This window comes from Cynocephalus volans, chromosome 5 (genome assembly GCF_027409185.1).
Source record: "Cynocephalus volans isolate mCynVol1 chromosome 5, mCynVol1.pri, whole genome shotgun sequence".
In the NCBI taxonomy this organism is placed as follows: domain Eukaryota; kingdom Metazoa; phylum Chordata; class Mammalia; order Dermoptera; family Cynocephalidae; genus Cynocephalus; species Cynocephalus volans.
In genome coordinates, this window is record NC_084464.1 from 100,866,402 (window position 1) to 101,010,580 (window position 144,179).

The window sequence follows — 144,179 nt, forward strand, 5'->3', positions numbered from 1 at the left end:
CCATCTTCTTGTATCCTCTCTAATTTCTCTCAGCAGTGTTTTGTAGTTCTCATTATAGAGATTTTTCACCTCCTTGGTTAACTCAATTCCTAAGTATTTTATTTTTTTGGTGGCTATTGTAAATGGGCAGGCTTTCTTGATTTCTCTTTCTGCATGTTCACTATTGGAGAAAAGAAATGCTACTGATTTTTGTGTGTTGATTTTGTATCCTGCTACTGTGCTGAAATCATTTATCAATTCTAGCAGTTTTTTTGTAGAGGTTTTAGGCTGTTCGATATATAGGATCATGTCATCTGCAAACAGGGACAGTTTGACTTCATCTTTTCCAATCTGGATGCCCTTTATTTCCTTCTCTTCTCTGATTGCTCTGGCTAGTACTTCCAACACTATGTTGAATAGGAGTGGTGAGAGTGGGCATCCTTGTCTAGTTCCTGTTCTTAAAGGAAAAGCTTTCAGCTTTTCCCCATTCAGGATGATATTGGCTGTGGGTTTGGCATATATGGCTTTAATTATGTTGAGATACTTTCCCTCTATACCTAACTTATAGAGGGTCTTTGTCATGAATGAGTGCTGAACTTTATCAAATGCTTTTTCAGCATCTATAGAGATGATCATATGGTCCTTGTGTTTGAGTTTATTAATATGGTGTATCACATTTATTGATTTGCGTATGTTGAACCAACCTTGCATCCCTGGGATGAATCCCACTTGATCGTGATGAATAATTTTTCGTATGTGTTGCTGTATTCTGTTTGCTAGTAATTTAGTGAGGATTTTTGCATCTATATTCATCAGGGATATTGGCCTGTAGTTTTCTTTTTTGGTTATATCTTTACCTGGTTTTGGTATCAGGATGATGTTTGCTTCATAGAATGAGTTTGGGAGATTTGCGTCCGTTTCAATCTTTTGGAATAGTTTGTAAAGAATCGGTGTCAATTCCTCTTTGAATGTTTGGTAAAATTCTGCTGTGAATCCATCTGGTCCTGGGCTTTTCTTTGTTGGGAGCCTTCTGATAACAGCTTCAATCTCCTTTATTGTTATTGGTCTGTTCAAATTTTCTACGTCTTCACGGTTCAGTTTTGGGAGCTTGTGTGTGTCCAGAAATTTATCCATTTCCTCCAGATTTTCAAATTTGTTGGCGTATAGTTGTTTATAGTAGTCTCGAATGATTCCTTGTATTTCAGATGAATCAGTTGTAATATCGCCTTTTTCATTTCTAATTTTTGTTATTTGAGTCTTCTCTCTTCTTTTTTTTGTTAGCCATGCTAATGGTTTGTCAATTTTATTTATCTTTTCAAAAAACCAACTTTTAGATTCGTTGATCTTTTGAATTGTTTTTTGGTTTTCAATTTCATTCAGTTCTGCTCTGATCTTAATGATTTCTTTCCGTCTGCTAACTTTAGGTTTGGATTGTTCTTGTTTTTCTAGTTCTTTAAGGTGAAGTGTTAGGTTGTTCACTTGCCATCTTTCTATTCTTCTGAAGTGAGTGTTTAATGCAATAAATTTTCCCCTCAATACTGCTTTTGCAGTATCCCACAGGTTTTGGTATGATGTATCATTGTTTTCATTAGTTTCAATAAATTTTTGATTTCCTGCTTGATTTCTTCTTGGACCCATATGTCATTAAGTAGAATGCTGTTTAATTTCCATGTGTTTGTATAGTTTCCAGAGGTTCGTTTGTTATTAATTTCTAGTTTTAATCCATTGTGGTCGGAGAAGATACATGGGATAATTCCAATTTTTTTGAATTTATTGAGACTTGATTTGTGACCTAATATGTGATCTATCCTGGAGAATGATCCATGTGCTGATGAGAAGAATGAATGTTCTGAGGTTGTTGGGTGGAATGTTCTGTAGATATCTGCCAATTCCAATTGGTCTAGAGTCTTGTTTAGATCTTGTGTTTCTCTACTGATTCTTTGCCTAGATGATCTGTCTAATATTGACAGTGGGGTGTTCAGGTCCCCTGCTATTATGGTATTAGTGTCTATTTCCTTCTTTAGGTCTAATAGAGTTTGTTTTATAAATCTGGCTGCTCCAACATTGGGTGCATACATATTTATGATTGTTATGTCTTCTTGATGGATCAGTCCTTTTATCATTAAGTAGTGTCCCTCATTGTCTCTTTTTATGGTTTTTAGTTTAAAGTCTATTTTGTCAGATATAAGAATAGCTACTCCAGCTCGTTTTTCTTTTCTGTTTGCATGGTAAATCTTTTTCCATCCTTTTACTCTTAGTCTGTGTGAATCTTTATGGGTGAGGTGGGTCTCTTGTAGACAGCATATAGTTGGGTCCTGCTTTTTGATCCAGTCAGCCAGTCTGTGTCTTTTAATTGGGGAATTTAAGCCTTTTACATTAAGAGTTGTTATTGAAAGGTGTTGATTTATTCCTAGCATTTTATTGGTTGTTTGGTTGTCTTAGGTGTCTTTTGTTCCTTGCTTTCTGATTTACTGTTTGGTTTCTTTGTTTGTTGGTTCCTTAGGTTGTAGATAGTGTTTTTGTTAGCTTGTTTTCTCTTCATGAATGCCATTTTTATTGTACTAGCGGGTTTAGATTTTTCTTAGGTTTTTATGGCAGTGGTAGTTATTTTTCAGGAACCAAACCCAGTACTCCCTTGAGGATTTCTTGTAAGGGTGGTCTTGTGGTAGTGAACTCCCGCAGTTTTTGTTTGTCTGAGAAATATACTATTTGCCCCTCATTTCGCAAGGATAGCCTTGCAGGGTAGAGTATTCTTGGCTGGCAATCTTTGTCTTTTAGTATTTTGAAAATATCATCCCATTCCTTTCTAGCTTTTAGGGTTTGTGATGAAAAGTCTGATGTTAACCTGATTGGGGCTCCCTTATAGGTGATTTGACGCTTCTCTCTTGCAGCTTTTAAGATTCTCTCTTTGTCTCTGAGTTTTGCCAATTTGACTATGACATGTCTTGGAGAAGGCCTTTTTGGGTTGAATACGTTTGGAGATCGTTGAGCTTCCTGGATCTGAAGATCTGTGATTTTTCCTATACCTGGGAAGTTTTCTGCCACTATTTTGTTGAATATGTTTTCAATGGAATCTCCATTTTCCTCCCCTTCTGGAATACCCATGACTCGGATATTTGATCGCTTATGGTTGTCTGATATCTCTCTCAGATTTTCTTCAATGTCCTTGATTCTTTTTTCTTTCTTTTTGTCTGCTTGTGTTATTTCAAACAGCCCATCTTCAAGTTCAGAGGTTCTCTCTTCAACTTCGACAAGCCTGCTGGTTAAACTCTCTGTTATGTTTTTTATTTCGTTGAATAACTTCTTCAGTTCAGCAAGTTCTGCTACATCTTTTTTCAGGACATTGATTTCCTTGTACATTTCCTCTTTCAGATCCTGTATACTTTTCCTCATTTCATCATGATGTCTAGCTGAGTTTTCTTGTATCTCATTCAGTTTCTTTAGAATTATCACTCGAAATTCCTTGTCAGTCATTTCAAGGGCTTCTTGTTCTATAGGATCTAGAGTTTGAGATTTATTAACTTTTGGTGGTGTACTTTCTTGATTTTTTGTATTTCTGGTATCTTTTTTTTGGTGTTTATTCATAGTTGCAGGGGGTTTCACAGTCCACCGGTTTGAGACTAATGACTAACTAGGATGTTGCTGTGGTTGCCAATTTCGTATTGCTCCATCCGTGACTGCTCAGTTGGCCTCTAGTGCCTTGTGTGTGTGGTTGCCTCGGGTCTTGGGCTTCTCCGGGGAGCCACCTTTCTGGTCAGCTTGGACTCTGCTGGGCTGGTGGGTCACGTACCACAGGGTGTGTGATCTCTGTTGAGCTTTCACTTCCCGTGCAGGACTTCTCCCTGTTCCGTGTGCTCTGGCCCAGGCTGTTAGATCGTGCAGTGGCGACCCCACCGGGTGTGTGGTTTTTGTCGAGTCTCCGCCTCCCTGGCCGCACGTCTCCCCACTCTGTGCACACTGTGCTGGGCTGGGGCGTGTCTTCTGCACCCCTCGTCTAACAGCTGGGCCTTCAAGACCCTGCTCGGTACCGCCTCGCCCAGGAAGTCTACCAGGTTTCTGCTGGGCACAGACGACCGGTCTCTCTGGGTGCCTTTGTGGCACTATGTAGATCTTTCTCGGGTCTTGTTCACCTTTGTATCCCCCCAGTATAAACCGAGTCTAGCACCCACCTGCAGCCTGGTCTCCGGCAGGTTCCAGCGGACCTGGGAACTCTCCTACCACACTATTCCCAACCAGAAATTCGTTAGGCTTTTTTCCGAACTGGTGGCCGCACAGATGGTATCTGCCTCCCAGTAATAGGGAGTTTACCTGGGGCCGGAGTCCAGGGTGTGGTGGAGTGACAGTCGGCCCGCCCGTACTTCCTTGCCCTCCCGATACTGGCCCGGGACGCCCTCCGCCACCAGCCCTGCCAGAGAACCGCGGAGGGAGTGGGAGCCAAGGCCGGTCCGCAGGCTCTGGAAAGCCTGGCGCCAGGCCAGCAAGTGGGAGGGCTCAGTGATGGCCGAGCAGGGCCGAGCTGCCCGCACCTGGGAAAATGGAGGCAGCACCGGCGGTGAGTGGGCTGGTGGTGCAGGCGGGGGCCGCTTGGGCATCCACCCCCCGAACAGAGCTGTGCCAGGGATCACTCACAGTGCTGTGCCAGGTCGGGTGCTCGCTCTCTGTCTCTGGTTTGCCGCCTTTCCCAGTTCTCGGCCGCTGCCGCCTCGGGCTGTTCAGTCGCGGCGCGGCTCAGGCGCTCCCAGGAATCTTCTTTTTTATTTTTATTTTTTTTTATTTTTATTTTTATTTTTTTTAAATTTTATTTTGTCGATATACATTGTAGCTGATTAATGCTCCCCATTTGGTGATGGGGAGCATTAACCAGGAATCTTCTTTAATGCCGGTCTGAAACCTCGAATCCTGAATAGGGCAGCTGGCCGCCTTCAGCGCGGCCCCAGCCTCCGGGATCCTGGCTGCATCCACAGCAGCCCTGGCGCCGTGTTCCCTGTTTCGAGACTCACTTTTGCAGCTAAGAAACAGTTCTTTTCCTGCTCCACACTTTAAAGCTGTTGTCTGTAAATGAGGCAGCCTCTCCTGCCGGGGGCAAAGTGGCGGTCACCCCCCACGACCGGTCAGCAGCAGCAGTCCTCCCTTAAGAGATGGCGAGAGGAAGGACCACAAGTTTTCCGGCTGCCTGAGTCCCAGTGGCCGCCTTTTCCACCTCAGCTACTCCGCGCCAGCCGCCGCAGCCGCCGCCATCTTGAAAAGCCCGGAAAGGCGAAACACTTACTTGTTAACTACTATGGTCAGGTCCAATGCTAAGTATGTAAAATACAAATGTGAATTACCTGCTGTTCTTGTTCTCAAAAGACTCATAGTGTGGTGAGATAGCCTTGTAAATATACTCACTGCATTTCATGCATGCATAACAGAATATGAAAGAAGAACGGGTGATAGCAACACAGTGCAGGGAACAGCTTTTTCTTTTTCTTTTTTTTTTGTCTTTTTCGTGACTGGCACTCAGCCAGTGAGTGCACCGGCCATTCCTATATAGGATCCGAACCCGCAGCGCGCGTCACCGCGCTCCCAGCGCTGCACTCTCCCGAGTGTGCCACGGGGCTCCGCCCAGAACAGCTTTTTCTGTCCAGGTATGTTCACTCAAAGGCTTCACTCAGTCAAGAGAGAAATAAACAAAGGTTATAGTTCAAGATAGAAAGCCTGGCTATACTGTGGCCTTTTTGCACAGCTGGAGTCTGGATAAACAGTGATGGAGAAAAGACAATAGTACAGTTGGAACCGATTCCAAAGGACCACATATTTCAAAATAAGGCGTTTTCCCCTTGTCCTACAGCTCATGCAGATGAGGTTTATGAGAGGGAAATGACACAATCACCTTTGTTTTATAGAAAGATGGTTTACGTAACAGGTTCAGGAAGGAATAAAGGGGACCAAGACAGGAGAAAAAAGAGCAGATAGGAGCCACCTATAGTTAAGGAAGATGAGGAAGCTTAGACCTAAGTAGATAAATGGGGATAAGGACAAAAATGCAAAATCAAGCCATATTTAGAAGAAAGAAATTAATAAGAATCTTAGATAAATCTGGATACAAGAGCTAAGGGAGAAGGACACGTCCAGAGTGATTTGAGATTGTTTGGTTTGGTGATATGAAAGCTGATTGTATTAGTCTGTTAGGGCTGCCATAACAAACAGACACAGAATGGCTTAGAGAACAGAATTTATTTTCTTAGTTCTGGAAGCTGGATGTCCAAGATCAGGGTGCTGGCAGGGTTGGTTTCTCCTAAAGCCTCTCTCCCCTGCTTGTAGATGGCTGCCATCTCACTGTGTCCTCACATGGCCTTTCCTCTTTGTGCCTGCATCTCCGGAATCTCTTCCTTTTCTTACAAGGCCCCAGTCATATTGGATTAGGGCCTCACCCTTATGTTCTCATTTAATCTTAATTATTTCTTTAAAGAAAATTGAAGGAACTTTAAAGGCCCAATCTTCAAACAGTCACATTAGGGGTTAAGGCTTCAACATAAGAATTTGGGGGGAGTATAATTAAGCCCAGAACAGTGACACAATTTATAAAAAGCAAGGGACAATGTTTTGTGGTGTGGTAGAGCTAATGAATTATGTTTGACGGAGTGACCAAGATCTGTCTGTGGAATATTTAAGTTGAGAGGAAAGAAAGGGACTAAAATATTTCATAATTATAACGGGGAGTAGTATCATTACCCGTATTTTAATAATGAGGACAGCGAGACTCATGAGCTTAAAGATAACAGGTAGGTAAATTAGAAATATAGAAGACAATGAGTTACATTGTGGTCATTATATAATCATTATAGAGTTGTTTATGTAACAATTTGTAAATATAACATAAGTTCACAATTATGTTACAAATATGTAAGTGATACACGTTTCCCACAATGTAAATCATTATCTTCCATGTTTCTAAGTGCCTACCTCTTATCTCCAAGCCTATGAGTCTCAATACATAATAAATATGTAAGTGTAACATATTGCATTTGAAGGTGTGTGTATATACACATTCATACGTGTATACATTCATATATACATACAAACATATATGCATGTATGTGTGAGTATATAAGCATTTGGAGATGCATTAGTAAATGTATTGAAAGTTATTGAATGATTGCCCAGGAATATGTTTTTGGTGAAAAGAGAGAAGAAACAATATTTAAAGACCTAATAGTACACTGATTTGAAAGCAGTATGTAGGTTGAAATGTAAGTGAGAGAGGAAGAGATATGGACATGTGTTGGGAGGCTATTGCAGAAATTCTGTAATGAAAACTGAATACAGGACTGGCATGGTACATGGAGAAAGGAGCAAATAGGACAGATCGATCTATTTAATCAATATTTATTGAGTGCCTAGTAGATTGCGAGACAATGCGCTAGACCTTGGACACTCAATAGTGAACGAGAAGATATCCCTACCCTCTTGAGCCGATATTCTAGTGAGTAATAATACAATTCAACAAATAATGAATAGTAAAATACAACTGCTACAGTCATGTGATTGATAGCAAAAAATGGAAGTTCTTAACTTAGTGTTGAAGGTATAGGAAAGTTTTTTTCTAGAGGAAATGACATTTAAACTGAGACCCAAGGTAATTCTTTAAACTGAGATCCAAGATGAATATAATTTATCTTGACAAAGACATTGTCAGGATAAGAGGAGTGGCTGTTTTAGGCAGGGAGACATTAGACAAAGAGCCAGAATTTTGTGGGGCATTGAGGAAATGAAAGGCTTGTCAATATGTCCAAAGTATAGACTTCAAAGGAAAGAGGAGTCTGGAAAATTGAGGCAGAAGAAATGTCCAAGAGAGATAAAGAAAACCAAGAGAGTATGCTGGAGGAGAATCTAGCATAAAGGGAAGTGTCATTGACTGCGGGAATGCTTCTGTGCAAACAACAAAATTGCGTTACTGCATGTCCTTTTAATCAACAACAAAGCTGCTATTGTTCTTAGTGAGAACAAGTTCAGGAAAACGTTAGGGATAGAAGCCACACTGCAGTAAACTGATGAGTGAGTGGATGTTGAGGAAGTGGAAACATTGCACAGAGACCTATTACAGAAATCTACCTAGTCTATTTATTGTTGACTTGTTGAGAATATTAGGATAAATTTTGGGGTTCAAGATACATGGAAATTTGAGCACTCGTGATGTGATAGTGTAAACAGTGAAAACCAGAAGACAGTGGAATTATATCTTCAAAATGTTGAAAGAAAATTACCAACAGCCTAGAATTCTATTCCAGGAAAAATGTATCCTTCAGGAATGAAGGTGAAATGAAGTAATTTTCATTCAGGCAAACACTAAAAGCCTTCATTATCAGCAGATTCATACTACAGGAAATACCAAAGATTTATACTAAGGGAAATATCAAAAGAAATGATCACAGATAGAAATTTGTTAAAGTTCTTTGAAGCACAGAAAGAGACAATCTTTCTCCAGAGAGGATTTACCTTTGCTTCTGTCAGGCAGCCAGCGAAACTAGCAATGTGGGATCACCTTAACCCAAGCTCAAGGATTAATATGATTTAAATTTGGGCATCAGTCCCTGAGAGGGAAAGCTACTTGTAATTCACCCTGACTCCTCTGAAAAGAGCTGCTCATCTCTTCAGACTTTGAGCCAAATTTTCAGGAACTGCAGATGTCCCTAGGGAAAAAGTAGGCTCAATTGCCAAGCTTACTTGTCTAGGTTTCAGCTTCTCCCAGATCTTGGCCTTCAGAGCTCTCCAATGCATTCAAGTATTTGAATATTTATCCAGTTTTTCTAGTGTCTTTAGCAGGAGTGTTAGTAGGAATTATTTAATCCATCATTACCAGAAATAGAAGTCTGAAGTTTATGCTATGTAAATAAAAAAAGTAACCAAACTTCAGAGATATGAATTGCTTTAAAACAGTCACATAAAACAACTAAGGCCATCACACTAAAGTTGTCCTTGGATGTGTGCTTTTGACAGAGCTACACCAATATATTGTCTGAATGAGGAGCCATTTATTTCAAGGGTGAAGCAAAATTGTGTTGACTAATGGTCAGAATTTCTTTCGGTTAGATTAGCAACTTCTATATAAGGTATTGTCTTGTTAAGATAACAGAAAAAGAATCTATATTGAAGAGAGAGAGGGTCCACATCCACAGCCATGAAACATCAATATTTTTATCAGTTCCATATGGTAAGCTGCCACCAGGAATGGAAACGTTTGTATTGATTTTTCTTCTGATTAAAGTAGTAAATATTTAGACAATAGAAATAATATAAAGAGTAAAAATATTGCCTATGATCTTACCACCCATATATAACCACTATGAACATTTCGTTACACATTCGTTTGGATGTTGTTCTATTCCTATAAATAAAATTGTGATGTTATAATAAGCTCTTTTACTCTTTTAGGTACTATGGATATATTGATGCCTTCAAAAGAAGCTTTTCTTTAACTGTCTTCCAGGATGAAGCAAATGTTATAATCAAAATTTTTGAGGTTGACTTTCTGAATTCGTTGACATATATTCATCACCTTTGTTTGGGTGGAGTTTGAGTTGCTGCTGGCTGGCAGCCCGTCCCAAAAGAGACAAGAAGGGAATTGTGCTGGCAGCCAAAAGAATTTTTCAGGCATGTCCTCTCCAGCAGAGTGCCATGTGGTATCAACTTCTAGTCCCCAGTTTGATGTTATCTTATAAATTTCTCCATGCAAGTATTCTGATTCCTCCATTTGATCTTATGCACCTGTTTCATAGATCTTTGATTATGTGGACATTTGTATATGTAATGCATTTTTTCTATGCCCAAATAGATCTTGAATGGCTGTATTTTAAACAACCAACCAACCAAACAAACAAACAAAACAAAACAAAAACCAAAAGACAAGACAACCTATCTTGGATCATTAATTAAAACTTTTTCTTGATGCCGGGATCAGTAATTATCCTAGCTCAGTAGAAGCTATGGTGCCTTTTCTAGGTCCTCCTTTCTGGGTTGTTAAACCCATCTCTCCCTACTGGCAGTGTTGGCTGCAAATACATCAGAGCTGCTGCCCACCCACCTCTTAATTCCCCATCTCGCCACGTCCTGCACCCTGAGAATTGCTCTTGATTGATGGCGGCAATCTATCCAGGAAGGCTATGACACTTCTTTTCCATTTCAGAAACATGTAAACAATATTTGGCCAATACAGGGGTACAGAAGGCTAGTTTCCTTGCCTCAGGAGGGCAGCACTCTGGTGAAATTTATATTCCAGTCTCCCTGCCATCCAGATGGATCAGGACAAAGCTAGACTTTAGCTGAGACCACATTTCTTGATCAGCTCTTTCTGCTTTCTTATCCTGCTTTATTCTCTCCCTTATAGGAATTTCTGAAGAGATCTTCCTTGATAAAGCATCAGAAATTCTGAATCAAACTCCTTTTTTAAGTAAACTGACCTAAGATGATATCAAAAGTAGACTTAGGAAGCAGACTCCAAAAATGGGAGTTAGAAGCTTGAGGGCTAGCTTATACCAAAGACTTCAGTACTGGTGGTAGCCTTTGGCATGCAGCCACAGCGCAATTGCTAATATTGTCACTGAGGTCAACTCAGATGGGATATGGGCAGAAGGAGATGCACTGGTTTGTGCAATATCTCTGGTGTTTGAGAGGTACAAGAGAAACATAAATTATAAGGACTGGAATTGAAAGGCTGTTTCTGAATGCCATTGATGCTTCAAAGATACGAAATAACTGGCTCAGCACAATCAATCACAAATTTAAAGCCAAGTATGAGAGTCAGAGGGCCTCTTTGACAGCTTGTAAAGAGACTTTCAGTTCCTGCAGCTGGAGGGCAGATGAACTGAAAACGAAGTATGGGACTTAATTGTAAAAGTCACAGAACTCATGAGAAAGTGTAATTCTCAGCCTTGGCAAGTCTCAAATGCCAAAGTGAAAGGGGGGAGAGGGAGGGAGGGAGGGAGAGGGGGAGAGGGGGAGAGAGAGAGAGAGAGAGAAACTTGGGAAATCTGGGTATACATGTAAACCTTGGAATTCCCCTGAAACTTCTAGGCTTTTACAATGGTCCTCCATATTGAAACATAGAGCCTCTCACAACATCTTGCTTAAAGACTATGAGAAGCCTCAAATGAGGCAGGCAGGTGCCTTATAAGATAATATTAATCCCATCTGGATCTGCCTCTTCTCCCCTCCTGGCCACATAAGCAACAATGAGGATTGTATCTCAGCATAACTCAGTTGACAAAACATTGAGCCTCCTAGGGGAGGGGATAGATTATATGCCCAAACAGTTGAAGGAATAACAAAAAGTACAGCAATAACTAGGAAGTTATTCATGAGAGTAGATTCTGAAGGTGTTGGATCAGGGTGGTGGGGTAGAAAATAGAATTAAATAAAGGAAGCTGTATCAATAGGGGAGTCCCCTCCTGTGACCCTGGAATTGTTTCTAATAAACTGCTTGGAAGCTTGAAAAGCAATGGCTTACATTTAATATAGTAGAGATTCCAGAGTGCTGTGGCAGATTGGTATAAGTGATCAAAGGTTCAGAAAAATGAGCATTCTAGAAAGAATATTATATAAATCTTGAAACCCACTTGCTGATTTCTTTCTTGGAATAGTCTAGAGTGCAGTCCATTTATGAAGGGAGTATCAACATCATTTAGAAGCTCATAGTGGCTGTACTTTGTAGGCTGAGGATGGTTGTAAGAAACACTACAATAGAATTGGGCTCCTTAAATGGCAGTGAGTTTGATAGATCCTGGTATAGTAGAGGCCAAATGGCAGTAGTATTTAATTGCAAGAAACAAGTCAGTAATACTTACTATAATGAGCAGCAAGATAGGAATGGCAGCTGGGAAGATCTATAGAGAAGGCTAGTAAAACATGGTGTTACTAGTAAGTAGCAAGATACACAGGTAAGATATTGATATATAGCTACAGTCTCTCTGTATGTATGTGCATATAAAGAAATAGCAATATTTTACTATATAGCATAATATTTATTTTAGTATATAGCATTCAAGCTGACTTCTGTCTTCTGCACATCTATTCTTGGTCCCACCAGATTTTAGATAGATAGATAGATAGATAGCACTATAACAGCAGGGAACCAAAGCACTAGCATTGCTTCTCTGGTAGTAAAGGGGCATATGGGACCAGTTAATAATGGATTCTTGGCCCAGGTATGTCTTGCAATGGATGCACTGGCTCCACAGATCCATGTGGCAGTCATACTTTGATTTTGGAAAGTGTGATCATAATGGGCATAGTTAGCAGTTGGCAAGTTGGCAGAACTCTCATATGGCTCCCTGATAGTTCAATAAGAATAACTGTAGTAAATGTGGAAGCTCCTGAATCTTCCCACTAACCCATCCTCAGCCAAGATAATAAATCAAAGCAATATTGTATGCACAGGGGAATGGAAGAGATGACTGCTATCTTCAAAGTCTTAAAGGATATAAGGGTTGTGGTACCCATTATATCTTCATTTAATTTGTTGGTATAGCCTGTGCAAAAGCCAGATAGATCAAGAAAGATGACAGTGGATTAACCACAAACTTAACCAAATTGCAATCCCAATTGTAGCAGCTATGTCAGATATGATATATTTACTAGAGCAGATTAACAAATCTTTGAATATGTGGTATGTGGCTAGTGAGGTTTGGAATACAATCTCTTCCACACATATGAAAAAGAGAGTCAGAAGCAGTTCTGATTTCACATGGGTCAGACTTCAGTATGCACTTGTAGTCTTTCCTCAGAACTATGATATTTCTGTTGTTCTCTTATAATATATTTCAAAAGAGCATGAAACATCATGATATCCTGCAGAATATCATGTTGATGCTATATATTGTTGAACAGTAAGTGGGAATAACCATGGGTGCCTAGGTGAAACATGTGTGCTCCAGAAGATGGGAAATAAATAATAATGAAAGTCAGGGACCTTCATTGATGTTGTGCTTGGTGGTGGTGGTGTGTGTGTGGGGGATTGTTCAATGGTGTAGGGCATGCAAGCACATCCCCTTCAAAGAAACACAGGGTAGGAGATAGACTCTACAAGTAAATAGGAGCTGCCTTAAGAGTATAGATTTTTTATAGGAGAGTGGTCCAGTGGTCTAGGTCATGGCAGTATATACCTTTCAAAGTAAAGGGCAAGCAATTGCTGCTTGTACTTCCATTTACTAAGAATTAGAGTTCTTGGCTGACTTACTCAAGTTTTGAAGGCAAAACAATTCTGCACTTAAGAATACTGCTCTGACCCATTTGTCAGGTGACCTGGAGGCTGCTAGCTTTAAATGAGCCCTAGAGCAGGAAATGTCTCTGCAGGTGGTCCAACTGTGGTTCAAGCAGCCTGCTACTAGGCAATATGACCAGGCAGACCTCATGCTACTGGAGGTGATTATGGTAGAAAATGATGCTCTGGGCAAGTTTCAATGAGGGGTGCAACTTAGAATCCTGAAGTTCTGGAACAAGGATATGACATATGCAGCAGGAAATTAAATACCATTCTACGAACAGCTCTTAGAATGCTACTGGGCCGTGGTAGAGATGTAGCACCTGACAGTGAGACATCAAGTGGTCATGCAGCCAGAATTTCTCATCATGAGCTGGGTAATGTCAGACTACCAAGTAATAAGATTGAATAGGGTGGGCCCAACATCAATCCATTGTAAGATGTAAGCGACACACCCAGGATATGTAAACTCAAGCAGGTCCAGAAGGCTCATGAAAGCTGCACAAACAAGGTAGCCAGAACCCCTTGTTAGCTGTCACTGTTGCATAAGCAAGCTCTCTTCAGCTCATATCAGTGGCCTTGCAATGGATACTGTGATGCATTTCTCAGCTCCCTCTTCAAAAGTCTGCTAGAGGTACTACCAAAAGATATTCTTAGCTCTCAGATCTTTCAGGGATTGTCTCATCTGCAGAGAGTTGCCTCACCCATGGTCACTCCTCTTACTGATCTGTGTAGGTATAAATGCCTGGTCACTTTGGCCAAACTCAGGCTAATTTTGCAGGGTCATTTCAGGTATATACCAGAGATATGTATTTATGTGGAGATCCCAATGGGGTTGTTCAAGGCTGCATTACCTAGGAGGCTGCATACCTCCCACCATCCAGTGGGGGCACAGCTAATGACTGAATAATAGCAGGTACAATAGGCTGGCCCTCTTGCCTCATAGAGGGGCATTTTTGTACTGCAATTTATGCTTTGGGTCACCCCGCCCCCCCAGTCCCACCCATATCAAGGGTCAGGGTAAAGCAATACTTCACCTAAGACAACAACTTTGATCAGTTGTTTTCTATCCTGTTTTTCTCCCTCCTTCACAGGCTTTGCCTGAAGATTATGACCTCAGCACATTTTGTGCATCCAATTTGCTTTCTCAGGCTCTGCTTCTAGTGAACTAGACCTAAGACAATTAATAATAAAATAAATTCAAAAGGACATATCAGTAAGCTTGGATTGACAGAATAGCTTCTTTGAGCCCAGCACTCTGCTATCACTGAATGGATTTACAATGACATGAGGTACAGCCTCTTCTTACATTGAGCTCGCCATCGAGCTCAGAAGTGAAAATATAGGTATATGCACAACTTAACTTGCATCTCAGTGCTAGATAGTACCAAATTGATGAGGTAAAATTGGAGGTCAGAAAAAAAGAATGTCTTCCTTAAAGATCTCCGTACTTGAAAGTAACTGTTAAAATGCTTGTTATTTAAAGGAATTTTCACTACCATAATTTGAAAATTTGTGTAAGGTTGAAAATGTATGTTAATGTGATGGTTGGTGAGATGTTGATTTACTGCATTAATAGGAGTTGAAATCAAGCATATAAATTTCCAAATTTTAGGATCTGAATCGATGCTGTGATGCTGTAAGGTGTTTATTCAGAATTGAGCTAAAGCTAAAAGCATAGTGCCCAGGTGCCACTGTACACCCAGAGGACAGATCATGTTGCTTCTTTTCCCCGGGAACTGTCAGATAGCAACCGTAGGTGGCAATGCAAGCTCAGCAGTAGCATTCACAGCTCCTTGTCTGCACCAGTGGAAACTGTCCTTTTAAGGTATTGCTGTTTTATTATCCTTGTTTAAAACAGTCTGAATCTTTCCAGTTTCACAATGTTTTAAAGTACCTAATTACATTAATTGAGGTTTTAGGACAAGCATTATGTGGAAAAAGAGTTGAGCCTAAAGAGAATTATTTTATAAAGATACAAAGAGTAAATAGGGATGAGTTTACATTTGATACAAAAGTAGGATGGAAGTTTGTAGCTAGTCTACCAGGAATCTGATCTGTTCCACTGATTTTTGTTTGTCAAATTCCAGTTTCCTAAAAAGACAAATCTATGGAAGTGCAAACTGATTCTTATTAAAATTTGGTTATATTTTATAAGAAATTTGGTGTCCAAATATTGTGAATGAAGACAATTTTTAGACAAGTAAAATAGTTCTTGAAAATCATTTTAAGGAGTATAGGCATTTCACATATTTCTGTTCTCTTATTTTAGGTTACTAGAGTCAGTATACCAGCATATGCATATGGATGATTATTGATGAATATGGTTTTCCTGCCCATCATTTAAAAATACCTTTTCAAGTCGAACTGTTAATGAAATGATGAGAAAATCTGAGGTGTACATTTAGCAGTCTATTTTCATTTTGTTTCATCAGAAAGAATCTATTTTACAATTACTATTTACTTGAAATAACCTGCAGCAAAAAATGATTTAATGTTCAATATGTGCATTGAAATGCACTTGCTTTTTTTAATATGTAAAAACTGATGGAAATTTCATTTAAGCACAATTCCTGTATCACAGATTTTAAGCAAAATGAAAGGAAGTTAGGGTACCATTTTAACATGGCTATAAAAATAATTTCTTTCAGTGGCTGGAGGGAAAGGAGGATTGGTCAAAGTAATTTTTATCTTCCATGGGATTCCGCACTAGCCTGCTTTCTTATTTGGCTTAATGCGTGCCACAATAATCATGCTATTTCTTGCTAGCATTTTTCTAGCTCACAGTAATAAGAATAATTGCACGGTGTTTATATTCTAAAGTGCCTTTTCTCAGTAAGCTCTGAAGTTCTTTCTGAGTATTAATTCTCACAAGATTTCTGTGTGGCACACAAGGATGTGTATTATTATCTTGTTATTCCCCTTTTAACAACAAGGATTGTGAGGCACAGATGCAGTAAACGATACACTAGACAGAGTCAGGATGCCAGAAACAAATTAGGAATCCTGACTTCCAGTTCAAAAGCCAGGCCATGCTTTCTAGGAATTATTAACACATTGACGATTGAATCCTGGCAGTTAGTAGTTATCCTTTAAGTCCAGTGTTTACTCCTAGAACATTATCATTAATAGGAAAGGAAGAATTTAATAACTTCGAGAAAGTTATTTCTGTTGCATCATTTGTAATTCAGAGACTGTAAGCAAGCAAGTTGTAAATAACTATAACAATAGAAATGTTATTAACAGTAATTTGAAGTATAAATGTTTAATGGCATAGATGTAAAATTCACAATAATTAAATGAACAAACAAAACCTTTTAAATAGCAGCCAGACTGTAGACTGCTAGGAAAACAATGAAAGAGTGAGGTGTGTAATTTGAGCATTGAATCAAAGCTGTTTAAATTTATTAGAAAATATTCAAAGATAGGCCTGGAACACATCCTAAATGTGATTTATTTAGCAAATTTGTGAATAATGCCTTTTCAGAATTTCTACCCAAATTATTTTAATCTTTTTTTAAAGTGTGATAATATCATTGCAATTATATATATATTTTAAGAGTTCTTATATCTTAGGGATATCATCTATTCCTCTGCTTACAACTGAAATAATTTAAGATTTGTGATTTGCTTCAAAATAATCTGGGGGTGCAGGGGTATATACGAAACAAGATTGGCCATAATTTGATACTTGTTGAAGCTGTTTGATGGATATATGGGAGTCAAGTATATTTTCTTTTGTTTACGTTTAAAATTTTCTATAATAAAAATCTTTTAAATGTAAAAATAATGCCCATATATATTAGATAAGAGATTATTACAAATCTGTTTTAAGAAAATACATCTCACCTTTCTGGAACTTAGCTATATGGGGATATATGGGAGCCTCATTTACCAAGAACATAGTCAAGAAATAAAATATACCCTACAAAAAGGGAGAGGGTTCTCAGAGGTCAAAATGAGCATCATAAGAAATATCTTTTCATATGTTATTATTTGAATGATTCCAATATAAGATGCTACTTAACTGTGCTTAAGAGAAGGAATAGTTTGAGCATGTTTGGACTTAAGGTCAAATACCTGAGCTAGAATATACTGATTTGGTAATTTATTTCAATTCCATAAATCTCCATCTCCTCATATATAGAAATGGATATGGTAATATCTACCTTAAAGGGTTTTAATGAAGTTTGCTTAATATGACTGAAGTTTTGCCTGGTACTTGGTAAATGTTATATAAATGATAGTTAATAATTTTTTGTTTGATTATTTAGTTTTTGAGACCACATAAAATTAAAGTCAGAGTCAGCAACATGATTTTCAGTGAAGAATGACACTGTTGCAGACCACCTAGTAGAAAAACAGGGTCAGAAAATATCTGCAAGATGAAATAAGCTAATTTACAAAGGGAAGAAATCTGAATCTCTTTTAGCATAAGGATTCAAAGCTCTACATTCCTTGCTGAAGCTTCTGTATGCTTTTGTGTTGCAACACATGAAAATAAGTGATGAAATGATTATCGAGAATTAGGAGTCAGAATAATAAATGCTAGCTTTTGTAACACACAAACCTAAGATCTCAGAGGCTTAACATGACAAAAGTTTGTTTCTCACTCATGGCAATATGGGTCAGGAGGTTCTCCTGGGAAGCTCTTCATCCAGATCCCCTCTTTTGGCCCTGTCACACCCTCGGGTGTACTTGGAATTCTCTGATGGATTATCTTCGTTTGTTTAGTCAATGGGTGGAGGAAGAGAAGTTCCATGGAGGATATCATGAGATATTATAGGGGTCATGCCTGGAAATGAAATGCATCTTTTCCACCAGTACATTGAATTGTGTATCCATATGCAACCTCTGCTGGACCATAAGCTCTCTAAGACTAGGGAAATGACTTGGTCATTTCTGACTTCCAGCTAGTACTCAATAAATAGTTTCTGGTAACTAGTAGGTTTGTTAAGTAATGCAGAAAGTCTCGTTTTTTGAAGATTCTGTATAGTTTTATATTTATGTCATCACAGTTAGGAAATAGGCCTGTCTGTCAAGTGTTGAAGAGAAAGTAAGCTGTAACAGATACAATTCAGTATGGTCTCGAATACATTTATACATTAGTTGAATAATAGCATTTTAATATAGTTTACTGTATTTAAAATTTATAAACTTTTTGGACATTTGACTGGACCACATAGAAGTACTTCCCTATTTCTTGGGCTGGAATTTGTATAAAGATAATAGAAATGAGTATGAATTACATAAATTTCTAAAAAAGGAACCTAAGAGTATCTATGTAAAATTTTTTTGTCTCTTCCTTGCCTCCAATAATGATTTAAAAGAGATTTTATTTCTCTAAGTATTCCTTTCCCTCCTAAATCTGAAAACATAGAATTGAAAGAGAGGAAGTCCCACCATCCTGATTTTCTTCTGGTCATCGAGAGAGAAATGAGGAGTATTTGATGCATTTACCAAAAATAAAAATAAATAAATACATCAGTAAATCTTTTAACATTCATTTGCACATGGAGGGCAGCAGAACAGATGAGTATTACAGGAAGTGCAAGAAGCATTGCAGGTAGCAGAATCACCCACAGACAATAACAGAGCTTTGGCAGCAGTTCATTGTTTGTGAGTGAGACTTTGGACAATACCATAAGGATAAAGTACTGTTTATGCCAAAGTCATTTACAGGTCTCATGTTTGGAGATGGGTCAGACTATTTGTGAGAGATACAGACAATGACATAATTTTGGAAAAAGACATTAGAGTGAAAGAGATGACTAAATGTTCTTGTAAGTAACAGTGACACAATAAAACAGCAAAGTGTAAGAGTTGCACTAGACTGTCCTGTAGATGTTCTAGGTATTTTCCTCATCTCTGTCATTGATCCTGATGAATCAGATCCATACTCTTATCACCTGTCTGCAACTGCCTACAAAGCACCAACCAAAATTATTACTCAAAATAAATGGTTATTTTCACTTATTTGAGACATAATGCTACCCGAACTTCAGTAAATTTTAGAAACTGATTAAAAACTATTGAGAAAGTAAATAGAGATGTTTAAAGGCATGGCTAAAAATAGCTGATTTTTTAGAAGACTTTAGATTCAGTACCATTTTCTTAATAATTCAAAATTGTATTTGTCAGAATTCTGGAGTAAAGTATCTGACAAAGTAGCTGCCAAAAGATCTTTGTCCATCTCAAAACAAACAATTAAGAAAAAGAAATATTTGTCTTGGTAATAAAGATTGTGTTGGATATGAGAGATTGTTTATGTATTGTCAGTAGAAATGAAAATCAGTGGAAATTCTAAAATTTATGAAATAAAATACATTGTTGACTTTGTTTTGTTCCATTGAAATTACTGGTTGGGCTTAATGGTTATTGTATTCCTTAAAGTAACTAAATTAACAACCAAAAATGAAAGTCTGTTTTTATGTTCTTTCAATGTCTTTCACCACCTAAAACATATCTTTGCGTAATTAACTTTAAAATGCTTGCTTTTTATATCCTTTCCCATAGTTATCCTTTACATAATTTAACTACAGAAAGAAGCTCTGAGAAATAATTTATAAATAGTGCTCACCCTGCACACACACAGATACCCACTTTAAATGTACATCAAATGTGTAAGTGTTTTATCTTAATGTAGATATGAACTAGGTTCTTTAATATCAAAGATTATCAAGTTTTAAAAATTTTACTTACATTAACCAGTATCTTAAAAGTATCTGTTAGCCAACAGACAGAAGCTGAAAAACCTTCATTTTCAGCATAGGTGGAGTGTAAACCTTTGTATTGCTTTTTGCTTTCCTTCATGAATAGAATTTAGTTGTACTAAGGTAATGGTGCAAATTTACAGTATCCATAAAAGCACTGTTATTGTATTGCTTTGCTTAATACGTTAGAAAGAAAAGACCACTTGGCAGACACTACATTGCTACAAACAAACAAAATGCACTAAAATCAAAATTGCATTACTTTTGTCAATAATTTGTGTTATAATTTTTATGGCAAATATTAATGGAAAGGATACCTTACATAAAAATGATTCTGACGTTTCCTTTTGTTGTTGCAGCCCTGATTGTATTTACATCCAGCCATTTATTGCCCATTAAAGGAGTAATGCTATGTTAATGTAAGGGGGAAAAAATCAATGCTACTGAGATCAGTAGCTGTGGGGAAATAGTGCAGCAGCTGGTTTGCAAACAGTAAACCCATATAGATCAATGAAATTACAAGCTAAATCTGCTGATGCTCACAAACTGCTCCGGTGGTGTGCTGTCTAACCTTTTTCAAGTTCAAGAGCTCTAGAAAGCCAGTGATAACTAAATGGAAAGAAGGCAGAGGCAACCAGGATACTGACAATGCACCTGAAATATTTTGCTATGATATGTGATATTCTACTTTTGCAGCTCCCAAGATAACTGCACATGTTAATCTATAGGAACATCAGAAGGCTATGTGATACTTTACTAATCTGCTTGTTAAGCTAAATTCTAGAAAATATTAATCAGTGAACTAATGTTGGGATTCTAGAATTTATAGGGTTGCTGGGTTGGCGACTTATTGTGGTCTCTAAAATCTTTGCTGTGAAGATAATATTATATACATTGAGCCCTAGCTTCTTGATACATGCACATTTAATATTTAAAAAAGACAACAAGCTTTTCATCTCAATAAAGTGATTTTGTGTCAATTAAATGCCATTAGTAAGTGTTTTTTCCTATAAGTATTGAATTTTCAATTTTTCTTTTAGCTATCTTCTGTGGGCACTCGGATGTATTTTAACTACATTCCCTGAGACTCTCCAAAACTTTGAACTTGAGGAGTGTTAACTGACTCGGTGAGAGGGACAGTGGTATTTACAGAAGAGAATCATCACATCTTGTTGACGGGTTTAAAAAAAAAAAAGGTTAATAACTCTGTTTAGAACTAGAAGAGATCTTTGACACTGGCACATGTAACATCATTTTCCTATCATCTGGAGAGGATAAATGACTTTCCCAAGATCACACATATATTAAATGACTGTCACCACTCCCTCAGGGTGATGGAGATGCAAAGGATTACTCAAAGCCCATTTCTTCTGAGCAGTGAGAAACCCCGAAGGGGTTAATTTCCATGAACCCTCAAGAGTGGCATTCCTCAGAAAATTAACACTGAACTGGGGTCTTCTCTCAGTATTTATTCTCCAGGCCAGAAAGTTACAGAAAAGGAGCATAGGTGGTTATAAAAGAACAGTAAGATAATTGTCATGGAAACAGTCATTAGGTTTGGCTGCACCAAGGACATCTGCTCTTAGAGCCAGCAATTTTGCTGTGTTACAATTCTTTATCTACAACAGAGATTTAGCCTGGGGAAAGCTTCCTGTCTTTCACAAGCTTAACATTTCTATGTGTACTTTAAAAAAGTTAGGCTATACCTGAAACTACAGGGCCTTGGAAGCTAGGCCCTGTGAAATACATTTGCTTTATTAATGTTAGTATACTCCACAAATGACAACAATGCAAATCATCCAGGCATTTCTAGGCCAAGGGTGTTTCTATAACCATCCTGTGGTGCTACCACTAACATTGATTTTGGGTGGGAAAAAGCAGGAGAGTGTAGAAGGGAGAAAAAAGCAGAATGAAGATTTACATGGCATGTTTTTATTCAAAAGCACACAGACATAATAGGAATGCTAAGATCATACATGGAATAAAATTAATCATACAATATTATTTCTACTAAATTATTACTAACCAACTTGTTTATAAGAACAAAAAGGTGTCTTTTCTTTCCCTCCTTCCCTCCTTAAATCAATCAAAGAAAATGCAAAACAAAACCAGTTGTTACAGGGTTACCCAAAGTCTAGCCCGTCAGCAGGGCTGACCACACTCCATTTCCTCCTTAGATATGCTCTGAGTAAAATGTCCTTAGAGGCACAAGACACACTTTCTTTGAACCCTAGTCCAGTAATTATATTGATTTAAATCATTCTGTCTGTCTCAATTCACTGAGATAGTGACAAAAGAGTGACACGGTCTTTATAGGTCTGGCTCACTATATTATGACAAATCTCAGCCAGAGAGCATCCATTGGTAACTCTTATAATTCAGGCTCTTGTATTTCAATCTACCTTGGTTGATACACGGTTTATTTATTTATTTATTTATTGTATAGTTTGCTAAAAATTAATAATTGGCAAGTGAGATAAATTAGGGGGGGTTTGATATTAAAAATAGTCATATTTGAGATAAACTTATGTTTTGTGAACACTTAAAAAATACACTTTTTATACACTTAAAAAATAATACCAACAATAATCAGAGAGGAGATACTATCTCCTACATCATGTTTGAATAAGCTAAACATGAGCAATATCCATATTTTACCTCCTAATGTTTTAGGTAGTGTGAATCGTTCTGAATTCACCAAGTGTTAAAATTTAAAATTTTATTTTATAATATCTTATTTTTATATTTTTAATTTTTCAAAGTATGTTTATTTCGGGCCGAGCCCATGGCGCACTCGGGAGAGTGCGGCCCTGGGAGCGCAGCGACGCTCCCGCCGCAGGTTCGGATCCTATATGGGAATGGCTGGTGCACTCACTGGCTGAGTGCCGGTCACGAAAAAGACAAAAAAAAAAAAAAAAGTATGTTTATTTCTACATCCTGATATCCTCATATGAATAATATAATGTAGGTAGACTAACTATTATTCCTTCCAGTTCAGATAAGTATACAGAGCGATTCTAAAAGTCATTTCCCAGAAGTCACATGTCAGCCAGAGATGAGAACTTGACTTCTGGGAATGAACTTTATTACTTCTCCTTTATGCTTTGAATTGGAATATATAACATAAGAGTAAAACTGAAGAATGAGAAGAAAAATTTCAGCTATCTTTTGCTTCTCACTACATGACTATACTAATGATTGTGACTGAGGCAAAAACAAGGTACTCAGTGTCTTTAAACTTAGGTAAGGGAGTAAATTCATATTTTGAATATAGATTTCCAGGGCTTTTTAAGGAGCAATGTGTTTACACTGGTAGAGCATCACAGAAATATGGTAAAGTCTGCACAAGGAGACAAGAAATGATTAGATATATAACCATGTTTTACTGTAGTTATTGAGGATGGTTGATAGAGCAGCATGGAGTGATATGGAGTTAATTATACCTGCACTGTGAAGGAGGCATTTCCAGGTAGCTCTTGAAGTGGAGATTGTCCTTTTCCAAGCTAAAATCCAAAGCAATCTCCATGCTTCTCATCTCCCACTATCATCACCAAAGAACAGTGATACGCAGGGAAGGTAGACAGAGGGCAATGAAAAGTAGTGGCTATGGCAGGCGGTTAGAATGTATGCTTAAAGCAATGAGAACCCTGTAATTTTCAGCACTGCAGTGATCACTGCTGTTTCCCTGATACACTGTCTTGCAACATGTGGAAAGTGATGGGTCCAATTTTAGATACTAATTTAGGATTTTACTCAGAGAAAACACTACCTAATCTCAAACATTTTGATCCAATGGCTTTGAGTTTTGGTTCTTTCCTGTGTATGCACCTCTTTCTTGTTATGATGACTCAGTTGTACTCTCTTTTCTGGCTTACGGACAGCCCTCTTTATTCCACTCTTGATTTCTTGTGCACACCCCTGATTATGGAGACATCCACAATTCTCAGTGGCAATTCCTCCCTCTGGTCGATTCAGACTTGCAGAACTGGCAAAGCTGAGCTGGCTCTTTTGGCCTCTCTGCTAAAGAGGCAAATCGGACATATTTAATAGGTGTGTAAGAATAACAATAGTGAGAATTAAAACTGTTAGTTGGCTAGGACTTAGTTTGAACTTCGAGCAATTGCAAAGCAAAAAACCCCTGCAATTTACATAAAATTAGACAGGCTGGAAGAACTCATTCACTGGAGCCACACAAGGAATATAGTAAGGAATACCACAAAGGATATGGAAAAGTGAAGGAGAATTAGGTTCTCCACTCTAATATGACATTTCTTTCTATCTATGAGGCCCATAGCATGAGAAGTTGGATCTCTGTAAAGGGGTGCCACAATGATAATTCATCTTTCAGGGTTAGGTGCTATATTGATTGTGTTTACCTGCCTCTCCATAGTCAGACCTGACCATTGGTGTCTGTTCTCATTCCCCCATCACTGATGGACTTTTCTCAGCCCAGTTGCACTCTCCAAGAAAATTCTGATTTTCTACCCTGCCTATGCTACTGTAGGTAAAATATTGTCTATAGCCCTGAGGCTCTCTCCCATGAGTGGTTCAATTGCAAGGCAAGGTCTAGGCCAAAACAACAGAATAATAAACTAAAAAGAAAAGGGGTAGAGACTTTCTTTTAATGCATTAACAATTAATGGTTTGATAATTTCTTTTTTCATGAGGATTGGTTAATATTAGAAATAAATACTATGTGTAATAATAATTGTTATATTTGCCTAACTTTACTCTTGGGAAAGTGTACATAATTCATTTCATAATGTGACTTTTTACTTATTTTCAACAAATCCATTTGTATTTCTGAATTAACATAATCTATTAAGAATGGTTAAAAAGAAGAGGTATCTGAACTGAGTGGCAAACATTAGATAATTATAATCACAGTTCTGGTGTTGCACAGAAAGAGAAAAGATAAGCTGCCCTCCCTTGGCATGCTACCTTAATAAGACCTCATCTTGTCTGATTGTGCCATTCTTCCTAGTTTCAGAATATAAATCGTCAAAATATTCTTTCTCTCTCAATACATTCCATATGACTCATTTGTTGAACGAGTAACTTAAGTGATGGTATGGATATGAAGCTCTAAACTATGTGTGTGTGCAAATAAATATTGGTTAGAAATTTATTTAGATATTACATTTATAGACTGTTTAGTTTTTTTAAATTAAAGCATAATTCATTATACATATTTGTGGGATACAGAGTTGAATATCAATACCTGTGTCCAATTTATAATTATCTCAACTTTATATGCAATACACTGCATCCAATTTGATCAGTTCTGAGAATGGTAATACACCTATGAAATCACCTCCACAATCAAGTACAGAACATTTCTATCATCCCCCAGTGTGTCTCATTGTTTCATTGCAGATTATTCCTTCTGCTCACCACAGCTCCAGGCAAGCAGTGATCTTTTTTTTTAATCACTATAGATTATTTAACACTTTTAAGAATTTTATATAAATGGATTCATAGAATATATACCCTTTTGGGTCTTTCACCCAAGATAATGATTGGAGGTTGATTCATGATGTTGTGCGTATCAGTAGTTTCTTTCTTTTTTATTGCTGAAGAGTATTCCATTGTATGAAAACACTACATTTTGTATAACCACTTAGCTATTAATCGACATTTGGGTTGTTTGCAGTTTTTGAATAATATGAATAAAGGGGGCTATTAATATTTGTGCACAGACTTTGTGTGGAAACTTCTGTGTGTTTTCATTTCTTTATGGATATATCTGAGTGGAATGGCTGGGTCATAAGGTATGTATACATTTAACTTTTTACAAAACTGACAAATATTTTTCCAAAGTGGATGTACTGTGTTAAATTTCCATCAGCAGTTTAAGAGGTTCTAGTTGCTGCATATTCTTACCAAGACTTGGTACTGTAAGTTATTTTGAATTTAGCCATTCCAGTGGGTGTGACATGGTATCTCATTATGGCTTTAATTTGCCTTTCTCTGATAACTAATGATGAGCATATTTTTTGTTCTCATTAGTCAGTCAAATATTTTTCATTTGTGAAGTTCTCTTAAGTAATTTTCCCATTATTATTGGGTTGTAATCTTATTTTTGAGTTGTAAATGTTCTTTTTATAATCTAGATATAAGTTCTTTGTCAAATATATGTATTGCAAAATTTTCTTCCATTCTCTGACTTGCCTTTTTATTTTCTTAAAAAATACTTTCAAAGAGCAAAACTTTAATTTTAAAAAAGTAGAGTTTATCATTGTTTTCTGATTTGTGTTTTCTGTGTCCTATCTAAGAAATCTTTGCCTCTCCCAATATCACATATTTTAAAAATTTTTGCTTCTAGAAATTTTATGGTTGTTGCTTTTTATGTTTAGATCTATGATCCATTCAGAATTATTATTTTTTGGTACAGGTAAGCAGTAAGAGTGTTTGTTTGTATTTTTTCCAAACAGATATCCAGAATTCCTGAACAATGTGTTGGAAAGACTTTCCTTTTTCTACTGAATTTCCCTTGCATCTTTGCTAAAAATGTTTTCAATATTTCAATCACCATAAGGACCTGCTTTTGAACTTTCTATTCCAGTGGTTTTTTTTTTTTTTTTTTTTTTTTTAAACAGGAGGTGGGGGGGGTAGGGAGAGAGAGAATTTATTTTTATTTATTTATTTTTTTTCCGTGACCGGCGCTCAGCCAGGGAGTGCACCGGTCATTCTTATATAGGATCCGAACCCGCGGCGGCGGGAGCGTCGCCGCGCTGCTAGCGCAGCACGCTACCGAGTGCGCCACGGGCTCAGCCCTCTATTCCAGTGGTTTTAAATTTTGGAGGAAGCTGGCCGGTTAACTCAGTTAGTTAGAGAGCGGCCTTATAACACCAAGGTTCAGATCCCTGTACTGGCCATCCAGCAAAAGTAAATAAATAAATAAACAATTTTGGGGGTGTCTTGGGACTCTATATACTCAAAAATCACTGAGGACCTCTAAAAGGTTTTCTTTGTTTAAATGGATTATATTTATCAATATTTACTGTATTAGAAACTGAGAAATTTAAAAATGTGTTTTTATTAACTTGCATAAAATAATAATTCCACTACAAGTTAACATAAACAACATATCTGTATAAAAATATTTATTTATTCCAAGTAAAAGATTAATGAGAAAAAGGGCATTGTTTTACATTTAAAAAAAATATCTTTCATGTCTGTTTTTACATTAAATCTGTTGAGATACTACAGATCATTTCCTTTTGAAACTCCACTGTACACTTGTGAGAGTATGAGAGTGAAAAGACCATTGACGTCTTACTATTATTAGAAAAATAATTTTAATTCAATCCTAGATCAGATTTTGAGAACTGCTGCTCTGTTCTCTTCCGTTTTTCAATCTATGTCTATTCTTTTGTCAATACCATACTGTCTTGTTCAGTGTAGCTTTATAGTAAGCCTTGAAATCATTTGCTGTTAAGTTGTCTAATTTTGTTCTTTTGAAAAAGTTGTTCTGGCTATTCTAGATTGTTTGAATTTCTACTAAAAAACCTGTTGTCATTTTCATTTGGATTATGCTTAATTATATTTGTGGAGAACTGACATCTTAAAAACACTATCTTCTAATTCATAAACATAATTTTTCTCTTTGTTTAGTTCCATAGTTTTGAGTGAAGAAATAATGCACATGTTTTGTTAAAATTATTTCTATGTTATATTTGGGATGATTATAATTTTTTTTTAAATTTCATTTTCCAACTATTTGTTACTAGTATATAAAAATATATTGAATTTTGTATATAAAGATTATATACTGAGACATTGATAAATTTATTTATTTAGAGTTTATATTGCTAATAAATGGTTACAGTTATGAGATATGCAGATTTATGACTGTTATGTTTCTGAGGAATTGATCCTTTCATAATATGAAATGTTCCTCTTTATCTCTGATAATACTCTGTCTTTAAGTCTATTTTATGTGATATCGATGTAGCTTTTTTTAGCCTTCTTTTTAGCCTTTTTATGTTTATTATTTTCATGTGTATCTTTTTTTAAAACTGTATTTATTTTTAACCTATGGATTATTTAATTTTAAAGTGTGTCTTTTGTAGACAGCATATAGTTGCTTTTTTTACCCATCCTGATAATATCTGTCTTTAAATTGGAGTCTTTAAATTTAATTCATTAATATTTTTAAAACTTTGACTTCTAAATAATTTTACACTTACCAAAAAGTGTGAAAAGTGGTTCAGAGATTTTCTGTATAATCTTCACTGGTTTCTCCTAATGTTAAAATATTGCATACGTAATGTCATGACAACAAATAAGAAATTAACATTGGTGCAATACTCAACTAATATAAGCTTTATAGGGTCTCACAAGCTTTACCACTGATTTTTTTTTTTTTCTGTTCCAGAATGCAGTCAATGATCCTACGTCACATTTAGTTGCTAATTGTTTTTGTCTACTTCAGTTGATGATCGTTCCATAGTCTTTTCTGGTCTCTTATGGTCTACTCACTTTTGAAGACTATTAAGTGAGCTCTCTTGTAAGAGGCCCTCAATTTGGATTTGTCTGATGTTTTCTCATTATTAAATTGAGGTTATGAGTTTTGGGTAAGAATACTATAGAAATTACTTCTCTTTACAGGTATTATATCAGGGGATACTTAATGTTGATATGTCTTATTACTAGTAATGTTAAACTTTATCTTTTGATTAAGTTAGTGTCTGCTGGGTTTCTCTACAGTAAATTTATTATTTTTGATTTTAATTGATTAATATCTTGAAAGACACATGATTATTTAATGTAATTATTGATATGGCTGGAACGATGTCTACTATTTTATTATTTGCTTTGTTTCCTTTGTTTCTTTTTTCTTTTTCTGTCTTTCTTTGGATTATTTGAATACCTTTTTAAAATTTTATATAATTTCTAGGCCGGCCCGTGGCTCACTCGGTAGAGTGCGGTGCTGATAAAATTTTATATAATTTCTTTTAATTTTTTTACTCATAATTCTTTGCACTTTAAGGGTTGCACTAGAATTTAAATATATACAGTTATAATTTTTCAAACTCTACTTCAAGTTAATAGTCTTCCACTTTACATAAAATAAAGAAATTTTATAACTTTGTAAGTCTAATTTAACCCCTCCTGTACTATACTACATGCTATTGTTGTCATGTGAATTGTATTTACATGTGTCATAAATCCCACCAAACCCTATAACTTTTATTTCAAACCATCCTATGTTCATTAGTAAAATAAGAGAAAAATAATCATTTTTATTTCACCAAATATTTACCATTTTTAGCGTTCTTCATTCATTTCTGAAGATTGGGTTTTCTTTCTGGTTTTATTTCTCTTCAGCCTTGAGAAACTCCTTCAGCATAGTTCGTAGTGTAGATCTGAGAACAGCATACTCTCTTCCATTTCCTTTATCTGATAATGTCTTTATTTAGTGTTTATTCCTGAAAGTTATTTTTGTTAGATGCAAAATTCTCCATTGAGAGTCCCCCTCTTCCCCTCCCCAACTTATACTACATTTAATATATTCCACTCTCTTCTGACCTCCATAGCTTCTGATCAGAAGTCAGTAGTCATTGAACTGGTGTTCCTTTGTATGTAATATGTCATTTTAATTTTGCTCCTTTCAAGTTATTTGTGTTATCTTTAGTTTCATGAGTGATTTGTTTAGGCATAGTCTATCCTTTGTGGGATCTTCAATCTTCTTGAATCTGTAAATTTATGTCTTTCTTTAAATTTGAGTTTTCAGCCATTGTTTCTTCAAATATTTTCTGCTCCATTTTCTTTTTACTTCTCTGCTGTAACTACAATTACCAATATACTAAACCTTTTTTCTATTTTCTCTTTCTTCATCAGACTGTATCATTTCAATTAATCTATCTGCAAGATCACCAATTCTTTTTGTTTTTTCTCTCCATTCTGGTATTAAGCCATCCAGTGAAATTTTTATTTTGGATATTGCATTTTTTCCTATTAAACAGACTTTATTTTTTAGGGCAGTTTGAAGTTCACAGCAAAACTGAGCAGAAAATACAGAGTTTCTATATACCTCCTACCCTCACATTCACAGCTACTCCCACTATGAACATATTCTACCACAGTAGTACAATTTTTAGTTGATTAATCTATACTGACACATCATCACCAAAAGTACGCAGTTTACATTAGGGTTCACTCTTGATATTATGCATTCTATGGATTTTGACAAATATGTAATGACAGGTATTCATCCTTCTAGTATCATATGGAATTGTTTCACTCCCCCGTGCTCTGTCTGTTCCTCTCTTTTTCCTTCCTAACCCCTAGCAACCATTAATATTTTTACTGTCTTTGTAGTTTTGTCTTTTCAGAATGTCATATAGTTGGAGTTATGTGGCATGTAGCCTTTTCAGATTGTCTTCTTTTGCTTAGTAATATGCATTTAAGTTTTCTCCATGTTTTTCATTGCTTGATAGTTCATTTCTTTTTAGTGCTGAATAATATTCCATTGTCTGGATATACCACAGTTTATTTATCCATTCACCTATTGAAGGACATCTTGGTTGTTTCCAAGTTTTGGGAATTATGAATAAAAGCTGCTAATAACATCTGTGTGTATGTTTTTGTGTAGACACAATTTTTTAGCTCATTTGTGTAAATAAGAAGGAGTGCAATTCGTGAATCATACAGTAAGAGTTTGTTTAGTTTTGAAAGAAACTGCCAAACTGTCTTCCAAAGTGGCTGTACCATTTTGCATTTCTACCAGCAGTCAATGAAAGTTCCTGCTCCGCATCTTCACTGGCATTTGGTATTGTCAGTATTATCTGTTTTGGCCATTATAATAGGTTTGTAGTGGTATCTCATTGTCTTAATTTGCATTTCCCTGATGACATATTATGTGGAGCATCTTTCATGTGCATATTTGCCTGCCATCTATATATCTTCCTTAGTGATGCATCAGTTCACATGTTTTCCCTGTTGAGGTAGATATATTTTTCAATTATAAAACTTTATTAGGTTTACTTTTATGTTTTGTATTTCTATGCTAAAGTTTCCTGTTTCACCCATCACAAGAACATTTTCCTCTACTTCAATAACTACATTTATAATAGCTGCTATACAGTCTTTGCCTGATAATTTCAACATCTGGGTCATCTTGCAGTCGGTTTTTACTTTCTTTTTGATTGAGACTGTGTCATATTTTCCTCACTCTTTAGATGTAGAGTAATTACACATAATGTCCCCAATGTTGGACATGTAATGTTTCGAAATCTTTTGATTCTGTAGTATTTCTTCAAAGAGTGCTATTGTTGTGTTTTAAGAAGCAATTAACTTAATTAGACTCAAACTTAAAACTCCATCCCATTTGTGGTGGGCAGCAGCTTTAATCACTGGCTCTGTTCTTTCTTGGGTTTCCCCTCACTCTCTGATGCTCTGATTGCCCCATGCTCCTTTCTCTGGTTCTTCCAACCAGAAAGATTGGTAGTTTTCTATTAGAGTTTTCTCTACTCTCCTCCACCAGTATAATTGTGACTGCACTTGTGGCAAAGCTGCAAAAAAACAGGGCACTCCATGCCAGTTGCTTCTTTCAAATTTCAACTCCCCTGTATAATCCATCTGCTTTGTTCATTTTCCAAAGTCCTGGAGTATTTTGTTCATTTGTTTTTTTTCTGTTTTGTTTGTTTCCCTCATGAATTTATAGCTATTATTTGTAGGAGTAAAGAATATTTGGTATTAGGATCTCACTCCTCCATAAAAGTAGCAGATCCTTAGACCATTTAATTCTTGATGGCACACATATCTCACTCAAAGAAATAAAAGAATACCTTGATGAGCTGAAATGTCTACTGTCTGACATATGATATGATTATATTTCTATAAATGATCATTGAATCTTTCTAGCTAGTGAATACACCTAATATTCATCTTAATCTTGGAAGGTTATTATATTAAAAAAAAAAGAAAAGAAAAAACTCCAAGGAGAGAAAAAAATGGAGTAGTGCAGAGAATGAGTAGTTTTTGCTTGGCAATATACAGTTTGAGTATACTCTAACAGTGGAAGAAATGAGAGATGATTAAGCCAAGTTGCTGTTACATCTAATTGGCATATCAAATCTTTGATATGTAGTCCCATTTTATTTTTTTCTCATATGAGCAAACTTTTTAAACTTAAGTTGCTTCTATTGTTGACCAAAACTAAGGCAGTACTGTGTAGTGTACACTAGCAGATTGTTTATATTCAAATCACAATACCACCACTTCCTAGTTGTATAACCCTAGATAAGTTACTTAATTCACTATAGATCAATTTTCTCATCTTTAAAATGGGGATAATAATGTTATCTACCTTATACAAATCCTTATAAAGAAATTAACATGTTCAGAAAGTACGTGGCACATAAAAATGCCATTAATTGTTATTATTAGTTATTATTATTTTATCCTTAGAAACATTAGAATTATAGATATGTCTTACAATTTTCAAATAGCAAGGGGACTTATGGAGATATGCACAACATTATACTCATAATAGACATTCTTAATTTAAATCTTGATTGGGGAAAATTTATCATTATTTAAGTGGCCTCAGAAGTTTTGTTTTTTCTAAGGAGTTTGCATATGTTTCTTTTTATCATGTTGGTCCCTTTGGCTGGAATTGCCTACAAGATATCCTCTTGAATATTACCCAATTATCCCTTACCACATAATTCAAACGACCGCTGGAAGGCATCATAATGTAAGGAAATCCATAAACACTTTGGAATCAGATAGATTTTGAGTATTAGCTCTGTCACTCACAAGATGTGAACAGGTTACTTAACCTGTTAAGCTTTATCCTCATCAAAAAATGGGAGGACAGTTGCCCATATAAAATAAATGTGTTGAAAATTAAATAAGATGGCAATTTAAGTACTTAATCAGGGTCTGGAACATATTAGGTACCACTAACCCTTCTTTTTTTCCATGTCATTCTGCTATGAGATCTTCCTGAACATAGTCAGGAAGATTACATTTGTCCTTCCTCTAGTCTGTCATTAGAAGTCCTCATCATATTCCATTAAAATGTCCTTCTTTCCCACTGTATTGACTCCTTCTTGAGGACAGAGACCTACATGTCATATCCATCTGTGCACCTACCATATCATCGAGGTCACTATAGATTGTCTAAACATTTGTTTGTGAATCAATAAAAATACTATCAACTTGGATTTTATTTGAACACATAATTTTCACTTACTAATTAAAACAATCTGAGCATAGAACAAAAGTCATTTACATCAAATAAAATATTGTAGGGAAAAACAAATATGAGGACTTTTCTTTTGTCTTATTCTGACTTTCTTTAAGGTAATGAAAACATTTCCATGACCAGAAATACTCAGGAATAATTCCTCTTGACTGCAGTAAGTACCTACTTTTCAGGAACAGAGAGCTGATGAGCTGCAGGCTTCCCTGCTGCTAAATTCATCTAACAAGGCACTCCTGATGTGTGTTCTGATTTTAAGGCCATTGGGAACTATATAGATTGGTTTGCTGTTCTCTTTCCTGATAAAGAGAGGACTTTGAGATGTGCATGTTTATATTGGTAAATAAATTCTGGTGTGAAATGGGAATCCAAGAATCAAGCCTAAGGCATCAAAAACAGTAATAAAATGAATTTCTGGGCATATTGCCTTTGGTGCTTCTAGGACAAGGTCTGCATAGCTAAGGTAAAGCTGAAAAATCAGTAGTCATCTGCACCTCTGGACCTTGTAGCTAGGACCTGAAATGACCTTTCCTGTGTTTCTAACAAGATGGTTGAGAGATATTGGGTCCTTTGAATGGACTAATCGCTTTGAATAGTAATGTGGTTGGGAACTAAAACAGTAGAATCAGACACACCCTAAATGGATTGGTACAAAGCTTGCCAAATACTAATCATAGCCAAAATAGCCCTTTTATTTGTACGCAGAAGAAGTAGCTGAGCAAATAAAGGGCGAGTCTTGCTCCTGAGAAAGCTGGACAAATGCTACCAGCTGAGAGAAAACAGCAGGAGGACTCAACTCCAATTGCTACATTCTATACCAAGGAAAGTGGTATGCAAATGGTAAGGATACAAGTGACACAAAGGAAGGAAATCAAATTTAAGACTGGGGCAAAGATGCAAGAGCACATCCAGCTGTAACATGTGAATTAATATCCCTAAATCAGAGAGACACATTTTATGCTAGGATACTGAAAGCATATAAAGATGGGATCACAGAAACATCATCATTAATCTATTAGAAATTATGAAAAGTCAGAAAGGGAAAAAACCCAGTTACAAAAGGTGGGGGGAGGAGGGAGGGAGAATGTGAAGAGGGAGGGAAAAAAGGAGGAAGACAAGGAAAAACGGAAGAAAGAAGACAAGCAAGCTAGTCTCTAGAATACAGAGGGTGTTAGGATGAGGATAAGGTGAATTGCAGAAACTACAGCTTGCAAACTTTGATGATGGTATTTGGCAGAACTCTGTTCTTAATTATTAATCATATGGTTACTAATCTTTTAGGAAAAATAAAGCATTAACTAGGAACCATTATAAGTATGTTAGAGTATTTTATTGTTAGATTAAAAGAATTCTATTGCCATGGGGTATCTTTTCTTCAGCAAAGTATTTGAAAAGTTTTCTCCATAATGTGCTAGCAAACATAGCTTAATGAACATATGTTCAAAATAAGGATAGTGAATTTTCAGTCAGCATCATGATACATTATGACAATTAGAAGTAACATGTTTGTTAAGAGCAAAGGATCTGGAATCACCCAGGCCTGAGTCTGAATCCTGTATCTGATACTTAATACTGTGTGACTTTGGGAATGTACTTAAAGTTACTAAGTCTGAAAATGGAGATAATAATAGTACCAACCTCCTAGAGTTGTTATGAAAATTAAATATGATAATATACATAAACTGCTCAACACAGTGGCTGGCACATAGTAAGAACATAATACACATTAGGTTATTTTAAGGGTGATTTGATGGAAATACACAGAGAACTCTGAAGATGCACAGGAGGTCCAGTCATCTTTGTGTGAGTAGGAGTTGGAGTTGGCCAGAGGAGAAGTGTGAGGACCAGACACTAGGAGCACATGTACACAGGCACAGGGGTGATAGAGCTGATGCATTTCTTCAACTGCAAATAGCAGTTACAGCATTAGCTTGGAGAGAGGGAACACCTGAGAAGATGAGGGTGGTGAACGATGAAGATGGGTAGGGATCAGACCACACAGGCTTTACATGTCATAGTGAAAAGGTTAGAACTTAAATAAAGCATATGTATGAGAGAAAGTATGAGAAAAACTTAAAATAGTAGAACTTGAAAACATTTTAGTAAATACAACATTAAACTTTAAGTGGCTATTCGATTAAAATAGAAGAGCAGTGTTGATTCTTCACCACAACAGCATAATTGTACTCAAAGAAGCACCTTATCAATATGCTCAATGGATCAGGAGGTAGTTATTCCCCAATAATTTTGAAAGAATCCACTTTTGGTATTATCTTCAGTTTCATTTCTCTCTCTCTCTCTCTCTCCCTCTCTCTCTCTGTGTGTGTATATATATATAATATATATATATATAATATATATATATATAATATATATATATAATATATATATATATATTCCATATATAAATGACAACATTTGGTAAAGTCCATGCAAGAGGAAGAGGGTTTGCAAATGACATGATTCTGAACCTTTTGCAGCATACAGTTATATGCTAGATTGAAAAGAGAATTCGACATTAGTGACTTTTAAGAAAGATCACTAAAGCAAGACAAAAACCAACTTTTTGAGGTTTTTTTTTTTTTTAACTTCAAAGGGATGCTTTTAATCCTAGCACCTTCTTTGAATCCCTTTAAGATGGTATCAAAATTTAAAGCAGTTGGATTCCATCTTGAAAGTGACTCCGAGTTTTTTAAACTTTGGGAATAAAAGCAAAGGAAGGAAGTGATATTAATCTCATATTTGGGATTTGTGTATATTGTGTTATCTTTTTTTAAATATATGTGAATGAGTACACTATTAGAAGAAATTGTTCATGACTTTGATGATGGTATGAATGGACAATGGCTGAAATAGTAAAACAAGAAAATGGGAATGAGTTAAGTGATCTACACACCTGTACTCTGGGTCTGTTCTTTCCCCCTATCTTGACTTGCACAGTCTGTTTTCCTGAAACTGGATGGTAATGCATTAAAATAATGTATTTGAATTTATTTTCTTCATTCCAAAGTTTTAAACCTTAAATCAGTGTTTCAATAATAAAGTTCATGTACAACGGATATAGTAGAGTCTTTATCTATTCCTTTAAAAAGATTGTAACTGCTTACCTTTGTGTTTATTATAACAGTGATTTTTATTTTCTTTATTGCTGTTTATATTTTGCTATTTAGTCCTAAATTTGAGTATTTAAAAAATCTAACTTTTGTAAATTAAATATTAAGTTCTAGAGCTACAAGTTTGGGTTTGATTCTTTACTTTTTCAAGTTTTGACTTTTAAAACAACAAAAAAGAAAACAATTCTAACCTTTAATTTTCTTCAGTATAAAATAGGCTATAGATGGGGTCATGGGCTAGAAGTCTGAGAGCACTGGTTCAAATCTCTTTAGGGTAATTTTATTTTGAGGATTAAATGGTTTAATGTGAGCAATACATTAATGACACACAGAAGTGCGCAGTAAGAAGGTACAATAATAATGGTAACAACTGCTTTTCTTACTTCCTAAGTTAATTGAAAAGATTTCAGAGTTGTATAAAACATGTGATGGGGTGATGGCATGTATCAAGAAAATATTCAAAGATACAAGGTGCTAAATAAATATTTGATGAATACATGAATAAAAATTGAACACACTAAAAATTCGACAGTATCTTCTTTCTTGGAATATGTTATAGGGGTAGTGATAATTGGCAAGGTATAGAAAAATCTTAGCTCAACATCAGATGTTCTCTGACTTAAGACAAAAAATATTATGCCTTCTAAGACTCAGTTTCCCTCTTCATAAAGAGAGTATAATAGTATACTTCATGGAATTATTATTTAGGATACTATAACATTAAATCATTATTCGCCAGCCTTTTTGGAAGAAAATGCTATCAGCAGTTAGATGTGCTTGGACTGCTTTTTAAAATAATAACTGCATTATTAGAGATAGGCATTATTTGGGATGTTTTCAAGTTTTATAAAAGCTTAGAATTGGCCTAATTAGTCATTTAATTTTGTAATTAAAGTTTTTGAGGAGAATACAGTTAGTTGTTGCCCATTCCGAAGTATTGGTGATTGTACGCAAATGACTTGCATTCTGAAAGTTCTAGAGTAAATTGGAATTGTCTTCATATCTCAACTTCATACTACAACTACAGGTGGTTCTGTCTATAATATTATAACACTGAGATTTTAATTCCACAACTGGTAGGATTGAGTACAACATAACTAGGTGTCAGTCTAAGTATAAATTCACAACACAACCACAGAACAGAGAGTGGACTTACAGATGACTTGTCTGAGGGTTGACAAATCCTGGATTACATGACAGCTCCTCATCCTTGGCACACCTGCCTTTTAACTGACAGCTGCCACCCATGGTCTGGCTCGATGCTGCTCTCCAGTGGCCTATGCTGTTTCTCACCCAAATAATCATGAATTAGGCTGCTCTGTTGGAGGTCTGAATTTCTATCAACAGTATCATATTCTAACTGCTGCACCCAGTCCCCGCCCCTTGTGATCTAGTGTTGAACACGAAAACATTTTGTGTAATTCATTGAGGATTTCAGTTTGTCCCTGACTGTGCACATGCTCAAAATAAAGGACAACAAATGCTTCATTTCCCTCCATGTCGTCCCTTGCTCTCCCGGCAATTGAATGGAAATCTATGAACAAACCACCTAATGAATATTTACTGAATGCCTAGTCTGTGCCAGACCTGTGCTAGGTATTTTTATGGATTGTTTTGAAATGATTATGTTATTCCTTTTAAGTTTGGATTATTCTTTTAAGGGATCAGTTTGGCTGTTTGAGAAGTTTTCATCCACTGGAGTTGTGCTTTTGGGAACTGGCAGACAGCCTTATTGTTTCACACTCTTGATGTGTATTCTGAATAGGTCAGCAATCCAGCTGTTTGGTAAGTCTACACTGGAGTTCCCCAGAAAACAGAACCTGAGGAGTAAAACTCACATGTTAACCCTTAAAGGGGTGGGATGCCTGGTATAAAATTTCAGAGCAGCATGAAAAGGCAGAAAAGGGGAGTGGGTAGGAAAGGAGGAAAGCAAATATAATGTTCTGTATTACCATGATGGTAACAGCTTCACGAATATCCATAGATGGTTGTTTAGTCCTAGGGCCCTCTCAGGGTGGGCTGTAGGGAACCATTGTGCCTTTGCGAAGAGTCAGTGGATGATATGCAAATGGAGAGGAAATTCTCTGCCAGGTCCTTCTGTTCTTCTGCCCTCATTTTTCCAAGTTCAACCAAATAATCCAGCTGGTTAGCACTCTGAGCTGTTATAGCTCAAGTCCCACTGTGGCGGCCCTCTGAGGATCTGTGAATATTTACAACCCCCTCTCTTCTGGTGGTGTTATCCAGCCCTTTCTAGCAGTCACTGAAGAAGCATTGTCTCATGCCTTTTGGCACTGTACTTTACCTGAGACTGGGTACCAAGCCATTAGAGGATTTCTATCTCCTGCTGGCTATGGAGGGCACCATGGAAAGCCCTGCCTGAGCCCAGTGTGTATGCTGGTAAGGCTGAACCAGTCATCTGGGGCTCTCCATTAGGCAAGCCACCATGTGCCCAGGAGGCAGGTGGGACCAAGCAGATCTGGGGAGGTATATAAATTGGGTTGGTTATAAATGGACTTTTTAATGGGCCTGGTATAGAAGTAGGATGTAAATCAGAAATGGACATTTAGTGAGGATCTACTGTATGCCAGGCTCTATGTGAAGTTTTTTCCCCCATATATGTTGCCTAATGAGCATGCTAATTTTTATATATTACTATGATTTTAATAAATGTGTACCTATGAAGATTTTTTAATGTCAGACACAGAAGATGCTTCTCATATTTCCATAATCCTATTTAACTTAGTCAAGCCTCTCAAATCCATCTAGAGTTAATTATTTCTCTCATGTTAATTGTTTGGGAATTAGATACTGTGTGAGGCCTGGCCTCTCCCCAGTGCTCCCATGGGGCTCTGGCAACTTGCAGCTGGTGCTATTTATACACAGTTATATTTGCTGTCTTACACCTGCAATAACCCCATCTCAACTACTAAAAGTTATCTGTGTCTGACCTTTATCCGCACTTCCCCTTCTTCTGCCTAACTTCCTTCCTTCCTTCTCAGTTGACTGGGAGTTCCTCCAAGACCCATCTCTTTATCTGGCTTCCACCATCCTTGTTCCTGTTAACTTGGAACCTGCAGCCATTCCTTATCCTCTCTCCCTCCTGTACCTTCACCTCTCCCTTTCTGCTGGATGTTTCCTCTCATCATAGGCTGTGGAAGACCCCCTTAATTGTCTATTTCAAATTTTATCAGGTGCTCATTGTTTGCTGTGTTGTATTTCGAGGAGGTGCCCATCTATAGACTGGGAGTGAGTCTTCACATTTATTGTAGTGCCACCCACCACCTTGCTGATGATTGGTTTAGGGCTGGGCACGTGTATTAGTCTGTTCTTGTTGCTATAGCAGAATACCTGTAACTGGGCAATTTATAAGGAAGAGAGGTTTTTCTGGCTTACAATTCTGGGACAGCTGCATCTGGCATGGGCCTCAGGATGCTTCTACTTATGGTGGAAAGTGGCAGGGAACCAGCAGGTACAAGCAGATCACATGGCAAGAGAAAGCAAGAGAGAGAGAGAAGGTGCCAGGGTCCTATAAATAACAAGCTCTCGTGGGAATTAATAGAGCAAGAACTCACTCATTAATCCCCCCCACCGCCACCCCTGGGAGAGCATTAATCCATTCACGAGGGATCTGACCCCATGACTCAATCAGTTTCCAACATTGCCACAAGTTTTGGAGGGGACAACACATTCAAACTCCATCATTCCACCCCTGCCCCCCCCCAAACTCATGTCCCTCTCACATACAAAATACATTTATTCCATCCCAACAGTCCCAAAAGTCTTAGCTTGTTCCAGCACCAGCTTAAAAGTCCAAAGTCCAAAGTCTTCTAGTCTTCTGAGACCAAAAGCAAAAGCCCTTCCAGCTGTGAACCTGTAAAAGTCAAAACCAAATTTATCTACTGCCAAGAAACAGTGATGGGACAGGCATTGGATATACATTCCCATTCCAAAAGGGAGGAATAGGCCAGAAGAAAGGAATAACAGGCCCCCCAAAAGTCCGAAACCCTGCAGGGCAGACATTATGTCTTAAGGCTCCAAAATAATCTTCTTTCATTCCAAGTCCTGCAGCCTGAGCACAATTGGGCATGTGGGCCCCCAAAGCATCAGGCAGCCTCACTCCCACAGCTCTGCCAGGTGCAGCCCAGTGGGCTGTGCTGGTGCCTGTGGCTTTTCCAGGCCTGCATTGCACATTACCAGTGGCCCCGGAGTTCTGGGGTCCTGGCAGCAGCCCCACTGCCTTGACTCTACTAGACAGTTCCCTGGTGGGGACTGCCTGTGGGGGTTCCAACCCCATTTTCCTGCTCAGCATTGCTCTAGTAGATGACCTCTGTGGTGGCTCCACCCCTGTGGCAGGTCTATGCCTGGGCTTCCAGGCTTGTCCATATATCCTCTGGAATCTGGGTGGAGGCTGCCAAGCCTCCACAGCTCTCATGTCCTGCTGGCCTGCAGACTTAACACAACATGGACGCCACCGAGCTTTCAGGCTTCTACTCTCCAGAGCTTCTGCATGAACCACACTGTGACTGCTCCAGCCATAGTAGCTGGGATGCAGGGAGCAGATTCCTGAAGGCAACTGTGCCCCAGGTCTGTCCTTCGGGACAACTGAATCATTCTAGACCTCAGGGCCTGGGATGGGTGGGGCACCCTTCCAGACTTCTCAGATGCCTTTAGGGTGTTTTTTACATTGTCTTGGATCTTAGCATCTGGCTGCCTCATCACCAAGATAATGTCTTTAGTAACCAGTTTGTCTCCTTCCCCGTTGCATTTTTCTCCTACTCTCCACTTCTCTACCACATGGCCAGGCTGCAAATTTTCCAAATCTTTATGTTCTGCTTCCCTTTTAAATTCTGGCTTTACATCATGCCTTTTCTGCCATAACTCAGAGTAGGCTGTTAAAAGTAACCACGCAGCTTCCTTAATGCTTTGCTGCCTAGAAATTTCTTCTGCCAAAAATTCAGGTTCACAACTCTTAAGTCCCACATTCCACAAAGTCTAAGGGCATGGACACAATGCAGCCAAATTCCTTGCTATGGTGTAGCAAGGGTTATCTTTTGTCTAATTCCCAGTAAGTTCCTCATTTCTATCTGAGACCTCATCATCCACATGATCTTTACTGTCCACATTTCTATCAGCATTCTGGTCACAACCATTTAACCATTCTCTAAAATCTTCCAAACATTCTCTCATCCTTTTGTCTTTTTCTAAGTCCTCTAAACTTCTTCAACCTTTGCCCATTACCCAGTTCCAAAGCTGCATCCACATTTTCATGTATCTGAATAGCAACATCCCACTCCATGGTACCAATTTTCTGTATTATTTGGTATTTGTTGCTATACCAGAATACCTGTAACTGGGTAATTTATAAAGAAGAGAGGTTTTTCTGGCTTACAATTCTGGGACAGCTGCATCTAGCACAGGCCTCTCAGGCTGCTTCTACTCATGGTGGAAAGTGGCAGGGAGCCAGCGGGTACAAGCAGATCACATGGCGAGAGGAAGCAAGAGAGAGAGAGAAGGTGCCAGGGTCCTATAAACAACAAGCTCTCGTGGGAATTAATAGAGCAAGAACTCACTCATTAATCCCCCCCACCACCGCCCCTGGGAGAGCATTAATCCATTCATGGGGGATCTGACCCCATGACTCAATCAGTTTCCAACACTGCCACATTGGGGATCAAATTTCCATGTGAGTTTTGGAGGGGACAATACATCCAAACTCCATCATCATGTGATACTATTTTGGCCAATAAGAATGAGGGGAAGTTACCCAGGTGATACTCCCTCCACACCTTTTTATTTCTTGCTACTGAATATTGTTGTTTGAGAATTTAATGTTTGAAGTTGCTCTAACCATATTGTAATATGAGGGGACATACCTGAGGACAAAATCCAAAATGATGAGGATACAGAAAAATAGAAAGAAGAAAAGACCTGAATCCTTGATGATATTATTTCACTATTGAATTAAACAATCCTGAATCTGCCCTACTCCTGTTGATAGGTGAGATAATAAATGGCCTTATTTTTAATAGTCAGCTTTTTTTATCTTCTTTTTACTCTTATATCAAATGATATTTGTCATCTGCCCCACATGTCTTCTGAAGTTGTTTTCAGTAAGGTCATGATAACCATTCAATTGACAAAACAACTGACAGTTTTTAATCCTTATCTTGCTTGACCTCTCCATTTCATCATTGACCTCTCCCTGCATGAGATGCTACCCTTCCTTGGATTCAATTAAGTAGCATCCTCCTGCTTTACTTCCTATCTGTCTGGTTGCCCCTCAGGCTCTTTTAAAAATTGTTTTGAAATATTTCAAAAAACCAGAAGTGTAAAATATAATAGATACCTGTTTTTTTTTCCATCAGCGAGATTTAACAAACATTAACATCTAGTCATATTTATTTGTTTTGTATCTTTTTGGATTCAGTGTTCTTTTCCTTCACCAGTCCTCAAAGTTGCTTTCTCTAAAGTTCTTCTCCTACTTTAAAAATTATTATTATTTTTTAAACATGCCTTCCTGGGCAATTTTATCTACCACATTCATGACTTTACATAGATTTCTCCATCTGGAATTGCCTTCCTAAGTTCAAAACTTGTGGATCTTAGGCATCTCCACAGAGTATCCTATAGGTATTTTAAATATATACAGTGTATATCTCAGTCTAGTTCTGGGGCCCACTGAAGTTCAACAACACAACAGGAGTTATATCTCAGAAAGATAGTGACCCTGAAGGGACGATTTTTTTCTTATTTTAAATCCTAGAGCCTTGACAGTGGCTCTCATTCTAAAGATATATATTTGAGCTCTCTGCAGCATGGCTGTCTGCCTCAGGCACTGAAAGGAGGGAAGTCATGAGTGTCATACACTGGACCTGGAACAATTAGAGCTCTTTATCTTGCTTTGAGTAAGCCCCTACTCAAATTGAGTAGCCTTATGGTCACTTAAACAAACAAACAACAAAAAACCATTCTGGCTGTGAAAAACTAAGAGAACAGAAATTTTAATGTTTCAGAATAATCTTTTGTCAGTCAGCTTTAATGGAGTGAGTCCTCAAGCTTCTGTTGGGGACCAGAATAGAAGCACTGGGTTGCTTGATGCACAGTGTAAACCTAACTCATGCATTCAACCAATGTTTATTGAATGTTTACCATATGCTGTTAGGTACTGTTATGGGTGCTAGGAATATGGTGGTGATGTCCATGAAGTTGAGTGTGTTTTGAGCATGAAACTCACTAATAAAATTATCACCCAAATAGATTTAAAAATATATCCATGATAAGATGGTGAATTATAGATCCTATGGACTTGTAAAATATGTGACTTGACAAGGAATGATCATGGAAGAATGAGTGTGGACTGAGAACATGATGATTAGTTGGCCCTAGTCAGGAAAAGTGTGAGTGTGTGAATGTGTGTGTGTATGGGGGTACATGTTTCAAGAGGAAACAATATATGCAAAGGACCTGTGACAAGAGAGTATCTAACAGGTCTGTGTTCTTTCTTTACTTTGAATTCACAAAGTATATATCTAAGAAATTAAGGTTTTATGAGTACTGTGGAAAAAAAAAATCATTGTGCTCAAATGAGTTTGAATACATCTTAACCTCCTCCTTTCTGGAGATTCAGAAGGCATTTTAGCCTAAAAAAAGGTTGAAAAATTACGGAGTAAAAAAACTTGTTTAACTTTTTTTAGTCAAACATGCTCATTGTCCCAAACTTGTTTTACCATGAAACCCCTTCTGAATTAACACTTATTCACCTGGAGTAGAATTAGTGTTCTAAACAAACAAACAAATAAACCAAACAAACAACCCTCTGGGCTACATTATTCTAGAGATTAGTGAATGCCTGGCTCTTCAGTGTGGGACATCACATGCCAAAACTGTGGCTAAGTTGATTTGGACAACAGAGAAAACAGTTGGATCTGCGGGCATCTACCCTAATCACACAAAACTTGGGGTCTTTGGTGAGAACCTAATAACCAGTGATTTCAGAACAAATTACTTCTAGATCTCTTGCTCCAGGGGCACACAGGCAAGTCTATTCTCTTCTGCTTCAGTCAGAAATGTCTAGTCTACACCAGGGGTCAGCAACTTTTTTCTGAAAGAATCAGATAGTAAATATCTTAGGCTTCCGGGCCATGTGGATGCTGCGGTTACTACCCAACTCTGCTATTGTAATGAAAAATTAGCCATGGACAAGAGGAAAATGTACGGGCATAGCTGCATTCCAAAAAACATATATTTGCAACAATAGACAGGCCATAATTTGCCAACTCTAGGCTTAAACCATGCCTGAAAGTCATTCTGGGTGAAATTCCTCAACTTTCTAATGCCATTTTGTGTCTCAATCACAGGTTCATGCTACAGGCACACCTTCCTTATGGATTACGCATCCTTACTTGACAAATAATCACTTTCTTCCTGAAGGGTGGTGAATGCAATGTGAAAGGTTCCACAGGGATTCGGTGGGGCAGCCTACTCCCACCAAAATTTTCTCAGATAGCTCCAGATTTCCTTTCTTGTGTGTGTTTCTAGGAGAGATTCAACTTTGTGGAGATAAGATGTGGTTGGACAAACAGGTTGTTCTAATATTAGCTGATATTTATGGTTTCAAGACAGTTTTAATACTGATGATAAAGCACAATCAGAATCCAGAACCAGAGTTGTCCTTTGTCTCAATAGAGGTTACTCAAAGCCACCCCCCCCAAAAAAAAAAACACCCTACCAAAAAATAAATTAACAACATTATCTATACATCCTCAAACCCGAAGAACAACTCTTATGCAATAATTACTGAGTGCCTTACCTATAATGTGCACAGGAATAAGAGGAAAAACTTTTAATTACCAGCTTATTCACAGCTAATCATGGGTTGATACGATTCCAGGATTTGTATGATTTTCGTTGACACTAACTGTACCCTAAGTGCTATGGCAGAACCTTGTCTAGATTCTGACCTGAGGGTGGTGAACCTGCTGGTAAGGTCAGCCATGGGGTACCAGCTCATAAAACAGACTCCACCCTCTGCCTAACTTCCCTATGTATTTCGGTCATCTGTCACATGACATCCACCATCATCTGCACCTCATTCTTTGATGTCATGTCAACAACTTTTAGAGAAGAAATCGGAAGAGTTGTTGCTCTTGCTCCTTCGCACCTTAGTGCTGCCTTTATGCCTCCCAATTTCACATTCCATCTGACAGTTCTTTGTCACAGCTCTGTTGCTGGAACCAGTTTCTGTGTGTGTTTGTACTGCAAGTTGTTGGAAGAATAGAGCCCATGTAATCTCATATAATTGAGGCTTGTCGTAAGAATGAGGCAACGGCTCTACTTTCATGCTCAGCCATTCCAATGCCTCTCTGATTCTCTCCATTGGTCTCTTGAACACTTTATATTTCACCTTCAAACTCTCTATGCAAGGAAGACATGATCATCCAAGATAGTCATCATCTGATATAGAGCACCAATTATTATTAGCTTTTAGGTTAGACAGGAATCCCCTGTCTAAGTAGTTTTCTTGAAAGCACACAACTTTGCTAGTCATAAAGACTAGCCTGAAGCTGCTTTGCTAAGAAGGAGGCACCACTTGGCAGAGTCACTGCTGATTCTCGAATGCTTTGAGACCTGACCAATTAGGGTATAGGCATTAGTAGATGAAGCCACAGAAGGAGTATTTAAAGCAGTGAGAAAATTAAAAGAATAAAATTTGAAGGAAGAAATTGTAAACGATGCCAATAGCAGTCCCCAGTAGCATACTATATGCTAAATCCAATACGGGTGTTATTCAGTCTTTATTTACTTGAACTCTTTGCAAAACTTGATGCTGTTAAAGCTGTCTACTTCCCTTGATTTTATTCTTCCAATATCTTATCCTCATTTTAGGATTCTTCTTCTCAACTCATAAATTTTTGCCCTCTTTAAGTCTCACATTGTCTCTGGAAATCACATCCGTTTACTGGCCATAGCTTATGATTTTCTGGGTTTATAGCTCCACTCAGAATCTCACTTGAACTCCAGTTCCATAAATTTACCTCTTGGCTGAGTATCACTACCTACCTAGATGCAGAGAACTCATACTTGATGTAAGAAACTGTAACAAAAACTGAACTGTTATCTTTTTCTTTTTTTAAAGATAAATCAGTGGTTCTCAATAGAGAATGATTTGACTCCCATAAGACCTTAAGCAATGTCTAGAGATATTGCCACAAGTGAAGACTGGTTGTGTGCTACTGATGTCTAAAACATAGAGGTCAGGGATGGTGCTAAACATCCTATGATGCACAGGCTAGTATACCAGAATAAAAAATCAATAGCCCAAAGTGTCAGTAGTGCCAAGGCTGAGAAACCCTGCTAGAAACCTATTTCACATATTTCACATATTCCCGTGGTGTGTGCGAATAGCATGATTATCTGCCATGTCACATAAGGTAGAAATCAACAAGTCATAAAGCAATAGTTAGGAGGGAGATCTTGGAGGCTGTGTAGGAATCCCACCACTGCCACTAACCAGCTGTGTGATCTTTGGCAAGTTACCTCATCTGTAGAATTTCCTCATCTTTAAAATGGAATAGTAACAAATTCTCTCCGTAGAATTGTAGTGAAGATTAAATGAGTTAAGTCAGGCCAGTGTTTAGCCCCTACTAAGTGCTCAAAAAATAACATTTATTGTTTATGTTATTATTATACCGACTCTTCATGACCAATCCTTCCTTCCTCACTTTTTAAATCATTCTGTTAGTACCTTATTTCAGATAAACTTGTTTTTCTTAAATAATGTGACAACTTCCTAATTGACCAGTCTTCCCTGCTTAAATTCATCCTTTGTATTCTCACTACAGGGTGCTATTTCTAAAGTATATTATTGATCATGTCACCGTCCAATTTAAAATCCTTCAAAAGTCTGCATTGTTTACAGGAAAAAGTCTGAATTCCTTGACATGGCATAAACAGCCAGAGAGAATAATTTATCTACACACATTATTTATCTACTACACATTGTTATTTTCATCACTTACCGAACTTCTCCTATAGATAGCCTGCACTGCAAATTTGCTGAACTTCTTGTTATAACCTGGATTCATTGTGTTTACATTTTATTCACAGAAAACCATAACAAATGACAAGGATGAAATGAATACCATTCGATTAAAAATATTTATCAGGAGTTAAATATAAAGTCAACTGTTATGATAAATGAGTCCTGTGATAGTAAAGATAAATAAAAAATAATCTGTGGCTTCAAAGAACTTAAAGTCAATTTTTTCCTGTTTACGATTATTTAACTACCATTAGCTTTGAACGTAATTTTATGATTTCTCTTCCCAGACTTATTTTGTAGACATTTTCTTTTGTTTCTTAGAGGTTTACTGGTATAATATTAATAACATGGACAATGCGAGTTAATCTTTTAAGACTGAAACTCTCCAGGCAAATGACTGTAACTCTGCAAGAGGATTCCCTGAGACCTATGGTCTCATGGTCAATTATTAAAGACCCTTAATATATCCCTTGATAGAGAAAGGCTTGAGTACAAAGTTTGACCCATATTTTGCCATCTGATATAAGAATTACTGTGGTTACTTAGAACTATGCACTCAGTGATTTTCCTAGTACATCACATCACTTGATAAGTTGCTTTTAGTCACTTTTACATTTGTTGTATTTTTTCACAGTGACTAAAGCAAATTATTTGTCATTTTTTTCCTCTCGCAAATTACTCCCAGACACAGACACTTATATTTGATGTAGACACCTGGCCAAGATCACCAGACTATCAGTGATCTTGAAAGGTGACCAGAGACCTGATGTTGATGCTATTTTCCTGCAATGAGAGCAAATGATCAATTTAACATTTCTGAGATTAATGACTATTTTCTTGGTGTTAAAAGGTCATCAGTGAGACTTTGCATTTTAATTCTGTGGCACTTAATATACTTAGCAATAAAGCTGTAGATTTAAATAAAATATATTTTGAAAATACATTAGACTCTGAAATTTAATCTACATTAGAATTGTTATAAACTCTTTGAAATGTCTTTCTGATGATGCTACATAAATTGTCCAAAAAAAAAAAAAAGTGATGTGGAAAGTGACAATCCTTTTTTAAACCAGCTCCATGTATCATGAGTACTAATAAAATAAGGGCGTCTTCGTAATTATCTATTATTCTTCAGAATCTGAGTGATTTAGGAACAAATTAATGTAAAGTAAAACTCATCCTCCCCATACCCTATATTTTAACCCCATAAACATGATTCATTTGTGTCTGTTAGTACTTAATATTAATAGGACAACCAAAATAATGGACTGTATTGTATATTGTCTTTATTTTCTGTATGTAACCTGCAGTATAAGTGAAGTTGACATCATTATGAAATGAGATCTAATATGTAACTAAATGTATGTCAGTAACAGTAATCTCATTAATCATTAATATCTTTGGCATCATTAAATTAATTTTTCTCTCTTTCTTTTATTAATTTGAAACAACCTCTTTTAGTACCCGAGAATGATGCTTCAAGGACTGTCAAACTTTTTTTCTGTCAACCTTCAAAGGTCAAAACTAGCTGTGACACCTAAAATTCAAATGTAATTAGTTTGAGATTTACAGGGATTGTATGCCAATCTTCTAGTAGCTTAGATGTGACGTGGTATCTAACCTTTGGTGACCCCAAGAGACATTCAGATAGATGTGAAGATAAATAGAAAAGTATAACCCACCACGTACACTGCTGGTCTGCCTTTTAGATTTTTTTTTCCTGATGTGGAGTTTAGAGTTTGTACTTTTGTACTTTCTGTTGGCTTTAACAAAAACATCTCTCATAACCTCCTAGCACCGAGTTGGTATACTTATTTAAAGCTTAGCTCACGTGATACGTACTTGGATCATTAAACTGAAGGACTTGTACAGTCATGATTTTTAATGAAGCATGTTTGAATAATTATGCTCATTTACAAAGCACTAGAATCAAATCAAGTGATCAAAGTTCTCATGATTGCTATCATGTGTTTCTAACCCCCCTCTGCCATCCTTGCAATTTGCTGCATGTAGAAGTCTTTCTTAGGAGGGTGTTTGGAAATAGGTAGTAATCAATGCTGAGTATTAGGAAAAAAAATTATGAAGAGTATAATGCACTTTACGTTATGCCTCTATAGTGGACTATATATGACTGTGAAGGTAATATTTTTCTGCCACATTCTTGCCTAAATACCACCTACAATCAATACTGCATTCTGCCTTGACAGAAAACTGAATTTTTGTCTGTTAAATGCATAAGCTTGGGGCAGTGATGTGTCTGAAGTGGTTTAAATCTAAAATGTGATGTGTTGCAAAGAGAGTTGATTGACATCTTTGTTTATTGAAAAGTATTACATGAACAACAAAACACAGGCAGAGGCAGAACACTCCATTGCAAAATTCAGCTGTGTTATTTTTCAGTCTTATGTGCTCTGCCCCTTTGAAGCTTGTCTGATGTAATAAAGCCAGAGGATATAAAACAAACAAGAATATTCTTGATTCAACACTCAAAAATTTAGACAAGGATGACTTTTTTTTTTTTTGGCTTGGGGTGAAATCTCTCCCACAAAACTCTCCCTGCCCTGACATTCTATAAGGATATTTACTTCTGAAAAGATGTTACATTTTAAAATTGTGTTCTTATGTTTATGAACTTGAATATAAATTCAGAATTATTTAATAAGAAAACTAATTTGAGAGGGTTGAATGTTTTTATGTATCCTCTATAAATGAGAAAAAGGACAATAATGACACTAATCTTCAAGCACTAAACATGCAGAATAAGAAATTAAGGTCCCTTTAAATTTTATGTTAGAATAATTATCCCCCTCAATGCAATTTGCCCATGTTTTATTAAAGCTTTATTATGTCAAGGTAAATAGAGGTTAATGCTGCTGTTACTTCTTCCAATGAAGTATTATCTTTAATCTTGCTTTAATAAAATAGTGGTAAATTGCACAGTAGGGGTAATCACCATGGGCTAATTTAGAGAGTTGTAAAATCCTTTACCAAGCATATACTGTAGTTAAAAATAGAAGTAGTCTTAAGAAAACAAAAATGGCAATGTGACTTGGAGGAAGTTAAGGATATTGCTATTCATAATTTTAATTACTTCCTTACTTAATTAACTAGATGTTTATTGAGTACCTACTATGTGTAAGCCACATTTCTGGCTGTGTTAAAGGCATGGAAGTATATAAACATGAATTTTCTCCCTAAGGAGCTTATGATTAACTACTTGGGCAAATACATAAAAACAAATAACTACTTACTATAAAGCCTGCCATAACAGAGGTATGAACATCCCTGCCGTGGATTTTCAGAAGAGAGACAGGTCACTTCAAGCAGATGATTAAAAATGGGTCATCTGAATTGAGTCCTGAAGGATGGTATAAAATGAGATAGGTGCAGTGGAGTGGGAAGAATATTTTAAGTAGGCAAAATGGTAAGAGCAAAGGACTGGGGTCATACCAGATGTCCAATCAATACTGTCTTGCCCGGTTCGGTTAGAGTTGAGACTAGGACTGAAAAGCCAGTCAGAGACTATAGCAACAAGACAGGTGAGAAGCAAAGAAGTCTTATATCATGGATGGTAGACATTTTAGATTGGATGTCATTAGCAGGAAAAAAATAATAATAATTAACATATGTACATATATATGTATTCTCACATATTACTGAATTAATATACTATAATGATTATTAAACTCTTACAAAAATAAAAAAGAAAAAGGATTTTTTTTTAAAAGTAGAGATCCTAATGTTTTCTTTCATTCCTCAATAGATCATTTTGTGTTCTTTGAAGACCACTGATATGATGGTAGTTGTAAGAACAGGAAAGAATTACAATGTAAAAGAGCAGGAAGAATTATAAACTTAAAATATGAGATTTGTTTGAGAGAAAAGAGTCAGTGGGAACTCCACAGATATGAACCTGGGAGACTAGGAGAATGAAGCATTATTAATAGAAAGAGACAAAAAAGAAGGGAATTAGGAGTAAAATGTTGAACTTTATTTATAATATATTGAGTTGGAGATTCTGGTGTGATAATCAGTATGAAAGGTGGCAAACAACTGGAAATTAACATTTGGAATTTAGGAAAGAGTTGCAGCTTTGGTTGTTTAGATACACTAAACAAAATAACAAACCAAATTAATATTTTTAAAAAGAAGACATTTAGCTATTCAAAGACACATGTTAATTACAGTGAAATGAAAAGTTATTCAAAGTTATTTTCAGCTTACCAAAGAAAACAAATTGGATAATATTTTTGAAATCATTGAGTGTGTAGTGGAAACCTGAATGCTTCAAATAGGTCCTAGTCATCAAGATGAGTGACATACTAAGTTACTTTCAAACCCTTACTTAGGTTGGAGCCTCGTTCCTGTTTTGCTTGGTAGTGTTCAGAGTAAGAAACTCAGTTGAGTATATACTTTTGCCTTTATGTGTTTTTATTAGTGATTTTAAATGAACCGAGATTCGGTAAGAAACAAAGAATTTGCCGTCTTTGACTAATCACATTTTCTGAAGGTGGGATATGAAATGGGATGGTACTCAGAGATATGCATGCAATGTGAACAAAATACTAAGTGTGCCCGGGTCCTCTGTCCTTTGGAAGTTTATTGCCCACCACCCTCCACCCCCTTCACAGTCATTCTATCCTGTTCCAATTTTGTCTTTACTTTGCTTCATGAGAAACCTTGCAGATCTCAAGGTTATATCTGGAATATTCTTCTAGTTTTCTTCAAGTTTTCCCTTTCCCCCCAATCCAAAATTATCATTGCCCTAAACTCTTTAGGTAGTCTCTGAAGAATGACAGTGGTTATTGGCATGATTAGAAATTTCACAAAACATAGAATACTCACTTTTCCTTTTAGGCAAGCATGAAGAACTATCACCTCTGTCACAAAAGTTGTTTCAACCCTCCTGCTTTGGGGAAGTGGTGTCCCTTGCTTCTAAGCTCTGGTGCTACTGAATAGCACATCTGATTACAAAACCTCACACCATGAAGGTCTAAACAACACTTGGCTCTGCCTTTCTAAAGTCAAGAGAGAGATCTTAGCTCTTTCAGCATGGAACTACAGTCACCCTCAGAAAAGAAAAGATTTAAGCAATCCTTATACGGACTTAGAAAATTTCTTTAGAATTATTCAGAGATGAGCATAAAGGATAGAGAAAATCAAATGTAAATAATGTTTCCTTTTAGTTTTCCTGTGGGTTGTATCCTAAAGCAAACAACTGTACATTGGATGACTTTTGTGGATGATGAGCAGTTTCCTTCCATCTTTCACAGGCCTCTGTGAGAGTAAGGGGTATATAAAGCTCTGAGTGAACATCTGAGGCTGTTATTAAAATGGAAATATTCAAAGCAGGCAGGAGTCTGTGAAAGTCTGTTCTGGAGGCATATTAATGCATTTGAAAGGATATTAAAGCTTAACATAGAGGGGAAATAGTTCTAATGGCAAAATGTAAAGCTGCTTAACAGAATTACACCTAGAACTTTGTGTATTAGGTCTAAAACACCTCTACTCATATTGCTCAGAGTAAAGCTGTGTGTTGGTTTGAGTGCTTTTACAGTTTTACAGTGTTCTTATTTGAGGTTTTAGTGCTCTTAAGTGCAAAAATTTTGTTCTGATTTATGTTTCTGTAGAAACAGTTGATAATACTTCTCACCCTATGGTGGGATTTAAAGATGTGCCATGTTTTACCATATTGAATCAGTGTGTAAAGGTTATTTTTCCACAACAAAAGTTATGAACTTCTCTTACATAGATTATTGAGCGGGCCCATTATGTCACAGGGTAGAGTGCATGTCATGTCTTAGAAGCAGAAGAGATGAGACATGGTGAAAATTAAGTCAGCACCAAGAAAGATTGCATGTTTATGTTTGCATGAAAGACTGACTCCATTATATGTAAAAAAGTGGGATCCATTCAATAAACTGTTTTTTAAGCAAGTCAAAAGGGGCCAAGCCAATGGTGTGGTAATGGAGTATTTTTGTAGCCTAAATGAATCACTTGTATGTTGTAGTTGTGACTGTTTTCTAAACAGCACTGGTAATGGAGAGTAGTTTTGATTCTTTTCATCTTCCAAGATAACATCCCAAATCGAATATTCTAGAACATGCCATAAAGACAAAATGGTAGAAAAATGCTGAAAATATTTGTCTAGTTTTACTTTAAGATGCTAGATGGTAAAACAAAGTGGAAAATAGTGTCTGCCCTTGAGGGGACAATTCATCTTAGGACATGAAATACATGTAGTGATATAAGAATATTTAAAAAATCATATATGAAGAAGTGCAAAATATCTTATAAATGAAAACCAAAAGTTCAAATAGAGTAAAAGAGGGGTCAGAGTTATTTACTGAAGAAGACCTTTGGGGGGTTCATAGTTATCATTTAGGGAAAAAAATCGAGAATAATATTGTAGGTAGGAGAATGCCATTTGTTGCAAAGCAGTATAAAATATAGTCTGACAAAAGTTCAGTAGTTATAATATTTGGGTAATTATCATGTAAAATCAGAAAAGTTTTATTTTCTTGTAATTACGTAGATTCTTGTGTGATTTTGCAATGTTATAGCTAAACTTACAAGATAAACATGACTACCATTTCAGATTACTTCAGTGTCTGGTGTCACGCTATGTTTGCTTCAAGGTGAAACTGTGATTTTATTTCTAGAACGACTTTCATTCTTGTGTTATTTTACAATTTCACACCTGCTAGGTGATTAAGCCAAAAATCTAGAAACTGGTACTTCTTCCTTGTGAGACACTCTTGGAGTAGAAAGATTTTATCTGAGAAATAAATGAGGTTTACAGCAAAATTGAGCAGAAAGAGACGAGAGTTTCCTATGCTCCCAGACCCCGTCCTCCACCCCACACACAGCACTTTCCACTATCAACATCCTGCACAGAATGGCACGTCTGTTACAGTTGAGGAACTTGCTTTGGCACATTATTATCACCCAAAGTCCATGGTTTACATTAGGGTTTATTCTTGACATTGTACGTTCTGGATTTTGACAAATGTATAATGACATGTATTCACTATTATAGTATCATATGGAATAGTTTCACTGCCCTAGAAATCCTCTGTGCTCTGCCTATTCATCCTTCCTTTTCCCCAACTCCTGGCAACCGATGATTTTTTTTAATATGTCCATAGTTTTGCCTTTGCCAGAATGTCATATTGAAATCACATGGCATGTACACTTTTCATATTGGCTTCTATTACTTAATCATATACATTTAAGACTTCTCCATGTCTTTTCATTGCTTGAGAGCTCATTCGTTTTTTAACAACTAATATCCCATTGTCTAGATGTACTACAGTTTATCTATCCATTCACCCTTTAGAGATCCTGGTTGTTTCCAAGTTTTGGCAGTTATGAATAAAGCTGCTATAAAAATGTGTGTGCACATTTGTGTGGACATTAGTTTTCAACTTCTTTGGGCAAATACCAATGAGTGTGATCACTGGGTTCTGTGGTTAAGAGTATGTTTAATTTTGTAAGGAATTGCCAACCTATCTTTCAAAGTGACTCTGCCATTTTGCATTCCCACCAGCAATAAATGAGAGTTTCTGTTGGTCATATCCTTGCTAGCTTTTGATGCTGTCAGTGTTCTGGATTTTGACTATTCCAATAAATATGTAAGGTAGCTCATTACTGTTTTAATTGGCGTTTCCCTAATGACATAATGTAGGCCAACTTTTCATATGCTTATTTACCATTTGTATATTTTCTTTGGTGAAGTGTCTGTTCAGTTCTTTGCCCATTTTTTAATTAGGTTATTTATTTTTCTATTGTTGAGTTTTAAGAGTTTTTTGTATATTTTGGATAACAATCCTATATCAGATATATTTTTGCAAATATTTTCTCCAAGTCTGTGGCTTGCTTTCTAATTCTGTTGACAGTGTCTTTTGCAGAGCACACATTTTTTATTTTAATGAAGTTCAGCTTATTAATTCTTTCTTTCATGTATCATACCTTTGGTATCATATTGAAAAAGTCAGTGCCCTACCCAAGGTCAGCTAGATTTTCTCCTCTGTTTTCTTCTAGGAATTTTATAATCTTGCATTTTACATTTAGGTCTGTGATCCATTTTGAATTAATTTTTGTGAAGGGTGTGATGTCTGTGTCCAGATTCATTTTTCTGCACATGGATGTCCAGCTGTTTTAGTACCATTTGTTAAAAACACTATCTTTGCTCCATTGTATTTCCTTTGTGTTTTTGTCAAAGATCAGTGACTGTACTTATGTGGGCATCTCTCTCAGGGCTCTCTATTTGTCTTTTTTTTTTTTTTTTTTCCCAGTACTGCACTGACTTGACTACGTTAGTTTTACAGTAAGTCTTGAAGTTGGGTAGTGGTAGTCCTTCAGCATTGTTCTTCTTCAATATTGTATCAGCTGTTCTGGATCCTTCACCTCTCCATATAACCTTTAGAATTTGTTTGCCAATATCCAAAAAATAATTTGCTGGGATTTTGATTGATATTTCACTGAATTTATAACTAGTTTAGGAAGAACTGACATCTTGACAATATTGAATCTTTCTAACCATGAGCACGGAATATCTCTCCATTTATTTGGTTCTTTGATTTTTTTCATCGGAGTTTTGTAGTTTTCCTCATGTGTTCTGTACATATTTTGTCAGATATCTACCTAAGTATCTCCCTTTTTTGATGCTAATTTAAATGATATTGTGTTTTTAATTTCAATCCACTTTGTTTTTGATATGTAGGAAAGAAATTGACTTTTGTGTATTAACCTTGTGTCCTACATCCCTGCTGTAATCTTTAAATAGTCCCAGGGTTTTTTTGTTGTTTTTGTTGACACTTTTGGATTTTCTACATAGACTGTCATGTCTGCAAACAAAGACTGTTATTTCTTCCTTCCCAATCTGTGTACTCTTTATTTCCTTTTTTTTTTTTTTTTTTTTTTTGTCATATTGTGTTAGCTAGGACCTCCTAGTTTGATGTTGAAAAGGAGTGGTGAGAGCAGACATCCTTATTTTTTTGTAGATGTTCTGCATCCAGTTGAAGAAGTTTTCTCTTTTCCTAGTTTTCTGACATCTGTGGGTTTTGAATGTGGTGTATTTGGAGTTGTATGGGTCCAATGGATGGGCTTCAGATATTCTGTTAGCCCCCTAAAATTTTATGTGCACATTTATTTATTCATGGAGAAGGTTCAAAGTTTCATGAGATTCTTACATGATATCTATCTAAAAAAATTTTAAGAACCCTACTCATACTCTTTTTTACTGTTAATCGGATTTCTAACTTAACACCTTCTTGAATTTAGCACTCCTTTAGCAATATATTTCAGGTAATTGGTTTTGGACTTAATATTAGGTAAAACAGACCGGAGAGACTATTTCCTTATATGTATTTCGTTCCTCCAGTCTTTGTCTTACCTCTGTTCATTCCACTTCAGACCCTATTTTGTCAGTGGAGAGATATCAGGCGCAAATATTCATCACTCAAAAAATTTCATTTCCTTCTATTTAGTAGCCAGTCTAATTTTGGTATTTCTTGGTGGGACTGCCAATCTGGATCTAGATGATAAGTACCTTTTATTACTTCTTTTCCTCTTTACTTTTTCTTTTTTTAAGTATAGAAGGTGAATGCAAAGAACAAGCTTTATAGAGTGACTTATTTCAGGGATTAGATTGATATGTTTTTACTAAAAATTATATGAAGGCACTCTTGCTATTTTATATTAAAAACTTGTTCATTTCAAAAACTATTTTTATAGCTTGTTCATATCTTACAAATAATTTATCCTCCTAATTCTTTAATCCAAATTATAATTTAAAAACTTCTACCCAATATCTACATCAAATCAGTTTCACCAAATATCATTCAGCTTTAACTGGTCAACTCCACTCTCACTTATGCTAATTTTCTTTTAAGACTCTGTTCCACTTTTTAGTGAGATTCTAAATGATCAGTGTTGGTAACCAATAAGTTATCATTACCAGAAATTGTGTAGGTCACTATTCTAATTCCCCTACTGGACTTTCTTCCCTTCCCTCTACTAGGATGGTAGATTTTAGAGGTGATGGGGGAGCTTCAATTTGGGTTCAGTGTACAAGCCAGCAGGTCAGAAGGAGTGCTTCCCATTTAGTTGAGCTGCGATGGTTGCATGATTGCAAAACCTGCTACATAGTTTCCCTCTCCCTAGTCTTTCCACCTTCAAGTATCTTCTTCGCAATGCTGCCCTCCACCCATCCACCCCGCCAAAAAATTCTAAGGTCTAAATCTATCTTTTTGATATTTTTCACTGACTTTTTCTCAGTCAGTTTATAGCACTTGAAATCCTCCATTCCCTACCCCTGAAACTCTCCAGCCTCAACCTTCTCTGCTCTGTGCATCCACTTGCCTCTGGGGATCTAGAATTGGCTGTACTCTCTCACTCTGCAATCACCATGCCATTATTTATGCTATTCCCTCTATCTAGATATTCTCTCCTGTGCTCCTTTCCTTCTCCAACTTTTGACTAACTGCTGCCTACTCTTAATGCCCATAAAGAATTTCTGCCAAGAAATTTTTTTTCCCAATTCTACTCAAGCCAAATTAAATTTCTTCCTCTTTAAACTTCTAGCATACAGTTACCAGCTTATTTCCCCCAGTGAATTGCATAGCTCCCTAAATGAAGGACTATGTCTTTCTTATTTCTTTGTATTCTCAATGCACAATCCTTCTTCAAAAATTGCTTGTTTACTGATTCCCCAAACTTCCCTGTCTACTTTGCTTTAAGGCCTGGATTTCTCCATGGAGAAAGCAGGGAAATAGAGTTGAACAATGACTTCTTTTTTTTTTTTCCTTTTCGTCCCCATTTTACTACATTTATTTTTTTCTTAATTGACACAATAACTGTATATGTTTATGGGTACATTGTGATATCTGGGTACATGTGTACCATGTACAATGATCAAATCAGGATAATTAGTATATCCGTCACCTCAGACATTTGGCATTTCTTTGGGCTTAAAACCTCTTAAGAGACATCAGAGATATTATCTAGTAATGCTAAAATCTTTCTCTTCATAATTCCTACTATGAGAATAAAATAAGGAATGTTCTTATAATCAGTTGAATTCAGATGCATAGTCTTGTATTTATATGTTAAGGGAAGTTGGAAACTTCTTCAGATGTCTAGTAATCAGACATCTTTAAACCAACTTGTGAAATGCTTTGAAAGTTTTTTTAAAAAACTTATATAATTACAAGGAATTATTGGTGTTATCAATATATTTTATTACTACTTCTCTATTTTTTTCAGAGGTTCAGTTTCTGACATGCTGGCCTTTATGTTAGGTTTTGTTTTGTTTACTTCTGATGCTTTTGCAGAATTTAAAGGTTAACTTTATGTGTCAATTAGGGTAGGCCATGGTGCCCAGATATTAGCCCAAATACTAGTTTAGATGTTGCTATGAAGATACTTTTTAGACAATATTAACTTTTAAATCAATAGATTTGAGTAAATCAGATTACCTTCTGTTATGTGGGTTGAAGGCCATAGGAGAAAAAGACTGCTTGGCTTCTGATCCACGTTCTCACTTGCTCGGTCTATAGCACTCCATGATAAGAGAATAAGAGAACAGGAGAGTGCACATTGCCATTTGTGTGTTAAACATAAAATGCAGCTCTATTTTTCACTTCTAATATTCTTTTGTTAGCCTTTGGATGAATTTTTTTATTGTTTTATTATTTGATCTTTCTATTTATTTCTGCTTTTTATGTGTCTGTTATAAATATCATGTGGCTGAGTTTTGTTTCCTACCTTTTCCAAGTTTTTTTTTTCCCTAATGAGGAAAATTTCTGTTATTAAATGTCATATTGGATGTTTTTTTTAACATCTGATGTGTTTCAGGATTTTTTTTTTTATTTTAACCCTTCTTGACTCTTTCATTCTGCTTTCTTGTTTCTAGAAATTTTTATCAACATATTCAATTCTTTTTCTGTAAGTTCGAAATAATACCTATTTACTGTCACCTTCGTTCTCATCTTAAAAGATTAAAAAATTTAACATAAAATTAATGACTCTCTTCTTTTGCACTGCAGTTTTTATTTATAAGGTGTTGCTGGTATTTAGGTGTTAAACTTATTTTTATTTATATATATATATATTTTTTACTGATTTTATATCTTACCACTGTTTCTTTAGTATGATGACTCTTGAGGCACCTATGCGTATTGATTTTAGTCAGCTGGAATACATTGTGAGTTTTTTTAAAAAATAGGAGTCCAGGGTTAGTATACTCCTTGTGAGCTTGCATGCTTAAGGATTTCTTTTATTTCTTTACTCTATTAAAATGGTATTTTGGTTGAGTATAGAATATTTGGATCAGAATTCTTTTTTATTTGAGTGTACCTATTACATTATTATTAACTAATATCTAGAGTTTCTGAGAAGATGCTTGCAATTTGATTGCTTCCAGGATAATTATGTACAGTGAACAGATAATGACCTCTGGAGAAAGTTCATAATATCCTACATGATGTTGTTATATCAAATATACAAATAGAAAATAACTCTGAAACCAGATTTCTCTCACATTCTCTAAACAGCTGTTTACTCCCCTTATGGAGTAGGTACACTGAAATAAGCATAAACATTGATTTCTTTTCACTTTTATTTCACTTTTTACTGTGAGCAGGCTTTGGGATTAGTCAGTGATTCAGAGTACCATCTAGGGTCAATGAATAGAAATTTCAAGTAATGCCGAACTTACTGGGGAAAAAATGTAAAAATAAGGGATTCAGGCATCTGGACCACATGTCCAGGTTCCTGGGAATCTAGGAAGAGCTTTTTTTTTCCTTTTTTGCCATCAGAACCACACTCATTACCACCCATTAAACCATCAATTTATTAACCCACACATGAGGGTACAGTCCTCACAATCTAATCAACTCTCAAAAGCTCCACCTTTCAATTACTATAATAGGATTTCTGGGAAGAGCTTTAAAAGTAGGCTTTCCAGGAGGAGTTTTTTCCAGAGTACCATTGGGCACCATAGTCTAATTATAGAGGTAAAAATGAAGATTATTTAGGATCCAACTCATTGTAAATATTGGGATCTCTAAATAGACTTTTGAAAACAGGAGCACCTTGGTTTTCTACTCTTCTTCGGAGCCATCTAATCCCTTAATATTTTTTTCTAAGCTTCATGGCTTCACCACTGTGTGACCATATGCAATTTGCTTAATGACTCTACATCTCTGTGCCTTTATTTAAAAATGGGGATGTAATTGTACCTACTACATACGTAAGATAATGCATGGAATATGCTTAGCAATAAGTCTGGGATGTATTAAGCATTCAACGGAACCAGCCATCACCTGTGCAAGATCCTATATTGCTCTGAGCCGTGCTTGGGGATGGGAGTTTACAAATAAAAAGAAGCAGGGAAATGGAGATTTCCTTAAACTTTTGACTTTAATTGTCTGTACACAAATGACTTTTTAAAATTAGGCAATTATGTTGATGTTTTAGAAAATAATCAAATCTCCAATTACCATATTGGTGTACCATAAGCTCAGTACTGGGTCCTCTCCTATTCTTACCCCATACTCTGTTTCCTAGAGAGCTCATATACTTCGACTGCTTAAATTATCATTTGCATGGCAGTAAAGGCCACGTTTCTTTGCTCCAGATCTGAATATCTAATTGCCTACTGACCATTTCTGCATTTCTCAGAGCCACTTTGAAGTCAGTGTATCCAAAACTCAGCTCTTCATATTTCCCTTCAGATTTTCTGCCACCTGTGCACCCTTTCTCATTGACCAAGACAAAACTTGCCTGTTCTTTAATTCTCTCTCTCTCTCTTTAACATCCATTGATAATTTCTATTGATTCAATATTCTAAATGATTCTTAAAGTGATCCTCTTGATTCCATTCTTAACTCAGTTTAGGTCATGACTAGTGTCTCTTCTAATGGATTTCTTTTCCTCCAATTTTGCCCTCTTAATCATTCTCCAAAAATCAGTCACAGTGATCTTTCTGAAATTCAAACTTGATAATGCTGCTGTTTTACTTAAACTCTTCAATAACTTTGGATGCTCTTAGAATAAAATCTAACTTTCTTAATATGGCCTGCAGGGTAAGATTTTTCCTCAAGTTTATTACTTTGTCAGCCCCCTCCCTGTCCTCACACACACTTCACATCCTACCATGGTTATTTCTGTTTTTATTTGTTTTTTAAAAATTTTATTATTTTTATTTATACATATTTATGGGGTACAGAGTTGACTCTCAGTACTTGTGTACAGTATGTGATGATCAAATCAATATTATTAGCATGTTCATCATTACAAATTGTAATTACTTTTTGTGTCCTTTACCCATTTACTCCTTATTCACCCTCCCCCTCCTCCTTTCCCATCTCTAATAACTATAGGTCTGTTCTCTCCTTCTGAAAATTCAGTCTATTAGTAGGGTCATTCTTTCTTTCTTGTTTTTGGCACCTTTGTCAATGATTAGTTGGCTGTAAATAGCTGAATTGATTTCTAGGTTCTCTATTCTGTTCCATTGGTCCATGTATCTGTTTTTATGCTGGTACCATGCTGTTTTGGTTACTATAGCTTTGTAGTATAATTTGAGGTTGGGTAGTGTAATGCCTCTGGTTTTATTTATTTATTTATTTATTTATTTGCTCAGGATTGCTTTGGCTATTTGGGTTCTTTTGTTGTTCTCTTTGAATTTTAGGATTTTTTTTCTATTTGTGTGAAGAATGTCATTGACATTTTGATGGTGATTGTATTGAATTTGTAGATTGCTTAGGTAGTATGGACATTTTCATGATGTTAATTCTTCTAATACATGAACAAGGAATATCTTTCCATCTTTTGGTATCCTCTTTAATTTCCTTCAGCAGAATTTTGTAGTTCTTGTTGTAGAGATCCTTCATCTTTTTGGTTAAATTTATTCCTAAGTATTTTATTATTTTGGTAGCTATTTAAAATGGCTTGTGTTATTGGTTTCTTTTTCTGCTTGTTTCTTGTTGATGTATAAGAATGCTACTGATTTTTTTTGTATTAATTTTGTATCCTGCAACCTTACTCAATTTGTTCATCAGCTCTAGGAGTTTTTTAGTAGAGGTTATGGGTTTTTCTATATATAGGATCATGTCATCTGCAAACAATGACAATTTGATTTCATCTTTTCCAATTTGGATGCCCTTTATTTCTTTCTCTTGCCTTATTGTTCTGGCTAATACTTCCAATGCTATGTTAAATAGGAGTGGTGAGAGTGGACATCCTTGTCTTGTTCCTGTTCTCTGGTGGTTACAGATATTAACCATTCAGATGATGTTGGCAGTGGGATTGTCATACTTCTGTTAGTTCTTTAAATGTGCCATGTTCTCTCTGACCTCCTGGCTTTCAAACACTCTTCACCACACTTTACACCTCATTAACTCCTTCTAATTATTCATGTCTCAATTGGATGTCACATTTTGGAGAGAATGCTGCTATAATGTCCCCAAATTAAGTGCTCCATATTCAGGAAATAGTATAGCATGCTCCTGACATTTAATTCTATTTGTGTATATTTCCCCAATTAAAACCCAGGAAAGGCAGAGCCCTTCTCCATTATTATTCATTAGTGTGTCCCCAGAGCCTAGTCTAGTGCCTGGCATACAATGGCACTTAATTAATTTTTCAGATGAATGTTTTCTCAGTATTGGTACAGTCAGTAGAGTTCTTATGTGATACTACTTTTGCTATGACTTTACAAGTGTCATCTGATCATTTCTGAGCATGGACTTCGTCTTATCTATATTTAAGAATTTTGTAGACATTAAGTCTTAGCAAAAAAGTTCCCATTTTATTTAATTTCCATCAAGCAAATGGCCAGTCTAAAAGAAGGATGTAGATACTAAGGAGTCATGGCATGAGGCAAGCTATTTGAGGATAATGGACAGCAAAACTTGTATTGTTTATCATCACTTAGTATGTTGCTCCATGTTCATGTCCACTGACTAGAAAATAATATAATATCCAGAAAACTGTCTAGACCATCTCCAATAGAACTAGAATGAAAAATTATATAAGACAAATTTGACTATATTTGGTAGGGTGCTTTCTTAGTCACCTTTTAAATGAGTTGTTATTTTTAAGAACTATAAGGTTAGACTCAGGCATATGTTTTATCACCAAAAGATCAAAGTACAAACTGTCTAGTGCATACAGATAAGATTTACCCAGCTCAGTGCCTGGCACAAAATAAAATACTAAAAAAAAAAAAAAAAAAAAATGACTGAAATGGGTTTCTCTCTTTGCTCACACAAATGCTGTGTTAAATTCTGCACTAATAAAATTCATTGTCATATTGAAAGTGCTGAAAGTTACCTGGTCAGTGAAATACATACACAGAATATCTTCTCTCATTGATCCAAAGGCTTTTAAAATGCCAAGAAGTAGCCTTTGAAAGTAGTCAAACAATAAAAAAGAAAATACAACTCTAGATGGATGTACTGTAAAGTTTTTCAGGATTTTAAATAGGTTCTGATTCAAATGTGTTTGAGAAATTCTGGGTTAAACAATACTAAGTAGGTTCACTTATTGTGGGACCTCCCAGAGCTATTCACTGGATACTGTGTGTTATCAATTGCTGAGAGGAGGGTAGAATGTACAGAATGCCCAAATAAACTGATTATGTACAATTGAATAGGAGACTGTCTCAAACTGGAGAGTCACAGAATATATTTTGGAAACAGTTGTTCTAGAATGCAGTGAGTGATCTACAGTTGGTAAAACATAGGGCAATTATGTGTTTTGTTTGTTTTTAATTTACTTCACTGTTAGAAATATGCTTTTAATTATTTGATTATGGGTAGAAAGATGTTGAGAAAATTATTGTTTTGGTTCTCTAACATTTGAGTGTATTACAGAAATGGGAAGGGAGAAAATGTTCTAGGTTTTCAAGTAAAGTAACTATACCACTTAATTCAAAAGGAAATACTCGGTTAGTTAGCTCAATTGGTTAGAGCATGGTGCTGATAACACCAAAGTCTAGCATTCTGTCCTTGTCAGCCAGCCACCAAAAACAAACAAACAAACAAACAAAAAAACAAGAAACTCCATTTATTCACAACATTAGACTAAACTCAGATTGATGAATAAGCATGTACTATTAGAAATCCAGCTAAAGAGTGGTCAGAATTTATCACTGAGTTGAATGTGCACAGGCTGATTTCAGGTTGGAGAAGGAGGCTGGTCCTCTTTCACAGTATCGATAAACAGCCAGAATCCAGCCGACTAGGGCTTGAGAACGAGCTAGGGTGCTTCATATTCAATACACAGCCCTATAAAGAGAAGAAAAATGAGCCTTGTCCAAAACTCTTACCTCAGCACCCACTGGCAAAAATAAAATGTAAGCTGGGGACCAAGTCTCTTTGAAGCTGATTTTTTTAAAAACTCTCTAACAGGCCTCTGGTGGTTACAGATATTGATCGTCAGAAAGTAATCTGTTCAGGTTTGGGGGCATGCCAGTACAAATTGTGGAATGCATTCCTTCCTCTCCAAGGACATGTTGAGCTTTTTATATTGTCCATACTGGTTCACTTGTCAGCTGTCTACCCTATTTGACATGAATTATTTCCTATCTTTTGTGGATGTGTAATTAAATATATATTTAAAATAAGGAATTTTATTAATATAGAATCTTTAGCTTGAGTCAAAACATTCTTTTTGTCTTTTTTAACCCTCATTTTTCTTCCATAATCATTATTTGATTCCCTCTGGCTGCCTGCTACTTATTTGTAGTAGTACCATTCATCCATTGAGACCTTTCCATCTGTCACACAGCTTTGCTTTCTTTCCCCAGAAGCTTTATTCTCCTACTGTGCCATGTTTACTTTTTTTTTTCTTTTTCTTTCTTTTTTTTCCCCATGTCTACTAGTTAGACTGAGCACTCTTTTGTGCAGGTGTTTTCATCTTTTATTTTTTTGTTATTTTTAAAATTTATACCAGGAAAATAATGCTGAATTAGATAAAAGTGCCACTCAGAAGGGGCATGTTTGCTAATCTTTAGAGACTGATATGATTTTTTAAAATTCCATATGTCTTTGTTCTGATATATAAAGGTGGAATTAGGGCAGATCCAGAATATTCCAACAATCTGAATGTTCAGTGAAGTAGTAAAAATCTCTTCAACCATATGGGGAAACAGTGATGCTAATATTTTACTGTCCATTTGTCTACTTATATGTTTGTTAAAAGTAATTGCTAATTAAAGGCTTACTTATTGTAAATTTTAATGCATAGAAATACTTAAACATAAAGATTATCCTTTCTATATATCACTTCACTTCAGAGATTACCATCAACTTCCATTAAAAGGTAGATATGTTCTGACTAGAGGATAGATTCTAGAAATAGAAAAATAAATGCAGCCATTCATAAAAGATTAAGCTGATAAAAAAATGCTCCTATTTTGCTTACAGTATTAGAGAAATTTTATTAATTATGCTATGGCAATGTCTTGAAAGAGAAAATTCTTTCCTTATTAATGAGAATGTTGAGAATGATAATCTAGAGTATTGAATGTTTTCCAGAACAATCTCAAGGTGATAAAAATAAGAAATTTTACATTAACAAATGCAAATGCATTTATATTTTTTGCATTCTGGGAAGATATTAACTTTTCTTTTTGTTGTTTATGACCTAATACTTTGAATTTAAATCTTGAATGATGTGCAACATATCTTTCCAGAATAATTTGCAATACTCTAATGAATTCCTCAGTGGCACAAGAAGTATTTAAGTTTGTGTCATAGGCTGGAAAGCAATGCTTTCAGTAAATATCTACGTTTTCTGATTATAATGGCTTGAAAATCAGAGCCAAATGAGAGGCCTGTTATGCCCATTGAATTTAAAAATAATTTAGCTCCCTTTCTGAGGTTTGCAGATGACCAAGTCCACACATATCAAACCTCCATTGTTGTACACGGTGTTGAACTCATTTCTGTAAGGGAATATAGATTAAGCAGAAAGGGCAGCTTCTGCTGTTTGCTTCCATTTTTTTGCTTCAAAATACATGAAGCAAAAGTTGACAGAATTGAAAGGAGAAATATATAAATCTGTGATTAATTGATAGAACAATAATCAACAGAACCATTAGACAAAATTTATGAGCATATAGAAAACTTGAAAAAGATATCAATCCACTTGACCTAATTGATATTTATAGAACACTCCACCCAACAATAGTAGAATACATATTCTACACCATATGCTAGGCCATAGAACAAGCCTCATTGAAATCATGCAGTGTATGGTCTCTGCCCTTAATATATTCCAGTTTAAAACCAGTAACAAAAAGATAGTAGGGAATTTTACAAATATTTAGAAATTAAACACTTCCTTATAAATAAGCCATAGATCCAAAAAGAAATCACAAGAGAAATTAAAAAAAAATTTTGAGCTGAAAATAAATGAAAACACAACATATGAAAATTTGCAGACTGAATCTCAAGCAGCACTTGAGAGAAATCTATAGCTTTCAGTGCTTAACTCAGAAAAAGAGAAAGTCTTGATAAGCTTCTACCTTAAGAATCAAGAAAAGAAGTCAAATCTAAAACAAGCAAGAGGATGAAATCCTAAAGGTAAGAACAGATGCCATTGATACAGAAAACATATAAAAAATAGAAAAATCAATAAAACCAAAGTTGCTTCTTTGAAAAATATCCTTGCACAAGCATGAAAAGAAAATTCAGAAAATAGTATTAGATTCACGTGGAACAAAACGAAAGGCATAACATGTTGTATTGGAGCCACAGAAAGAGAACATATATTGGGAAATGAAAACATTAGGACAATAATTTTCCAAAACTGTTAAAAGGTGTCAAGCCAAAGATGAAAAAAGATTTTTAAAAACACAAGCAGGATAAATAAAAAGGAAGCAGTACTTAGCCACAGCAGAATAATGCTGGGTACCATGATAAAAACAAAATGAAGTCTCTTTAAGATAAACAGAAACTGGGAGAATTTGTCATCTGCAGACCTGTTTTAAAAGAAATACTAAAGGGATTCTTCTGGCAGAAGGTAAACGATCCCAGAGGGAAGCAAAAAATGCAAAAAGGATTAAAGTGCATTGAAAATGGTTATTTTAAAATAGTAACCATATTCAAGAATAAATAAATATATAAATAAGACACGTAGAGATAACATGCACAGAAAAGGGTACTCAGTAAATATAACCAGTTCTAAGAAACTTTCCATTTCCAGAAGGTAGAGAACTACTAATTGGTAGTTTAAATTCATGTTGGTAATGTTTATATTAACCTTTTAAAGAATAGTTTTAAAAATGTACAACTAACCAGCTAATAGAGAGGCAAGTGGAATTATTAGAAAATTCTTAATTAGTCCAAAATAAGACAAGGAAGGAGAAAAAAATAGCAAGAATAAATAAGATAAATACAAAGCAAATTGTAAGATAGTAGATTCATATGCAAATATATGAGCTGTTTCATTAAATATAAAGACTTAATTAAAAGACAATTGTCAGATGGGATAAAAAATAAAAATGCAGTTCTTAAGAGGCACACCATAAATAAAAGAACACAAAAGGCAGAAGGCACATATTTAAAACCTGTTGGGACTATTCCAACAAAAATACAGTGGAATGTAAGGCAAGAAAGTGTTACTAAAGAGGAAGATTTCATAATGGTTAAGGATCTGCTAGAAAAATTAAAAAGTTCTAAATTTGTATACACATAGTAATACAACATAAAGACAGACAAACCAAAAAGGGAAAGAACAATAAAGCAAAATGCATAATTCCAGTATCATTTTTGGAGATTAAACACACTTCTCTGACAAAACAGGGAGATAAGAAATTTATATAACAGTGGAAGATATGAAAACCATAATTAGCTAATTTTATCTAATTGATCTATTTAGAACACGGAACCCCAAACAACAAAGTATGTATTATTACCACAAAGCAATCCTCAATAAAACTCATAGGATTGAATTCAGTATATGTTCTCTGACCATGGTAGAAGTCTGAATTTATTACCAAACAGCCCTTTATTAACAAAGAGTGTTATTAGAAAATACCCAAGTGGGGCTGGCCCCGTGGCTCACTCGGGAGAGTACAGCGCTGGGAGCGCCAAGGCCGCGGGTTCAGATCCTCACTGGCTGAGCGTGGTGCAGACCACACTGTGCCGAGGGTTGCGATCCCCTTTCCGGTAAAAAAAAAAAAAAAAAAAAAAAAAAAAAAAAAAAAAAAATCCAAGTGTTTAGAAATTAAGCACCATGCTTCTAAATTGTCCAGAGATAATATGAAGCAAGTCAGGAAATAGAAGGGTACCTCAAAAAGTTCAAAGAAATGTTTGTATTATCTTTTAATTCTATTTTTCCATGAACCTTTTGGAGTAAACTTGTACTGTGCAAATAAAATATTAAAACCCAGATGATGCAGCTAAAGCTTTTCATAAAGGGAAGTATATAACCATAAATGCATTTTTTTTTCAAAAGCCTGGAATCGATGACCTTAGTGCCCATCTCATGAGTCTAGGAAAATAGCATGAACGAAACCCAATGAAGCTGGCAAGAAAGAGATGACAATATGGACAGGAATCAACGATACAAGAAACTAACACACAATTGAGATAATCAACACAGCTAGGAGTTTGTCTTTTGGAAAGAATAATAGAATTGGTAACCTCCCAATATTGGTCAAGGAAAAAAATTTTAAAAAAGAAAGAAAGAAGGTGCAATGTATAACCAAAAAAAGTCACATCACCAGAGATCCTGACAATATGGACAATCATATGCCAATATATTTGAAAATGTATGTGAAATTTAAATTCCTTGAAAATTCCTTGTCAAACTCAACACAAAATAATATATATGTATATGGGTAGTATTATATCTATAGTAGAAATCGAATCTGTAATTTAAAGCCCTCCCACTAAGAAAACTACAGGCCTAGATAACTTTAACCTTAAAGGAAGACCACACCAATCTTACAGAAACTTTTCCAGGGAATAATAAAAAAGATGGAATACTTTCCATCTCATAAATATGTATCATGAGACTTGCATAAACTTTATACCTAAACCTGACAAGGACTTTACAAGAAAGAAAAATTACAAACCAATCTTTCAGGAACATGGAGAAAAAAAAATCTTAAACACAATGTCAGCCTATAAAGTCTAATAGCACATAAAAGTTATAATACACAACAAAAACCTTAGATTTATTTCAAGAATGTAAATTTGCTCGATATTCAAAAATTAATCAATGTATTTTACTCCATTAACCAAATAAAAGAGAACAATAATATGATCATTCAGAAGATGCAGAAAAAAACATTAGATAAAATTCCATGCTGATTTATGATAAAAACTCTTAGCAATCTAGGAGTATACATGTGCTTTCTCAATCTAATAAAGACATATAATATTGTGAATATTGAATTGTGTGTTAACTAAGGTTTAGTATACTAAACTGCTAGATCCAGCAGCTGTACTCCTAAATATATATACTTCCACAATGCATAGATGTATGTACCAAAAACATGTAAAAGGACATTTAGAAAAAAGACATTATTTGTGAGAGCTTCTAAGTCTGTCTGAAGTAGAACACATGTATAAATTGTTACGTATTCAAACCATAAAATACTGTACAACAATGAAAACTAGCTAACTACTGTTTCATGCAAAAATCTGAATGAACTTTCCAAACATAATATTGAACAAAAGAAGTCAGGAACAAAGAGTACAATAATTCCATTTATATGAAGTTCAAAAATAGGAGAATTATCCAAGATGATGGAAGTCAGAATAATGGTTCCATTTGTAGAGAGTAATGGTGAAGAATTGGCATAGGGCAACATCAGGACTCCTGGAGATTTTTATTTCTTGATCTATGTTGTGGATACATGGTATATTCTTTTTGAATCAGTTAATCAAGGTAAATTCTTATGAACTGTGCACTTCTCTGAATGTATATTTTACTTCTATAAAAATTTTACTTATAAAAAAGTAGAAAATATACATTGGCAAATTTCAGGTGTAGAAGGAAAGTACAGATACCAGAAAGGAGCAGAGATATTGTCATAGAAGTGATGCTTTGTCTAGTTCTTGAAGAAAGAGTACAAGAAGTCAGCAGTGGAGAGTGGGCTTGAGGCACATTAGGAAACAGTGATGGTATAGGGCCAGGAATGCTTGCTTGAAAGTTTGTTTTAATATACATGAGAATACAAAATTATTATAGATTGCTGTACCTGAGCAGAAGTAGTCCATGAAGTAAGGACTGCATGCCTTCTGGAGACAAGGAAACCTTACAGAACATTGTCATAATATCTCAAACATAGTAGCTTTGGAATATTGACTATGTTGAATTTGAATGTGAAAATAACCATTGATTTATGTTCTATTCATGTCATCGGTGTTTGTTTTTAGAAATCACTTTTTGCTCTTGCTCTGTGTTTTTTTTTTTTTAATGATCCAAAAATACTTTCTAATGGTGTGTCCTCCTTGACTCAGTGGACATTTCTTTGAGAATTAAGAATTTAAAAAAATACCCACAAGAACATGGCTGATGTCTAAGATCTTGGGACCCTCATCATGAATATCATTGCTAGTAGCAAATAGGTAATTTTCCTAGTAGCCACCTATCATGCAGATTTAATCACGGTGATTATTGCCATAATCCCTAAGGTGTGTAGAAGCAGACAACAGAGGAAAAATAGGAACTATGAGCTTTAAAATGATATATTTATCCCACAGCAGACAAATTTAGGGACATCAAGAAGACATATCAGAATCCTATCAAAGCTACCTGGAGGTAGAGCTGTGCTGGTGGAATGTTGATTAATATGGCTAAGTTAGAAGGACACTGTCTTCTCAGAGTATTTGTGTGATTGTCAGAGTGGTGATAGTCTTGATGGGAAGATGCCAACAAACAGTTAGGAGATATATGATTTCTTCAAATTATAAGACTATGAAAACTTATAGACATGAAGAATTCCCAGGAAGCAGGAGAAAGATGGCAATATCCTAGCAGGAGTTGCTTTCCTGATCTCCAGTTCCCTACATGCAACACGCACAGCAGCCAATGCATCTACCTCATCAAGGCAAGAATCCATCATGTGCCTCATGGAGCCAACTCAGTCTTTCTAAGCATGGATGAAGAACTGGAATACTTCTTTCTGATTATGTAAAACAATAGTCCCAATATGTTTTGAAAGAAATCTGTAGGCTGAATTGAATCAGAGGTCAGTTGCAGTAATTGAAGGGATAAGACCATTCCTAGTGGAATTTGGCTTCAGACCTGAAGTACTGTGCTCACAAGCTACCATGAATTATTCTCAACATGTCAGTGAAGCCGGTTGACCAGATGACTGATTTCTTCCCATTATGGAAGATTCACCGCCTGTCTAGGTAGGAGAATGGCTGTCACAGAGAAGGCGCTCAAAAAGGATTTATTAAGTAATTGAACAAATCTGGTGAAAGTATCATAGAATATGTCTTCTTGGGAAGGAAACTGTAGGCTTTGAAGACAAAGGTGGTGTTTTCATCTATTCTTCCAGTATAAGGCCATGACTTTTGATGGGTAAGGATAGTATAGCATCATCAAGAAAGAAAAGCCTATAATTATTATTATTATTGGCTCATGATTTACAGTTTCAGATGATTTGCCACTTGATTGGTGATTGAGTTCTTCTTAGGACATCAGGAAGAGTATATTTTGCAATAGACTCACTGATCTGATCAAAAAGGAATAATTTCAATCAAAATTTTAAAAATTGGATGCTACTCATTGAAATAAACTCAACATATATAGAATAATGAAGTCATGGAAGCAAGCAAGAACTAGTTGTATGGTGACCTAGTAAAAAATATAAAACTGTGTCAAGCAAGTAACCAATAATTCTAATGAAGAAACAACAGAGGAAAGAATCAGAAAACAGCATAGTCGATATTTATACAAGTATATATACACATACAACCATATGTATAGACACATAAATCACATATAGGCATATGCACATATACATATGTATCACAACCAACCATATTTTATAAATAAATCTAAAATTCTAAAAAAAAAAATATAATGAAACTCTTGGTATCTCTAAAATTGATTGTATTATATTTATGATTCTGAAATCATAAATAACTAAACCTTGTTTACAAAAAACATCTCATTCATAGCATTTCATATTGAGAGATTATGTTTGTGTATGTGTGTGTGAATCCACAGGTCTAAAACTGGGAGTAAGTAGAAATTATTGAGAAAGAAACAGAAGTGAAGCAGTTATAGACATTTAATTTGGCAGCCTGGTCAAAAGTAGGGTGTGCCTTAAACTTTCATATTATCAATAATAAGTGTGGTCTAAAGGCAGAACCAGTGATGAAAAGAGCTATTTGTTATACACCAGTAATCTAAAATAAATTTAATGTGTTTTCACTCTCATAATCTCTCATAAAGGTAAGGAAGCAGTGTGATAACAAGAATGAGTTCAAGTGAATAACACATTTGTGATGGCAATGCTAAAACTAGTACCTAAAATCATAATATTCATAGAAAACTGATAAGAAAAAGAGGACCTTGAGGAGAAAAGTTTAGGCAAGAATAGGAATAGGTCTACTGCCCTTGGTAAAATATATTATGATGAATAAAACCCAAAACCACAAAATTACTCATTTCCTCTGTTGCTTTACTGTACTTTTTCAAAGAAAAGGCCTTTTCTACAAAAGTAAGTATGGTTCATATATAAACTACAGTTAATTAAAACTTTAATTAAAGAGGGTCCTTCCTACAGGAAGAGGGCTAGAAATCATAAATAATGATAGAATTAAGAATGCTTAATTGGAAAAGGTGAAATTTGAAAATGGCATGATAGTTGTTTTCAACATTTTGAAGATCAGAGATGCAAAAATGTAGTCTATTAAGAATCAGCTATATAATATAATAGATTGCCAAGTAGGCATTGTATAATGTTGAATATACTAATTATCCTGATTTGAGCATACATGTTGTACACAGGTATTGATGTTCAATACTATACCTCACAGATATGTACAATCAATTATGCTTAATAAGTAAATAAATAACAAATAAAAGGCAGTGTTTTATTAATGTTGGCAGAAAAAGATTCCTTTCATGGAAGACAAGATGCCAGTTAAGATCCTTTTTATTTCTACTATTTGAGGATATTGTGAGGTTAGATGATATTGCAGTGACAGGTCAGAATGGGAAACAGAGCTAGATATAATGATTTAATTAACTGGACTCAGAGGTTAAACACATGAAACTGAATGAGGGTCCAGTACCCAATCCTGACTCTATTATTCAGAACTGAGTAACAGAGAGGTGGCCATGTTAGGGAAAGACCAACAGTGGGCAGAAGTCCAAGTGGCTTCAAGAAATCTTGCTGAATTGGGACATTCAGAAGTGAATTCCTGCCTTCCTTCATAGGGTGAAAGCAGCACTAGTGTTAATGCTATTTGGGAAGGAAGTTTAAAATGAACTGAAATATTTTACTTGGTCTAGTGATAGAAGCAAGTATTGGAGACTTACATTCTTACATCCTCCAAGACAGATTAAATTAAATTGTAGTACCTCAAGGAATAAACTGAGAGTTGATCACATAGATATAACATGCACCTTTTGCAAGCCATGTACACTATACTAATGCCTAAAGAACACAGTTTTATCATAGGTACTCCAATAGCTAACATTATTAAACACTTGTGTATATTTTATGTATGTTAAGCTATTGACATGTGCTGTAGATTGGATGACCTTCCAAACTCATTGAAGCTTAAGTCCCCACTGTAACTGTTGAGTGTGGGAAATCCTATTGTGGTAATTGAAAGGCAGGGCCTTGAAGAGGTGATTAGATTGCAGGCCCATGCCATAGTGAATGGATTAATAATGGTGGTTAGGTGCGTGGTTCTGAAGATTTTATAAAGAAGAGCACATGAGAGGTTAGTCTCTCTCTGCTCTGCCATTTTCTCCATGGGAGACCTCTGGGTCACTGCTGCCACCATCAAGACCCTCCCTGGAAGTAATCCCTGGACTTTGGACTTCCCAGCCTCTGAAACTGCAAGCAATAAATTTTGTTTTCTTATAAATTACCCAGTTCCAGTTATTTTATTATGAGCAACAGAAATGGACTAATATAGAAAATTGGTACCAAGAATGAGGCCTCACATGGCGGAAATTTTATCTTATATTAACCCCATGAAGTAGAAACCATTATCATCACAATTTTACAAATAAGGAAATTGAAACGTAATGAGGTTAAGTAATTTATCTAAGAGCAGAGCCCCAAAGGGGTATAACCAAGATTTATACCCCAGTTCATCTGATATACCAGAACCCCCTCATCCTTAACCTGTAGGTGATAGTGGTATGTATTACTGATGTTGTTGGAAATCCAACTACTCTGAATTGTAGCTCTGGGAAACAAAGAAATGGAAACCTACTCAAGAAGGCCTGTGTGCCTTTTGGGAGGTTGGCAGTCAAATGTGGCACCAAACTCTGGATCCAATCAAATGTTTGGTATTGTCCAACCTTCCATATGGTTGGGAGGTCTGGATCTGTCACAGATGTCGCAGGCAGCTTCCCGCATCACCTGCAAGACATATGCGACAGAAACAGGAAAGCAGGATTACTAAAATTGTGCCCCCAGCTGGGCCTGTGGCTGTGAAACAAAGATCAGCACAGCAGCAAGCATGGGAACTGGGCACACCAGGGGATGGTTCGCTTTGAGGTCCTGAGTCAGCTGCTCACCAGTGAGCTGAAATGGGGGCATTGTCAGTAGGAGGAGGCAGGGCTGGCAAAAGAAAGGCTCCAAGGACACATTGAATCACAACTTCTAACAATGTGGCATGGCTGTGCAAACAACATCAGACAGGCCAAACTTACATGCAAAAAATCAAAGACTGAGTGACTCTTTTTGGGCAAATGTGTCTGGCAGCCTACAAGGAGGAAAGGCAGGGCTGCAAGTACAATATGCTCTACAGACAGAGGAGAGAGTCCCAGCCCAAAGACAGCTTCCATGTGTATGAAGTGTGGAAAATCTGAGACATGCACTGGGCTCTTCAGCCACATTCTCACCCTTGGAAAGCAATCAGCCAGCAGAAAAATCTCCAATTTAAATGACAGCAGAATGTATGCTTGGAGTTATCTGACCAAATTAGCAACTGAGATATTCTAGGGACTTAATTTGCACATTGAGTTTTAATAGTATTATATTTGTATAGCAGATTATATAACCAAAAATGTTAATGGGAAAATGATTTTATTTGACTGAAAAATTGGCACCCCAACTAATTGTCTGAAAAGGAGCCAATTTTAAAATTCAGATGCTATTTGAATGAACTGGTATTGGCTGAATTAGGATTTATTGTGTAAAATATGCAGTTTTTAAAAATAGCCTAAGGAAAAGAAAAAGAACTCAATGAACTAAGTTTGTGTACTTCACTGTGTTCTGGGATAGGTTTCAGGAAGACACAAAGAAGACCATCATTAACAAGATGGGGGTGGGGGTAGAGGTGGAAGATGAATAAGGGATCTGAAGTGAACATACAATATAAATGTGTATGTGGTCAGAGTAAATAGGAGGGTGGCTTGTCACCGGCCTGCAAGTTAGCCAGATAGCAACTCTTTACTAAAATACTTGATTATCTTTTTATAAATGACTTGAAGTTTTATGTGACTATTTCACACAGGTCAGGATTAAGTGCCACACGTATTTAAGAATGACCATGTTTTTGGCATGCTATTTAGAGTGCTTCACACATTAAGAAAATTTAAAGCTTGCAATTAATGCTGGCAGTAATTTTTCCTATCATGAAATTTATTAGCTGTAACTGGCCAATACTAAATAAGCAATAAGACTGGATGGTAGTTTTTTTAATAGGAGAAAGCTTTGCAAATAATAAACTTTTTATTGTTTTGAAAATATTTCCTTTCTTAGCCAATTATAATGATATTCTGGCTACCCCCATCACTTCCTGAATAAACTTAGATCTTGTAAATAACAGTTGAAACTGCCCTCTTCATTTATTACTTGCCTTCAGGATATGGAAAGCACAAGATTTCCTTAGAAAACCAGGCCTCTCCACCCCACCCCCTACCAGCCCTACTCTTCAAGACAACATCTTCAAGTTGCCATAGACCAACTGTGAGTGTTAAATGAATATCTTTGACAGGAGCTAAGTCTTTTGGGCATTGAAATAAGCTTTTCCTCCTCTCTTGGCATGTGAAGATTGAGAGTATGCTTTGACACCAGTAGCAGAGGATGTGAGCAAAGCAACTTTCAGAGCATCAGAAGTGTCAGCAGAAGAAAAAATAAGTACAAGTAGAAAGCATCAAGGTAATTTTCCCACCTATAGTATTCCATAAAGTCAGTCAGCTCATTGCCACTCAGCTGATGGAGCCTCCTCTATTGTTAAATGCCACATAAACTATCTGTCAGCCTCTAGGGCTGTCCAGTTCTCTTATACAGAAAGAAACACAAAGGTAGAAACAGAAGCAGACATGTATTGAGCTAAAGTAAAATAAGAAAAAAATAGTATGTCATACTTCATTCATAAGTATATATTTCGGAGAAATTTCCCCTGAATATCATATAGCCAGAATGCCTACTACATTAGATTGAATTTCTTCAGGAATTGAAACAATCCATTTCTATCTGGAGAAAGGTTTTTTCCTAATTATTTGGTGTTTTCGTTTTCAATTTGGAACTGAAAAATATGATTATCTTTCTGCATTGAGAGCGTATGAAGCATTTCATAGCTAATGCTAAAGTTTCTTAAACTTTTAATTAATGTATAATATAAATACAAGTAGACCTATCATATGTTGAGAACTAGTGAATTTTTTCAAACTGTACACATCCATGTATCTGATGCCCAGATTAAGAAACAGAAAATTACTTATGCTAAGTTTTTCAATACTTGCATTTTCCAAATGCTTTCATTTCTGTGGCTTCTTAAATCCTGAAAATAAGTCACCTCTTTAGAGTGGCAACACCTGTACTCAAATATCTATTTCCTCAATACCTTCCCTAATAGCATCATCAAATAATTTTCATTAATGTTTAATTCATTGCTCAGAGCAACCTGTATAACCATAGGAAAGGACATAAATTAGCATTGCAGAGTATGAACATTTGCTACACGGCAAAACTGTTCCTTTTGGCAACCATTTTGCATTTTTAAAGCCATAAGCACGCTGCTTAACAGAACTCCAAACAGAGGAACAGCAAAATTGGAGGATGGTGCTGTGACTAAATGAAGGAGGGCTGAGGGGTTAAACTCGTTGCTGGCTGGGTGATTTCACCACTGCTACCCCATATTCATACTCTCGGTAAATGAATAAGGAGAGCCCCATGTGGGATTACAAACTTGCTGGGAATGGATGAGAAACCTTCTGCTCTGCTGGAGTTTGTAAGTAGTTTCTAAGAGCTGATTTCTGCACAAGTGAAATTGATTGGATTGTTTTATTTTCTTCTGGCAAGAAATGTTTTCCATTTCTGCATATCCTTCTCCCTGTTCTCTTTGGTTGGCATGATGACAAAACCTTCTGTAAGACCCAGACACAAGTCATCTCTTCTGTAAAGCCTTCCTGATTACACTGCATTGACCCTTGCCCCTTCCTGGATTATATGGCATTGCCCTTTCTAATAACTTGCACAATACCTGAGAGCTTCTTATAGTAAACTCTCTCAGTCTCTGCCACTCACTCATCCCTATGTTGTGAGCTAGAGGGCACAGACTGTGTATTTTCAACTTTGCATTGCTTTCCTTATGCCTCCACTGCTCTCAATCTGAATGTAAACAGAAGCTCAGATCCAGGTGTGAAAGGCCATAGGTTACGTACAGTTGAGGGTGAGAACACCATAGACCATCATCACCTAAACTTCCCTGCTGTTAGCAGACTTGTTTCTTTAGACTGACTTGCTAATTGTTTAGCCAGCAACCCACTGCTGAGCTGGGTATGAGCAACCACCTACCCAGATTGTCTTGAAAAGAGACAGCATATGCTATTAAAGTATCTTCTAAAAAACTTGTGTTCTAGAAAAAATAATTGGCTTTTGCAAGGAAAGAGTAAAATAAAAGCCCACGCCCCATAATCGTTATTAACTGAAAAATACCTTTTTTCTTTTACTTTCTTTTTAAAATAAGAAGTAAGCAACAAGAATAAATAACACACACAATAACCTCTTCTAACCTTATTAATATCATCAAAATAAAAGGAAATGGAGGAAGTGAAATTCATTGTTCTTCCTTGGAGTCTAAGGTGGCCTCCATGTTTTCCTCCCCTTTCTTGAAGTCAATCAGAAGTGTTTCTTTCTACACTCTACCTTTTAAAAATTTTATTTTCCAGAGGATGAACAAACACATGTGATAATCATGGTATTTCCTGTGACAGGTGTATTACAATTTTATTGGTAATCATACTTTTAAAAAAAAAATTTTATTTTATTTTGTCAATATACAATGTGGTTGATTATTGTGGCCCATTACCGAAACCTCCCTTCCTCTTCTCTCTTTCCCCCTCCCTCCCAACAACCTCCTTTCTGCTCGCTTGTTGTATCAACTTCAAGCAATTGTAATTGTTGTGTCTTCTTCTCCTCCCCCCCCAATTTATTTGTGTATTTATTTATTTACTTTTAGCTCCCACAAATAAGTGAGAATATGTGATATTTCTCTTTTTGTGCCTGACTCGTTTGACTTAATATAATTCTCTCTAGGTCCATCCATGTTGTTGCAAATGGCAGTATTTCGTTCTTTTTTATAGCAGAGTCATACTGTTTTTTTAATGTTTGGTGATACTGTGTAAAATTCAGTGGCAATTTGAATATATTCAAATGAATATAGATGTATTGAGGCATTTGAGACTTTGACTTATCAATACTAGAAGTGTTATACACAAGTAATACTTCCTAGGTTTAATTCTGGCTTCCACTTAAAATGCATTTGCTCTTGGGCAAGTTAGTTAACCTTTCATCTATATAATTGGGATAATAAAATACATCTCTTAGGTTGTCATGAGAATTAAGTGTGTCAGTTTATGTAAAGCTCTTACAACAGTGTATGGACCATAGTAAATGTTCCACAAATATTAGCTAGTATGTAATAATAACTATCATTGTATTATATGTAACATGCTAGTATAATAATAAATAATTAAAATAAAAGGGACAAGAGATATTAAAATGAAACATTTAAGTGTTAGAAATAAGAATGTATTTGCCTGTTGTTAAAAGCTAGGTCTTTCAAGTTCTTGAATCCTATTAAACAAAAAGGGTTTTCTTTATCCAAGAATCATAAATAGTGACTATCAGAGATCAGAATTCCTATATTGTTCTTTGTTATTCTCTTTTCATATACCTTGGTATATTTAAAAGCTACTCTGATGTTATGCATATTTTAAACAACTAGTATGTAAGTGAATTATATGAAAGAGTTTTATTCAATCAAATTTTGTGTCTGTTAGTAAAATATTATTGTATCATAATTAATGAAAGTTCTATCCATTGGTAAAGTTTAGAACTAAGCTATGTAACGGTGATAACATAGAAGCATAATCCGGATCATTTCTCTTGAAAATAAAACAAAGCACCTTAGATAATAGATCATTGTTCTCAGAATATTTTGTGCGTTCAAAAATAATTTTGGCAGCCCTGATGGTATGGTATGGTGTTTTTGGCTACCATGTTTTCCCCTTTTTGTTGCCAGAAATGCCTTTCTTCAAAGGTATCAGAGATGATTTGTTTTCTAAATAGAGACATGAGGTTCTTCCATCAGAAGGATCCAGTGTGATTCTTATATCAGGGTTTAAGTTGCTGGTTACAAGAAACAAACACTTCTTTTGCCTTGCACCATTTTTGAAACATAGTCACATTGAAACACCCAGAAACTTACAGACAAACATTATACAAAGATGAATAACATAGTTAGAAAATATATATTGGTTTAGAATACAAAGATATAGTGAATATCCAAGAAGCACCAGTTCCTGGTATAGAAATAATGGCATTAAGCAGACTTAATCTTTCTCCTTTAATAGGTTTAAAAATAGACACACTGCAATTAAAATTATTTGAAATTAAAAACAAATTTAAATATTTTTTCCTAAAATGTTAATATTGTGTTTTTCTAGAAAATGCACTAAATTCTAGTTTTCACTGTCTCCCAAAACTTACATTAAGAGGATTTGAAAGCAAATAAACAGTAATTATTATTGACCTTTTTATAATGATCAGAATCTGGAAGTAATGAGCAGTGCTTAAAACTTTATGGAAACTGAAGTTAATAAGGAATATCATCTTAATTAGGATGCTTTCATTGTGTAGTTACATATGTTGATTTTTAAAGCACTTATTTTTCCAAAAGAAAGGGAAAGAAATGTCTCTCATGGGAGAGAGACATGCAAACAGACAGAAGTAATAGAGTGATGCATTTCCATAACTAATAATCTTTTACAGATATATTTGCTCTCCATAGGAGCCTCACAGATGTCTGAAAACATGAAATCATATTGGGCCGATTTAAGGGGAGGGGTGGGTATCACTACAAGTGGGACTAGATCATCACTGTTGATAAGTTACTGTTATTTTGACCGAGAATTTCATTATGTAATGTGTTACTTAAATTATTGAGCCTTTATTTAACTTACATTGGTTTCAAACTTGGGGTAGTTATGTTTGCTTTTGGTCATTGCTAAAACTCTTACTGTTTCTCTGGGAACCACATCCTTGGTGCTTTTTCATCCTCCCTTTTCTGCCTCCCCTTTTCTTGAAGTGTTTCTTTTGTTTGTCTCCATTACACCAGCGCTCAGGGACACAGTGTTTCTGCACAGTGGGAGTTGGCAATCTCCGAAGAGGCTTTCCAGCATTGCTTTTAGACTGAAATCATTACAATCTTCAATAGCTACTTGGATTAAAAAAAAAAAAAAAAAAAGAAAAAGGAAAGAAAGAAACTAGCACATTATTATTCTCACAACCATCTCAATGTAAAAAGAGGCTATTTGCTTAGTCCTCCCCAACTCCCCCTTTCCTCCCTCCTCCCACAACCTCTGCTCATCTTGCTCCTTTTCTCTCTAGATCTGTTTCCTTCACACCTAAGTTCAGTTTGCATGGTCCTGATTCACTAATTCTATTCAAACTGAGTGTACAAATGCATTTTTTTCTCTTGGTTCTGAATATTTTCACACTGCTTATACAAAGGATCGTAGTCAGATATATCTTGCATTTGTTGATATTTGATTTATTACCTTTGAGAATGTGAAATATACCAGTACTGATTCAAGATAATGTTTTCAAACCTGAGTTATTAACATGTATTTAGTTGATGGGAAAGTTGTTTTAGTAATAACCCTGCAACTGATTTTTAAAAGTAGGTGAGAATTCTTGTTTATTGTTATTCACGTGAGAAACACTCCTACCCTGTATTTTTCTCCAGGTCCTGAGTGCCTGCTTTTCATGAGTAATAACACTTGTTTATGCACATGCCCAGGAATGACCCTGCGTGCACAGTGGAAACTCAGGGTGTGAGGAGATGTTTGCAATGCCTTTACTCTGTGAAAGAGATTAGTGCATGCGAACACATAATATTTCCAACAGAGGTTTGTACAGTGTCATCACACGATTTATTTGTTCTCTTCAGCGAGCATAACTATAAATAATGAAAGGGAATGGCATGAATAAAGGGGATAGTAATTTATGCACTTTATCAAAGCAGCACAACCAATTTATCCCATACACTATCTAGATGTATGTATATTCAAATAAAATCAAAATAATATAATGTTTTTCATTGTTAAGTAAATGGAAAATGCACTAAGAAAGGAAATATAACAAGCATGTAATAATTTGTTATTAATGTTTCTTATTTTGATGTCTTTTAAAATAAGTAGTAAGTGAAATTGGGTAGGGTAGATGTGGTCTTATTTGAAGCTACAGTGTTCCTTGGATATGCCATAGAGTTTTCCCAGAAGATGTCAGTAAAGCTACTCCATCCATTCATCTCTAGTCACTGGGCCTCAAATACAGTAACCAGTAGTGAGTTAGGGTTTTTTTATTTTTTAATTTTTTAATTTTTTTTTGTTCATACTATTTCTTATCCCTAGTATACTTTTATCTTTGTACCAGATTAGAAATAATTGGTGAAATTTTTGTGCCCTAAAGTCAAAGGATTTCATTCCTTTTGTTAGAATTTAATTTTACTTAGAGTTTTTATTTGACAGGAACAAATGCAAGTTTACCTAAAACCAGGTTCTTAGACTACATCTCGCCAACATTTTCCCTTTCAAAATTCTGTTTATAATTCAAGGTCTAGGTTAAATGACATTTTTTCCATGAAGCATTTTTTGCATTGTTTTAGACATATTTCTACCTTCTTTTGAAATTCTATAGCCCAGCTTTTGTATATTTTTCATGGTGCACAATAAGCTTTCTCTTTTGTCATAAGAATTTATTTAGCATTTCCTCTCTCCTATTGTTTCTAAATTCCCTAAGGACAAATATGATGTGTCCTTTTTCATTTTATCATCTTCCAAACTCCTTCCTCAGTACTTTGCATACTAATACTTGTTGAATATACAACTAAAAGATAGAAAATGACCATGATTTCATATCTCTTCTGTGTGTCACTTAACTTCCTGTGTCTGTATAACCTTTAGAAAAACAGTAACTATACTATTTAAAATAAAAGGCTAATATGGAAATAAATCAGTGCTTATTATTATTTTCAGATCTAGAAAGACACTTATCTACATTAATATGGAAGTATTACAGGTGAAATTCTATTATTAAAATAAAAAACAGTCATGAAAAATGTAGTCACAGGTTGCCTTTCCCATGCTCTGGCAATATGACTATAATGTGAAATAGAGTGAATAGTTCAACTTTAGTGTCATATCTGCAAATTACAGCTCTTCCAAATGCACCAGTTATTCAAAAGGTTATGAATGATGTCATTTGTACCCATATAGGGAAAGGCTCTTGCCTGACTTTTCAGATCTATTTACAGAGATCCAAAATGTTCTGCCTATTTGTTTATCTAAAATATGTTCCTTCGTGAATGCCAGAAAGGAATTGCTACTGAATCCCAGGTATCAATTTGCTTCCTGTAGGATATTGCCTTATGATCCCTGCTCAGTCTCCTTTTATTTTTTTATAATCCCAAACCCTAGAGGCATCATTTCAGCCTAAGTCAGTGATTTAGAGGCTCTCATGCTTTTATTTGTAAATGTGTATGCCATAAAGACATACATAGCCCAGAATGTAATGAAAACTGATCCCAAAATTTTGCTTTGAAAATCACAAACATGTCATAGTAAATATAGCTTCTGCCCAGCTGTATAATTTCTTGGTATTAGAGTATCTGCCTGCTTGCACATGTTTGCCCTAGGTTCAGATCCATGTTAGAATGTGGGAATCTGATTTTTGTGGTCATGCAATACATTCAGCATATTGGTGAATGGGCTGCCAACCTTCTTAGTCATTTTTTCTTTCTGGGCAAATTTCAGGCTAAATATAAGGCCTAAAATGTTGCTTTTGATCTGGGCATATAATATGTGCCATGCCTTTGCCTTCCTTGGTCATTATGGAGCACCCAGTATTACACTGTGAGGAAGAATGCAATGCACTAACCTTTATTAAGGGCCCAGAACCTAGGTACGTTACATACTTGTATATTATCTCATTTAAATACCCACCCAACTCCATGCAGCAGTTAGTAAGTCACATCAAAACTTGACTTCTGGTCTGCCTGACTTCTTTGCCAGCTAGGAGGGTTAATCCTGAAGTCACTTTTGGCCAATGGCTTCCAGGAAATAGGGAAAGTACTTTGACTATTTAGGGTTAGAGTATGCTCTGCAGACACCATTTGGTTTGCAAATGAGCAAATGGAGACTGTTCAAGTAACAAAAGGGTATAATGGAGGGAGGGAAAGAAGTAAAGAAGAAGGGAAGGAAGAAGGAAGGAGGAAGCAAAGAAAAGAAGGAGGGAAAGAAGGAAAAGAGAAGGGGGAGGTAAAGGTAAGGTAAAGCATCCCAATAAATTCTTTAATATGTGCATTTGGTTAAAGATACGTTAAATATGACCTACTGTTTTTGATTTAAATATATTAATTTCAATTGAAGTACTCATGCTGACATAATAAAAGTGTTTTAAGGTAATGAATCATTATTTTAAAGGTCACCAATTAAATTCTTTCCCCTGAATAATTTTCCACCTGCCATTCTGCAGGTGGACAGCCCCACAGGCACAGCTTCATCAGCTTGGGCTGCAGTCTTCAAGGCCGCCAAGCATTTAAGTGGAAAGAAACATCATTTCAAGACTCCAGATCTGTAGCTAAGCTTTTCACCCAGATATTTAGATGTATCTGATGTTAGAAATAAGTTTTCTTTTTCTCGGTTTTCATCTGATTGTAGGATACGTCCCAAAGTAGTTGGCAGCAGATGATAACAATAAACTGTTTTCTGTCCTATGTTGTGGGTCTGAATTTTGTATTTTATACACATACATGCTTTCAGGACAATTTTTGTTTCATATTATTTAATGTAGTTCATTCTCCTATACTAATTCTTTTACACTGGTAAGCAGGACCCAGAGCTAAACCTGGTGGAGCACAGAGCCCAGAAGCCTTGAGGAGCCTGGGCCAAGCCAGAACATGCCTGTGGACCCTGTTGAGTAGAAGGAAGCTGGTGGAGATGGAGAGAAAAGAGTTCTATAAGGAGAACTTCAACCAAAAAGCCAGCTTAGTTCCGATGTGAGGGATGGTTCTGGGTTTTGCGGGAACTGAATCTTATAAATGTATGGGGAGAAAAAAAATTCTTACTTTTTCAACATAAATAAAAAGAAAAACTCCGTGGGCATATTACTAGGTCCCCCTCAGAGCTATGGGAGGTGCCTGTGCAAAGGAGGGTCCCTGAAGCTTAAACTTGTTATAAAATTTCTGCTGAGTAGAGGACAGTCTCTAGAGATTAGGCATAGGATGGGTCTAGCTAAAAGCCAAAGGAACTGAGACCAGGAGCCAGAAGAAGTTTCAGAGACTGGGACGGGCAGACTGTAGAAACATAAAATACCCAATTAAAGAAGACAAAAGCAATGACTATATAGTTCAGCCATAGTCTTCTGTGTTAAAGGTGGTATCTATTTAAGATGTCATTCTGGGTGGGACAAGAGGCATGACATGCCCCTTATATGTTTCAGCATTAACTGACACAGGGCAATCATGGTTTGCATTAGTATTTAATGACTGATCTTTATCCCTCAAAGCATATCCTAAGTCTGAGGTTTGGATAAAAACAAAGAAAGTTTTTATTATAGCCCCACAGGAGCATGAAATATGTAGCAAAATCAAGGGGAAAAAACATACTGGTGGTTTTCTAACAGCTTGTACCTCACGCAATATTAACCCACTGGGTATATTGAAGCTGTAAGGAATCTGGATGCAATAGTAAGCTCTGGTTGAAAAAAAATGCACTGATCAATAGCTTGCATTACTGTAAAAATCCTTCTGGGCTTAAAATTTTATTTTCTTGTATTATGATAGAAACCCTGAAGAGCAAGAATGAGGGCTAATCAAAGAGACAGTAGAAAACAACACATGTGTTCCAATACATGATGGTCTCTATCAAGGACATTATGGTTCCACAAGGAAAGCTATATAGCAGTGGGCTTTTAAAATTTTTTTGTCTTAAGTCTCCGTGTTGCTGTTTCAGGGTAAATTTTTTTAAAAAAAGATCTTTCTAGCAAACAAGATTAACAGTATATCTTAAAATAGAAAAATAATTATTTGCATAGTTGTGTGTATGTGCATGCACATACCTGTGTCTATAGTATTGTTCATTTCTCTTTTAATGTTCTACTTGAGTACTTGTAGATTAATCATCTGATTTTCTCTTGGAATATAACTATTTCATATGTATTCTTTATGTCAATGGCTGGTTTTGTGTGTGTATCTACTAAAATTATTTTGATCCTAAAATATAGATATCACTGGATAAGCATAAAGTGTAAGAAAAATGAGCCATCCTGTGTCTGTTTCTTTTTAGAATAGTTTGGTAGGTGAAATACATAAACATATGATTAATGATATAAATTTACAGCCCTGTTTCATTGAAGAATGCAACTTATTTGCTTCTTTTTATTCTTTTTTTCCCCAGAAGAAGGAAGTTGGTGGAAATTGGCTGGAGTCTTAAGAACAAGAGAATAAAGGAAATGAAATCAGATTATAAGGAAAGAGAATGAAGCATGAGGCTTAACTCATGAAGGGGAAGAAAAGGTTGGTAGGGAGTGTGAGTCCAGAATCAGATGTGACCAAGGAGCTCACAGATGCAGGGCTCTCTGTGTGTGAGGAGACAGATCACTGGGAGAGGGAGAGGGGGCTCATCAGAGAATCACTTCCTCCTCCAGATATTGGCTGAGAGATCTTACCTCTAGTTTTTCTTCCTTAATCAACCTGCAGGAGTGATTGCAGTCAAACCAATAATTCTAAAATGCAAACCTAAAACTTAATAATTTCATTTCCCCTTTAATTTCCTTTGTTGGCTCCTTTTTTATCTATGATGCATTTTGAGCTTCTTAGAATGGCCTATCCTGGTCCATATACACAGTCTCCATACCGAGGTCCTACTAGTATACCTCATACCTTTTATGCTCGAGCATACCAAACTGGTTGTAGTTCCCTGACCACCCTATATACCTGTCTTGGTACTGTTCTCTCTGCCTAAATGCCTTCCTCACCTTTATCTGACCAAATAAAACTCATCATGTATGACTCAGCTAGAACTTTACCTACTCCGGGGAATCCTTTCCTAAAAACTTCCAGTATGAACATCACACCTAAATCACTATGTTCCCATAACACTTGAAAGGACTCAAAAATTAGATTGCATTGTATATTTATTATTCAGTTTTCCCAAGAGAATGTCAGCTTCTTGAGACAAAGACCATATTAAGTTTTAATGTAAGATTCTGACTAGTTCTACTGTTTGTGTACTAAGAGTTTTAATTGAGAAGAAGGGTGGCAAATAAATTATGTAGTATGTTGAACTTCCTGCAACGGTATAAAACAAAAATTTAGGAGCATTACAAGTATCTTAATTAAAATGTTCACTTTTTTATAAGATGCTTTTTATTTATACTCAGAAAGATGTCTAGCTGCCTGTGTTTGCTTGTTTGGGTGCTTTGTGTACCAAGCACATACATATTCAATGTTTCTAATAAATGTTAGTTGGAGAGATAAAAGCATGGATAAAAGTACTTTAAAGAAAATTTCAAACCTACCTAAATTAGGACTGGATTTATGATTCTAGGTGTAGTTGACTTGACAATTTATCTTACCAAATCTCCGAAATAAGATAAATATTTGTTTATGTGGAAAAACTGATGATGTTGAGCTGGAAAAAGAACTATTTAGCACAAAAAAAAAGAGATACACAACACTTCTTAGGTTCTGGGAAGTGGTTTGCAAGAAACAGATGCTACTTTTGGGAAAAGAAAGTAAAACAACATCTGTGTTTCATAGTCCATAATGGCTATATCAAATCATCAGTTCATGGCTCTGGGAACTTTTCTGCTGTTGCTCTTTTATCATATCAGTTAACCCTCACTTACATCACATTGTACACCTAAATCTAAGTAATTAGGAAGCAAATTTATCACTTTAGAAATTGATATGCTGCTGCAGACACTGCAGATGCAGGGAGGCACTTATAGCCACCAGTGCTGCTGCCACACCCATGAGTTAACCCCACTGCTGTTGTGGACACCGCAGAGGTGAGGGAGGCAGTTGCAGCCATTGCTGCCACTGCCACTGCTGCAAGGTAATCCTGCTGCTGATGCAGACACCATAGCTGCACAGACTGCCAATATGGACATTGCGATCAAGTGGAGAGCTGCTGCAACCATCACTGCTGCCATTGCCACCACTGTGGGCATCTCCAGGCAGTCACGATCATCATGTGAGCAGCTGCTGATACTGGAGCCACCACTGCCATGTGGGCAGCCCACCAAAGCCACTTCTACAACCACTGCCACTGCAAGGGTGACCTGTTACCATAGAAGCAGCAGCAGTAGCAACTGCCACTGTGCAGGCACACCACTGACCACTCAACTGCATTGACATGAGGAGAGTCAGCAGCAGAGTCCAGGGAAGGAGAGTAATAGAAGAAGCAACTGCTGTACCAGATGTCCAGACATCAACATAGAAAAACAGGAAATATGAAAAAACAAGAAAATATGAGTACACCAAAGGAATACAATAACTCTCAAGTACTAGATCTCAGAGCAGGAAAACTGTGAAATGACTGATAGGAATTCCAAGTAAAAATCTTAAGGAAACTCAATCTTAAGGAAGACACAGTTAGATGACACAATGAACTTAGCAAAACTATCCAGGATATGATGGAGGAAATTTATAAAGAGATTAATATTTTAAAAGATAATTTAGCAGAACTCATGGAACTGAGTCATTCAATGAAATAAAGAATACAACTGAAAGCTTAAGCAGCAGGCTAGAGCAAGTAGAAGAAAGAATTTCTGATACTGAAGACAGTGTCTTCAAAATAACTCAGGCAGACCAAAAAAAAAAAAAAAGACATTAAAAAATGATGAAATCTAAGAGAGATAGCAGACAACCTTCAGTGCACAAACATCTGAATCATGGGTATTGCTGAAGGGGAGGAGAAAGGAAAAGGCATTGAGAACATATTCAATGAAATAATAGTAGAAAAATCCCCAGGTATAGGGAGAGACAAGGACCTTCAGATTCAGGAGGCTCAAAGATCCCTGAAGATTCAATCCAAAAAAGTCCTCTCTGAGGCACATTATAGTCAAGCTGGCAAAACCCAAAGACAAAGAGAGAATCCTAAAAGCAGCTAGAGAAGGGTGTCAAGTCATCTACAAAGGACTGCCCATTAGAATAACATCAAACTTCTCAACAGAAACTCTACAGGCCAGGAGAGAATGGGAATGGGATGATATATGCAAAATACTAAAAGAAAAAAACCCCCTGCCAGCCAAGAACACTATACCCAGCAAAGATATCCTTAAGAAATGAAAGAGAAATCCTTTAGAAATGAAAAACAAAAACTATCAAAGTTCACTACCACATGACAAGCCCTATGAAATCTTTGAGGGAGTCCTGTACCTGGAATCCAAAAAACAATCACTAACATAAATACACTAGAAAGAGCAAAACCCACTTGTAGAAGAAAATACAAATGAGAAAGAGAAAGCAACTGTACCTTACCACCTCCAAAACCAGCTAACACTGAAGACAAACAATAAAAGGGAAAGAAACAAAAGATATTTAACACATCCAAATGAAAATCAAAAACTGCCAGAAGTAAGACAATGGCTTTCTGTAACAACCTTAAATGTAAATGGATTAAATTACCCACTCAAAAGACACAGATTGGCTGATTGGATGAAAAAGCTAGATCCAACTATATGCTGTCTATGAGAGAGTCACCTCACCTGTAAAGACACACATAGACAAAGAGTGAAGGGATGGAAAAGATATACCATGCAAATGAAAATCAAAAATGAGCAGGAGTAGCTATCCTTATATTGGATAAAATAGACTTAAACCAAAAACCATGAAAAGAGACAAAGAAGACCACCATATGATGATCTATCCAGCAAGAAGACATAGCGTCCATAATTATATAAGCACCCAACATTGGAGCACCCAGATATATAAAGCAAACACTATTAGATCTAAAGAAAGAGATAGCCACAAATAAAATAGTAGCTGGGGACCTGAAAACCCCTCTCTCAACAATGTGTAGATCACCTAGGCAAAAAATCAACAGAGAAACACAGGATTTAAACTGCACTATAGAAAAAATGGACTTGGCATATATCTATAGAACATTTATCTAACAACCATAGACTATACATTCTTCTGATCAGCTCATGGAACATTCTCCAGGATAGGCCACATGTTAGGTCATAAATCAAGCCTCAACAAATTGAAATCATTTGAAGTATCTTCTCAGACCATAGTAGATTAAAACTAAAAATCAATTAACAGACTAAACTCTGGAAACTATAAAAATACATGGAAATTAGACAACATGCTCCAGAAAGACATATGGGTCCAAGAACAACTTAAACAAGAAATCTGAAAAATTCTCAAAACTAATGAAGATAAAGACACATCATACCAAAACCTGTGGAATGCTGAAAAAGCAGTGCAAGAGAGAAGTTTATTGCAGTAAACACATCAATAGAATAGAAAGATTTCAAGTAAACAACCTAATGGTACTACTCAGAGAACTAGAAAAACAAGAACAATCCAATCCCCAAATTAATAGACATAAAGAAATACCAGAGCAGAACTAAATGAAATAGAAACCCAAAAAGTGATACACAGATCAATGAAACAAAAAGTTGGTTTTTTGAGAAGATAAACAAAATAGAAAAAGCATTAGCTAGGCTAACTAAAAAAGGAAGAGAGAAGACCCAAATAACAGAAATTGTAAATGAAAAAGGAGACATTACAACTGATACCACAGAAATCCAAAGAATCATTAGAGACTATTATAAACAACTATATACCAACAAGTTTGAAAACCTGGAGACAGTGGATAAATTTCTGGACACATACAAACTACCAAGACTGAACCAATAAGAAATAAAAAATCTGAAGAGACCAATAATAAGCAATGAGATTAAAGCAGTAATCAGCAGTCTCCCAACAAAGAAAATCCCTGGACCAGGTGGCTTTACTGCTGAATTCTTCCAAACTTTTAAAATGAAATTAGTACCAATTCTCTTTAACTAGTCCCAAAAGTTAAAACAGAGGCCATTCTCCCAAACTCATTATATGAGGCCAGCATCACCTTGATAGCAAAACCAAACTGCAACAAAAAAGGAAAACTATGGGCCAATATCTTTGATGAACATGGATGTGAAAATCCTCAATAAAGTATTAGCAAAGAGAATTCAGAAACACATCCAAAAACTTATACACCACAGTCAAGTGGAATTCATCACAGGGATTCAAGGATGGTTCCACATACACAAGTCAACCAATGTGATACACTACATCAACAAAATCAAGGACAAAAACAATATGATTATCTCAATAGATGCAGAAAAAGCATTTGATAAAATTCAGCATTCCTTCATGATAAAGACTTTCAGCAAATTAGGTATAGAAGGAAACTATCTCAACACAATAAAATCCATAAGTGACAAACCCACCCTTAATATCATCCTGATATAAGAACAGGGAGAAGACAAGGATGCCCACTCTTTCCACTACTTTTTAACATAGTATTGGAAGTACTAGCCAGAACAACCGGGAAAAGAAATAAGTGGCATCCAAGTTGGAAAAAGGAAAATAAAATTATCTCTCTTTGCAGATGACATGATCCTATACACATAAAAACCTAGACTCTACAAAAAAACTTTTAGAATTGATAAATGATTTCAGGAAATTTGCAGGATACAAATTCAAATTGCAAAAATCAGTAGCATTTTTATACTCCAACAACATACTTGCAGAAAAAAAATCATGAAAGCTAGCCCATTTAAAATTGTCACCAAAAAAATAACATACCTAGGAATCAATTTGGTCAAGGGGGTGAAATATCTGTACAACAAGAACTACAAATTAGCACTGAAGGAAATTATAGAGGACATGAAAAGATGGAAAGACATTCTATGCTCTTGCATTTGAAGAACTAACATTGTGAAAATGTCAATACTATCCAAACTGATCTACATTTTCAGTGAAGTCCCCATCAAAATACTAATGATGTTCTTCACAGAAATAGAAAAAAACAATTCTAATGTTCATACATATAGAACAACTAAAGAACCCAAACAGCTATAGCAATCCTCAAAAAAAAAAAAAAAAAAAAAAAAAGAAAAGAAAGACATAACACTACCTGACTTCAAATTATACTACAAAGCTATTGTAACCAAAACAGCATGGTACTGGCATTAAAACAGACACTCAGACCAATTAGGTTGTCTATTGTTGCTAATGAACAAAATAGTGAACACAGACATAAACTCAACTAATCTTTGACAAAAGCACATAGAACATACATTGGGGAAAAGACTGCCTCTTCAATAAATGGTTCTGGGAAAACAGGACATTTATTTATGCAGGTGAATGAAACTAGACCTGTATCTCTCACCATATGCCAAAATCAACTCAAAATGGGTCAAAGACTTAAATAGAAGACCTGAAACTATACAACTCCTAAAAGAACACATTGAGAAGACACTTAGGAAGTAGCACTGGGCAAAGAACAGGCAACAAAAGGAAAATGAATGGGATTATATCAAACTAAAAAGCTACTGCACAGGAGAAGAAACAATTAGTACCACAAAAAGACAACCTGCAGAGTGGGAGAAATTATTTGCAAACTATGCATCTGACAAAGGATTAATATCCAGAATATACAAGGAACTCAAACAACTTAATCGTAAAAAAACCAAATAACCCAATCAGAAAGTGGGTGAAGGAGCTGAATAGGCATCTCTCAAAGGAAGATATACAAATGGCCAACAGACACATGAAAAAATGTTCAACATCACTCAGGATCAGGGAAATGCAAGTCAAAACCACACTGAGATATCATCTTACCCCAGTTACTGGTGTTATCAAAAGGACAGAGAATAACAAATGCTGATGAGGAAGCTGAGAAAGGGGAACCCTCCTACACTGTTGGTGGGACTATAAATTGGTGCAGCCACTATGGAAAATAGTATGGCATTTCCTCAAACAATTGCAGATAGAACTGCCATATGATCTGGCAATCCCACTGTTGGGTATGTACCCAAAGGAATGGAAATCATTATGTTGACTGGATACATGCACCCTCATGATTATCACAGCTCTATTTTCAATCACCAAGAGTTGTAACCAACCTAAATGTTCATTGTCAGATGACTGGATAAGGAAAATGTGGTACATATACACAATGGAATGCTACTACTGTGCCTTAAAAAGGAATGAAATACTGCCATTTGCAGCAACATGTTTGAACTTAGACAAAATAATGTTAAGTGAAATAAGCCAGACAGAGAAAGAGAAATACTACATGTCCTCACTCATAAGCAGGAGCTAAAAAATAGACAAATATTAATAATAAAAGAAACATGCAATAATTTCAATAATACATTGAACTTTCCAAAGGAGAGAAGAGAACTGAGGTTACCAGAGTTGGGAAGAGGGAGGGGGTAAGGAAGAAATTGGTAAAGGGCCACAAAAAATGATTACATTGTGTAATGTTGGATATTCTAATTATCCTGATTTGGGCATCGCATATTGCAAACAGGTATTATATTCAACTAACTACCCCACAGATATGTACAATCAACTATGCTACAATTAAGAGAAAGAAAAAGAAATTGACAATAAAGCAAGGGAACATATTTAATTTCTCAAAGAGAATAAGAAGCTGGCAAGAACCAAACAATTTATTTCCCAATAACTTGATCTGAAAATGAGAATAATATCTACAAAATGACCATTTGTAATGATTCAAAGGTAATGTAGCCATAGATTGGATGAAGGTTTCATTTTATTAAATGGTGACATTTTCATTTTTTTTATTACTTCATCTGAGAATTAATTGTAGCTGAATAGAAAGAGTAGATCTAGTGTTCTATAGCACTATAGGGAGACTACAGTCAATAATATATTGCTTTATAACTTCAAGTAGCTAGTAGAGAGGATTTTGATTGTCTCAACACAAAGACATGCTGAATGTTAGAGGTGATGAATATGCTAATTACTCTAATAAGATCATCACACACTGTATAAATGTACCCAAATATCACATTGTACTCCATAAATATATACAATTGTCATGGGTCATTTAAGAAAAAATAAATTAAAAAGAAAAAAATTCAGAGACAGAAGTAGATTAGAGGTTACCAGAAACTAGGGAGAAGGAATAATGGGAAGTCATTGCTTAATAGGTACAGAGTTTATGTTTAGGATGATGAAAGAATTTTGGAAATAGAGATGATGGTCACAGAGCATTGTGAATTCAGCTAATTTCATGGAATTTTATGTTTAAAAATGGTGTAAATGGCAAATCTTAGGTTGTATATATTTTACCACAATAAAAAAATGACATTTGACTGAAATGACTAAATAACTGTGACAAGACAGCAATTATTTATTAAATTATTTTGAAAAGAAAAATAAAAAACGTTTGTTAGTGTCTGTGACCATAATTTAAGGTCAAATAGATGCATTTGAAAAATTTTAGTTTAATTCTGTCAGAATAAGAGCCATGAGAATAAACTCAGAATTTGGGGAGATGATGCACTGCTTTAGTTGGAATAAGGTGTAGAATGAGGTCTTTTCAGTGACAATCAATACACTGCTATTAAGTGTGGACTAATCCGATGTTTCACAACATGCATATGGTATCTACATTCAAGAATTCTAATAGGAATGTCACCAGAAAATCAAATGTTCATTGAATTCCCTACTTTATCTGTTTCTTCATAGAAAGTTCAGTTATGTCACCTCTGCATTTATGTAAGATTTGGGGATAGAAATTTCATGACATTACCTATATACATTAAGGCCTTCACATTATTTGAATGGGGCTTTGAAATTCATTGAATTTTCTTATTGGTTGAATGTTTACTGGAATATTCTTTTGGTTTTCAGCTTTCATAAAATTATTCATATTTTTCTTTTCTTAGAAATTATAGTGATTAAAAATATTCTGATGCCAGTCGTTGTTCTGGAGATAAACTTTTGTTGTACACTGCAGCATACACAAATGTAAAATTGAATTGAATTTCTCCAGAGGTTTACCTTCAATAAATCCATAACATTGTATTTATTTTGTTATAATTTCTTACTTTTCCTTAGACGATGAGTGTGCCTTAAAATTCCATTTTATGGAGGGCTGTGCTTGGTTGAATTTTGATTGATTACTCAATTAACTGATTTATTGGTAGAGTGGTTATAAAGGAGACTTTTGGGTTAGACAAAGCTGGTTTTGAATTCAAGCCCAGCAATTTACTAGCTGAGTAGCCTCTAAACCCTCATTAAGCATTAATTTTTTTCATCCATAAAATGGAGATACTAATAGTATCTATCTTGTTTGGCTGTTGTTATGATAAAATCAGAAAATGTGAATAAAGCCTTTTGAACTAAGCCTGATGCATACTAAGCTTAATGTCAAATATTGTAGTTTCCGTGTGCCTAGATAAGTGAATTTATGGATTGTATTACCCATTTAACCGAAACAACCCCTTGTAAAGGGAATATATAATTTAAAAAAATTTTACAAGGAAAACACAAATCAAATATAATACTAATAATGCAGGAACATTGCACAAAAAAAGATTTGGCAGAGTTGACATTTTATTCTTTGACACCCATAATGCAATGAAAAACAATGATAACCTATTAGGTCTCACAAGAAGTTGGTCAAAGAAATTAGACATTATTAAGAACTATCTGATGTGTGATTTACATCCACTATCATAAGATTAAACATCACAGTGAATGTATTTTGGGCCTTGAGATCTCAGCTAATAATAGCACAGTGCCCTCGCAATTAACTGTTAGCTCAGCTCTTTTAAAGTACTGTCATACTAAAGATGGTAATGTATTATTTTCTGAACTATATGATAAATATTTACAAGGCTCTTCTGAGATTTCTTAACTGTGGTAGAAACTATGTCTTGCTTTGTTTTGTGTTTTCTAATTTACCAGCCACGTACGACTACCCTTTCTCTTGCCACCTCTACTGTAAATTGTACTCTCTTTCCCACCTTCCCTTACAGTAAGAGGGCAACAGCGATGTGTTCTCATTATATCCAATGAGGCCTGAAGAAAAGTCTACTGGAGGGCATCTGGGTCTACTTTCTTCTTGACACATGCATGGCTGGTGCTGTTCCTTCCCTCTGCCTCTTATATTTGGAATAGTGGCAGCAGTCTTATAATCAAGGGTCAACAAACACAGGGATAGAAAAATAATAGTCTGATAACAGCAGTGCACAAAGATGGAACAAACTTGGGCCCTGCTGACACTGCTGAGCAGCTGCACCAGGCATGGACTTCCTCCCTCCAGACTTTCTTATGACTTACATAATTGTGCTACTCAAGCCAGTGCAAGTCAGGTGTTCCTTTCAGTTAGTCTGCAGGGCATTTGTAATGTGAGTTCAATCATTTTAACTATTTCTTTTATTATTTATGTCACACCAAAACACTGAAATGACTCATACTTGTAATACAGGGAAAAGAGAGAATAGAATAGATAAATTTAGTTGTCTAAAACTTGATATCAACAAAGATAAGCTATAATAGTTTTTCAGGGTAAGTACGGGTTTTTTTTTTTTTTTTTTTTTGAGTACTGATTTATAAAAATCATTTCCTACGTGGATCTTGATATAAGGAACACCAAGTGATGCAGGGGGTAATCTCTTCTGCAACCTTGCTACGTCAGCTGCCATTTTATTCATAGAAATTTTATAGAGCTGCTTGTTGTGTGTATCCTTCTATTGACTGATTCAGGGTTGTCAATATGCAATGAATGACATCAATTATATGTGGGGCTAGTAAAAGCCATATATGATATTCTCTAGTGCGATATTCTGATTCAAAGCAGAATTTATAATTTTTAGGGGAAAGAATGGCCTTCAGTTTTTTTGGTTCCCCCCCTCTGCCCCCACCCAAGCATCATAGTTCCCACAGTTTGGATTTTGATGGGCATTCGGCATATAGGAGATCAACATTCTACTTTCTGCTGCAGGCCAGGGGAGAAAGTATTTTTTATTTATGGTTGAGGGCAGATCCATATGTCTAGGAAACAGTGAAACTGGTCATGTGTTCAGTACCCTATAAGCAATACTTGAGGTATATGATGAATACTCATTGCTGAATAAAAAACCATCACACGTTGCCTGAAGGTGGCCTCATGGGCACATGTTTTCTTATGAAGCAGTCTTGGGTTCCTTGTAACACATGGACTAGTGATAAATTAATCTGCAAAGTTTTGCTTCGTAGAAAATAGTTAAGATTATTTTGACCTAGAAATGTTCAAAGCAGGTGTTACCATTTCCCATCATAGGTATAAGACCAAAAAACAACAAAAACAAAAACTTCACATACCCACACATGCAAACAAAAATTCCGTATGTTCTTATGTTATATTATGTTTTATCTGGTTTGGGGCAACATGACCTCCATGTGAATCCACTAGGATGAATTCTCTGCAGAATAAACTATTAGAAAATTTAGATACTTCCTGCCTTATATAATAATTTTAGCATTAAAATAGTTAATATGAAGTCATGCCTTCTGACAGTGGTTCCCTGGGTAACCTCCGGTTTCTGACAATTAAGTTTCACAATCAGTGTATAGAAATCTTATTTTTATATTTTCTTTGAGAAAGGGAGGAAAAGTATGTTCTTTATGTGTAACAGAATAAAGAGCACCTTCAGATGCTTTTAAAAGGAATAAATTTATATTTGCAGATACTACCTTAGGCTAAGAGTGGGCAGATAAGAAAAGCCAGAATTTTTATAGATGATGCCAGAGTGTTTATTCTTTGTCTGGGGGTAACTCTCTTTATATCAGAATTTAAAATTAATAAAATTCTAAAAAATTAATAGTATATACATTTATAGAACAAACTGAGAAAAGAGATTTAAAAAAAATAAGCCTACTGAATTAAAGTATTTCCCCTTAAGCCCCTGCCATTTCTTTTTTTCAGTGATATTAGGAATGATATCCTGGCAGTTTAACTGGTGGATAAAGTAGTTTATATTTTTCAGTAAATATGCCCCCCCCCAATTACTTCACATCTCTGATACATTCATTGAAATAATTAAGTTAAAATATGAGCAGTGTTCTTCATTCTTCTTTACTGAATACAGATTTCTCCAAATAGCAAAATCCTCTTTTTCTTTCACGATTCTGGTTTGTTTCCCAAGGCATCACCATTAGCATCTGTGTTCATCTTCTTTATCAAAACTTAGTCTATGAAGTCATTTTCAATGATTTTCCTTTTAGCTTAGCGTCACAAAATTTATCATTCTAAAGCTGTGGTAGCAGCCACATTCCACCTCTGCCTGTGCTGCACACGCACTTCGAATGATGACAGATCAGAGAAGATGGGCCTGAATGCATAATTATTGTGACACGTAGTTAATGTTGGTTGATAAAAGTAGGCACCCACAATTAAGAAAACGTGCTTGATAAAGCCAGGCAGTTTATTAAGGACTTGGGTCAAACAACTGTGAGGAGTTACAAGGATTCATAAACTTCCTTTTGCCTCCTCCACTGTCACTGTCTCTGATTGTCTTCCCAGTCCCTGAATAAGGTTTGTCTCATGCATAATAATTTCCTCCTTTCCCTGCCCCATTCTAGGACAATTTTGCCTTTTCAACTAGTTACTGTTACCACCATTTAATAAGAAGGTTTTGCTGGGCTTTCTAATCGAAAATTTGCTTTTATCTTTCTTCATGAAAGAATTGAAATGGCTTCTTTCAGGTTGCTGTAGCCTCTGGGGAGATAAGGACCCTGCGGTTAACAGGATGAGAGATTTTTGTTTAGAAATTTTTATTTAGACAATGAAAAATGACCTCTGTAAACTCAAAGCTATCTTATTTTGGGGCTTTAGGCTTCTGGCAGATAAATCAATTGGACCCTTGGGACAGCAAAGGAAAAACCTTTGCAGTAACTATGTCAGGGCAACGCAATAGATTTGTTGTGAGTATGCAGTTGTGTTGAATATAGAATGCACTTAAAAATAAATATCATTTTATTTTCTATTAAATATTCAGGATCTGGGTTCTCTTCTTTTCAGCTGTTGCAAAGAAATATTTCTTTTTGTGATGCAAACTGGAGAAAGCAGATCTTTTTTATGTATAAAATATGTGGCTATTGATATTTTGATTTTGACTTTTTAATTATTTACCTATGCATTCTCTAATGGGAACTGTTTTCAAATTAAAATTCTCAAAGTTATAGCCTCATATTAAAAATATCAGTATTATAAACTGCTCTTCTTGGGTAAACCATTTCATTGTTACCTAAATAATACAATAGTATTTTGTCTAAAATATGCTTTTCCAGATTGCCACAACATTTTCACACCTGTTCATAGGCTCAAGGAACTTTGCAGATCCTCACAGCATGATTTTGCACTGCATGTTCACTCTGTAAAGAAAGAGTATTGCACTTAGCTGTGTGCTTTTTACCTATGTTTTGTAGAGAGCAGATTCAGGGTGAAAAGTTATGCAGAATAATCTGTAAATTTGACAAGGAGACAAACCAGGAGACAGCTGCTCAACCAACATGCATAGACATGCAGTTGTTAGTGATGGAAGTGTTGATCGACATAGTAAAGAGACAGTTTTAAAGGGGTTAATTTTTTTTTCATAGTGCAGAAAACCTTAACACACATTTTGCAATCTCATTAAGGTTATAATGCCAACCAATAAAATGCATGAGTCCAGAAATTAAAGTATATTGGAAAATAGAGATGCAAAGTGCCTAGAAAATATCACATGAAAAGTTACAATAAAAACAAAGGGAAAGACAGATGTGAGATTAGGAAGATGACCAAGGAATATGAGTAAAAGCTACACTCATACTTTTTTCTTTACCTTTAGTTCTGACTGACCACTTATGGGTGGGAGCAAGCCTACTCGATCAACATCTTCTATTTTCTTATCTTTAAAAAAAAATCTCCTTTTCACTTTTTTTCCTCCTTTCTCAAAGTTGTTTAATGTTAGGCTATTGTCAGAATTAATGGATCAACCATATTTTATTTATTTTGACAGTCCCCTCAATTTAGACCCTTCAATAATATAACAATATAAAACAGATAGTGCTTAAATATACATGATTTGGCTACAGTGACTCTTTACAATGATAAAATGTAGGTTTCAATTTCAGGGATAATAGGAAAGATAAAGAACATACATTTGTATCTGGGTTTCCTTTTCCAAAAAATGTGTGCATAACACCAATCTCAAAGTATTGTTATAAGGAATAAGTGAGATAATAGATACAATAACAGTAGCTAATGGTTTTTGAGCACTTGCCTGTGCTGGCACTTTTTACATATACTCATTTATTCCTCACAAGAATTTTATGGGATGTTCATTACTATAATAATCCCAGTAATTGGGGAAACAGAGGCACAGAGATGTTCATTAATTTATCCACCAGTAAGCGGCAGGGCTGGTAATCAAGCCGAGAAGCCTGTGCTCTTACGTCCTGCTGTCTGCGTCTTATGCCAGTGCACAGTGTGCATTCAGCAAGTGCAGGGAGCCTATTCCTTCTCTTCATTGAAGTCTAAGCTGTTGACCAAAGATAGCTGTGATCACCTCCTGATTTGGATATTAAAATGTTCAGATTATTAAAGAAAACTATACATTTAAATGTAAAGGTCTAATTTAGTTATTAGATTAAAGTATGCCTGTTTATTATACTCTTTTCTTAAAAATAATATAGTGTATCACAGTATTTGGTTCAAAAAATCATCAGTATTTACCATTTCCCTAATATCACATTATTGTTGATTATATATCAGACTAAGTTTATATATCTCAGGGTCTTTACCAATTAGCCCTTAAAAATCAGGGAATGAATAAATTTCCTTGATTGCAGTTTTGTTTTGTTTTTGCTTTTTTGTGTGTGGCTGGCCATAGGGATTGAACCCTGGACCTTGGTATTGTCAGTGCCATGCTCTAACCAATTTAGTTAACTGGCCAGCCAGAATAAGTTACTTGAAACCAGTAGTAAATAATTTAAGATATTACTTTTGATTGTTAATTTAATTAAAATCACTGTTGGGCTGTATAATACAGATAACAAAACCCATGAGCTATTAGACTGAAAGATATTATATTTGGTTACAATTAATAATGAATGCCTCATAAAAATATCTTTGAACTTAAGTTTACTAGACACTTTCTGAAAATTTAGTCCTCTTTGCATACTAGAAATGACATAAATGATCAATTATATTTATAAACTATTCATGGGATCCATGCTTATGAAGCTTCACTCATCTCAATATCTGACTTCTTTTTTTTCAACTTTCTGAAAAATAGTTGTAAATCCAGAGATGAGCTGCTCAAAGCTATAAAACAGTTGCAATAGTCACAAAGCCCATTTTCTAAAAGTCAAGGCATACTACTCAGGTGTGGTCTACAGAATCCCACTCAGGACTTGTTATTATGCTTAACTATTTTCTGCTGATTGCAGATTAAAATATCAAGTGAAAAATAAAAAAAGGTAACTCTTTTAGGAGCACAGAGATGACACTGCAGGGTTTTGTATATCATTAGTAGTGCTTAGCTCAGTGTCCCTACAATAGTTAATGTTCTGTATGTGTTGTATAAAATGGTGGTAGGGAAAGAGAAATTAAATTGCAGAGGAGAAATAGGACTGCACAAGAGTCTATAATTGTTTAGCAGAGAAGCCAGTGCAACATTTTAAAAGCTGTTTAAGGCACTACTTTACAATATTTCATGCTTATAATAATGAGATTTCCTTATCAGTTAAGGTTAACTCATGTTCTAAATACTATGTTTATGACATCAGAGTAGTGTATGAAATTATTTGAGAATATTTTCATCAAAGATCTTAATATTTTAAAAAATTGCATATGAATTAAAAAAAAAAATCCAACAAAAAGACAGGTAAAATTGAACATCAATGTTAAGTAGCAGAGAGGGAGGGAAAAGACAATAGGCTAGAGGGTATGGATTTGGAAACAAAGTTCATATTAAAGTTTTAGTTCTTTGAGAGCAGACACCCTATTGTATTCTACTTTGTAATCCTTGTCTGAGTCCAAAACCTGAATTATGATGAAGCCAATGAGATACAAAATTTAAGGAAGCACCAAAATACTAAAAAAATCAAGATTAATAACATTTGAATGCAATATTTAAAAAGTATTTATGCAAAATATTCACTATGAAGAAAATATCAAAATTTTAGATAGAGACAGGTTTCTGTTTGTTTCACTACCCTGCATTATTGTACCATGGGAACAAACATTTCCAAGCAGTCCATAGGGTCCATAGTTCCTGAGGAGGCTGCAACCCCACCAGTTAGGTTCATAAGGGTTGAACGTGGTGTGCAAACAGATTGGGCAATGCAGGGTTTATATATAACCGTGGTTGTGATTGTAGAGAGCTTTCATTAACTTTTCCCACTGTTCAAATATGAGAAGATATTTTGATAAGTGTATATAGAAGTGCATATTTTTCCTTTTGCCTTAAGCTCTAGTGTCTCGTCACTGAATTGCTGAACACTGTTCCTAATGCGTAGTTGATAACTGATGCTTATTGAATGAAAAAATATTTCAATGAATTAATGTGATCACCTCCTTCTCCAAATATGTATTACTAAGTAGATTTCGTGTTCCTTCCAGCTCACATTTTTTTTATTCTTGCTGCATAATTTATGGGTTTTCTATATCTGACATTCTTCCTCAAAGTTGCAAAGGCAGTTTTAGGGACTTGGTTAGGGATATATGGATGCTCAAAGAAGGCTGTTGTAAAATCTCATGCACAATCCCCTATATAAGAAATTTTTAAATAATGGTTTACCAAAGTTGCCAGTTTTTCCTCCATTTCTCTTACTACCTTTGTACCGAGAATCTTCCTCAATTTCTTCAGAATTGTATTTAAAGCACACTTTTTATAATCAATTTGGTTAAACATTTCTACAGAAACAGATTTCAGTATTGCAGAAAACTTTAGTTTTGTGACATTCTAAATTGCTGTCTTTTTTTTTCTTAATTGCTCCATCCTAGTATTTTCAAGTATATTTTTAATTTATTTTGTATGCTTTCTTGCTTAGAACTATAAATATCTTAAAACTATGTCCATCTTGAAACTCTCTGCAATACCTAGCATGTCATGGTGAAATAAATATTAATTAATGATAATCATAATAGCAATGGTATAGCACTTTACCTTCATTGCTTTGATCACATTACCCTTAAGGCCCCACTGGAATAATATTGATTTTTACAACAAACATAATTTCTTATCCTTGAAAACCTTTTTTTCTGTCTCCATTTTAATGTCTCCCATTATTGTTTTGCTAGACATAGATGATGTGAAGAGAGACATTGTGGCATTTTTTATTTTTTTCATAACTAATATCTGAATAAGACAAAGGTAAAATTTGACATAGGAAAACTTCTGTCTATGAAACAGATCATGCAAATACATATGGTCAAGATGCATTTTTCAGAGATTTTGGAAATATTATGTCGAAAGCTGATTTTTTTAAGTAAATAAGAAATAATGTCTTTTGTATGCCACATATATTATTTATGATTCTATTTTTAAAAATATTCTTTCATGAGAATATTTTACTTGGATCTTCAAATTATGTATTTGTTGGGACCAGTTCACCTACTGGTCCATATCCAAATAACTCATGCTTTACAGTCATAGACTGGTGTGACACAGTATAATACAAAATGATGCATTGCCTGAATTTAAAGGAACATGTACTATTTCTGGATCTGCCGTGCAGCACGAGATCTGTATCATATTTGAAACAAAGCTAACCAAGCAGACAGAGCAGAAAGATATCTACAGCATCCATTAATCAGTGTAGGGTATATATTTCTTCAACATCTTACTCTGTTTGCTTTTAAGTCTCAAAGACAGAAGAAAAATACTCTTAGTGACCATTCACATTGATTCTTACATGATTGTCCTCAGAGAATCATCCCCTGAAAAAGCCACAACAAATTCAGTTTGGTTGAAAATTTGTTAAATGTTATTACATACGTCCCTTTATTTCATATTTTCTCATTGAGGTGTCATTAAATATTCCTCAATGTATGCATTTTGATTTATATATAAATTTATGACTAAATCTGCCATTTAAAGAAAATTAAGTTCAATATAACTTAAAGCATGTTGTTTATAAAAAATTCAAGGATTAAATTACTTCAGGTTTGAACTAGGAAGAATAAACAATAGAATCAAATAAAAGATGCATATTCTCTCTTATAGAAGATCTTCAGTTTAGGTAAGACTTTAGATACTCTTTGGGGCAGAATTGCCACACATGCATTAGAGAAGGCAACTGACATTTCTCTCCACTCTGCAAGGTATTCTCAAGTTCTTTTCACATAAGTTTATCCTGTCTTCCCATGGGATTTCCACATTCACAATCTTTGAGGTTGAGCCCTATTCAAATTACTTATTCCTCCAAGTAGAGTGAGGCAAGAATTGTCAGTGATCAGACTGACACATGTGTTTCCCCCATCTGGGCCCCATTATGGAGGTAAGAAGTAAAATACCTCTACCTTGATGGAATTAGGCATCTTTGACATAAACCCCATCCTTGTCCAGATTTCATTAATGCTTTTCTCTGCCTGTTGATTTCTCTCCTTCTTTTATATCTCTTATATGCATTTTCTCTTGCCTTTCACAGCCATACCTCCACTCCTTGGAGATAATTATTCCTAGACCCCTGGTTATTGACAAATTACTTATCAAGGGTCTTTAAGTGATTTCAGTTACTAACTACATATAGTTAGCTCTCAAATCTTCATTTCCATTGCTGATCTATTCAAATCTTCACTGCTACACTAAGGTCACCAGTCCTTAGAAATCAGCTAAATGTATTATCTTCCACCCTGAAACAATCATCCATTCACCATTCCACGGTTCCTGTTAACCTCATCACAACTTTCTCAGCTGTTTAGGCTGTGTAGCATGAAGAGAGGCATGGAGGTAAGAAAGAGGAAAATATGCTTGGGGAATGATAATCAGTAGTTATTTCATCTGTTCACTCACCATTATCCCTACAGTCAGCCTAGAAATAAAAATTAACAATCTTCTCTATACTGTTTCTACATTTACCTTCCCATTTTCATTCTCACTAGCACACTGAACCCAGTTCCAGTTCCATTACTTCACATTCAGTCTCTCCCCTCATCCTTTTCTTACTATAATCTCTTTTAGGTACAAAGGCAGAAATGATCTCTTACACATCTACAATGTTTCCCTTCTTCTTACTGTATCAGAGTGACACTCTTCCATTTTGTCCTTTTAATGTCCTCAACTATATTTTTCTTAATACACTTCATGAAACAGTTCAAAGTAATCCCTTTGGAGAGAAGTTGGAAATTGGAAAGGAGAAATTCTCTCCTTTCTTCCCATTCATCCTGCCTTTCCTTTTCTTTTCTTTCCTTTCCTTTCCTTTCCTTTCCTTTCCTTTCCTTTCCTTTCCTTTCCTTTCCCTTCCTTTCCTGTCCTGTCCTGTCCTGTCCTGTCCTGTCCTATTCTTTTCTTGTTCTTTTCTATTCCTTTGCTTTCCATTTGGAGTCAAGTTTCCAGAAGTCAGATGGGAATGGATGAAGTTAGAAAATGAAGTCTGAAAGAGTAAGGAATACTTCTACAGAGCTGCAGTGGTGCTGTTTAAGTGGTGCTGATAAACATTTCAGAAGAAGTCAGTATTTGTTTTCCCTTTTCCTCAATATCTTCTTGAGAAAGAATTCATACTTAAAATAATTAACTAATTAAAATATTATGTGGCAAGTCTGCACCGAGAATGTAAAGTTGTAACACAATACCTTTCATTTTATTTAACTACTCTCATTTTTTTCACTAGTATAATTCAATCTTTATCACTAAATTTTAAGGTTTTTAAAGAACAGTATCATGAATCTATTTATTTTATATCCATTTACACTCTTGTCCTAATGCAGTATACACTTACATGTATTAATCAGTCATCAACTATTTATTACATATATACTATTAATAAATCAGTTATTCTGCCAAGGCCAGATGTTCTCTATCAGAACTTCATTTAATTTTATGTTTTCATTCATATTATAATCCTAAAATAGTAATTAATTATGCTTTAGATGATCAGATTGAGCACTCAGTTCTAACATGAAATTTTAGTGTCCAGATTGGCATTTTTCATTTGCATTGCATTTCTCTTATATGAAGTCATGGTTTATTGTATGAACAAATTCTGTATTGAACCAACTGAAGGAAAGTTGGGGAAAATTGAATTCACATACACTCGTGGAATGCAAACCTCTGGACCAGAGAAAGTTGCTCTGTCAGTAGAATTGTATTCGATTAAGTAATAGATAACAAGTAGATCCATCTGTATATGTACCAAGTTTTAGAAATAGCAAGTAAAGTAATGGATACACAATGAAAAAGTTATTTTCCATTCTAATGTCCAGCAATAACTAGATTAGATGCCCATTTAATGCAGAGTTTAATACCAGCAATGTGAACATTTTTTTAAACATTTTATTCAGAGGAAAAATACAGCTTTAAAGAATCATCAAGCAATACCTTATTAAAACTGGCAAGATAATAGCTAACTATGATATATGACACTTTTGAACTAGCAAAACACTGAAGTCACTAATAAATCCCACTTTGTATAACATGATATTCGAGCAGGGATTCTCTGCATTAAATTTTAAGCTCAAAATAGATACATTGTATCATATATAGAACTTGGGTCTGTGCCTACCTCTTTCCACAATTGACTCAGCATCAGTTTTTGGTTTTATGTCAAAATTTTTAAAAAATAATATTGATTTGAATTAAAAAATGTTTGTTTTTAATTTATAATTGCTTTGAGTTTTTATTATCACATATACATTTAAATGGCATTATAATAAAACAATGTAAGATAATCATGAAGAAACACAGTGTTTTTCTCTAAAAGTGGTCCAAATATCCCACTCAAATTGAGAAATACTAGGTCAAGGCATTTGGAACAAAGCAAAGTTTTGTAAACCATTCCACTTTTTTGTCCCCAAGGCAATTTAAAATTCTCATTGAGGAGTTGGGTCCAAGTAGACCTTGACCAAGGAATACACAAGAAGACATACTATTGCAGTGCAGAGGCCCAGTGGACTGTGATCTCATGGATGGCTCAAGAAGGAAGTAGAACTTGATTTGATCCTTGAGGCCAGGGTAGAATGTGGCTTGGTATTCTAGGAGAGGGAGACTAGACAAGTGATGAAATATGGAGGTGTGCTCAGGATATTGAGGGCTGCCATTTAGCTGGAGACTGTGTAAAGATCAGAGGAGATACAATTGCAAAATAGTCTGGGGCTAAATTATACATTAAATACTTTTACTGTTGGTAAAGCCATTGAGTAACATCAAATTTTATTCCTCAGATTTTTCATTATTTCACACTCTTTCACATTAGGACACCTAGGATATCTCTTCCTGATATTTTCCAATTTCATAAAAAAATTTTTAAATTATATAATTTCTCATAGAAAACACATGGGAAATCAGAAAAATAAAGAAAAAAATTGTAAGTTTCATTTTACTAAAATAACCATTAGGTTTTATTTGACTGTTGTTAGTAAAACTAGATTCATCAAGTTTGTTACTCTTTCCCCCATTTTTGTGGCCCTTTCCTCATTGTGTTTCACATATTACAGGGAAATAAGTTAGATATTTGTGTAATTACCTAGCTTATTTCTTCACTTCTCTTTCTCCTTTTTCATTTTTCTTTTCTCTATAAAAAATAAAATCCCACTATCTCTGTTAACTTGTCTGAATCTTTGACACACCAAGTTCTTTAGAAGCAATTATTTCATTTGTTTCAGTAACGCTTACTATGAGCTCAATAAATCTTAGCTACATAAATGAAGCATGATTGAAAAAAAATGTTTATAATTTCTACTCCTCCATTCCTTTCACCTCCTTCAATTTAGTCATGTGAATTCTCCAAATGAGACACATTTGTGTAAGGTTGTCATTGGAAATGTTTGGAGTCTTAGAAATGGAATAAAGAAGGACAATTCTTCGTTAGGAGACCAATACCAGACCTAACGTTTATCATTGCTCATATGAATGTCTTTATATATTTAACTGCCAACAAATAAAAATTGACCGATAAAGGTATATGCATAATTTTAAGTCAAGTAAATTTTAACATTTTAACTTTATTTAATAAATAAAAACATATACACAGGTACTTCAAAAAGTTCATGGAAAAATAGAATTAAATGACGTTAAAAATCACTCCATAAACTTTTTGATGTACTCTTGTACTTGGCAGATACTAGTTCCATTCTGATTTTCATAGAATTTTATAAGAAAATATCAATAGAATACATCACCTCTTACTTTAATGTTCTCCCAGAGAAGTCATCCAATGCTACAGAACTTCCTTGAAAACAACAACCTGCTAAAATTTTAAAGATAACCTCCTTCCAGCAATAAGAATTTCTTCTGAAGTAGAAGAAAACATATTAATATTTTTCAAACATATTAATATTTTCAAAAGATGATAACTCTGTCAGGGATTAGAATGTCTCCAGGGTTAAAACCATAATCTGGTAAATAACTTCAACAGAGGATCTTTCTCTCTGAAAAGAAAACTTTCTCATCAGGGAATCCCACAGATACTCATTTCTTCAAAGACAGGACCATTAAAACATGTCAGAATCTTCAAAGTGGGAAACATGCCACCCCTTAGCAAAATGAAGTCCTTTAAAGTAGAAGCCCAACAGCATTATGAAGGCTCTGAAGGAAAACTCCCAAAGCTCTACAAAATACCGCTTCCAGTACCCAACCCTCAGATTTCGATTTTAAAATGTTATGCAGATGGTATGTAATCTACTTTTTAAAAATAGATTGTATTTTTTAGAGCACTTTTAGGTTCATACCAAAATTGAGTGGAAAGAAAGAGGTTTTTTTATATGAGGGTATCTCGAAAAGTTCATGGAAAGGTTCATATTAATTCCATTTTTTCCACAAAATTTTTGAAGTACCCTCATATATCCCCTGCCTCCACATATGCATAGCCTCCCCCATTATCAACATGCCCACCAGAGTGGCACATTTGTTGCAGTCAATACCACATTAACACATCATTTTCACTCAAAGTCTATAGTTTACATTAGGCTTCACTCTTGGTGGTGTGCATTCTATGTTTTTGGAAAAATACATAATGACTTTTACTCTCCATTATTGTAGCATGCAGAGGAGTTTTATTATTCTCAAAATACTCTGTGCTCCATCTATTTATTCCTCCCTCCCCCCAACCCCCAACCCCTGGAAAACACTGTTCTTTTTACTGTCTCCATAGTTTTAGCTTTTCCAGAATGTCATATAGCTGGAATCATATGAATTGGAATCAAAAAGTTCATGGAAAGGTGTGTATTACCTTTTCTATTCAAACTTTTTGAAGTATCTTTATAGAAACTGTAGCCTTTTCAGGTTGGTTTCTTTTACTCACTCAAATGCATTTAGTGTCCTTCCATGTCTTTTCACAGCTTCATAACTCACTTTTCAGCACTAATTAATACTCCATTGTATGGATGTACACAGTTTATTTATCCATTCATGTATTGAAGAATGTCTTGGTTACTTCTAAGTTTTGACAATTATGAATAAAGCCACTATAAACGTTGTGTGCAGTTTTTTGTGTGTGGATTCAAGTTTTCATCTTCTTTTGGTAAATATCAAGGAGGCTGACTGGTGGGTCATATGGTAAGACTATGTTTAATCTTGTAAGAAACTGCCAAACTGTATTCCAAAGTGGATGTACCATTTTGAATCCCCACCAGCAATGAATGACAGTTTCTGTTGCTGTATATCCTTGGCAGCATTATATGTTGTCAGTATTCTGGATTTTGGCCTTTGTAATAAGAATGTTGTGGTATCTTGTACTTTTAATTTGTATTTATCTGATGATATATGATGTGGAGCTTCTTTTCATATGCTTATTTGCTGTCTGTATATCTTCGGTGAGGTGTCTGTTAAGGTCTTTGGCCTATTTTTTAAACCAGGTTGTTTGTTTTCTTATTTTTGAGCTTTAAGAGTGCTTTGTATATCTTGTTTAACTTCTTTATCAGATATTATTTCTAAATATTTTCCCTAAATCTGTGGCTTGTCTTTTCATTATCTTAACATTGTCTTTTGCAGAGTAAACATGTTTAATTTTAATGAAGTCAACCTTATCAATTATTTCTTGCATGGATCATGCCTTTGGTGTTGTATCTAAAAAGTCATTGCCAAAACCAAGTCATCTTGATTTTCTCCTATTTTATCTTCTAGGGGTTTTGTAGTTTTGCATTTTACATTTAGGTGTATGATCCATTTTGAGTTAATTTTTATAAAGGATATAAGGTCTGCATTTAGATTTGTATATTTGCATGTGAATGTCCAGTTGTTCTAGCACCATTTGTTGAAAAGCCTGTCTTTTCTCATTCTATCTCCTTTGCTCCTTTGTCAAAGATTAGTTGACTCTTTTTTATGTGGGTTTCTTCTGGCTCTATTTTGTTTCATTGATCTATTTGTTTATTCTTTCCCAATAACATACTATCTTGATTACTGTAGCTTTATACAGTAAGTTGTGAAGTTGGACAGTGATTTTGTTCTTCTTCAATATTGTGTCAGCTATTCAGAGTCTTTTGCCTCTCCATATAAACTGAAGAATCAGTTGCTTGATATACAAAGAATAACTTTCTGGGATTTTTATTGGGATTGCATCGAATCTATAGATTAAGTTGGGAAGAACTGACATCTTGACATACAATCTACTTTTGAAATGCTCCCGTTTCACTCACACCATTTTTAACTGAGAAGAAAAATGCTGTTAAGATGTAATTATTAATTTTAAAGAGTGTTTCGTATTGAAAGTTCAGTATCTATATTCCTCTAATCTAACAGAAAGATCTGGAGAAAATAATATGTGAATGGTGAGCAGAGGAATTGCATTATCTGAGGGCAGTCATTTCCTCAGTTCATGTTACTTGTGTTCTAGGAGGGAGTCCTACAAGTGAGGAAAACAAATTCTCAGTTAAGTAATTCATCTTGACTGCTGTGCTTTCCTCTTTAGGGAAAAAGGTTTATCTGTTTCATTCACCTGATAAAGATGTTGTGAGACTAAGTTTATGCAAGGGAAGGCTCTGTGAACAGTGTTGAGTGCTAAGCCTTCATCACCATAATCAATTATGTGATTGCCACTATTTTCCACTCCAGAAATTTGTATGTTGCCAAAGAATATGTTTGAAGCTTAAAATCTGATTGTGTTGTGAGTGTTTTGGTTGTAAGTTATGTTATGATTACAAATAAATTGGATGCCTAAAAAAAGCTACTAAAATGTATACATATTAAGGCAGAGTACAGAAAATGTTTACAGTAGTATTTTCACATTTTTACTTTTTTATTGTTTTTCATATAGTCTAGGCATTTATTATAATAGAAAATATAATTTGAATCTTATCTATGATGTTCTATTTCTAAAAACATTTGGAAAGATGATTCAGAATGTAATAATTTTGAGATTATGGGGATCAGGATCAGGAAGTGGGTTAGGGCAATTCTTTTTCTCTCCTTTAATTATTTGTTTTCCCAAGGTGGTGATGCCTTTGTACATTTGAAAGTGGACTAAGATCGTGAGTTGCGTGTGTGTGTGTGTGTGTGTGTGTGTGTGTGTGTGTGTGTGTGTGTGTGTGTGTATGGTTGGAATATATGATAAAATGGAACTCAATATAATTTGTAATAAGAGTTTATATTACCTGTTAAAATGAAGATATGATTAAAAGATACCATGCACAAAATATAATGGATTTGAATCAAAAAATTGAAATTGTGGTTACATTTTTTCAATTAACTGGTAATATATTCTGCTGCCTGTTACTGTGTCTTCATAATTAGGTGATACCACTTTCAAATGTCTGTATTTCCACATCCTATGACAACTTTCTACCTATTATAAAAATCACTTAAACATTATCAGCTTTTTAGCCCTATAACTTTGAACAACAGGATTTTTAAAAATTCTCAATGCCTTTCTTACCAGTATCTTGAGAATAGTTATTTCTCAGGAATGGAAGCAGCCTATGGAAAGCATAGTCTTAGTGCAAAAGCTGTGACTGTGATAGAAGCTGAGGCCAAATGTCAATTTTCCTCAGTTGTAGTTGTAAGAGATCTGAGAGGCATGTTTTCAAGACCGCCACAGTGGATGAAAGCTATTTTGTTAGAGGAACCCTGTGGCCAAGAAAATGAAATTACCAAAAGAAAACAAAAATGTTTAAGCACCTGTTATGTTCCTGGTGTTTTGGGTATTTTTACACTTATCTTGTAAATTTTACAGCAACCCCAAGAAACAAATTTTATTATCCTTATATTACATATATAAAAACTGAGGTTTAATGACAGACATCATCTTAATTTTGAGGAGATATTTGAGTAGTAAATGCTAGTATATTAAGCTAACTTGTTAAATGGATGCCTTAGAAATTATATTTTGGCTTGAGAAAAATGGTATAAGAATCAGGAATCATAAGGTAGTCCTTATTTATTTACTTTTTAAAATGTTGTGGGCCGAGCCCGTGGCGCACTCGGTAGAGTGCTGCGCTGGGAGCGCGGCGACGCTCCCGCCGCGGGTTCGGATCCTATATAAGAATGACCAGTGAATTCACTGGCTGAGTGCCGGTCACGAAAGAAAAAAAAAAAAAAAAAAAAAAAAAATGTTGTGAGAAGCATTCTGATTTTTAAGTTTAGAGAAAATAACACTTGCAGCATTTAGAATAATTAGCAGTGGACATTTCTGTCTATTTCAGGCTTCCTGTATTGCCTTAATCGCAATGTCAAAAGCCACATGCTTTTGAACTTTAATTTTCTCATTCCAAATAAGGGGAACCTGGTGTCCTTTTGTGGTCATAGTCAGGTCACAAAATTTGCTCTAAAAAATTTCTTTTGCTCTTGTGCTTTTCTAGCTTAATGGGAGATTTGAGGTAAGTTCATAAGAGATACTATAGGCCTCATAGAGATAAAGTAACCAGTCTGAAGATCCCTGCTTTTCTGCTTCAAGGTAAATTGCTCACCATTTAAACAAAGTCTCTTCCAGTGTCAGGAATAATGCTCAACTAATAAATGGCCATGTGATAGGCCTGTGGCTCTTAAACTTTCTGGTCTCATGACTTTTGTGGGTTATATCTGTTACTATTTGCATATTAGAAATTAAAACTTTAAAAAATTTAAATATCTTTAAACCATTCATCAAAGAATAACAGTACGAAGCCAATACTATCATAAAAAAAAAACTACAAACAAGAAAAAATGAGTGAGAAGAATGACATTGTTCTACACTTTTGCACATCTTTAATGTCTAATTTCATAGACAATAGTCAATTCTTATATTTCTGCCTTCATTTCATCTGCTGCAATACATTATGATTGAAGTATATGAATAAACTCTGGCCTCACACAGATATGCAGGTGTCATTACAGATAAAAGTAAATATTCTGTGATACTATATCAAAACTCAGCAAGTGGTTGTTCTTTAAATGTTACAAGGTAAAATCTGAAATCATATTAATAAATTTTTCAAACTTTCTTACATGAAAATCTACTGGGCTCTTATGCACTTTTAATGGATCTTTTACCCACACATAATTTTGTGACACTGTGACTTAGTCATTTGGCAAGTTGTGATTCACTGAGCTGTGCAAATCTCCCAAATATCAAAATATCATATTTGTTAATATCACCAACAGTTTCATCAGAAAAATCTTAAGTGTGAAGCTCAAATTTTATCACTGGCTGTAAATACCGTCAATATTTTTCTCTGACAGTTTACTTCAATCGTTTTCAATAAAAATATCTGCCAAATACCCATGTCTGAATAGTCACAGTTTGTCAGTCATTCTTTCAAGTAAAAGGGTATTTCATGAAAGACTGGACAGTGGAGCTTGTCATTCAGTTGCACAAGTGCTTTTCCTCTAAAGAACCATCATACTTCAATGTAAAACAAGACTGCCTTTTGTGTACTCCTCATTTAATCAGGAGTTACTAAAAAGATGTATACTCAAGTTACAAGATTCAATAAAATTACAAATTTTTACTTCTTTGCTAAAGACATTCTTAAAGAAAATCCTTTAATTAATTAGTTGAGCTATTTATGTATTAATTATGGATCTGTAGTGGTGCAAAATACAATGACTACTGGTACAGTTTGGGGCAAACTGCCGGTTTTATCCACCATTGCTTCTTGCACCATCAATGCAATTGTGAACACTGAGAGAAGTCAAGCAATATCTTAGTATTACTATGACAATAAATTTGACCATATGTAGTCTTGGGTGCCTGAACAGTTCGTAGGCCACACTTTGCAAACCTCTTCAAAATTATAGTTAAGACTTCTTGAGACTGTCTGGAATGTATTTGCTCCATGAGAGCAGGTATATATTTTTTGTTCATTTATGTATCCCAAGCAATAAAACAATCCATAGTGTGTGATATAAGTACAAAAATAGTATTTGTTAAATTTAAAAAAGTAAGGACTGAATGCATGAATTTTGGTCTCTCTCCCCTGCCTAACATCCCCCAATCAGGCTAAGTGCTGAATGGTTCTGTGATTTAGTTCTTTCTTCTGTAAAATAGAGATAATGCCAGTACTTAACTTATAGATTTGATTAAAATATGAAAAATGACAATGAATTAAAATGCTTCACCGAATGACCAGCACATAATAATGGTGTTTCATATTAAAAGATGCATTAAGTATCCACAGTTGTCTCAGTTATAGTTAGATTCAGTTGCCTGTTACAGTGTTTTAATCAAAACAGCAGAGTGTCACACGTAAATAAAAACTTAGGATAGCAGTTCAAGGCTTGGATGGTAGCTCGAGAATAACTTCAGTCACTCAGACTCCTATTTTTCTGCATTAATATTCTACCATGTGATTTTCATCTTAAGGTCATGTCCTGATCCAATATGGCTCCTAAAACTCCAGTTATCACTTAGGCACTGAAGGCCAGAACAAGGAAGAAAGGTAAAAAGGTTTTCAAAAAGGGCTGAGTCAGCTTCCTTTAATCAGATTTCTCAGAAGTCTGTCCCATATTCCAATTCTACATTTCATTGGATACAACATAGTCACATACAAGGGATGCACGAAGTTAGCCTTTTATTCTATGTGTTAACATACCTAGGTAAAAATTAGGTTTCCTATACTAAGGAGAAATAGGAAAACTGAATGCCTTGCTCAAGTAAAATAGGTACTGTGTAACATACAATGTGGATATGTTCTGTTGTGTAGAAGTGTGATTGATACAGATGCTTTTTCTCCTGTATGGAGTTAACAACTATTTGACCTAGCACTGAACTTAGCACCTCACCAGCAGCCTTTATCCTTGCTGAAGGACAGAGATTGTGCATCAGACTGTATCTAGAGCCTCTATGTTCTCCTCAGGATCAAGCGATGGAAATTTATATGTACAGTGTGTCGGATGTGATTCAGCTACACTGATGAGTAACCATTTTAGGCTGAACTGAGAGCACTACAGCCTCCCTAAGTTTCCTGAATTTTATCCCAATTATATTTCATTTAATAACACTCAGTGAAATATCTGGTGGCAGGGGAAATGAAACTACATGCTTTTATGGGATCATTCATCAAGAACTAATTGAAGCTTTCATACAGTTTAGTGCTGATAAAACAGTGTAACAATAAACAATAACAAAATTCACTGGAGAAGGATTTGTTTTGCCGTTAGGAAAATGGTTCCGTTTCATCCTGGGATTCCTGGTTAAAAGAGTCTCCAATTTACAAAGGGATAAGCACAGGCTCCTCTGCATAATGACGGGGTGGAAGCTGTGTCAAATGTATTAGTGTTGCTCCACTGGAGCCATTCTCATCCTGAGTATTTGCTATTGTGTGGGACTCTGGCAGGAGGCTGCAGGACCAATAGAATTTTTAAGTTTCTTTTTGCTATTTATTGTTATTGTGCTTTAAGCAGCTTCTCCATAGTTTTTTTCTGGAAAATATATAAAATCTTAAAGTGTATTTTCATGAAGTTCAGATCTTTAAAAATTTAATTTTAAGAAGTTCCCTTTTGAATGCTTCTGCACAAGGAGTTGGCTGGCTCTTTATTATTGAGGTCCTTGTTCTTCCACATGTGGTATTCTAACATCTGGCTGAGTTGAAAAGGAAGAAATGGAGAATGTACTCTTTACTCCTTTTCTTAGGAGTGATTTAAAGGAAATAGTAGCAAAATGAAATGTGTGAGAATGTGCTGCAAACCACTGTAAACCTGAATGTTCGTTTGTGTAGATCCCTTAAAATGTGTTGCTATATTTATATGACTTAGATGGCAGTAAACACTACACTATAGATGCAGAATTTACTTGGTAACTTGTATGTCTTATATGTAATAACTACAGATTTTATTGGTAAAACATATAACCTAGACTCGACTTGAGGCAATAAGACTGGGCTCTCTACCATGACCACTTTTAAAACACTCAAATAGCATTATATGGATAAAGATTTTAGATAAGTGATCATCATATAATATGGATCATAAGACATAATTAATATTGATTAATGTGTTTTGAGAATCTACCTGAAAAAGAAGAAAATGTGCTAATATAGAAAGCATCAGATATAATTTTTAAATGCATAATTTGTTCAAATTTACCTTGCATTATAAAAAGTAATTTCCCTTAAGGGCTTTTTAAACAGTGGCTTTCTAAAAGTCTTAATATATCCTAAACAAATCACTGCCAAGCCTAAATTAGTCCCTAGAATGAGAAAGATTTTAGAGAAACCATAATCACTCTTTCAGTTCGCTAAGAAGCCATAGTGATGCTTTGTGTACTTAGTTGCTGGTTCAGTTAGTTTGTGGCACTATCAATAAGCGATGAATGAGTTCATATAGTGACATCTAATAAGTATCAATATAATAGGTATGTTTGGGTATAAAATAATGATTGTAGATTTTACAGCTATCATATGGTAGACCATATTTGACTTTCCACTGAGACATGCCAAGTAGAATTTTATAGCAAAGGGATCTGAAGATAGGAACAACAACGGATTAGCCTAAATTAAATTAGCACCAAGTTGTAATGCTTCCACTGTGGTTCTCAAACACAGAAGGCAGCTTCTACCCCAGGGCCTTCCCTCTTCATGGCATCCCCTTTCTCAATATTTCCACAAGGCTTGCTCATCTATCTCTTTTAGGCCTTGATCAATTGCCACATTCTCAGTAAGGATTTCCTGACCACCTTATATTGTATTGCTGCTCATAGCTACCAGCTCACCTACCCTAACTGCTAACTGCTTTATTTTTCTCCCTAAACCATCATCTGATACTCTATGTATTTCCTATTCATTTATTTGCTGTCTAACTCTACTCTCTAGAATTCAAGCTCCATGAGAGCAGGTGTTCTGTTTTTTTTCATTGGTGCATTCCAGCACCTAGCCCAGAGCATTATGTATAGGCATCCAGTGACATATGTTATGTGAATAGGTTGGGGTTCTACACCTCCCGTGTCACACATACTAACTGTTTGTGCTTAGGCAAGTCACTTAGCCTTCTTGTTTCTGTTTCCTTATCTATAATACATGAAAAATAATGATTCCTGTTACACTCTGCTTATTAAATGAAACAATATGGATAAAAAATCTTTCTAAAGGCAACTGATTGCTATTGTAATGTCAAGTGTCTTTCAGACAACCCCGAGGAAATAATAGGTTTTGCCTTGCTTGGGTATTCTAGTTAAAAGGGTTTTGGACCTGGGTTAAGGTTTTGGTACACAAGTTAAGGCTATAGACTTTTGTCAAAAGAATGCCAATTTTAAGTTATTAATATTGCAGCAGAAAGTTAAACTTGTGACCAAAAGCAGGTAGTAATTTACAGAAACACTATAATTTACAGGTGACATTTAGATGTGAGACAGAATTTGAGGGATGGAAATTTAGGTAGTATGAAGGTGATACAATGCTAAAACTAACTGGCCTACATGAGAAACAAATCAGTGAGTATGAACTCATTTGTAGTATGTTAATAAGAAAAGTGGATCACTTTAGTAAAAAGGATAGTGAGATAGTTAATTATATATGTCAACTTGGCTAGGCTATGGTCTCCAGTTGTTTGGCCAAACACTAGCCTAGATATTGCTATCAGGGTATTTTGTATTGTGGTTAACATTTACAATTAGTTGACTTAAAGGGAAGGAAGTCACCCTTGATAATGTGGGTGATAGGCTTCATCAATCAGTCAAAATCCTTAAGAACAAAAAACTGAGGCTTCCTGGAGAAGTAATTCTGCCTCCAGACTGTAACATAGAAATTATGCCTTAGTTTCCAGCCTGCCACCCTGACGTATGAATTTCAGACTAACCAGATCCCACGTTTACATGAGCCAATTCCTTAAAAACAAGTCTTTCTTTCTCTCTATCCTATTGGTCTGTTTCTCTGGAGAATGCTGTTTGGTACCGGTGGTAATCTGTGGTTTACAATTGCTGATTTGGGGATTATTTTGAGGGTTAAATTTTTTAAAATGTGTGCTATTTATAATAAATGTTAGCACACAGTAGGTGCTCACAGAGGGGTCATTCTCATAGTGGTGATGGTGGAGGTGATCAGCGATGTGTTTAGCAAAGGAATATGATCCTCGATTAGCCTATGCTAGCTTCCACTGAGCACCTGAACTTTGTTGACTCATTTGACAAGTCAAATGAATAACAGTTCAGTCAATAAAAAAGTATGGTCAAAATATTAAGTAAGGAAATAAATTTTTTTATGTAACTAAAGGACACTCAATGTTTGGAAAGGGTATGAGTTCTTTATCAAATAGACTAGGATTTTAACTCCATCTGTGCATTTCACCTACATGATCTTATCTGTAAAATGACTATAATAATACTTTCCTCAGAGGCTTATTGTGGGATTTTAGTAAAATAAATTATGTAAAACACCCAGAATTATATGTGTCATATTTTCCTCTTTATGTCACTTAGGTACAATAGGTCAGCATCAAGTTTTCTAATTTTTAAAATTTAGACTTTAGATCTTGTATGCCAAATGAGAGGTCATTTTAAGTTCTGAACTGGAGACAGAAACATTTTTCCAAAAAAAAAAAAGAAACATTTTTTATTTTCCCATCTAGATAAATAAAACTTTATGGAGAGAAAAAGATGTGCATAAAGCAAGCAAATTTTAAAGTAGTCTCACGTTGACTAAGGCTTTATTAAGAAGAAAAGGGTGGCTTTCTTACAAGAGCAGGGGTGGAGGGTTAAAGCCTCTCACCCCTACAGGCAGTTATATCAGAGAGTATGAAGTGCACCCAAAAACGAAGCATCCTCAGAAATTCCTTCCCTGGTCAGCTTTTCATTTTCTAGTCGCATAGGTTCAAAAGCAGCAGCAAGGCCCAGAGGGGTATTCTGTTACTGCAAAGTCAAGTATGAGATGCTGATAACAAAACTAAGTGCTTTACAGAGTAAAGAGAAACCAGAGTCATTGTCAGTGTTATAAAATAGTTGTCTTATTACATGGTCATATGTGCATTTTATTATCAGTAATGCTTCCAGTTGAAGATTTATTCATTCTCAGGAATAGCATTTAGTTTGAAATAAATAAAATAACAGAGTGTGGTTCTAATGTCATCAATGTATATTCTGCAAACATTACAAGGGTGACAGAGAGGAGAAAGGTGCTTCTTGTAGAAAGGAAGAAACAGAGTAGTCTGTAACATTTCTTGAGAAATTAACAAGGCATGTTAAATGAAAAACAATTTTGGTTCCATGTTATGAAAGAGAAATATTTCACCTAAATTATTAAGAAGATAAATCAGCGAATTTGTTCCATGAAACCAAAAAGTAATAATAATAATAATTTGTTTTAAAGCAGAGTGCTTGCTGCCAGGTGTTCTGAAAGTGTCTTGGGGCAAAGGCTCTGGCCAGCGATCCTCCAAGGAGATGTGCCTGGGGCTGGGTCAGGGAGGCAGATACGTCTGAGACATTGTCTGGTAGGTAGAAGCACAAATTCAGGCAGGACATGTTCTGCCAGAGCATCTGAGTTAGAGACAGATCCAGGGCTGAAGCAGTGTGGATTGTGGACGAGATGACAGCATGCTCATGAAACGAAGGTCATGAAGAGAAGGCGGAAGGTGAGGCAGCCAGACTGTGTTTGATGGTGCTGAAAAGAAGGGCTACTGGACGGTTAAGGTATATGTGAGGCCAAAGGTTACCCTCTTTTTCCTTTTCAAATTCTTTCGAGCTTTATTAGATTTTAATTATAAACATTATGAACATTTTGAAACACTTAGGCAATATAAAAACTATAAAGACAAAAGTACCAAATAAAATATTGAATTCAATATGTTTGATAAGTAGGCTTCCAAATGTTTTCTTCTTTGCCTTCCCATATACCTTTTTTGCCTTTTTCTTTTTTTTTTTTTTAAAAAAAAATTGGGTCATACCTGTATAACATTTGTTTTTAAGAATTTCATCTTATTTCAGTGAATATAAATCCACATTGTCATTTTCAATGTATGTATAAGAATTCTTTTGGTGAATATGCCAAACGAATTTTAGCCACCTTTTATATATAGGCATTAAGGCTTTTTACGTTTTCTCTTATGTAAACACTGTTGTAATAAACACTTTAATTTTTTTATTTTTTATTTTTTATTTTTTTATTTATCACTATACAATGTAATTGATTTTCATGGGCCTTTACCAATTCCTCTCTTTCCCCCCTCTTTCTCCCCCTTTCCCATGCCCAGCAACCTCAATTTTGTTCCTTTCTCTTAACAAGTGTAAAGAATTATTGTGATTGTTGTGTCTTTAAAACTGCTGTTTCTTTCCTGGTTATTTCAAATGTAAATAAAACTCACTTTTCATTCTTAAAGTAATATAACCATATGATAGAAAGTTTGAAAAACAGAAAAAGTAAATAAAGTGTTTATGCTTCTACTACTTTAACATATCATCATTTTGGCTTATCTTCTTTAAGGCTTTTCTGGTATTAATTTTTATCGCTTTTAATTATCAACTTATATGCTACTCAACTTAAAATTGTGTTATTTTAGTTCAAAAGAAAGCCTCAAATGTGTAGTTGCTTTTAGTCTTTGAGGTGCCAACATGCATCGAGGCAGAGTGTAGGCTGTAATAATGAGCAGCTTCCCCAGGCCAGGGGAGAGGTGCTGTGTGTATAGAACGTACGAACACATCATCTGAAACCAAAATCACATGCAACATCACTGTCAATAATTTGGTGTTGCTTCTAGTACTTTTTCACATAGTTTATAGTGTAGTAAATATATGACAAATGGAATGAAAAGCAAATGACAACCTGGGAAAATATTTGCAGCATGTAGAATAGACAAAGGATTTCATAGTCTCAAAACATGACTACATGTCTTTAAATGTCTTCAATGTAAGTGTGACTGTGTGTGTGTGTGTATAAAGTACAAATGCATAGAAATATATTTATAGTATACACACATGTGTGGTTATAAAATTTTATGTTATATATTTAGCCAACTCATTGTTGGTGGAAAGTTAGCTAAAATTTTTTGCTACTATAAAAAATCCTACAACTAACATTCTTGTACATAAATCCTGTGAAAGCCTCTGTAATTATTTCTTAAGAAAAATTTTTAGCAGAGAAATTACTGCATCAAGGTAAATTAGTATTTTGAAGGCTCATGATATGTCTCGTCAAATGTGATAAGAGAATTTGTGAAATTTAACATATTTAATGCATTGTCTCTGTACTAAGTATGTAAAATGATGATTATTACTCACTTGGCCATGGGACTACTTCCAATTGTAACCACCTGCCCCCAAGTAAGCAATATCAATAGGCTGGTGTGGCTTTCTATTTGCTCATGCAAATACATGCAATCATATACATGTAAAAGTGTGTTTCTTTATTTTTTACCACCAAAATAGAACCATATTAATGACATTAATCTGTGAATTACTTTATTTGTAAAATATCATCACCTTCCTATCAATGAGCAGATAAATATTTTGGAATTTTAAAATGCTTATTATACTCTTATTTATTTATAATTTTTATAAATATGATCATACCCTAGGTGCTGTTTCTTCTTTAGTGTATTTATTTTTTAGCTTTTCTTTCTTTCTTTCTTTCTTTATTACCATTTCTAATCCTTCTTGCTTTTTAAAATCTTCCAGTTTTTCCATCTTTCCACACTTACCTCAAGGACAGATAACATGGTTTAGTGCCAGACATGTACATATATACACAATATATATGTATATAAAAATATGAATATTTTAAAAATACATAATATAAAAATATATATAAATGCATACACAATGCACACACATATATGCATATACTCATATATAAGTATATACAGACATATATACATACTTAGACACAGATACATACCCATGCATAAATATACCTATGTAGATCTATTTATCTAATTTATAGTAATATTTTTTAACAGAACGATTAATATGCTATACTCTTAAGAGCATCTTGCTTTTCTCACTCAAATATACCTTGTGGAAATTTAAAATCTCTCCAAGTGAAGTGTTATAGTAGTAATACACTCTATCAAAATGGATACAATAGTTTTGTCTTGTTGATGTACCACAACTTTTTCACATTTAACTATTGATGGATTTTATGTATTTTAATTTTTGACAATTTGATAATCAAATGTCAAAATCTCATTTTGTTTTGCACGTATTTACTTGTGTGTCTGATCATTTTTCATACATTTTGACCATTTCAATGGCTTTCTTTGAGAATTACTTCCTCTCGTGTGCTATTTGTTTTGATACTGGAGCATTAACCTTTCCTATTGATTACTAAATGCTTTCTATATAACAAAGTGCTAACCCTTTGCTTGCTATACATGTAGCAAACATTTCCCCCGATTTGCTATTATTTCTTTCATTTTGTGTTTTGGAGATTATATTTTTGAAAGCAAAATTTTAATTATTGTGTAGTTAACTCTATCAGTTTCTCTAGGTAAATTTATCTGGCATCCACATATATTTTATATGTTAGGATCAATATCATAACTTTGCCTGCCATGTCCAAAAAAGTCTCAGGATATAAAAATACCATATATGTGATGTTTATTTTATTTTATACTCTCCTTAGCTGCAATTTTGGGTCTACACATGCATGTTAATACAAATTTGTAGGTATTTGATAATCACTTTAATGATTTTTCTTTACATATTTTCACATATTTCTTATTAAATAAATTTTTAGGAATTTAACATTTATTTTTAGCCAATGGGAATTATTATTTTCATATTACATTTATAATTGGCATTGACTGGTATATAAGAAAACTATTGTCTTTCAAATATTGGTTTGATGGTCCTCATACTCTAATGAGTTTATGGCACTTTTCCTCAGATTTTTCCAGGCAGACAAGAGTATTACTTGCCGATGATGCAATGATGATCATTTTGCCTTCTCATTTCTAATATTAATATTTATATTTCTTTTGCTGTTTTTATAATGTTCATGTTGAGTTACTTTGGATAGTTTTGTGTGAAATAATATGAAGATTTTTTTAATTTAAATTTCTGGCTGTGATGGATTCAGCATAGTGCTTCCTTTTACTGCTTTTTATTTTTTATTTTTATTTTTTTATTTAAATTTTATTTTATTTTATCAATATACAATGTGGTTGATTTTTGTGGCCCATTACCAAATCCTCCCTCCCCCCTGCCTCTCCCCCCTTCTTCTCATCAACCTCATATCTGTTTGCTTGTCTTAACAACTTCAAGGAACAGTTCTGCTTTTTAAATAACATTTAAAACATTTTTAAAGTCCTAGAGTGGATATTGAATTTTAGCCAGTATACTTTAGACCTCTTTTGAGGTGATCATATAGTTTTATTCTCTGACATATTGAGGAATGAATGAATAGTCCTTGAATTATAGAATAAAAGTTTTTATTCATATTATATTACATTTTAATATATGAGTGGATTTTATGTACTGTTAGGTTACTTAATAACTTTGTATCTATAATTAAAAAAATATTTTCCATATAATTTTTAAGCTATTCTTTTAAGGCTTTGACATTAGAGGTTTAAAAACTTAGAAAATAGTTAAAAAGCTTCCTTCTTAGATTCAAAAGAATTATAATAATATTTGCCAAAACATTTCTATGATATAATTGAGGCTAATCGTAATTTATTTCTTAGTTATTGACTTATTTGGTTGTTCTTGAGTCAATTTGATGATTTATAGTTTCTAAAAAAATTATCCATTTCAAACAGACTTGCAAGTTTATTAGTAAAGTTCACCTATCTAAATAGGAGAAATGCATTGTTGTTGTTTTTTTAATATTTGATTTTGTCTTTTGTTTTTTCTCTCAGCCACTATTTCTGGTAAAAGAGAGAATTCTAAGACTTCTCTGAAGGTTTGGATGGGGTTGTCATCTTCAGCTACTATCCAACCAAATAGGTATAACTATCTACTTCATACATTCTTGAAAACTAAAGGAGATTAGTACTTTCAAGTTTCAGACCACATTATGTTAGATTTTGATAGTAGTAACAATAAATATTATTTTAGCATTAAAGACAAGGTAAGGCAGGGTAGTTACTGGCTCAATTATGTTTTAATTTGGATTTTAAAATTTTGATTAATTTTAATGTTCCATCAAGAAAACTATAAAAGAGGGGGAAATTATCTGCTTTTCTAATACCCTTTTCCTGAACGGTAAAATAGCCAGTATTTGCTACCTGAATATATCTAACCACATTTCAGTATTCTCTTCTTACCCGAAGCTACTAACAGATTTTTTGAAGGAAGCTTAGGTGAAAGCATTATTGGACAATTAGAAGACCCAACACTTGCAAATATGTTTATAATCGTTATGCAGTTGAATATATTTTCTAATTCATTCTCTTCTTCAGAAACCAAATTCTGCATTTATTAGATGTAATTATATGCCCTCCTTTCTGGTTGATATTGACAATTTGTATTTCCTTGCACTTTTTTCAAGCCTGTTCTTCACATCATAGATTCGGTTTTCAGTATTGCTGAAAAGTAGTGATTTTTATAAAAAAAAAAAAAAAAAAAGAATTTGCATCATGAATTTTTAAAAAATTTATTTATATTTATTTATTTATTCTTCTTAGTACTTTTTTATTGATTATGAATATTCATGTGATACAAAGCTGATTGTCACCACTTGTGTCCATTCAGTCTGTCTTCTTGTGCTATATTCTATCTTTTAAAAATGTGGAGTTCATATTTTTCTCATTTTGCTAAAAGTACCCAGTACTTACCATCTAAAATTTTATATTCCTGGATAATGTATTCTTAATTTATATATGTGACACTATATCTATTTTCTTTTGCAGATTTTTTTTCATAAATAGCTTATAGAGTTTCATTTGTTTACTCATCCTTAAATGTGGCAGCATAATGAAGAACTGGTATTATCTGAAAAATAGATAAAGTGGATTTCATTTCTCTCTGCAATCTTTATATTGTATTTTTTAACTCTTAAAAATTAGCCTAGAGTACTGTACAGAACTGGGTAGCATTGAATGTGTAATAGCCACCATCCACTTATGCCATTATTTAATATTTTACAATGACATGACCTTTTAATTTAGTTTGTAGTTTTACTTACCTGCATTCTGCTTTGAAATAACAGAGCCCACAAAGTAGGGAATAAACTTGATCTGCTAGCTCCACTTCCTATTTCACAATTCATTATCTAACCATTTCCCCACCTCCATTCTGATTTCTATCTCTACCATGGTGACTGCTCTTATCTCTAAAACCAATGATAGCCGAAACTAAGGGGCAATTCTAACCTCTTATTTTCTTTAAATATGCAACAACATTTGACTACTTCCTGAAACCTTCTCCTCACTTAACTTCCTATCTCCTGCCTCTTGTCCTGTCTCAGAAATTAATCTCTTTCTCTAGGCCTCTACATAATGGAGTACCTTTAGGATTTGTGTGGAGCCTTTTTCCCTTCTCTCTCTACTAACTTCCTAGATGATCTTCCCCAAACCTTTAGTTTTAAATATACTGTACATGCTGTTGACTCCAGGATTAATACTTTAAGTTCTGATATCTCCTCTAAATTCCAGAGTTCTATATCCAAACTGACGCCATGATATCTGTTCTTGAATGTCTCATAAACATCTCCAACTTACTATGTCCAAAAGAAAGTATTATATTTTGTTACCAATTTTACTTCAGCCCTCAGACTCCCAATTGCAGGACTTTCATTGTTTCTCAGGAAACAATCATCCACTCAAGCTTTCAAACTAGACGCTGAGGAGCTTCTAGTTTATTATTATATTAATTCTCTAATCTTTACTCAGCAACTAGAATGATTCATTAGGATCATACATCATGTCACTGACTTCCCTGCTAAATTCTTTCAGTACTTTCAACATTTATTATAAAGATATTGGAAATACTTATTGCAGCTTTATTTAGTTCATGAGATGTCATTTGCTCTTCTGTTTCCCTCTCCAAACTCGTCTTGAGTCTTTCTGCCTTAGTCTGTATATTTTGACCACACTGTTCTATTTTTTTTCCTTTGATCATTTTAAGCTCCTTACCTTCACTGGGTTTTTACTTGGCTCTTAGGAATGCTGGAATGCAATTCCCACCATTTCTTTGAAAGGCAAGTTTATTATCATCCTTTAGTTATCAGCTTAAGTGCCATGTACTCAGAGAAGATTTCATGACTACTGTGTCCAAGGCATGTTCTTCATCTCACATTATTTTCTTTTTTTTTTTTTTTGTCGTTTTTTCGTGACCGGCACTCAGCCAGTGAGTGCACTGGTCAGTCCTATATAGGATCCGAACCCGCGGCGGGAGCGTCGCCGCGCTGCCAGCGCAGCACTCTACCAAGTGCGCCACAGGCTCGGCCCTCACATTATTTTCTTGTGGTGTTTATTACAATCTGTGTAACCATCTTTATTTATTTTTGTGTGTGTGTGTTCTTGAGGATAGGGACCTCACTTGTCTAATTATCCAGTATTATATCCAGCTCCTGGCATGGCATCTGCTGGTCTAGATATCGACTCTATAGAGGCTCTAATTCTTGATGAAAGGTTGAAGTCCTTCTCCACCAAATCTTAAATTTAAAATCTATGCAACTGCAAAACAGTTTAAGGATGTATAACAAAAACCTAATCTTTCTTATGATAACTGGTTTGAGTAAATAACATGGTAAACATCAGATTCTTCTCATGTGTTTAGCGATTCTACTTTGATGGCACTTTGGAGATGTACTTAGGTCACCTTTCAAATATTCCTGTATCACTTAATAGGTAAAGCTTTATTAATAATTTAAGAAATGAATGAATGGGCATTGTAAATTTCTTTCCAACATAAGAATTTCTAGTGTTTTCTTATGCCTTGGGAAAAGAAAACTACTTAATCCTTATACTCCGGAAATCTTTCAGTGTGTGGAATTTTTAAAACATCTGCTAAGTATGTTTTTGATTTGTGTAGAAGGGGAAAAGCCTATATGATCAACTGAAAATTGTAAACACAGCAACTTTGCTGCCAATCAAGGATGGTGTGGAAGATGGAGTTGCTCAGAGGGGTAAAAAAAGATCATGGTGAAGGAATACGCTGCCTCTATTTGAACTGTTGCAGCTGTTGCTTATTTGGAGGTTTGGAGGTTCTAAGGAAGTAACTGGAGGAGGAGGAGTCTATTCATAAGAGGAGAGAATGATCCGGGATTTAAGGTTGTGAACAATAGGATTTCCATTACTATAGGACACTGTGGTAATTATTACTCTAAAAGAAGCCTTTTCCCTTTATATTTTGATAAAATATGGTCAGTTAGGAGGTCTTCCAAAATTTGCTGCCTGCTTGGTACTAAGTCATCTCCATGAATTGGATTACAGGTAGCATTTTTAGATACTATGTTACCATTGATTTTCAAGAGGGGCTCAATGTCTTTTATCTCGATGATGATTTTAATTTCTATTTTTGTCTTACCTTTAACATTGTCCCTAGCCACCCACCATCTGTCCTGAACCTTGCTTTTTGCTTCCCTTTAGTATTCTAATTACTAAGCTAATGATCCAGGGAGATTTTGCCATTTTCAAGTTTATTATCTGGGCTACTTTTTGACAAACCAATTGAGATGTTGTATAAAAACATGGTTATATTAAAATTATATTGGAATTTTACCATAGAAAGTGCCTCTAATAAGATTGATAAACATAAGAAAGAGGTAAGGGGTATAGGCATGACGAGAGTTTAGCATGTCTTTTGTCTTCTCATTGTTTACACATTCTATGGATTTGATATAGAGAAAAACTCATCTTGCCACATTCATGTACCTAACAAGTCAGCATTGACATAGAAGACAAAGTAAGTAACATGCTTCAGTCTCCTAAGGAGATTTCTGATGATGGTATTTGACACTGGAACAGCATTACGGGGAGGAAGGAAAGTGAAACAAGCCCTAGAACAGAAAACTGTAGATGTATGAATTAATCATGCATAGAATAGAAGATAGGTATGTTTTATTGTTAATTCTGGTCAATTTCTGTGAGTAGCTGTGTGAGGACAAATATTGTAAACCCGCCTTTTCATTGCCAGCTTTCCCGGAGGACTTGTTCAGGGTTCAGAATCAAGACTGATATAGAGGTGGTTGTTTCTTTTTGCAGCACTAATGCAGGTGTGCTTTGCTTTATTAAACCTAATACTCTACTGCTAACATTCACATTTATGGTACAAATAAACCTATGAATGGTTATTTGCATAACAAAATAATATGTAATTTTTAACAAGGGTCTTCTGTATAATAAGCCCTTCTCCCAAGTTCACACACAAAAAATGGGAATACATTTATAAAATGTGAATGGTTCAACCTTTTAGGATCATTACTATTATGTTTTCTATGAGGTAAATTTGCCTTTGGAAGTGAATATTTTGGATGCTTAGCATCTTTCCTGAAGAAAACTTGCAATTAGTGAGAACAGATCACTTGACTATAGTTCAGAAACCTGTCATGTTTGTAGGGAATAAAGGCTTAAACACAATCCACAGCTTTCCTAGAGGCAAGAAGAATTTCCTCTTTGCTGAAGTAATGTGATCAGATGTTCTAGTTTTTGTATGCTTTCACACATTACCTGAGTCTGCACTAGCTGTAAGCAGCTAAGAGTAGAAGTGACAGGTAGGCCAGAACATAATGAATTACGGTAATCCTAGCAAGAAATAATGGAAGTACATCTGAGGGTTTCTGTGTCCCTTGGAGACTCAGTGAGATATATCCTAGAAAGTCTCTTATGATGATAATAAGATGACTTTGCCACCTGATTAATATGGACGTCAAAAACAAAGTTCAGAATCCAAAATCAGTTCAGTATTATAAGCCCTGAGACATTGAGAAGGATATACTAGATGTCAAAGTGAAGAACTAAAAAGAAATATAAAGACTGATGTACAGGAGACCATATGAGTAATAATTTAGTCTCGTCTACATTTAGCTTCAAAAAGTTGGATGACATCCAAGCCTGAATGTCACAGAGACTGTTATGCGTTATGCAGAGAGCCATCATAAGGCCCATGGGGACTTGAAACAGACCGAAGTGTCATCTGTGCTTATTTGACACAGAAATGTATTGCTTCTAAAGCCAACATTCACAATAAATATGCAGGTAGAAACATGAAACTGTATACTCACATCTTATATATAAGTAAGCAAAGAGACATGTTAGAATTACTATTCTTTTTGTAATTATCCTCATGTTCATTAAAGTGTATAAGGTTTTTCATATAAATACAAATATATGCTACCATTTAAAGGACACAATTTTACCCTCAAAAAGCTTATATTCTAAAACAGGTTACAATGTGAACGATTTCCAATTTCAGTTTACTATCTAATTGTCCTAATTTTTCTCACTTTTGTTTTTCAGAATATCCCATGAACTTTTACATATTTTCCTCTCTTTGGTACTTTTTGAGATTTGGGGACAGGGGTTAAAGAAAAGTGATTTCAAGAGAATAATGAAAGTTGAAATACTGAGGATTATAGATCCCTATAATCTATGGACCATAATGTGCTGAGAATTAAAAGAAACATTCCAACAGGAAAAAAATATAAAAACTACATTGCATTAAAAATATTCAGTAAAGCAGTTTTGTTTTCTGCAACAGCAGTAAGGAGCTAAATTTAGAAAAAATCTTGGGATAGAATACCGGCCTTGTAATGATAGGTTTGTTTTTGTACAGGAAGTCCTGTGTTGGAGGGTAAGGATTATATCCACAGGACAGAAGCATGCACAAGAGTGCCAAATTTAATCAGTCTTCCAGATGTTGACTACTAACTAATTGGTTTGGGCTGGCTGGACTAGAGTACAGTAAGGTTGCCTGAATCATTTATTCACTGCCAAACGATTGTTTACCCCATCTTCCCCCCCACCCTGGAAGCTTTATTTCAACTGACAGAATTTATCCAGTCTTTCTCACATGCCCTAACTGAAAGTGAACTTTTTTATCCTCAGTCTAGGCTTTATTCAAATTAGGTGGGTATTTCCTGATCCATTTTACTCAAATTTTACTTATGAGTTTCCTAATTCAAGGTTATGTTAAGTTCTACCAAGTAGCAAAAATAATGCCGTTTCTTTATTCTGACCCTGGTAGTATGTTTATGTGAATTTTCATCAGCCAATACCTTTAACTTTTTGACAATGAAAATGATTAACAAAGAATTTTTTCTCCTTTTTAAAGTCCAGGTTTTAATGAAATTCTCAGAGAGACCACTTAAGTAGCATAATGCAGTTTATTTTAATACCTGTATAAGAATCTGTGTGTAATCTTAAATACTTTCTGCAAGTTACACATTTATATTTGTAAGATCTTGTGCAACTTGATTCATGATCTTGTTGTTCATACATGTTAAAAATCATAGAGTTCTACTAATTTCATTTATATTTTAAATTAGAGGTTTTATTCTATTTATGTATTTTATGAAAATGTATACATTGTACTGTTTTAACAAGTGGGAAATAAGTTGGCCAATATAGCAACTTGTTTAGTAAAATAATACTCCTTTCTAATGTAGATACATTTATAGGCAAGATGTAATTGCAGAAAGGGTCACAAAACCTGTTCCTTTAACCATAACTGAACTTCCAATTCACTGAGAGAGTACCGATTTGATGTATAAATGAATACTCTAACTTTGGGTTGCAAACTACTCATTGTGACAGCAAGTAGTTTCTTGCTTTGTTCAGAATGTGTCAAAATTTATGAGCATTGGCATGCACTAAGAAGAAAAAAAAATAGAACATATCCAAGGAAAAATGTAGCATACATTGTGTGCTGTGATCTTAAAGTTTTCAAATCATATGTCTTATGAGTCTAAGACTTAAATAAAAACTATGACTTTAGTGTTTCATGTCTACACCACGCCTTTCAAAGGCTTCAAAATTTCAACTGCTCTGCATTTCCTGCCATTTTATAATACTTGTACCAGTTTTTAAAATCCATTAAGGAATACTGTATGCTTGCCATTTGGTCTAAGAAAGGCCCATAGTTTTAATACTGAAAGTAAATTATTAATACTTCTAAGAAAGCTGTGGATTATATTTAAGTTATTTATTAATTATATTAATAAGGCTAATCATGGTTCATATTGTTATTTCTTATATTTTTCTGATATTTTTAAATATCTTCCAAACAATTCAGCAATTAAATTTCAAATGGTTTTCACAATTTGCATATAATAACAAGCAAAAAGATATCTACCTAACATTTTAAAGGTTTAATTTGAAAAAAAAAAAACACATGTACTTTACCTAATATTTTACTGTCACAATTTATTTCAGGCCAAAATAGGGTGTATGGAATATCTGAAATAGAGGTGCACATTATAATTGGTTAAGTAGCAAATGGTTCTTTGCTTTCATTACCTTTATCCATTACTTATCTATTTTGAAGAATTTTTTTTCCTTTTGCAAAAATGATGCTTTTGGGGCTAAAAGTCTGAAATGTGAACAGATTGATCTTATATATATTATGTCACACTATCATATATTTTATCTGAATCAGTTATACCTCCCTCTCCATTAACATAATCTTTTCATTTATTCCAAGAATTAGCACATGATTATACTTATAAGATTAAATATATTTTGTTAAGTATAAGATACAGTTATATCCATGCTTTTTAATAACATTTTTTAAAGCAAAGTTCCAATTAGGCCATTGCCCCCTGGCTAATTACAAGAAAAAGTTGGTTTCTCTGTTAAATGGTTTCATTCTCAATGGCTTTCTTCTGTACCAGTTGTCCTCTGATAAAAAGGATTTGGGGTATTTTTGCACTCTGAGAACCATCCTCTTAGAATGGGGAAAGAAGGAAAGGGAATTAATATGCATTGAACTTCAATTGTGGGAGAGAACATTTATTGTTCTTTTCTTACTCCTCATGATAGCCTTCTCTGTTAGGCATTATTGTCATTATTTTACATTTTTGGAAAATGGGGCTCAGGTGTATTAAATAAATTATCTGAGGCCACACCTTTAGCCAGCGATAAAGCTGAAATGCAAGCACTGGTCCTAACTGACTAACTGATCCCTAAGCCTTTGCCAACTTTCAGCAGCTTGGGAAGAAGGAGTCAGAGTCCAGTCAAAGTTAGCAAATCTACAATATTAGAAATGCTTTTCTTGATCACTATCCATAGAGTGAATAGACCAGAGAAAGATAATCCTAATGTCATTCCATAATATATTAATTGCCTTAGTAATTTTAATAATGAAATTTGATTGATTTTTATTACTTAATTTATTTTTAATTTTTCTAAAAGTAAAGACTGACACATTATTTTACTTTTTGTTATTTGAAAACTTCATTTGACTTTGAGCTTTTCCCTGCTTTACTTGATAAGGAGAGATTGAGTGTTCTAGGAACAACTAAAATTTGCGTTAGTGAGGGGAACACATGAGTTATGTCTGCTCTTAGCGTCATTTGAGAAAATGTGGTTTAAGAATTGGTGTAATCAGACTTCAGAAATATCTACTCCTATGTTCACCTATCTTTCTTTTCTCTATCAAATTCCCTCTATTTCTTCCTCATCTTCCTTTCTTCTCTCCTGTTTGTATAATTTCATCTAAGTCCCATGGATTGCATTTAAGTGTTACTTTATTTATTGTAAGCCAAATGCACTGAGTGATTTCACAGGATGATGTGTGCCCTGGCGTATTATCTTGTTGAACTATTCAATTAAATATGATAATGTTGAACACATTGACACTGTTAAACACTCAGGTGAATGAGCAATTCACCGTGAAGTGCAGAAATATTTGAAGTCATCTGCATGACTGTAAGCAATATTTATTTATTTTTCTGTAAGTACTTCAGGCTTCTAGTCAATGATCCATACTAGAAAAATATGCTAAGAAATTAGAACATACAGAAGACTGAAAAGATATCAGAGGAATTATAATTTTTAATTGTTCTTTGACCCATGCAAAAAGAAGATTATACATTAGATATTAAAACCTTTTCTCCAACATTTATAAAATAGTTTAAGTTTATACTGCATTGTACTTACTCGTTTCTACCAAGTACATCACCAAAGTCCACAGCCCTTTTAAAAATGCATCATTTGGAGGCCTTTTCCTTAAGTAAAATATGTAATTAGAATTGTTCCATTACATGTTGTATCATTTATATTAAAATCTCTTTTTCTGGAAGTTGGACAGTTAAATGTCCCTTGAACTGCTTAAAGAATTTTTAGCTGGCATAACACCACTTTGGAATATCTGGAGGCACAAAAAAAAAGTTGCTGATCAATGGCATGCAGGTGGCAACTGAAGAAAAACAATCTTTTAATACTGTGCTGAAAATTCAGATTAAATGACAATACTTTGACTGAGGTCTTCATTCCTGAAAGTTGCTTTTACTGAGATCTTTTGTTCTGTTGGAAATGTCCTATTTCTGGAAGTGAAGTGCTGGAGCTCTTAATTACTTTTTGCTATAATTGAGATAGAAATGAAAGAAAGTGAGAGGGTTTATTTAGGAATCTTCACAATGGTTTAAAAGCCTACTCTAAATCTAAAATCTTCAAATGGATTGTAATTTGTATAATGAAAATATGTAGTATTCTTAAGTATATAGGTTTTTATATTTATATACATGGCAGATATTTATATGCATGTTGAAGTTCTGGCTAAACTCTTCCTTCACTGGGAATCAGCCTGTATATCTAACTCAGAAAGATAAAAAATATTCATTAGCTCTCCATGGGATAAAAATGTATCTTGTACTTAATCATCAACCAAACAATAAATCTCATAAAACGTTATATTTTTCTATTTCTACCAGTTCAATTCTTATTCTTCACATCAAAATTTAAAATAAAAGGGCTTTACGAATAAAAATATATGGTGTGTTTATTCTTCCTCCTCCTCTCCTTTTATTTATTGTTATCATCAACATTATCATCATCAAAATTTGGGTACAGTTACCTAAAAATGGGCATGTTAGGGGAAATACAGTTTATTTGTTGACTCTATGACTCATAAAAACATTCCACATACTATTCCACATTGTCATCATGATTTTAAAAATATTGCTTTATGTTATAATGTATAGTCATGTTAAACCCACATCATTACCTGCTCTTATAACTTAAATCCTTTTGCCTATAAAGCCATATGATCTCATTTGCTTTTATTTGCTTGCTTATTTTTAGACCAGTATCTGTTTCCATCAAACTATTGATTTGTCCTTAATCCACAAAATAGGACCAAGAGCAATCCACTAAGCGTATCATTTTAGGAACATAGGTCTGGATCAATCTTTATTCCTGAGTAATTAAGTGAGGTTACATAAACTAAAAAGCAAACAAACAGTACAGAGCCAAATGAGTGGGAAACGTAAGGAACAGTTCTAGGAAGCACTGTAAAACAAAGGGAACAGGACTAGTAATAAAAGGTATGCTCGTAGAAAACTTTTCCCAGCTAAAAAAACATGATTACTCACAGCAAAAGACTCACTGTATTACATGTGAAACAGATGAAAAGAGACACATATCTAGATACATCTTGAAAAATGTAATTACTACATTTTATTTCTTGAACAGAGAAATTAGCATCTGGGTAGAAAAATAAAACAAATAATGCCAAACCATTATTTTCTATCTGCAACATGGCATTCTAATTGGCACTGGAGCAAAATCTACTGAATTTAGCAGGTAAAAGATTATGACATGCCATCATTATTCACCATAGGGCTGTCATTAAATTGTGAAAGCAATAGAAATATAGACTTTTATATGTAAGAGCTCAGAAAATATTTTCCAAAGTTTTCTCTTTAAGGAAAAAAATCTTGATAGTATATTGTAGCTAGCTAAAAGATGAAACAATTAAAATTAAAAATTTGGGAACATGACAGAAAATGTCTGATGATGAGCATTGAAATCACATAAATGTAAAGTTGAATCTAACCTAAAAAGCAACATTACACAGTGGTTTGGAGCACAGGTTATAGAAAGACAGAATTGGATTCAATTCCTTGGTGGACCATTTAGAAATTTTTGACCTTGGACACTTACCTTCTCAAAGCCTCAGATTGTATTTTCTTAACTGGAGATGGTAATGGAACCAGTCTTGGAAGGTAATTTGATGATCAAATGATATATCTTAAGAGTTCGGCATAGTTCCTAGCTTATTATTACCAATTAACCTTATTTTAATTATGGCGATAAAATTTAATGGAGATATTGTTCTTGAATGAAACCATATATAATGTGAAAATAATAATGTAATCTCAACAGTCTGGATCAAAAACCCAAGAATGCATTATAAAAAATCAACTAGGGATGGGGTGTGGTTGTAACGACTGGCAGGGAACAACATGTTAAACCTATGATCAAGTACTAAGTTTATATTTCTTTTTAGATCTTTAAAATTAGATAAATTTAAATTTGAAATATGTTAGAAAAAATGAAAGCAACCTAAATTGGACCAAAAATCAGATAAGATTATTCAAATCATATGTGAAGATATAAATAAGTAAAACAAGTAAAAATAGCAGAAGAGAATTTTAAAAATGATAAGTGGAGCACAAACAAAAGGGATCATAAACTAAGTAGCACAAAAAAAATAAAGATAGAATTTTTGATAAAAATGTTTCAGTTTGAAAGTTTGTACATAGATACAGATGTGCAAAGTTAATTTTCAAAAACCTATAAATGTTATATAAACATTAGCATCATACAAACCTAAAGGAATATATGTCAAAGACGTACGAACTTATTTACATCATTAATGACAGAACCAGTCAGACAGTAAAGCTGGTTTAAAGAGTATATGACGAACTGAGTATTTAGTATAATAATTGAAGAAAAAATGTTAGAATAAAATTGCTAGATTTTATATATAAGTATTATACAAATTGTATAAAAAATTGAAGACCTATAATGTAATAAATTATAAACTTTGGTATTACTTTTGGACAAATATCAATTAGGTCTCCAGAAAAAAAATACTAAATTAACATGTAATTTCAGAACTTGGACCCTGATTAACACTAAATAATAGAACAAAGAAAATTATATTCCCCTGGTGAATTAAAAGCTTCATGGGTGGGTCTCTCATGGTGTTTAATGCACAAGTATGAAATAGAAAAGTAAAGTCATTTGTTTGCTTTATTCCCAACTTTTGGATGACTTTTCTTGGTAGTGGATACTACTATTATTCTGCAAACTAATATTTATTGTTTATATATACCTTGTTCTGTGTCTGTAATGGTTTGAATGTCCCCCAAAACTCATTGAAGCTTGAATTGTGTCCCCCAAGTTTTATGTATTAGAAATTTGGCCCCCACTGTGACTGTTGGGAGGGTGAGTAGTCCTATTATGGTGATTGAAAGGTGGGGCCTTGAAGAGGTGATTAGATCGGAGGACCATATTGTAGCGAATGGGTTAATAATGGTGGTCAGGGGCGTGGTTCTGAGGGCTTTCAAAGGACAGTGAATGAGGAAGTTAGTTCTCTCTCTGCTGTGTCATTTTGCAATGTGATACACTGCATCACTGAAGTCACCACCAAAGAAAGCTCTCACCAGATGTGTTCACTGGACATTGGACTTCCCAGCCTCTGAAACTGTAAGCAATACATTTTGTTTTCTCATAAATTACCCAGTTCCAGGTATTTTGTTATAAGCAATGTAAACGGATTAACACTGTGTCCTTATCACAAAGAATAGTTTATTCAATAAAAATGTGTGAGAGAACTGGGTCATCTATTTAAAGAAACTCAAATTATAGCCTTCAATTTGTGTCATTTATCAAAATAAATGTTATGGACTAAGGAGTTATAAATAAAACAAACAAAATTTAGAAGTTATTCATAACTTTAACAAACCTTGAAAAGAATTCACACAGAAAATAAATAATGATTTTGATTACCTAAAAATTTTAAAGTTCGCTACATTTAAAATGCCATAACCAGATTTAAAAAGTAAGAATATACTATTAAAAAATATGATAGTGTGCAAGTTGATAATTTTCCCTATATAAAGCATAAATAAAATTCTTTAAAACTCCAATAAAATATCATCAAAATGATATAATCAAAAAGTTTTAATATATAATATCATATAAAAAGTATTAATAAACAATAAACATAAAAATATGTTCAATATTAATTAAAATTCAAATTAAGACCACTATGAGCCTCTTTCTTTGTTCTGTAGAAATGTTAAAGCTTCAAAATTTTGCTCAAACCTAATTCATGTGGGGTGAGAGGGGCAGTTTTGGTGGGGATATAAATTAGTATAAACTTATTGGGGAAGAATTTTGGCAAATGGTCAAGGTCTTTGAAAGTTCCCTGACCATTTGACTGAATATGCATAGTTTTCTAATGTTATTTATAAAAGAAAACTTAAAAGTAACCATTTTTTCGAGCAATAGGAAGTATTTAAATTTATCAACTTGGCAGAATATTATGCAGCTGGTAGAATTATACTTTTGATGAATAATTCATATTTTAACATGTTTTAAGCATAAAAGCACCAAGAGTTTTATAAAATTTTCCAAATTTGTGGAAATATAAAATTATGCATAAGACATCCCTGACCTGTTCTTGACCTTAGGGGAAAAGCATTTGAGAAGTATTCTTTTTTTTAAATGAAAGATTTTGCATTCTGTCAAATGCTTTTTCTGTTTTTCTCAAGATGATTATATTTTGTCTTTGTACTATTAATAAGGTGTGTTACTTTAATTGACTTTGGATGTTAAAACCAACCTTGCATTCTTTTAGGGTAAACCTCACTTATTCATGGTGTGTAATCCTTTTATATGTTGCTGGATTTGGTCTGCTAGTATTTCGCTAGGATTTTTGCATCTATTTTCAAGAGTAATAGTGGTCTGTAATTTTCTTTTATTGTGAAATAATTGGTTTTAGTATGATGACAATACTAACCTCATAAAATGAGCTAGAAAGTATTCCTTCCTCTTTTATTCTTGGAAGAGTTTGTGAAGAATTGGTATTAACTCTGAATATCTGGTGGAATTCATTGGTAAGGTTGGTTGTTATTTTCTTTGTGTGAGGTTTTAAAAATCACAGTTTGGTCTATTTGCTTATTATACACCTATTCGTATTTTCTATTTCTTCTTGAATCAGTTTCAGTAATTCATGTCTTTCTAGAAATTAGACCATTTCATCTAAGTTATTTAATTTGCTGTCATATGGTTCATAATATTCTCTTATAATCCTTTTTATTTCTTAAAGTTGATAGTGATGTCCTCTCTTTAATTTCTGATTTTAGTAATTAGAGTCCCCTCCCCCTACCTTGGTTAATCTAGCTAAAAGTTTGCCAATTTTATTGTTTTTTTCAAAGACAATAAACTGGTTTAACTGTCTTTTTTATACTGTTTTTCTCATCACTATTAATTTACTTCTACTGTAGTCTTTATTATTTCTTCTGTTTGCAGTGGGTTCAACTTACTCTTTTTATAGTTACCTAATATGGAAGCTTACTCTGTAGATTTAAGATTATTTAAAAAAATTAATTAATAGACTTCACTTTTTAGAGAAGTTTTAATTTTACAGAAAAATTGAGTGTAAGATACAGAGTTTATCATATATCCCCTTCACTCTCCATGCACAGCCTCTGTCACTACCAATGCAGTGTGATATATTGGTTATAATTGATGAGTCAGCATTTATACATCATTATCAACAAGGTCCACAGAAAATCTAAGTAGAGAGTTATACCACATCTATCTATAGATCAGGAGATTTAATATTATTAAGATATCAATTTTTCACTAAGTGACCTATAGATTCAATACATTCCCAATTAATATCCCAGTAGGCTTCTTTGTAGAAATTAACAAGCTAATTCTAAAATTCATGCAAAAATACAAATACTGTAGAGTAACCAAAACAGTTTAAAATGGAAGAATAAAGTTGAAAGACTAATTCTACCTGATTCCAAGGCAAATATTTTCTTTCACTACTTCAAAAGTGTTGCTCCACTGCCTTTTTTCTTAAATTGTTTTTAATGAGAAATCTACTGACATTCTCTCTCTCTCTCTCTCTCTCTCTCTCTATATATATATATATAATTATAACATAGTTGATTGTATGTATCTGTGGGGTACAGAGTTGAATATTAATACCTGTGTGCACCTGATGCTTAAATCGAAATAATTAGTATATTCAATATTATACAATGTAATCATTTTTGTGCTGACATTCTTTTCTTTGTGTCTCTACATAACATAACATGTCTTTTTAACTCTTACTGCTTCTAAGATTTTCTCATCTCTCACTTTGAGCAAATTAATTATGATATATCTTGATTTTATTTTCTTCTTGTACTTGTAATTTGTGGAGTTTATTGAATCTCTGAGTTTCATAAAGCATGGAAAAATTTGGCCACTATTTCTATAAATATTTATTTTTTCTGTCATCACTTTTTCCTTTACAGACTTTATATGCATATATTAGATCTCTTGAAGTTGCCCACAGTTCATATTTTTTAAACAGCTTTATTGAGATATAACTCACATACCAAGTAATTCAATAAAGTGGACAATTCAATGGTTTTTAGTATACATCTTTGCAAATATATTAAAATCCATTGAGCTGTGATATACTAAAAACATCGAGGTATGTTTATTTTTAAATTGTTTCTCCATGTGCTTTATTTTGGATAGTTTTTTTTTGTTTTTTTTTTGATTTGCCATCTTTAAGTTCACTATTTTTTTTCTGTTTTCTTTTGCAATATATAAACTGCAATTAATCTCATCCAGTGTTTTCAAAAAGCTAATGGAAAGATTTGTATTATCTTTTAATTTTGTTTTCCCATGAACTTTTTGAAGCACCTTTACATTTTTCATCTCAGAAATTGTAGTTTTCATCTCTAGAAGTTTAATTTGTCTTCTATATATCCTCTGTTTCTCTACTTAATTTTTTTAACTTATATAATAAAATTATAATAATTATTTTAATGACTTTGCTAATTGTAACATCACTTCTGCATCAGTTTCAGTTGTTTTTTTCCCCCCCATCATTACATGTCATATTTTCCTGATTCTTTTACATGTCTGATGATATTTAGTTGGATGCTAGGACATTATAAAACTTATACATTGTTTGGTGCTGAATGCTTTTGAATTTCTATAAATATTTTTGAGCTTTGTTGTGAGAATTAGTTATTATAAACAGTTTGATCCTTTTGGGTCTTCTTTTAAGTTTTGTTGGGTGGGACCGGAGGAACTGGGAGACGTGGGGAATGATTGTAATTTGAGGTGGTGGCCATTTGCTCGCCACATCTTGGTCACAGGTGCTGATGGTCAGCTCTTGCCTCATGAAAATATATGATCAATAAACACACACACACACACACGCACACACACACAGACACACACACACACACGAAACCTTTGTATATACTCTGCCTGATACCCCATGTATTATGAGGGTTTTTCAGCCTGACTGGTGGGTACAGTATTCCTATTCCCACATTCATGTCCTCATCAGTACTCAGCTAAATATTCCAGAAGGACCCTCTATCGATCTCTGGTGTTCTCTCCATATGCTTCTCTCTCCACTCTGGTACTTTTTCCTATGAACTCTAGCTGTCTCGTTCTTTCCAGATTCCCAGCTCTGGGACCCACATCAGGGATTTTGCTTGGTTCCACCTGGGTTCTTCTTTTCTGTACTGCTGCACCCACTCAAGACTATGAACTAGGGTAATCATAGCATCCTCCTCATTTGTTTTCTGTCCATTAGGGATCCTTCACTACCCAATGTCCAGTGTCTCTCAAATCTTTATTTTATATATTTTGTTCAGTTTTTCAGTTGTTTCAGTCAGGAGAGTAAATTCCATCCCTTTTTATTCCATTTTATCCGGAGACAGAAATACCCTCTTCATTTATTTCTAATGGGGCTTTTACTTGATGAACACGAAATTGGATCACCTGATGAGAAATACCTGAATAAAAACTACTAAGGGACCTACTATTTTTATGGAGTTTTTTACTACTTATCTATGTCAGCATAAAATTATGCTTAAAAATTTTACAAAGAAAATGTATTATTTTTGCTTTTTAAAAGTCTTGTACTCAGTCAGTTTGAAAAACTGTGACTGACACTCTGAAAAAATGTGACTAATATCAGTTCCATATTTTTAAAATTTTCATTAAAACTCACCAACTCATTAACTTGATTTTGATGTCCCCACATACTAGCTGTTAATGCACTCTGACTACAAAAACAGATGATATGCATGTTGAAAAGCAAATCATTTTAGTATTTTCTACTCAGAGAAAATGTACACTCTTGTCTGTGCTGTGTATTAGACCCAGAACCTATTGATCAGAAGTAGGTCTGTATTTTCAACAAGTTTGCTCTAGAATTAGACATTTTGATTAAGCCTCAATGTCATTAGCTTTTCAATACTTTTTTTCTTTCTTTTCTTTTTTTTTTTTTTAGGAAAAACTGGAACATTAAATTCAGCAGTAGCTGGCCAGGGTGCTAAAATGGTGATACAATATTTTTATTGTATTGAGAAGTATCCTCTGTAATGCAATTCACTTTTTCACATATATTAACATTGACACTGAAGCCCTTTCAGATGACACTGAAGCCTTTTCTGTACTTCATATTCAGCGATTTAAGCATTGGCTCAATCTTGGTAGGCAGTGACTGAAAGGAGTTAGGTGCTGGTGGGTGGTTGTACAGACAGGTAGTTAAAAAGAAAAAAAAAATGGAAGCTGAGCCACTATTCATGCTGTATACTGAAGATTATACTAAATTAAAAGAAGTTGCTGGATCTCTGACCTCTAAATTGATACAGAAATAAACCTTGGAATTTGTTTTATTATTGAAATCTGAAAACTAAAATCAGGAATAATAAAAGAAGACCTAGACTAAAATTCAAGGGAAAAAAAAATGGTGTTTCTTGATCAATCATCTTTAGTTGACACTTGCTTTGTGTATTATGCCACCAAATTCATTTATTATTTTTTTATTTTTATTTTTTTAAAAATTTTCTTTTGTCGATATACATTGTGGCTGATTATTGCTCCCCATCACCAAAACCTCCCTCCCTTCTCCCTCCCCCTCCCCCCCAACAATGTCCTTTCTGTTTGCTTGTCGTATCAACTTCAAGTAATTGTGGTTGTTATATCTTCTTCCCCCCCACCACCACATTCATCTAAATGTGAGGCACACAAAGGTAATTTGTTTTAATTGGAAACAAATATCTCTAAATTTTTCACAGTACTATATAAATGATGATTTAAAATTGCTTAAATACACTGTTTTTATTAACCTAAACTTAAATATATTTCATTTCCAAAAAGAACTAGAATGTAGAAAAACTTTTGCTTTAAATAAATAGGGAACAAAATATTAATAAATCAGTTCACATTTAACACATAAGGATAAATTGCTTTTCTCTTAGACATGTTTTATGTTGAATAAAGTTTTCATAGTCAAAGTGACCGGTATTTACGCATTTATGTCTGGTATATTTAAAGTTAAAATAACCTTTTATAACTGTTCATTGATTTTATTGAGAAGTTCACACACTGATTCAATATTCCTTTGCTTTTGGCTTATGTGTGAATGTTATTCTGCAGTTGATCGTGTAGTAACTTGTTTCTTTTTATTTTCCAACAGGGTGTAATAATCTTACGTATAGAAGGCCTTGATATACTAGTTCTTCATTTCTCATTAAATTTGTTTATAATTTCAATTTGGGAATTTAAGAATTTCAGCATCACCTTGACAACGTTTATTGTAAAAAAAAAAAAAAATCTTTGAGAAGAAAGAGTTCCGTTGATCTTTTGTCTTGTTTTTATGTCTTGTGTGTCTTTGATGCCATGCACCAGTGCTGGCTCTCTGAGAGCCAGACACAAAATGAGAGTGACATGTTGAACACATGGATATCAAGGATGTGGTTACCTTAGCAACAGGAAGCATATAAAAACCCTCAGAACTTCCTTTCCTGCTCCTGGGACATGTCAGAGTTTCAGATACTGTAAGAGAATACAGCATCTATAAGAGGCAGCACAAATATTAAAATATTTTAATAAAAAAGTGACACAAGTTTTTCCTACAGGACTAAGTTAGTAACTCATAATTCACTCCCTTCCTGAAATGGGCTAGTGGTGGTCTAAGCCAAACGCAGAACAGCACTTCTTGGCCTTATATTCTGTAAACTGAGAGTTACATTGAATTTCATGGATTTATACACATTCCTGGAATTTGAAATTTTTGTTTATAGGTTTTAAACATTTTGTTAGGTTAACACAATTTTAATTTCTTTTTAGTGATCAAATGCATTAGTGAGGATTCTCCATAGATATTAGACTTTCAACAATTTAGTGAAAGTGAAATTTAGTGAAAGTTCAGATTTCTTCAGAGAGAAGTTTGCAGAATTAAAAATAACCTTGCTTTTTAGTAAGAAAATGCTATATTCATCAATACAGGTTACCTTAAAAAGAAAAGCTTGTTAGTGTTTTAATATTAACAAAGAAAACTATTCTAACTCCATATTTTTTACCAAATTAATTTATTACTTTCTCTTGCTGACACTTTTTCCTATAAGGAAAATCCTCCTCCCAATGTTCTCATTCTCTTTGCCTCTTGCTATTTACCTACTTTACATATGGAGTGGTCCATGCTACCCA